This window comes from Anser anser, assembly GCF_964211835.1.
Source record: "Anser anser genome assembly, chromosome: 2".
Classification (NCBI taxonomy): Eukaryota; Metazoa; Chordata; class Aves; order Anseriformes; family Anatidae; genus Anser; species Anser anser.
The window spans coordinates 102647623-102791801 of NC_139721.1; the positions used below are offsets into that span (position 1 = coordinate 102647623).

General features: G+C 42.8%; 4 protein-coding genes and 1 long non-coding RNA gene across 14 annotated transcripts; 2 read left to right on the forward strand and 3 right to left on the reverse strand.

The window, feature by feature from the left end:
• Window positions 1-10101: 10101 nt before the first annotated feature.
• Window positions 10102-74132, reverse strand: LOC310894945. 6 transcript variants are annotated; one of them, XR_014580306.1, is made up of 7 exons: window positions 73824-74132; window positions 73165-73211; window positions 71284-71373; window positions 25270-25320; window positions 21084-21159; window positions 13380-13564; window positions 10102-10637 (listed from the first exon to the last, which is right to left on the reverse strand). It is a non-coding gene; the product is annotated as an uncharacterized lncRNA (long non-coding RNA). The 6 variants fall into 6 exon arrangements; XR_014580307.1 differs by having other exon boundaries at window positions 10102-11318; XR_014580308.1 differs by having other exon boundaries at window positions 10102-11360.
• A 31627-nt stretch (window positions 74133-105759) lies between these two features.
• On the forward strand, window positions 105760-111599 carry LOC310894944 (uncharacterized protein). The gene is made up of 3 exons (XM_083825644.1): window positions 105760-106021; window positions 106229-106492; window positions 108106-111599. The coding sequence occupies exons 1-3, from the start codon at window positions 105964-105966 to the stop codon at window positions 108108-108110; spliced, it is 327 nt and encodes a 108-aa protein (XP_083681770.1). The 5' UTR covers window positions 105760-105963; the 3' UTR covers window positions 108111-111599.
• Window positions 111600-111893: 294 nt separating this feature from the next.
• LOC310894940 (UPF0415 protein C7orf25 homolog) lies at window positions 111894-116541 on the reverse strand. 5 transcript variants are annotated; one of them, XM_083825640.1, is made up of 2 exons: window positions 116503-116541; window positions 111894-113464 (listed from the first exon to the last, which is right to left on the reverse strand). In XM_083825640.1, exon 2 carries the CDS (start codon window positions 113446-113448, stop codon window positions 112186-112188), a length of 1263 nt encoding a protein of 420 aa, XP_083681766.1. In that variant the 5' UTR covers window positions 113449-113464; window positions 116503-116541; the 3' UTR covers window positions 111894-112185. The 5 variants fall into 5 exon arrangements, with proteins under 5 accessions (XP_083681766.1, XP_083681762.1, XP_083681763.1 ...); XM_083825636.1 differs by having other exon boundaries at window positions 116392-116524; XM_083825637.1 differs by lacking the exon at window positions 116503-116541 and adding an exon at window positions 115981-116137.
• A 3434-nt stretch (window positions 116542-119975) lies between these two features.
• On the reverse strand, window positions 119976-126127 carry PSMA2 (proteasome 20S subunit alpha 2). The gene is made up of 8 exons (XM_083825641.1): window positions 125972-126127; window positions 124296-124372; window positions 122938-123070; window positions 122438-122560; window positions 121994-122075; window positions 120925-120998; window positions 120467-120524; window positions 119976-120384 (listed from the first exon to the last, which is right to left on the reverse strand). Exons 1-8 carry the CDS (start codon window positions 126010-126012, stop codon window positions 120268-120270), a joined length of 705 nt encoding a protein of 234 aa, XP_083681767.1. The 5' UTR covers window positions 126013-126127; the 3' UTR covers window positions 119976-120267.
• A 150-nt stretch (window positions 126128-126277) lies between these two features.
• MRPL32 (mitochondrial ribosomal protein L32) lies at window positions 126278-128567 on the forward strand. The gene is made up of 3 exons (XM_083825643.1): window positions 126278-126443; window positions 127121-127302; window positions 127971-128567. Exons 1-3 carry the CDS (start codon window positions 126335-126337, stop codon window positions 128223-128225), a joined length of 546 nt encoding a protein of 181 aa, XP_083681769.1. The 5' UTR covers window positions 126278-126334; the 3' UTR covers window positions 128226-128567.
• Window positions 128568-144179: the final 15612 nt, after the last annotated feature.

Consider the following 144179-nt stretch of genomic DNA (forward strand, 5'->3'; position numbering starts at 1 on the left):
GTAGAAGATTATGCATGCAAAGCTATTTATTTGCATAAATGTGTCTGCAAGATGAGGTTCCAAAAGCTGGGGAAGAGAGAAGAGGAAATGCTGAAAGACCCCATTACACAGACTTTCCTCTGAAACCACACTTACCAGATTTGTTTGTGGAAGAGCTCTCAGTGTGACTTGTTGGATAATGCTGTAAAACCAGCTGAAATGTTACTTGTGTCTGAATCTAATTTTTCACTGGTTGTCGTTCTCTAAAGTCCTACCAAATTCCAAAGCTCACTGGAAGCACAACGGCAAAGAGGGGAAATTCCCTCTGCCTGGTGAGACAACCAGAAGCGAGAATCCTTCCAGGGACAGCATTATCAGCAAATCCATGGAGACTTATCCAAAGATATACATCCAGAGGTTTGCAAGCTGTCTTTTTGTACTTCTCCTTAGGCCTGAAGTTTGATATTATTATGGGACATTTCCAATGCAGCAGCAGCAGCTGCCTAATCTTTTCACAAGATGTAAATCAGTTTCAGTAATTATCATAATAGATGGTTTGCTCGTGTTTTCTTGCTGAGAAAAAATACCATGTCTTATAAATTCCTCAGTGCTGTAACATCAAAGCAGCAGGGTTGGCATGCAGATCCAGAGGGGAGGGGAAACTAATTTGATGAGGATGTATATGTGATAGAGAGAGATTTCTTTTAAGAGACCATCCTGAAGAGTGAATGCCAGACTGAGCCCCGAAATCCAGTAAGTGGGAATGAAAACCATGTAGACAAGAGGTGCTTGTCCTTGAAGAACTGGAGAGATGCCTCACCACCAAACAGAGTCAGGAAGAGACAAAACATCTCGAAACAGCACATTAGGGAATTAGAGGGAAGTCACGGGGAATCCTATCCTGCTGGCAACACTCGGAGTGAAAGGAGGCAGGCTGAAACTGAGCTCCTGAGGGTGCCCCAGTCACAGGAGGGCTTCTTTGGGACTGATGGGGGCACAGGGATGCCTTCTCTCTCTTCCTTGGACTGGCACCATGCAGCCAAGATCGGCAACAGTCAGGCCAAAATGCTCTGGGTCTCCCCATCACGAGGGTCCCTTCTGGTAGTTTTCTGCAGCTGGATGTAAATCCCAAGAGCCAAACCAGGTCACTAGCCTGTTTCCCGTGAATATAAAAGTGGTGCTAAGTGAATCTGGCATCCCAGACCCCGCTCCTTCTGTACCTCTGCAGTAATGGCTTACAGGTGTAAGGCCCATGCAGCTTCACGCTATTATTTTCGCTCTCTTCGAAGTTTACTCCTCTTGACTGAAACTGAGGGAATCCAGGAGAGCTGTGGGGATCGGGGCAGAGATTCTGCCTTCGGATGAAAAGAGTGGCCTTTCCAAAAGAAATGAATGGCATCACTTGTTTTGGGGAGAAATAAAAAAACAGCTGTGTGTTATAGCCCAGTGAACAATAGGTCTGCAGCACAGAGAAATGGTAGGAGCAGAGGAAATTAAATTTAACACGAAAGAGGAAAACAAGTAAACATTACATATTTTTTTCAAGGGAGTCCATGTGCAAGTGATTAACTTTTGCTATCAAGGGAGGACAAAGAGGGAGCCAAGATCCTCTGTAACCATTACAAGAGCCGAACACAGCAGCAAATATGGAAAATCTCACCATTTTGGCAGATGCCATAAAATATTTTTAGCTCAAACACCTTACGTTTGTGGTCCTAACACTGACCCCAGCCTCGCGATCTGTAATCTCAGGGAACACCGTGTTAGCTTTCACAGAATCTCACTTGTGACCAACTCTCGCAAAGCTGCACCCAAAGGAAAATATACAGCCCCGCAAATTGGGTACATGCCATGCCGCAGCGGCAAACACTAGCTCATCTGCAAAGATAGAGTGTTCCCATCCTCAGCATCTTCGGGAGCGAGGGAGACAGGCTGTTGTTGCTGAGCAGCTGAAGAATGCACGCTCCTCAAAGCTCAAGAATGTGGAAATGGCAGAGCTTTTTTATAAGGCCGTTAAAAATGACATCTTAACAACATCTGCAATTAAAACTCCTCGGTGTTGGAAGAGGTCTTCCAAAAAAACATGTGGATCATAGAACTCATTCCGTTCTTATGACTTACAAAACTGAGAGCATAATCCTAGAAAAATGAGAGAAATGCGTCTTTCCTGTCTTTTGATTAAGCAGCTTCCTCAATCCCAAATTGCAGTGACAAATGAGTGTGTGCTGATCCTGGCGTGTCCTTCTGCCCACTGCTGCAGACATTACTTCAGGAGAAGGGCGTCACTTGTTGTACATCACACTTCTGTATGTCACGAATACATTACATATTCTGTGTATCCAAATATTCCTAAATCTAAAGAAAAAAGCAAAAAAGTTTTAAAGGAGACTGGATGGCTCAAGGGTTTGGTAGAATTGCTGCATTTCATTTTCATGCTCTTCGTTCAGGTCCACCCATCAAAAAGTAGGATTTCCCTGAAATGAGGTCTTGGCTCTCCTGGTCTGGGTCTCAGCAGAGCAGGGGACGCTTCTCGAGACCTGCTGTGGTTATTGGCACTATCAATGTATGTTTGCTGGGGATCTGGGCATATATGGCCTTATTGGCCACCAGGACACAGAAGGGAAGCTCAAGCCTTCTTGACTCCACCTGATGCAAGGGGACGTCCCACCAGCACAGGATGTGATTTACATGCCCTTTACGAACGGGCGTCTTCCTACCCCAAGGCTGGCAGGATGCTCTCAAGATCAAATTCATGCTAAAACAAAACAAAAATTTAAAAAATGGGAAAAGGTAGAGGAATAGGGAGCCCTTGGGCTTTCTGGGATATAGCTGGCAAGTAGGATAAAATGGCAGCTATAATAGAAACCTTTGAATTAAAGAAACATTGGGATAGGGTTAATGCAAGTTTGCTAATTATCTGGTAAGGACCTGCTCAGATGTACTCCGTCTCTGCATGTGCACACACACAAACACTTGCCTCAGTGCCTCGCTTGAATAATAAGGCACAACAGGGCAATCATTGTTGTACCATAATTGCACTCCTCGGGTGTACGCCAGCCATGAACCCGAAGGAGGAGTGCTATCAGCAGCCTGAGAAGTATGATTATGGCCCAACAAGGCATGCCCTGTTGTGACTTATTACAATTAGAAAAGCTATCTACAGTGTTGCAAACATTGAGGTGAGGGTGAAGAGAAATGCTTTTTAAAAGCCTGTGTTCTGGCAGCACGTATTTAAAATGTTGTACCTGCTGCTAGGACTCCCCATTAGCCAATCATATTGCTCAAGTATCCCATGAATGACATACTTCATGCCCCATCTTGACTCTGTGCTGAAAGATTAGAGGAATTAGCAACATTTTTCAACCCTCTTTGAGCTCTCAAGAGACTTGCAAAGCAATAAGTGGTATACAGTGACTGCAAGTACATGCCCCTTGCCAACACCAAAAAGCCTTGTCAAATATCTGGGGACAATTAACTGCTTTTCTCCCAAACAGATACACTTTTTAGCAAACAGCTTGCAAGTATGGTTACGAAACACTAGCTGAAAAGAAGTGGCTTTTTTGCCACAGGCTTTCATGGGCTCACATCAATCCCTTCCTTAATTTTCAAATGAGGGCCAAAAGTGGGTAAGGAGACCTGCCTAATTTAGCAGTTGTGAAGATTAATACCTGGAATGGGCTCTGAGATGTTCAACTAACAGCCATTACAGGCATGTGAAATCAAGTATAGAGAAAAGCACAGAAAGGATGTGCATAAGCTGGGGAAAAAAAAAAAAAAAAAAAAAAGTGGAAGAAATCATTTGCCCTAACCTGACAGAATTTGTTAAAACAAAAACAGTATCTTTCCTGAGTGGGGTCCCAGGCAGAAGATTTGCAGGGGGTGTTCGTCTAGCAATGAGAAAATTAACTAGGAACCATGCCGGACTTAAAACAGCAAAGTAAGGCTCTCGAGCCAAAGCAGGAACAGAACGCATCATGCAGGATGAGAAGGCTCCTTCACCTTGAATTTGAAAGATAGCTTCAAACAAACGAAGTGATTGTGTACAGGTTTTGATGAAATCTGAGCTCCTTCCAAACCACATTGGAGTAATAGGTGCCTCAAAACAGTCCTTGTAAGAAAACAGAACTAACACAGACGTTGCAGCTTCAACCAGTTTGGGGAAAAATAATAATAAAAAAGGGGGGATTGCATGCGATATTAAATTCAGAGAGCTTTACAGCCAACATCTGGACGCTGGGACAGCTGGAGCAGTGTTGTGTAATGGCTGTGAAGTGCAGAATAAAAAAAAAAAAAACAAAAACTAAGAAACTGCCCTGTGATACCTAATCATCAGCCAGTCAAAACACGTTGAAGCTAATGTATATTAATCACTGGAAACCTTAGATAAGTTCAGTAAACATTGCCCATTACAATATGTTAAAAAATATATATAAAGGGCTTTGAAAATGGCACTGTGCTCAGCAGCCTGATCCAAAGCTCACTGAAATATCTTGGAAAGTTTCCATCCACCTCGGTGAGCTTTGTGCATTGAGCTTTTTCAAGCTCAGGCAGCAGTTCAAAAATAACTTTACAGCATTATCCCAATTGTTTATTTGTGTACGAACAGCACTGAAAGAGTACACATGGCCAAGCAGAAAAAGAACACTTAGGAATATTTTTAAATTGCCGTCACCAAAACCACTGACAATATAAAAATTCAACTATTTATGATGTTGTAACACTGCCTTTAATAGGGATGGTGGTGGAGAAACTATGTGTAATATAATCAACAAACTAACAAACCCCAAGGCACTCCAGAGGATTTTAATACGCAGAAAGTTTAAAATATTAAACAAACAATAATCATGAAAATCAGGATATGATTAAATAGGTTTAACAATCGATCCTGGAAGTTTCTCTCCAAAATTTGTTCAAACTGTTCCGAAGTCAGCTCGCAAGCTGCAGAAAACACAACATATATTTTAATGTGACCCACTAGGATAAAAATAAAGCTGTGCTTGTCCACTGCTGCCTGCCTTTGGGCTCATTGAGTTAGACCGAGTACATTCGAAATGAATCAAGATGTTCAACATCTGCCTCTTGTTATTAGGCTATTCTCTTCCTATTTATAAACAAACGCTTTGTTGGGGTTAGGCTGCGGATTCCATTACTCTGCGGGCTCATGTTTCCTTAGCAAGCTGAACTTCGGGCCACGGGTAAAAGGTACGTTATAAATCTTCTGAAATCCATCAATGAACGCAGGGGGAAAATAATTAATTAACAGACAGCACAGTCCCTTTGCTTGGTCTGGCACAGCCAATATCTGACCGTGTGCTACAAGACACAGCGTTAATGCAAAAGCAGACTTGGGTTAGAATTAGCTCATGAAAAGTATTTCTCTACATTTTAGTTAAAACAAACAATCACATGCCTGTGTGCACGGGCATCTCATCTTGTCAACTCTCCCACTCTGTTAATACTCATATAGCTCTCTGGCTACTGACGTATGCTCTTGGAAGTCCCAACACTTCCATAAACACGGTGAACACAAAATATCTCCTTTGTTCTCTCTAGTTACCCCCTCTCCATGGCAGTTTATGTTAATCTCTCCTCCAGTCTTTGTGCTTCCTTGGATTCCTCCTTTCTTCCTTACATTCTGTCTCTCGCTCTGCTCCGGTCTTTTCCAGTTAATGTAACAAAAGTGGACCCCTTTCCTCCACTGCTACTGACAGCCAGGCCTGTGTCTCTGTTCTCTCTCACTCACCCTAATGTCACACCTTCCTCCCTGCCCTTCCTGGCTGCACTCCTTCTGCTCTCCCTGTTACTCTGCATTCTGCAGAAAATCGATCTTTCTTACTCCCCCAGAGAAGACATCAGCACCGTTTCACTCCTCCTAACCTTTCTTCCCAGACAGGCTTCTGCCCCTTCCACCTCCATTCTGCTTACTGTTCCCATCTTCACCTGCTTTAATCCGTATTTAACAGTGCCTGAATGTCAGTGACTAGTACAGCCTTATAGATCACATTTACAGTTTTTATCTTTGTGTCCAGGGTATGTTCAGGGCCAAAAACCTTAAAATAGGGAGCAGATGCATGAGATCGTAATGCTGTGCAACTCACAGGTAAGGATTTCTATGGGTACATTCCCCTCTTAATTCCCTACCAGAATTTTAAAAAATCAGGATTTTAAAAAAGGAATGTTTTTTTTTAAGAACAGGATGTTAAGAGGTCATATAGTTGAACCAGAGGGATTGTGACTGAAGCAGGAACAGGAGTACCCACATAACCCCTAACATTTCTCCAGCCTGTTCCTAAAACGTAATCCCACCACCTCCACCCCAGCTCTTCAGCGTCGCCAGTGCTGCTGCCTCCTCCCAGGCCATAACCAAAAATCTGCACTTGTCTCAGTGGAAGCCACCACTTCTTGCACTGCCCACAGAGGACATAGACAGTTCTTTAACTCCGTCCTCTTCTGGAGCAACTCTTAATATACTTCAAGGCTGTTATCCTCTTCCTCTCCCAGACTTCTCTTTAGACTAAACAAACCCAAACCTTTCCATCTTTCCTCAGGAGATCATGCTTTCCAGGCCTCTGAACATCCATGATTTTTCTTTGGGCTATCACTAATGGGTCTCCTTCCTTCTTAAAGAGGAAACCAAAGCCAACTTTGCAATGTACAGAAATCACCTCAGAGCTGATTTCCTCTTTCACGGTAAAAGAAAGACACTTTTTCAAACAACCTGCATCCTCCACTTCATTACTTGATCTAAGCACTCGTGCTAAAGCTGGAGTGAGCACTAGAGGTAACATTACCAAACATGACAAAGCAGGTGAAGTAACAAAGCAATAACTCACAGCAAACATTTCAAACTTTTTTTCCTTTTTTTTTCATGTTACACTTTTTTCAGAGTTATTCAGTACCTGTACTTATCCACCATTAAAATTCCATATGCAAAGAGATTTTGGCTTACAGATGGTGGGGGAGGAGTTTGATGTTTTTGATACCTAAAATTAAATTGAATTATTTCATTTATTCTTTTTTTTTTATAAACTACCCTGGTGTATCTTGGATTTTGAATTCAATGAATATTTGCAGAGCTTATTTCTTAGCCAATGTAAGAAATGTTACTGCAAACCTTACATACATAAAATCAATATATGCTGATGATTATTTAAATGAATCAAACAATGGAAAACTTACAAATCTGACACTGATTACCTCATGTCCTACAAAGGAAAAATATTTAACATATTCAATCTAATATATGGCTATAAACTTTAATGTATTTTCAGAACGTCCCACGCAAGCATTATTTTCAGGAGATGACACTTTAATGATAATCAACATGCAGTATGCTGCATACAGTGAAAATCTGTTGTGTCTCTTTAAATATCTTGATGTATGCACATACATGCATCCAATCCCCATGGCATGTATTCTCTCACTGAGTTAATTTATGTATCTAGGAGAGCCATGCCCGTACCTATTTTCATGGGCTAGGAGCTCAGTTTGTCTTCTGAATCACTCCAAGTCTCTTCTGCACAGCTTTGGTACTAACTAAATGATCCTGTGCATGTTGCCCATGCTTCTCCTGGTAATGTCCCCCAAAATGTTCTGATTTTGATCCTCCTTGTCGGAAAAAAAACAACACTTCAGCTGCACAGCAGCCTCAAGACTACAGTCCGGGTACTTCTGGCCAGGCCCAAGTTCACACCAAGTTTTGAACAAGGTATTTGTGCCAATTTTATCTCATTCTCTGGGTCATTAAAACACTCCTCATCTGCTCAGCACGTTCTCAGAAGTATATAGCTCCTTTGAATCAGAAGCGTCAAAAGCAAGGGCTAAAAACTAAGTTCTTTCTTGGACACGGATACAGGTGATCTGCCTTTGGGTAAAACTGGCTCCACTTGCCTGCGTCGGTACCAGAGATAGGAGCCCAGAAGAGCTCTCCTGCCCAGCGTGCTTGGTGCCCAACATCTTCGTTTCCATCACCCATGGGCATTTATTTTCAAATGCAAAGTGGACAGGCCTTTGCCTGGTAGAAAGCAGTACAAAAGCAGCAGTAGTGGCAAGCTGCTTTACAAGCCACGTCAGGAAAAAAGCTGCCAAACATCATTTAACCTACGCCCACTCTACCTGTCCGTGTTGCAGCTTCTGAATGAGGATTCCCTTGGACCCAGGGGGTGATGCCAGGGTACAACCAGAGAAATGCAAAGGCAACACAGCAAGGCAAGGACTACCTCTTAGCACCATCCCACTGTTACACCACTTGGCCTGGCGAGGCTGTGTCCCACGCAGAGATGGAGTCAAATTCAGACTGAGCCAAGCTTGGGTTTGGCTCACAGAAATCTTTTTTTTTTTTCCGCTTTATTTGCAAGGCACTGACCTCAGCTGGCCGATACCTCAGGAGGCCGTGTCTCCTCATCCGATCGCAGTGCTGGCACAAAAGGCTAAACCCTCCCGCCTGCCCACCCCAACGGCGCTTGGAGGCGATGCGGCCGAGCTCTCCTGCCGGCTGGCTGAGTGGGCGGTTTTTGGCACTCCCGGCCCATTCCTAAAAGCCGTAGCTCCTCCCAAATGGTGGGAAGGATCCCTATCTCGGGAAATAACTCAGGGAGTGGATCGGTGTGGGGGGGTGCTTCCTGCCTTGGAGAGGCAGGCATGGGAAGCTGCTCCGTACCAGCGGCCGGAGGGGCAAGGTGGAGCCAAGCATGGGGTGGCTGGGCTCTGCAGTGAGATTTACACCACCAAGCCCACTTCTAAGCACAACAGAAAGAGGAAGGCGAGCGTCAGTTTACTAGGAAATGGCCTCGTTCAGCCAGTGGCATAAACCATTTGATCTCTTTGTTGACAAAGTTTACTTGCTCAGGATCTTGATTATCACCCAACACCATCTGGTTCTCCTACTACTCAGATAATGAAGGAGAACAGTTTTCACCTAAGAAAATTCGGAACCATTAGGAGACGTAAATAATCTTTGGCAAAAACTTCAGGCTTGTTTATGACACAAACATTAAAAGCAGGTGGGAGAACTAAGTATAGCCAGTCAAAAGCCACTGCTGTCTGAATGTGCCATGTCAAATCTCTATAGGAAGAAAAAAATACATAAAAAATCATATATATCCCATGTGCATATCACAATCACATATCTTGTATAAGTGTATAATTATACTGTAACAATATTTAGTGCTGTCCATTCTACCCCAGGTGGGCCAAAAATGCACAACACGGATTTGGCGGAGCAGAGATGAGGGTGAGGGGGATATCAGCTATCAAGACATAAAGAGGGACGGTCCCTGTGCCACCAAAGTACTCAGTCCCAAGAAAACCTACAACATTCACACAGCTCACACTGTGGAAAAAACAGATGTACCTGGCAGCACCTGAAAAAGGGAGGGCGACTGAGCACTGGAACAGGCTGCACAGAGAAGCTGTGGAGTCTCCATCCTCCAAGATACTAAAAGCCAGACATAATTCTGGTTAACCTTCTATAGATGACCCTGCTTTGGCCCATCAGAGCTAACTGTATTTGTATTCAATGCTGGATTTGAAGGGCTATTTATTGAGGTAAGTGGGAACACAGGCCACGCAGAGCCTACAAAAGGAAAGATCTCCCCTGTTGATGCTGGGAGGGCTCAAACAGAGAAGGAAGGCTGGCCCAGCATAACCACTGGCTCTGCAGAAATGGCACGTAAGGATGTGGGTCGGACAGTTTTCACCTTCACTGACAGTTTTCAGGGAGAAAAGAGCAGCCTTCCTGGAAGGAAGGAGCAGCCGACAATCTCACAGCTCTGGGCAAACCTCAGCCCTTGCCAAGTCCTGTCAGCCAGCCTCTGCCTCCCTGACTCCACTTTCTCCAGCACTTAGCTGCCTGGACCATCAGCCCACCCCTCAGTGTCCTCCCTGGCCTTAGAAGCTGCGTGCTGTTGGCTCACCGAGGGCAGCTTTGCTATCAGACCCGTCACTGAGGGGGGCATTCACTTCCCCAGCTCATGAAAGCCACAGCAGGCGGCCAGACATATGCGCTGCGGCCCGGGGTCCCCACAGGCCCCATGGCTCAGCCCTGCTCCCTCCCGCCCCAACACGGCCCTGCTGCACAGACAGCTGCCCGTTACTACTCAGTAGTTGCTTGAATCCCACTAAATGCTTGTCAAAGTGCCCAGAAAGCTGAAAGTGAGCTCTTTAAATTACATTTGTTGAAAGATCCCTGGTGCCTGTTCCTGCTTTTCGTTTTCAGCAACTCTCTGAAATCATAGTTTGTTTTACAGTGATGTTTTGTTTTTCTTTTCCTGCATCCAACCTATAAGTCATGGATGATGCATAGTAAACACATTAAATGGGTTTCAGTGGGGCTGTGCACCATGTGTGTGCACGGCTGAGGCAGGGGAGAACGGCATTTCCCTGTTAGTTTCTGCACCAGGAAGCCATACAGTGTACTGCTCCTCATGCACAGCACCACAGGGACTTTTGGCCACATCTGTAGACCCAAGAAGGAGGTTGCATGGAGGTGAGGTGGCAGAACCGCTACGGACACTGCCGAGGGAGAGAGGGAGGGAGGAAGAACCAGAGTCTATTTGCTGGGTTAAAGCAGAGCCTCGAAATCAGGACTGCTTGGCCTTATGCCTGGCCGCAGCTGACAATGGACAAGTTTCTTCACCTCTGTGCTTCTGCCTCCCCATCTGCAAAGTGAGGAGAATAAACAAATTCGGTACCCTTTCCTCAGGGAAGGTACATGCAGTTCGGAAAGTGTCTTAAGCTCTCCACGCAGAACCGCTTCTTTGTGTGCAAGGAGTTGTCATATCCTTTTCAGAGACTTTTTTTTTTTTTAAATTAGCAAATAAACTCTCTCTCTCCCTTTCAGAAAAATTAAGAGTTTTGTTCTATACATTTATGACTATGCACCAGATTTTGTTTTTAATCCCGTGCCTTTCCAATTTTGCTATTAATATGTCATAATAAAATCAAGGATTGTATCCAAGTTCCAATTCATGGGAATGGAATTAATATCTCCATTAAAATGAAGAAAGGGGGAGTCATGGGGGGAAGTCTCAGAAGCCCTGGCGGGTGGTAATAGTTGGACTCAGCTCTCCCATCCTGGTGACTCATTCTGGGAATGGATAGTGCCTCTGTCGTCTTCAGACATTTAACACCTCTCTAACAAGATTTAGCATCAGCTGGGATGTGTGAACAAATAATATTAAGCAACTTGAGACTTCCTAGAACATCTGTCTCTAAGCCGTGTTAGGGCCTGATCCTGTCAGAGGCGGATGGAAGTTGGAGAGGCTACGCGTCGGGCTTTTTGTTATTAATACCAGCAGTGGAGAACTTCGGTTACAAGTCTTCCCTCCCAGATCATGTTTCTGAAGATGTAAAGAAGAAAACAAGGTTCAGAAGACAGCACCCTGCCAAAAGGAAGAATATTTCAGGAAGATATTTCTGACTCTGTCCAGATTATGTGTAAATTTAAGTTACTGAGAGAAAACGAGAACCATTTGTTTAAAGTTCAAATCCTGTCTGGCCTTTACTAGGCTAGATTTCAAGCATCCTGTTTTGCCTAATCTCTACGTCTCAATCCATCACCTTGATGCAACTTCCCCAGGAGAGTTCTCCATAGCCCTACCCAAATGCTTGGACTTGGGACCATAAACATCAGTGCTGGAGCTCTCTCCTGGCAACTTTCACGTTGTCAAGTGTTTGAGCACAAGCAGAGTATGAGATACCCCTAAACTGTGTGGTTTTGAGTATCTCAGGCTGCGTAGGTGTCAGAAGATTGAGCTCAAAACAAACCTTTTTCTCAAGTCTTTCTGACCTTACCCTTGAGGGAGCCCCATAGGCTGGGCTTGGGCTGTAGGTTCCAAAAATCTGATGGTGCCCTAACTTGTTCTTGTAACCAGGCTATCATGGCTCTACCATAGTACAAACTGACAGCAGTTCCACCTCAACCATGTTGAGACAGAAATCCCAAATACAAAAGTACATGGGCCAGGGTGGAGAGAGAAGTACTGAGTATTCACTCTTCATAAAACTTCAAATTTTTCAACAGTTTTTCGCCTAGATATCGTAAGTAGTTTCCAGATTGGAATTGCATAGAAGCAATCCAGAATTTATATGTAGGTAATAAAATGGTTCTGAAGGTTAGCTGTTGATTGGGAAAACTTGAGGATCCTGTAACAAAAACATAATGAAAGCAATGTGGTTTCCTGACATTTCCAGTATACTATAATTCATTCTGTGTAATTTACAAGCCCTCAATTTATTTTTCAGTGTTCTGAAAGCTCAACATTTTGTTGATATATTCCCCATGAAACTTGCCTCAACATATCTTTGGCTTTTTGATAGGGAGCCCTAAAAGGTTAGCCAAACTAGAGGAACTGAAGGAAAGCCTACGCTTCTAATAAGCCATACCCTGCTTTCCAAGGAAAGCCTTGCCTGTCTTTTTATTTTTTTGGGCACCAGCCCAAATGTTCACTCTGTCCTCCCTATGGAGGACAACCTCCTTACCAAATCAGTAGGAGCAGCACGCATTCCCTTTTTATCAACAGCTTTCAAGGTAACTTCGGTTGGGCATCTGCCATGCAGCCACACTCTCAAAAAGATCAGTCAGGTATCATCTGGTGACACTCACGACGACAAGAAGCATGCCCAGACACTCAGAGAAGCAGGTATATGAGATACTGATGGAACAACTCCCACCATCAGATGAGGTCAGAATCAAAAGAGGAATGATTAAGTACAACAGCCGTTGGCAGACACCTACCAGTTCAGGAAATAAATGTACTCATGAACCTGTTTGTCATTGCCACGTTCATTTCTTTTTACAATATGTAACCTCTTCCATTTCACAAATATGAAATTAGGTCTATTTCACTTGAGCAAACATGTTGTCAAGTTAGATGGTAGCCTGTAGGAACACTGATACTTGTACGGGCTATGGGGATTTAGGAAGACTAATTGTTATGGCTTCTTATAATCAAGCCATCTTGTAGGGATGAGGAGATGGGATAATAAATCAGTGGTTTCCACTCTCCATTGCCATGCTGAGGGAAAAAACTTGTTTCCAATGTGGTTTAACTAACCAGAACATGCAGTGAAGAACACAGTCCAGACTAAACTACTGGAGCTAAGCAACTATTTGTTGAGCTCCAAAAGCTCCATCTGCACTGACAGGGGGAGTGCTTGCTGCCTCCCTCCAAGCCCAGTCTCTTCTTCATCCCTTCACAGAAAACACAGAGTATGCCTGATGCCATATATCTGCTGTGCCTGTGCTGGGTACCTCGTGTTGCTGCTAACACACCTCCACACCTCGCTGAACCATCCCTCACCCACAGGGCAGCAGCAGAGAGGACAAAGCTGTTTGATCACTTGTAGGCACCCTCGTGTCATGCCATCTCTCCACAGACGAGGCTGATGGATTTACTTACTGCATGGAGCCACTGACAGGCTTTTCACGGACTGAAAGGATTTTGAGGTCCTGAGTGCTTCTGACCGCTGCTGCAGATCACTGAGAGACTACTGAGATGCATGAGGTTCTCCAGAAAGCCGTGACTCCCGAGGTTATTTTGTTACATGAGGATCTCAGTTTTAATTTCAAAAGAAGTTTCTAGTCCTGGTAAATGCAGAAAAGTCCTGAAAACGTGGTATCTAAGGGCTCCAAACACAGTATCCAACACAAAGAAAATACATTCTTTTTTAAATGCCACTATTTTAAAATCAATCTTATGATTCATTTTTGAAACTCCTGATCTTGTATGCTCAGGAGTGGAAGTATCTGCTCCCTGACCTCAGCAAAGGCTTGTAATAATGACAATTTATTTCATTAAGATATAGCAGCCGTTGTACTACAACAGCCACCTCTAACTTTTTTTTTTCAATTGCCTGAGGCAAATAACGATACTTCATTATTCACAGGTTGCTTAAGTATTCTCTATATTAAGTGCAGGGAAGTTTAGATAACATCTAATTGCAAAGTGAAGCACTGGAAAGTTTTTTGAGGGTGGCAACAGCATACCTAAATGACATTTATTTATTTAGAAGTGCTTAAGACATGCCTTTCACTTATCCTAGGCAGACACAGAGCACTGAAATCAAAACTCATGCAATATCACTTGGCCCAGTGCCTGTACTTGGAAAATCTTTTTCAGCACACCCAAACCAAGATACTGCTTTCCCAGTTTCTACTACTTAATCATCCTCCTTCTGCAGACACCACCCAGAATAAAAAACTGGGATAAGCAGAGAAACCCTCGCTTAAATAGGCTGCAGATGATTCTAATAAGCATTAAGCATACCTCAAGCATAAGAAGACATAAAAATTAAATTCCCCAAGTTTCGTTTGCCACCTTTAACCTCAGTGAATTTTTCTTCCAGTTTTATAAAACTCTAAACAAGTGGATTCTTGACTGAAACACCGACACAACCATGGCAATGGCTATCAGGCTATGAGGTAGCAACATTATGAGCAAGGCCCTGGGACAGCCCATAACTTATTATCGAGAAGCCTTAGCAAAACTCTGTGGCCACAAGATGTAGCAGTTGCAGAATTAGAAATTATAGACCAGGAAAGCACGTTATGATCATTGAGCTGAGATGACCCACAACACAAGCCACAGAATGTGTGATTCCTGTGCCTTTTGTCACACCCACCATGCTGAGCTGGATTTTACAGTGGTTAACAAGTTAATAAAGGCAAGGCTATGCAGCACTGCACTACCCACACAGCTCTCCATCATCCCACCCTGACTGCATAGACAGGTTTGAGGCCTCTTTAAAAAGTGCCTCCAACAATGCCTTTTTAAAATGTCCTCCCTTTCCCCTGACACCCGGTGCAGCACGTTCATACGGAAGGACAGGGAAGCTTTGCAATACCGCAACCCTGATCCTTTCTCTTAGGAACAGGCACATCGCTTTGGGGATGAGCTGGACCATATCTGGCATTACTCCGATACTCCAAATAGCCCTGGTTGGAATATGCACGTTGAGGTACTTCGTTAAGTGCGGACATCTTTAGCCATTGCTCATTTGCAGTGAGGCACTTTTCCAATGGAAGGGAGTCTGCGCTTCTTGCTGCCTGTTCGCCAGGAGCCAGGGAGGGCTGTGCTCAGTGGCATACAAAGCACAGCCTTTTCTCCCAGCCAGGCACACACACATGATTCCAATCTCCTCGCTCCAAATCTGGAAGCCACGGCTGCTACTTCAGACCACAGCATCTGAAAACACGCTGGGGGGAGAGCGAGCGAGAGGCTGAGATCCTACACACAAAGCCAGGACAACAGCATGGCTCGGAGCCCCGCTGCAACCAGCAGCCACGGTGCAGCACATCACGTACCGCTGGCAGAGTGCTGAGGCAAGTGGGCGTACGACGAGTGAAAGGAAAATGAAATGAGCCTGGGTCTCATCAGGAGAGAGCAGTGAGGAGCAGAGGCCAGAGCAGAGAGTTGCTCCTCTCAAACAATTCACTCTGGACAGGACGCTGATGCTTGGCAGCGAGGGCAGCAGTGCAGGAGACCTTTCCTGCTGCTGAGCAGTTGGTGCACACGAATGCCCCTCAACACCAGGAAAAACACATGACTAGTCACAGAGCCTAGCTTGCAACAAGTAAACGTGAGTATGTGTAACACCAGAGCATCCTTTCTTACCTTAGCACCTCTCCCACTTCTCCAGACCTTACTGACTTCTGTGGAGCTTCTCTGCTCCATTCAGTTGGTGTCTTTGCTAAAACACCCAGTGACACTGCAGGGAGATGTAAACCTACGTCGTCAGGATGTGTTCAGGCAAGCCCAATGTAGGCTTGTTTGGCCTGATTTCCTATAAAAAGCTAAATGTACTAAAAGGCCTTCAAAATAGTTGTGCACTTTATTCATATCCAAAAGCGTATGGCTTTAATAAATTCTGCTTCACAGCGTTTTTGGTGTGCTGTGGGTCTGAGAATTCTCTGTGGTTTGCGGTCACTTGTTTTTCTAATATTTTGGTGAGTGTCCAATCTCACTGGTGTTGCCGACTATACCCATGTAATTTCTGCTAGAATTGAATTTTCCACACTGTGCAACTTTATAGCCCTCTGGTGTTCCCTGACACATGAACAGAGGTTACCGTCTGTTTGACCAACTTCTGTGTATTCATGCTTTCAAGTATGGGACAAAATAATATTAACTGAATCTCTTCAAAGTCCTGTAAAAGTGTCTTAGAGTTTTAACAGTCTTCCCAACAGGAATGACATTTTACCACCTCCTCCTTTTTGACAGAACATCTTTCCTAAGGTGTGGGGGAGCTCGGAGGGAAAGCCATGATGGGACAGTTTACAATCCCATCACTCAAGAGCCTAAATTTAAGGGATGCAACCGCAGTTCATCAGTTTTCCACTGGAAACTTCTTTCTCACTAACAGTAATGTAAGTTTTGGTGGGGGTGGGGACAGAGGAAATTTGAAGCAATTCAAAATTTGAAATACCAATTTAAATCCAAATGCAATATACGATTTCAGTTCTTTCATTAACTGTTTCAGTTCCATTTCCTTATTACTTATATTTTTGGAAATATTAATCAGTATCTAGTGCAATGTTTTGGTTACCAAAATAAAACGTCTCAGCAACCTCTCTAAAACGTTTTCAGTCTGGTATTTCATAGTTTTTGTTCTACTGCTTCTAAGATCTTTCAGTACCAATTTGAGACAAGCACAAATGCTTTAATACCACAAGTCAAAACGTCTACTTCCTGACTTGCTCAGAGGTGTCCCCACTCAGCCCTGAGGACCCTAGAAACCTGTTTTCATCTTCCTTTTACTGATGAAGATGAACTGGAGACCCAGAGTCTTGAGCCTCTGAGTCTTGTATTTAGCTGGTGCCACAGAGCAGGCATGCCTTTGCCATACGACAGAGCAGCGATTCCCAAGAGGGTGCTTTCTATCCGAACTGTTCATCTGTGTGATGCATGGATGCACTTCTCAGCTATAATACCTTGGGTTTAGAAGCACCACAGCCTCGTAGACTAATAAGCCAAGCTTCTTCTCAGTGCCACGTAAATAAGGCAATGCTACCACCAGATGAAGACCTGACACGGCCAGCAGCTTTCCAAGCCTCCCTTCAGGACACTGGTTAGCGAGTGGTGCTCAGCTGTGGGGACTGCAGCAGCTTACGAGGCTCTAGGAGCTCTTCCTGCACAACACTTAAGAATCGTCTTTGCTAAACACTTTGTTCATGTTCTCTGTTTCATCTATTCACTAAGACAAAAATCAATAAAACATAACTGCATCTCTTATAGATGTGCTCTCCATCTACTTGTAACTGCTTCATTCAACAGAACTTTACACTTGAAAATGGCAAATGATAAAGGGGAACCACATCATTTCTGCCAAAACTTCTGTATCCCTTTACCTTGTGCGTGGCTGGAACAGCTTCTGCCTCCATACACATTTGTCCACCTGTGAACAGCTTCTCTAGAACCCTAAATCAACAAACCATTTCTGTCTGAATTCTGAGTTCAAGTGCTGTTAGATGCTCTCAGTCCAAGGCTTTCTAGCTGCTTTATTAAAGCATTGGCTTTAGTTATTTGGGCTGGGTTTTTTAAGTGCCCACAGACCCCCAAGGACTGCATTCCAACACATTAAGATGTATTATATTATTGCAATATTTGTAGTAGCACTTATTAAAACTGTGTTCAGTGAGTTGGGATCATAAATCCTCCTGGTCTGCATTCATACTCGAGCTGGAGTATGTGTATGTTTGATAGATGGGCTGTAAAATGAGGGCACATTCTCACGTGTGAAGTGTGAATAGTTTCTCCACTTATTTATTGCAGTTGGTGTTACGTGGGGACAGAGCCCCATGTTCCAGACAGAACTGACAGAAGGGGAAACGATGGGGGGAAAAACGGTTGTTGTCAGAGTGCCTGAACAAACATCAGTTAAATCTTCCAATTGATTTCCTTGGACTTTGAATGAAGCAAACAGTTCTAAAAATCTTTCGCGATCTCAGAGCATTCAACTACTGTAGTGGCTGGGCTGTTTCAGCACCTAAACCTTCCCGGTGCTGCACCCTGTTCTGAAAGGCTGAAAGATGCACAAAAAGGTACCCAGATAAATCCAACCCACAGGAAGTGATCAGAAACCAGGAGCAGGGAACTAGGAAAAAGATTAGGCATGAACAAATGGGCAAGCTATACTACGCTCTCTGTGTTAGAAGTTTGCACTCTGAAGCTACTGTTCTCAGTTCAGCTGGAGAACAGTACAAGTGATGCCCAGTGGGAGCTTTTAATCTCAAACTGCTGCCCCTTCTGTGAGGCTGGGCTTTCATTCTTGCTCAAGGGCCTCTTCGAGGACCGTGCTTGGTTCATCTCTCTGCTCATTTCTTGGAAGTTAAATAAACAAACATCTTTCATAAACATTAAAATCCTTCACTCTTATAAAGTAAAGGAAGACAAACAAGCAGATGATGATACCTTAATCCAGAAGGTGCTGCAGGGAGACCTCTCTATCTGCAGAAGCTTTTTGCAAACATGTTGCTCAACCTTATCAAAACCAAGTGTGTTGCATTTTGGCTGAAGAAAGCAAGCTCACAGAAGTGAGTAGGATGAAACAAAACTCTTCATCAAAGCAAATCACAGTAAGAGAGTGTTTTACCTCTTTCAAAATAAGATAGGAAAACACACCACAATTTAAGAACATTCCCTGCCCTTCAGCAGCAAAGATGCAGTAAGCAAGAGCTAGCCACTTTAGAGTTACAGCTCTGCTCCTTCTGCCAAATTTCAGGGGACAGGCTTTAAATTGGCTGTCACAAGGGCATGGGGGCAGAAAAAGCCCATGAAAAGTAGAGGGGGCCTGATGCCTTCGGAGCAGATGTTTGACAGAGGAAGATGGCATAGGCAAGAGAGGATGGCTTCCGGGCTGCACCTACATTTGCTTTCTTCCACTTCAAAATTGCTTTACAGGCTTCTCTATCTCCTTCCTCTAAGCTGCCTTTAAGCAAACAGTATATTTACTAACATCCTACAGTCGTCATTTAGTATTAGCAACCCCACTTGCAGGACCTTTAGTATTAGCCAGACACACAACCCCACATGCAGGACCATGAAGGTTTTGGGGTGCAAGGGAAGGAAGAGGCCATGCATCAAGTTGCGCAGCCTTTTTCTCTCACATGTGCTCAGCCTGTTACCAATTACGAAGACTGGTGACAGAGAGGACTATTATTTGTCACAGGGACTTAGAGGTCCTGGCCAAGGTACTAAGACCAGTCGCAATGCAGGATGCTTTACAAATGCATAAAGCCTGACAGGCACCATGGGTGAGGAAGACAAATGGACAGAGCGGCAGCGGAAACTAAAGTGATTTTATAGAGTCATGCAACAGGGTCAGTCGCAAGAGCTGGGAATATAAAGCAACCTGAGGTCCCCTTCACTGCTCTATCTGCATGACCCTGCTGACGTGCTCTCAAAAGGTGGTGTGACACGGCAAGCTGTGGCTGTGTTAAACTGGCAAATCTGCCTCATGTTCTACTGAACACATGTCCAAACAGTGCAGAAACATGAACCTATTAAATTATCTGCCAGAGAACAAATCTGCCCAGAAAAGCCGCTTGACACTCTGGTGAAGGACTGCAACTGAGAACCCATTGAGACAGCACTCTAGCTATCAACTTTGAATGATTATGCTTCCCAATCCTCTGAAAAATGGTTTTTGATGGAGGATATGCCAGTATGACTACAGAGGAGGTCAACACTTGTGAAAGCAGTGCTTGGCATAGGTTACTTCAGCATGGGTTGTTGCTTACAGTATTTCCAAGGCAATGTAACAAGCAGGAGATAGAAGAGCAAGGTGGCTCCATCTGGCTTCACAAACTTCAGACTTACCCAGGAGGAAGATGGCACCAGGAGCTTTTCTGAACCAGGAACTTCCCAAGGCCTGTAGCACTTCAATACAAGATGAGCATAATGGTTGTGGTTGAGAGCCTATCTGACTCTGTCAGCAGTCTTGCACTGAATGTCTTTCTCATTTACCACGGCACCATTAGGCAAGGAGTTCTGTATGCCCACAATATCAGAAGACCCCTGAAGGTGGTGGCAGGGGTGTTCAGAGGCTTTGAGACTCTGGTCTCCTAGTCCAAAGAGCACAGAAAAATGCCCAGAGAAGCTCTTTGTGCTATCCAGATATGCCGTACAGAATCAGAGCTAGAACTAGTACCTCTTTGCAGTCCCATCAGGTCTAGGGGAGCACCAGATGTCCCACCAGATCTCCAAGCTTTTAACCAGCTGGTGATATCTACAAAGGGTACCCACGCTAGCCTGTGACAAGTTTGTGACTGGAAAATGTCTCCTGCACAAGGAAAGACAGCTTCTTGCTCATTGCTCCAGCAACAGATTTGTTACTACAGCATGCAAGCAGGGTCACTCTGCCCAGCTCAGGCCACCCCTGTCACAGCTGAGTCCGGGCTGAAGATGCGTTATTTCCTTCTCTTTCTCGAAGCTGGAGAGCATCAAGGGCTGACCTTTTAGAAACTCTGCCTAACCAGTGTCTAGTAACAGCAAGGAAAGCAATACAAGCCAAAATTTATTTGAATCCTGTGGATGGAAATCCGCCAGGTATGCACACACGGCTTGGGTCTGCAGAGGGGGAAGGGAGAATGTATACACAGGTGAAGATAAAAACCTGGAATTTCAGTGATTACACAGAATGTGAAGTCAGCGTTAATTGAACTTTTGATTCGGATCCCAAAATTTAATGTTGTGATAGTACGCTCTGATCAGAGATAACAGTAGTGAAAGTAAAGACAGGCACAGATGGTTTGGGTTAGGGTCAAATTAAACTTTCTTCCTTCAAAATAGCTTCTCACACATTACATTTAGGCCTGAAGTCCCATACTTTCCCTCATGCTCTCATTTGCTCTATTTACTTAGACCTGGCTATTTCCTCCTGTCGGTAATTTCCTGAAGCAAGACACAGTAACCCAGTGGCTACTTCAGGTAATCTCAAGTTTCATCTATTTCAACAACCATAAAACGTTCAAGCACGTTTCCTCATCTCCAGAGCTATTGTGCTTTCCCATCTTTGTCATCTCATTGTCAGCCCAAAGTTTAGCAAGACCAAAAGCAAAGCCCCACTTAAATACCAAAAAGGTTCCCGGCTCCTCCCTTTCTCACCTGCAGTTTTCCAGTTAAACTGGGCCAGTAATGTATCAGCGTGTTTCCTGCACCTCGAATCTTCTTGTTATTCTTCCTGTAATAGTAAAATCAGATTTATTCCTCTCCTTTTATCTGTCTAGACCTTCAGCAGTTTCTCTCCTGACAGCCACAACTTCAACTTCTCTTGCCTGGCTGACACCCATGCAAAAAAGAGTTGGAAACATTTAAACATTTTCTTCTTTGCCTGTTACCCTAAATATAAGCAGTCTCTTCAAATACCTTCCTTCACTGCCCTTTTTTAACTGCATCAGGTTCACCCTTTCACCCTTGACCTTCGCAGTGATTCACCACTCTCTCAGTTACTGGCTCTAGGTTGCTATCTTGTTGTAACCCGTTCCACCTTGAGTCAGGATCTTAAACTGTTGCATTTTCATGTACAGAAGACGTGTGTGTGTTTACAGTCCTAGATGTACTCAGCTTACACTGCCAGTCCAGGTCACATATTTCTGAACAGATGTTCCCACCGTTTTAAACTGAAAGGATGAAAATATGCCTCAAGATCCTTTCTTGTTTATTATATTTAAGTGATCTTTGTTACTCCTACAACAACACAGATAGCATTTTCTTCTAAAACGTGCCCAAGAGAACCTTACCTTTTCTCTGACACGATAGAATCTCCTGGGGAAGGCACATGGCACAAACCCTTAGCAGGTTAGAGCCTGACGCAGCTCTTAGGGCCAGCCTGCACATCCAGGGGACTGCTGGTGCATTTAGCTGTTCTTCTGCGGTGGGACCTGGCAAGTCTAGGAACCATGCCTGACTCCTTAGGGGAGGTGCACGTTTACTTCACAGAACGCCTTCCACATAGTAGGTCCTGTCCGTTTTTGTCAGAGCAGCTGGTTAGGTCAGTGGTTGACGAACCTCATGGTGCTGGGATCTACTTCCTCCTGCCGCTTCTGTTACCAAAGCTTCACGTAACTTCTGAAACAAACTGCTTTTAGGTTTGCCTGCTGTATCTGAGTCTCGTTATCTCACTTAAGGTCAGATTTGGCTTTCCACCATGTTAAGACATGTCAATTAATGGGTATTTCTCCACCGCTTGCCTCTCCTTCCTTCTTCCCCCACATCTTTTTCTCAATCAAGCCCTCAAGTACTTTGGTCCATTTGAGTGAGCCCTCCTTCCTGATGTCTAGTCAGAGAGCAGATGCTGGCTTCACCACACCAGGAAAAAAGGCATTATTATATAATACTACTTAGCATTTTTAAGAGTGTTTAACGTTCAAAACTGCCCAAGCATGAACTGATTCATATGACACAGGGCAGGAAGCAATTTATAAATGTAGAAACAGAGGCAGAAAGGTAACAGGAGTTGTGCAGGGTCTCACAGAGAGATCGTGGCAGGGTCAGAAGTCTCCTGACTTCTAACTCCAGACTTTTAACCCTTTGCTTATTTTCCAGGATATGCTGTGCTTCCTCAAAGTTCATTTCACAGCCCAAATTACTAAGTCATCTACTGAATCTTCACTCGGCATGCAAAAAATGCTGGTGTTGCAGTGAGTGTGCACCGCACGCCTCAGGGGTAAAGAAGCCATCTCCTTGCTTCCAGGACTGACCTCACACGGACACTGAAGCCCAAGCTGATGCCGGTACTGCTGCAGTGCTGCCTCCTCCAGAGCTGGAGCGCACACCTACAGAGAAGATGCTCTGCAAAGAAGTGCTGTGCTCAGACCTTCAAGCCACCTCGGATGAGTGGCCACGCAGAGACACTAACGGGGTCCCTAAGTCACGGATGGGCATAGCAGTGTGCAGCCAGGCTGGCCTCCACCCCAAAGCCAGCACTGCTGTACCTAGCCCTGGCAACTCCATATGGGGTGATACCGGCTGCTTTCAGAATGACTTTTGGAGGCTGGGGCATAGTGCTGTGTCATTTTACCCTCAAAATCCAGAATTTGGTCTTTTACAGACAGAAAAATACTATGACATCTCACAAAACCTCAATTCAGTACCATTTTTATGGGGTTTTCTTTTTCTTTTAATACTTCCTATTAATTTATACACATAATTATATACGCATACCTTAACAATAAACCTACTTAGAAAAGCTAATGTTGCAGGCTTACAGGCAGATACAGGTGGAATCTCCCGCAGCCTACATATATACATATAAAAATACACACCAGGTCGAAAACAGCTGCCTGCCCTCTGCTTCCAACCAGACCTGAATCACAACGTAAACACAGACACACATATCCCCTCCGCAAGCAGTATGTCTGATTAAATATTTTGTTAGCCAAGATGTTTTGATGGGTTGGTAGCAGGATTTTTAGAACGTTAATTTCTCTTCCCAAAGGTGGGCTGGATTTAGATGTTTCCTACATTATTCTGTTTTGCTGGATTTTCCAAAGGGGCTCTAAAAACTTTTCAGAGTAATTCCTGAGAAAGAGACTAAAAATATAATTCTGCAGACTGCAGGAGTAAATGGTGGAAATCATATAATGCCCTTACATTTGTGCAGAAAAATCAACTCTTGGGAAGCATTGGCATCAGCACACTCTCTCACACTCTGACCTGTACTCTTCTCGCTGTTGGTTTCAGCCATCATTTAAAGGAATCTACAGTATCCCTCATTTATAACAGCATGTAGAACAAATAATAATAATAATAATAATAATAATAACAGTAATAATAATAATAGCCTACTGCTTCCAGACAGACACTAGGCCAGTTTCACTCTTACCTCCCAGGGCTCCCCATCTCCTTTCTCCCTCTCCTTGCAGCTCAGGGGAAGGAGGGGACCCTGTCCAATTTGCACATGGAGGTGCTATCCTCCACTGGCTTCTCCTGCTCGTGGCTTGAACGCCAATAAGCTAAGACCAGAAAGCTATCCCCAGTGAAAACTAGAAAGTCAGTAATATAAGAGCAAGATAAGCGCAGTGACTTGACATATATCCTGAGGCAGTGAATTTGAATCCCTTCCTTGATCTGAAGTGCCAGACAACTTTCAGGTTTTTGATATGCGCGTATGCTGCAGTAGCTTTTATTGAAACAAAGAAGAGAAGGAGAACAAAGGAACAGGAGGAAAGAAAGAGCATCTCAACCCAGTTGAAGTGCTGCAGTCAGAAGGTTTAGCTTTGGTCCACAAGGCTGAATGCAAAAGATATAATGATAACCCTGCCTCAGACTGCTTGCAGCACAGACTTGGTCTATGGACAACAATGTCTGTTCATCACCATGTTTTAGGAGGTGACATTTTACATGTATTAGAGGAGAAGGCACATCTTAACAGAGGAGTCACCTGGAACTGAATTTGGGAAGTGTATTTTAAACCTGATTTGGCATGTCCTAATCTCCCTGTCCGCTGCTACTGGAAATCCCCAGCTCTGACTCCTATTGCGCCTCCCTCCCCTTCCCTGCCTGCTCCTTCCCTGCCCCAAACTCGCTGAGAAGTGTAACGGGGACAACTCTGCCAACACCATGGAAAGCATCATGAATGTGGCTTGTTACAGCCACAGCATCCCTGACCAAGAGTTGAATAATGTCTTTTGCCATTAATTAGCTGAGATGAACAACTGAATCCTAGCCCCCTAGCATGCTCATTCCTGATTTAGGAGGTATTTGCATGTCTCCTCTTTGACTTCTGTTCTCCACACTGAACCTTGCCTGGTTTTGATCATTTTTCTAGTTCTTACCTTCAAACCTGTCGCTCTAGTTTTCACTCTTAACTATTTCTCTGCTATATATCCTTTTAAAAGAGTCACGCTGCTCCAAAATTAGTAATTCTTGCAGACAGGGAAAATGGATGACTGTACTGCAAGCAATACTCCCAGTAATACAAACCAACATAAAGAATCATGATTCTGCTGGGATTTTTAATTAGTTTAATCAAGCACTGTGTGGATAACTCAAGTCTATCATTTCAGTTTGTGTAAAAATACTCACTGCTTTCAATTCCATCTGCATGATCCACTCCTTTTCTACAGATCAAATGCTTGCTTTTTCTATAGTTACTAATCACACCTTTATTTTACTGAACCCCATTCTACTGATTCTAGCACATCAGTCCTCTGACTTTAAAAAATATACAGAATTTAACTTTCATTTGACAACACAGGCATAGATGAATTTTTTTTTTTAAAAAAAGAGAAAAAACAGTGAATTTTTTGTAGTAATTTGATGGAAATCTTCACCCCATTCTTAGACTTACCAAACAGGTATGATCACATCCAGTCTTCCGAAATCCCAAGCAACCCTGTATCTGCCCACAAAGACACAGGAGACTCATTTTAGAAGAAGCATAATTCACACGGTGCCCCTACCACCTATAGGGCAAAACCACCAATTCACTGGCCTCTTGCAGAAACACATCTGGGGAGTGAAAGCCCCTGGACACAGGTACTGGACACTGACAGTATCCCATACTAAGAAGGAAGGCCAAAATTATCTCAGCAACTCCTCTCCACGTGACCTGGCCACACGCCTGACCACCTTTGAGTGCTGAGGTGAGTCGTGCAGCCAAGAACCTGAGAGGTTCCCCAGCATCACCAGGAGTGACCTGCCATTTCCCACCACTGTCTTTGACCATTCTTCAGAGGAACGTGAAATGGCTTCAAGAGTTACACCTTGGGGAGAAAAAAGTATCTTTTGGCTCATGGTAAGCTCAACCAAGGCAACTCTTTAAATATTCCTACCCTGTGACATCTCAACAAGAAGGAGGTGCCCAAGTTTCATTTCAGCATCCTTTGAGGGGTGCTGAGAACACATTTTTAAGAAACAACCAACCAAGTAAATCCAGGATCACTCCACCTCTGTTACACAATTCCTTTCAAACATTTATCAAGAGTGATGGAAATACAACCTTGCTTTCTTGCCACAGTATCAGTAGTATCGAAAGGCCGCTTGAGGACTTCACTCTCTCAGTGCTTAAAAATCTTTGCACTTCCACCCTGAAACAGGAACGGCTGAGTTCCAAGTGAACTTCTACCACTTAGTTTAATAATTTTGTTTAGCATAGCTTTTGTTTTGCTTAAATCTCTTGGTATCTGTACCATTTCCTGAGAGCACTAAATTCATCGTATTTTACCAAGCACTCTGTGCTGCAGCCAGCGCCAAGGGCTGTTCAGTGTCTGCTTCATGAATGCTATCAGCAAATCAGAGCGCCTTTTTTTAGCTATTGATGGCTGAGGATGTGTTTTTTGACCTCTTCTCTCTATTTCACAGAGGCATTCTTGGGTACAGGTTCCTCGTTGTCTGCCTGGTAGCATTCTGACCTTTGAAGCCGTAGGTATGCAGCAACACCAGCGGGTAACGCCAGCCCTTCACATAAAGGAAAGTCCTTTGAGGTTGTACAGCAGAAGTCACAAATCATTCCTGCTGTTGTGGACCACTGATTTTACAATGCACAAAGCTACTACGTGCAGAGAACACCCTAAGAAAACGATCTGGGAGATGTTTCATGGGGATTTGGTCATAACCTGCCTGATGGCCCAGATGTAGCCCATCGCCACGAAGCCTAGGGACTGGGTGAACGATAAATATTTTCACAATGTTGTACACAATAAAAATCAAAACCAATAACCAAATCTCACTTCGGAGGGGCTACACCTCATACGCTGCATCGCTGCCTGACAGCAGTTAAATACAAAAACTGGCAAGGGAAGAAGTTACTTTTTCATTGTCTAACTTGTTGCCCCCATGGTTCCCCCATCTCTGAAGCACGTAAAGGTAGCCACACACAAAGCTCTGGTACCACATTGACCACAGATGCATTAATAAACCCAAGAAAAGCAGCACATTCTCTTCTCACAAAATAACCTCTACCAACCTTTTTTTTTTTCCCCCTCCAGTTGCAGTGTTTAAAACCATCTGCCATTCGGGAAATTAAACTCAGTACCTATACTGTGATTTCTGAAAGTGCAGCTTTTCAGCAAAGGAGAGCTGAAGTATATCCAGCATTTCTGAAAAATCAGACTATTTAATTGAGTGCCTGTCTGACAAGGACATGAGCCTAACTTCACACACCTGTTGTGAAAGCCTTGGGCTTCAATTAATGGTGGGCAAAGGATGCATAATTAATATAACAAGAAACCAGGAAATGAATATGTTAAAGTTCCTACTGCAGTTTTAACTTTGTCACAACACACGGGTCTTTTGTTAGGTTTCTCCATAGAGGTGAATTTCCTGTTTTTCCTGGTTAAACGTATATACCAGAAATTACTCACCATGCCATTAAATGTCAGGAAATGCAATTCGACTGAGTTAAGCATGTTGCTGGAAAAAAATCTCAATGGAACAAATTATTTGGTGTCACTTATATAATAAGATATTACCTCCCTTCTCTATTTATGAATTGTTCATGAACAGACTTGTATTTTTACCAGGGCTTTTTTCCCTTCTTCAAAAGCAGCAAGTAAATGATGTAAGTGAGAAAGTGAGAGCATTCAGAAGAAATTCTTGACTCCAGCTTCAAATGCTCACTCCCCTTTATCCAATCCCTTTGCAGAGGTCCACCGCAGGACTCCACCACCAGTTACGTCCCTTCAAAATGCAAAATTTAAACATGCAACACTCAATTTTACCTTTATGAGACTGGACACTGAATTCACAAGCTCTTGAAAACATGAATTTCAGAGCCTGCAAACCTTAGCAATGGCTACTGCGCATATCAAGTGCAAATGTTCAGATGACTCTAATACTCACATGTATTCATGTATTTGTGCAAACACACAAAAAGCCCCGTAATTTTGCCACAAGCAGAATTTGCTAGGTAGCAGATTTAAAAACAAACTCCCAAATCCACTCTGTTTAATTCACAACCGTATGTTGCTGGTAAGAACCTCCCTTTTCGTCTTTCCTTATCTTTGAATTATTTGGGCCATCTTATCTTTCAGCTATGCAGGGCTGTTTGCATATCCCAACGCTAGTGCATTAAATCTCCCAACACCCTTCTGGAAGTTGAACAGTTGCACATTGCTATTTATCTGAGGTACTGGAGGGGTTTCATTATGCAAGGTCACGTAGTAAAAATAACTGAGGGTGAGGTGCACAGAATGTTTAAAAAAATATAGGAGTTTTTTTAATAAAGACCAATTGTGCAACCAGTGAGCAATAAACTCAGGAAAATTTGGTTTATGAGAGATATATTACTAAATATCCCACAAATACAATTTCTGCATATGGGAATATAGGCAGAGATGGAGAAAAAACAAAACCCAGCTTGCAGAAATGTATATGCAGTCAGAGATACTATGCTATACGAACTGTTTATTGGAACTGGGTCCCATGTCAATACTGAGGAAAATAAAGAATGGAAAATAACTCTGGATTTGAATAGAAACCCAGTCACAGTTAAATTTGATACTTGGAGCCCAAGCCAACATGCTGCCAGGACAAAAAAAAAAGTTTACAAGGAATAAATCCAAGATGGAAAAAGTAAAAGTTAAATTAGCATCATACGGTGGAGAGAAATATCAATAATTAGGCAAATGCATAATAACCCTATGAAGTCAATTGCTTTTATGACAGTGGGACTGGAAACACAGGCAGTTGTAGGGCTGAACATTTGCAAAGAATTAAGACTGGTTAGAACATACAATGGGTGCTGTGTATGATCTAAACAGACAATAAGAAACCAGAAGAATTCAAAGATATTTTTGATACAGCAGGATGCAATAAAAAGAAATACCGTATTTTATTCTCAACCTGAGGTAACCCTTCCCTCCCCAGTCACTGGTGCACCCGGAAAGCTTCCAGCCAGCCTCTGCAGGTGCTAACACATGTAAAAATTCAAGAGAAAGTCTCAGCATACATCACAAAAGCAGCTAAAAGAAAGCAAACGCTGTTTGCGAGTCCCACATTTTCCTGATTTTTTATTTTCCAAACTGTTCCGCTTTCTGGCCGTGCCTGCTCCTGAGCTTCCCCAACCACAGACCCCGTCTTTGCATACGTTTGCGAAGTGCCTCCTAACAGCTCTCACCGGGTGGAAAGCCACTCCCTCCTGTTTATTATTATTATTTTTTTGATCTGAGGAAATATCTCCTCGTGTTTCTGCTGTTTGATGCCCTCAGTGAAGAAAACTCCTCGGCAGCAGTGAGGCGAGGAGCGATGGGACTGGGACCATCTAGCACCCCAGCGCCAGAGAGCTGGCAGCAGGGCGCAGCCGTCCTGCCTGCTGGCACAGCGCTGGGCTCACGGAGCAGCTGGGTCCGACCTAAAGGAAGCGACGGCTTCTGTAAGGGGCCACACGAGTTCATGTAAATGCATATACAGTTTGCAGGCACTGTGGCCACCACTACAACTCCGAAAGCAGGCAGCACTCTTGTTGTATCTTCCCATTCCTCAAGCTATTTTGATTAAGTTCATGCAATTATTTTCTTACCATTAACAAAATAGGTTACTTATCTAAATTTAGGATGGATTTTTTATTAGAATCAGTATTTTAGATGCCCACTATGACTATAGCATGTTTCATTGGAAAGACCCTAGAGTGCTTTTGCAATTATTTACAAGAGCTTCACCAAGGCCTATGCAAATTCGTAAGTATCTTTACAGTAACTTCATGATTTCTGGCTTAAACCATATTTGGTATTCTTATGTTTTAGGTATAGAAGCTTCCAAATCTTAAATGCACAAAAGCAAAGGCACACTCAGGTTAAGACCAGACCCACAGATGAGGCGAAGCACCCATGCTGGGTTTGTGCACCCAGAGACAGTAGGCTGAGCCTCCAAGCCCATGTCTAGACCACAGATTTCCCAAGTCCATCCGTGATGGCATTTCTGCCCCATTTCTAAGCTTTCTTATGTGCCTGCCCCCTCTATACACACCTGGGGTTAGCTCCAGAGTCAGGGGGCTCCCAGCCCCACCAGGACCCTTCTCCTAGGCATTGCTCTGCTGATTTCCCTTGAAAATCTCGATCCTGTAGGTGTGGTGTAATCAGAGCAAACCTATAGCAACCCTAACAGGTAAAAGCAGAGCCAAAGGCACCACCTGCCTCTTATAAACCAGCCTATCAGGCAGAATAGGGAAGCAGCATTTGAGCACAAGACCCAAACCCAATGCCTTCCTCAGCAATTTCCCTGCCTCAGAGCAGCTGCCCACCGCTCCACAGGTATGTCTCACTAAGCTACAGTCCCTCTTCTTCCTTACCCTCTCCTTCTCCCTCTCCCCTACTGGACCCAAAACCTCTCCTGCCTGGCAGGACATCCAGACTGCCCTCCCTGAGCAGCCCACAGCTAGGGGGTTAAGCTGTTACCTGCAAAGTGGGAGATGTTCGTGCTGGGAAGCTTTGGGTCAGACACCCAACCACTGCTGGTTTATATGAAAGAGTGAGAAGGTGGAACCAGCTGAAGCTCCTGCTCTATTTCAAACAAACAGTTAAAAAAAAAATGAAAAAAGAAAGAAGACTTTTCCTCCATTTCAGGAAGGAACAGCACAAATGCTGAACTCAGGCTGCAGGGCTGTCAATCCCAACCTGAGACAGGTCCTTCCATGGCAGCCTGTGCTCGATGCACAGAAAGAAGGAAGGTTTAAGACACTTCACCTTCCTTTGGCATCCACTGAACAGGGTGGTGGTATCAGAATTAGATCCCACAGTTCCAGATTCTCTCCCACACTCCAAGAAGTCCAGACGCAAGTGGTCAAGCAAATAAACGCAGGGCTGTAAATTTTAAAAAACAACGGCAGCTTTCTGAGAAAATCGCTGAGCCCAGGGCATCATCCCTGACTTCTAGCTTTTAGTCCTATACCCAAATCAGAAGACAGTTAGTCCTCTAACTGCAGTTATTGTATATTCAATACTGATTTGCTACCAAGTAACAGCACTGCAAAAAGAAATATAGGACTTACTTGTACGGTTCATGTTATTGCCACACAAATTCCTGTCTGATATAATACACTGGAAAGATCCCCTGGCAAGATGAAAATTTCTCACCTGTAGTGACACCCAGCTCAGCGAAACCACTTAGGAGAAATGAAAATCTTGTTCAGCAAAGTGACCTGACTACATTGTTATTTGATTTGCAGTTCATCTTCAAAAAAGTATACAGATTTCTTAGCTTTTGACAGATGAATTTCTTAATTCAGTAAGAAATTAGGCTCAATCAAACACAGAATTACTCCATCACTAGCCTGAACAGGCACCTCACTCTCTGTATTTATTCTACAGGTTTTGGAACAAAATAGCACACAGAGGACAGGCAAGTTTTAAAATGCTAACATTTAATATACACACACACACATATATTTTGATAAACTAGCAGCCTGTAATGCATTTCTAGTCAGGGCCTCTGCTAAAATAGCACTGAATTATTATTATTATTATTATTGTTATTGTTATTGTTGTTATTGTTATTATTGTTATTATTGTTATTGAAACAGAGAGGGAAGACCAAACAGTCTGGTTTGAGTGATTTCATTTAACTTAAATGCTGCTGTTGCAAGCTCACCTATCCCCATATTTATCTTTTCTACACAAAAATATAACCAGTTCCCCACTCCGAAAGTGAACCCAGTTTCCATAGTTCAGTTCCCCCTGGGTTCAGCTCAGGAGTCTCGTGATTCTCACAATTTAAGAAGTCACATGTAGCCTCAATATAACTGTGTGATCACCTGCTTAGCTCCACAAAATCAGTATTTCATGGCCACTTCAACTTGGCAGAACATGTCCTGATGCATATCAAAAGGAACACCACCAACTTCAGTGACGAGACATTTCTGTAAAAGCCAAGTATGTAACAGACGAGTTATACATAAGACTTTTTCTAAAGACAGACAGGTACATCTGAAAACATCAGCTCCTTGGAGATTACACTTGGAGTGCTACATGCATGCATCAAAAGGAAATAAAAAAATTAAAATTACTTGTTTAATTTAAAAAAAAAAAAAATCTGGGAGAGAAAATTACAAAAACAATTTTGGGGATCATCTTCAATATTTTTTTTAGAAAGGCTACCATTGAGAAAACAAGATGTAAAGCATTTCAGTTGGTTTTCCTTAGGCTGCGGCCTCTGTCCCCAAACAAATGTCAGTCCACTACAGGTGTCTGTTTGCTCGTCCAGGTGAATTGGGATTGTCTGATACTAGCCTGAGGGTCCAGGAGTGAGAATTCTCGGTTCATATCCCCTGACTACTTGCTTATTTGCATTGGGCAGATCTCAGTCGTTCTGTACCATCATCTATTCCCAATAAGGAAGTGGAAGCTTAATTAAGCACTGGCAAGTTATTTTAGTATCCCAAGTGGATGCTGTCATAGAAAGAAAACGTAACTTTCTATTGAGAGAACGCAAGATAACTCGTGCCAGCTTGTTTCACTCCTCTCCAAGAGGCAGCCGTAGTCCCGCTAACTGGCTGTCGGAGTTGTGGGCTTTGATTTTGGAAAGGGCACCAGCAGGACAGCTGCAGTCTATACGGAAATCCAAAGGATGGTAACTTGGACCTAGTTGGTGGTCATGTTTTCTTTGATTCTGGGAGATTTCATCTGCTGCCATCTCACACAGCCCCATGCAAAGACAAAGGCTTTTCATCATCTGAACGTTGGTCCCTCCAGGAAGAAATTAAATTACCTGCCACAAAAAGGGACAGCTTGGAACAGAGGCTGTATCTGTACTTTTCAGGACTGTTGAACGTGTGCATTGAAGTGCTCGAACAGCAGTTAACTTGGTGGCTGGGTTCCCTGCATCCCTAGGCAGCCACGTGCAGACTGGTCCCCACGTGGCGCTCCTCTGCTGGTGCTCAGCAGGTGCTGGAGCCAGGACCACCACCAGAAGGAGCCATGGCCCGACTCCCCTCGCCCCCAGAGCAGAGATCGTCAGGGAAGCCTCTCTCTTTGGGACCGGGGAAAGAACGAAAATCAGTAATCCAGTTCTTTTTGCCCCTGTTCTCCAAGCATGAGGAAAGAAAGCCTAATGCCCCTTGAACAGACTCCAGCAGTTTCCCTCCAGAAAAGGGGTCAGAGTGAGCAGAGAGGTGTAAAAGAGCAGCTGTGGGTGACAGAGGGGAGGTAGCAGGAGTCAGCCCTGTTCCCGTGGGACTCCTGTGGGCTCTGGGCCCGAATCGTTTTTCCCCTGCAAGCAACAAAAATAAAGACACAAATAACTGCATCCAGTCCTCACAGGTTTTGAATCAAAACCGGCCAAACATCAGAGCTGCATTTCAGCCCCCTTTGCATCCTCTGTTCTCCCAGTGCCAAACTCTCACACAAACGTGATTTCCATTCTCAGCTGCAGAACGAACCATTCAAGGTAATTACCTATTCTTTTTCCCTTCCTCCCCAAAACGTGGAAACTCGCCTAACAGGGGAAGGGCAGGGGGAACTCATTGAGTTTTGCTGCTGGTCACGTAGTTCATTTTCTGCTGAGCAAGTCACGGCTCTGCGTTCTTCCTGGCAATGCGTGGGATCGTGTGCGTGTAGGCAACTCACCCCACATGACACCCAAGCACTGAGCCCCCGTATTTTTTGCCACTAAAATATGGGGGCTCTGTGTCCATCCCAGTGCCTGGCACATTCACACCTCATCAAGCTTTCAGTTTGGAAACAAATGACTGACAAAACAGAGCTAGGTTCAAAAAGGCTAGGTGGCTTCTTCATCCTGCCCCTGTGGTACAGTGGTACCACGTATGGCTCTGCAGCAACAATACCCCTGGGTAAAACAGCTCAGAGAAAACGTGGCTTAACAAACTAAGGAATGGCAGGATGAAATAGGCAGGAAAAATATCTGAATGTTGTTTAATATTCTTGGGTTACCCAATGCTAGTGGTTCCCAAAGTTTGCTCCCACTCACTCAGAATCTATTTCATCTTGCAACTGAGATATCCAGTTTTCTGACAAAAAAAAAAAAAAAAAAAGGGTCAGGAATACTTCCCTTCCAGTACCAAATCAGGCAGAGAAAATGTGGTCTCATGCACCTCCACCCAAACCACTTCTCCCTCCCCTACTCCATGTCTCAAGCTGCAAATCTAGGTGTCTTCCCAGTGTGGCTTCCCAATTCCTCTCACTGGTATTGAACTCCTGAACTTTTCCTTGTTAGACATAGATACATGGTTAATCTAGATGTGCCCTAATTTATCTACAAAGAATTTTGAGAGCTTGAGTTCACTGTGAGTTGAAGAAGTGGAAATGGTAAGCAAGTTTTCCAAGTTTTAATCACTAATTGATGTGAAACAAAGCCTAGGAAATATGCCTGCTCTTCACTTTTCATTACCTTTATTCCTGTGGTAGCCTTTCACTGTTTCCTTACGAGTTTTGTGGCCCAAATAAAAGCCACGGCTTCAGCATAAAGAACAGAAAACAAATCTCCAACCTTACAACTCTAGAAATCATTCTTCTTTCCTTTAAAAGGACAAAAATAACTCAGTCTCTTATAAGCCACTTCAAATTTCTTTTATGTTTTGCCTGTCATCCATATGTTTCTGTTCTTCATTGTTGCTCTGCGCAGCTGAGAGAAAATATTAAAATGCTACTACTTATTTACGCTAATTAAGTAATCTATATATCTATAAAATGAGCAACCTGCCATTTCAGCCCGTGTTCCTAGTCACTCAGATACTAGTCGGTCAATGCAAATGATCTGCTTTGCCCTGACTGCCTTCTCTGCACAAGGAAATCCGAGTCTTCCCTCAGTGGAGGCTGCTCTTGGGTCAAGAGCCAAATGACTGAATTGGTCATTTTGTGTTTTCAATGCTACATACACCACAGGCACTTTCTCCTTGGCATTTCATAAAGTTCTTGAAGAAGCTCTAGGACCATATTAAATATGAAAATTTTAATCTTAGACTGGGAGGATGATGGAATAACCATACAAAGGGTAGGTTTGGTAGCCTCCTATGGTTGTAGGATAGCCTCCTATGATGCCGACTCTATCAGAGATGTTTTGGGATAGCACATAGCAGATTTCGCCTGCTTTCAATCTCACCTGTCCAGTGGTGTTATGCTCTTTAACGTGATTTGTATTTAAAATGCTATTGCCCAGGTAGGAGACAATACCACGTAACACCCAACACAGTAAATTTCCTAAGAAAAAGGCCAACATGGTAACATGGAGAGGTAGCAACCTTTAGCAAAGGCTGGATTGCACATTGCTTTCTGCAGCTAAGCAAGGTACTTCATAGGTTGTTTGTTCTTCCCCACAAGAGCACCTGATTCTGTATCAAAACTCTATTTTCCACAGCACACCATTCTTCTATCTGTTTGTACCGGTGTCACTCATCATGGAAGGTGCCGCGAGGACCAGGTACACGACGCTGCAGTCTGTGGACTTTGTGCCACCCATCACAGAAAGACTCTCCTCACCCTTCCTACTACTGCCTGCAGGGAACAGAAAGGGAAATACTTCAAATGCTCTGGATCTTCAGGCTCATCTGAGCTGTATTCAAGAGTATCTCCATGATGGTCAGTATTTGTTTCCTCAAAATGAGATTGGAGACTCCCACATAGCTTCTGAGCTGGGGATTATGGAAAATGACTCGATCCCACACGACTTGACAAAACTGCAAGAGCTAGCTGCAAGACCAAGCAGAGAGGTACAGCATGGTGGACACCCTATTAATAGTTTTAACAAGTCCACTAGACCAGGAACTCATAAAGGGGCCTATTTTTACACACTGTCTACATCTCACTCCAGAAACCATGCAGCTCCAGAACAAGCTTTGTTGTGCTTACCAAACACTCAAGTTACATATTTCAGCACGGGAGCTCGCACACAAAAGCCTGAAACTCTAGCAAATCTGTTCCACTGGACCTCTTCTGGTTTGCTGCGTGGGGCTGCCAAGTATGCGGGCTCAGAACTCCAGCTAGAGGGAAGAGAAGGGACACCAGATGTCATCACTCTAAATCTTGTTCTATTATTATCGTTCAGCCTCCTGGGAGCTAATACTTTTAAAGCAACATTTTCGAAAAGAATTGCAAGTACATCTGCGGAGAGAAGCTCGGTGACAGCTGATCAAACTGGTTAATTAGGCATCTACAGAAGTGTAGCTTCAGATGTAGTAACTGCACCCCATGCACTTGAGACAGGGCTAAATATGGGAAGCAGAAGAGATCAGAATGCCCACTGAAACATTACTGCTTTTGCTAAAACAAAATGTGAATTCTGCCAAACGTACTTTCCATGAGAAAGTTTTGATTTCGTCAGAAGTTTTTGATTTCCCATCACAAAAAAAGTAAAATTCTTAGCTCGAGGATGTGCTAACCCAAATCATGAAGAGTGGTCATAACAAAAATCACGGTGCCTCTTTTCAGCCACATTTTCCAGTCATCTTCTCAGTCCTATTGTCTCCTGGGAGCGGTAATTCAAGTGCTGTGAGCCCCCCCTTCCCTTTCCTCTTTGGCTCTTGGGCTTGAGCACATTTTCCACAGTGCACCACAGTATTCTTTTTATTTGGACTCCTGCAGCTCATGATGGAAAGAGTCATCTGAATGGGGAGCGCCAGCCCTGGAGGAGAGCAGATCACGAGAACCGCAGCTTCCATGAGTCACCCTGGTAGATGCATGGGACACAGAAGACCAGGCCAGCAACTTTCAACATCTCCTATTTAAAAACTGCTCTTTGTCCCCGATCATGAGGAGAACGCTGCAAGCTTTCTGTTGATACAAATCCAGGTTTTTACGCGGCTCTAATCGAATTAAAAATACGCTTTTTGCACGGCCTGCTTCCCGGACGCTTTGAAGCCTCTGATTCCTCAGCCTGACTCCATCAGCCCCGTACCATATGCATCTGTGACAAAATTACTGCTTTCTTTGTTTTATGATATACTAGCAGCGTAGCATCTGGCAGTGTGGTTTGGGGTTTTTGTTTTGTTTTGACTGGAAAGAAACCTCCCAAACACTCCCGTCAAATCCAAAAAAGACCTTAAATCAGCACTTTTTTTTTTCCTTTTTTTTTTTTTTTTTTTTTTAGCTTATGCACAGAGGACACGGGAGGATTTCCTGACTCATCAAGCGAAGACGCAGCCACGTGCATGCCAGCGTGCAGGTGGCTGTCACAGGGTGCCACCAGGCTCAAGGGAAGCGGGAACTCCATTTTCCCTCACCACCCAGCCCCACCATGTTGTTGGGGAAAGAGCCCGAAAGGAGCCCCAGCCAGGTCCCGGGGCAGTCTGGCAGGAGGCAGAGCTTCTGCAGCACACAGCACTCCTTCCTGTGCTGAGAAGAAAGCTTGCCGACTGCCCATGTGTGCAGGAGACGTGTCCTCCTCCTTTTTATCATTCCCCGTTGCGAACGCCCTGTCAGTGCAACGCGCGTTCCAACAGTGAGTCTCTCGTAGCTCTCCTTATCTTTAATTTCCTTCCACTGTAGGCTATTTTATGGTGCCTTTCCTTTGCTGGCAATTTTTTTTCCCCTTTCCCACTTCAGCTGCAATAGGCAGATCAGGATGAAAACTTCTCACAAGTTTAAGGGAGAGGCTGGAGGCAGAAAATGTCACGCAGGTCAGAGCAGAGGTGCAGGTCAGAGCAATAAATATGCGTGCCCTTCACATTTACTTTAGCCAGACCCCTTGTCAGCCTTGTGCTCTAGGACAAAATCACTTTCTTTCATTCATTAGCCATTTTAAGTGCACCCTAACAGCAAAAGGCTTACTCCAAAACCCAGCAGACAGGAGTCTCCTTCAGATTAAGAATAAACACGAGCCGTAGCATTCATTTCATCATTGCTTTTCTCAGAAAGTGCCTTGGGGAAGAAGGAGAAGCCTCATCCCTGCTAAAACATCTTCCCAAGGCCAGAGCCAAGCCGCCTCCCTCTGCTGCTCGGGCACTGCCCCCTTTCTTATGTGGCCACCAGTCCCAGAGAGGCCACGCAGCCAATTTTCTGTTTCGGGATGGCTCCCTTCATGTCCTCCAGGAAACATGCAGTAGAGGTGAGGATGGAGGGGCAAGAGGAGGAAGGGCAGGACTGCCTGGGCTGCTGTAACAGGGATGCTGGGGTTACAGCTCGGCGGCAGGACGGGACGACACTGAGGGGGAGAGGCTGAAAATCAGACTGGCTTTGTCCTCAGTTCCACTGCCACATCAGACACCCCTTGCCAGTGTCTCCAGAGCACATTTTTTCAGTTCATAGGAAATTAAAAAAAAAAAAAAGTTTTCAGGCCAATTGGACCAAAGTCAAATTTCTCGAAAATAAAAAAAAAAAATCCTCACAAACTGGAAATCCTGCTCTTCAGCCAGCTCTGAAAAACCCTAATCAAACAGCTTGAACAACCCACCAACTGTACGTTATTTACCCTAGCAGTGTATATACTTTTCCTATTGGAAATACTTATAAACAGCAGGTACATTCACGGAAACCGAGGCTGGTTTGTGCAGGACCGAGTTAAAAAAGCGGGATGAGAGGGAAGTCTGGGGGAAGACATGCAAGGAGCATCAGTCTGCGAAAGCCTGATGATCTCCTCTGTTCTGTGACTGAAAAACGTTCTTATGGCCGCGTGCACATTCGCACACATCGCACTGGGTTTGTCGTGCAAGCCTTCACTTTTTACTGTTCATGGCAGGTTATCCTGAGCCAGCAACATGTCTCCTATTTCAGGCCGCAGGGAGGGTCGCCTTGTAATAGCACCGCGTGTAATGGGTTTCATTGCGCTTGGGAACCAAAGAATTTGACCTCTGAGCGAAATAACATGAAGTAAAAGATGTGTTCAGATTGCAGTTAGGTTGAGCTAACAGTACAGGTGGCTGGGGAGTGCTCTGAATGCTGTCTGTGTGACCTCACTTCAGCAGCACAACAAACGATACGGCCTTCCCCTTCGAAGAAAACGTGGCAGTGGTTTACACTGAGGGAGGGAAAGGGGAAGATTTGTTCAGGGTTGTCCTATCCCTACATATTCCAAAACCGTGAATCAGATGTTTGACAAACTATCTGAAAACCGCAAGACCAAAAAAAAAAAAAAAATTATGTTCATTTATATTTTTTATGGTTTTTTTGTGGCTGTCTTTAGGATGCCCTTGGGTCATATTTTCAAGCTTCTTCACAGTCTGAGGAGCAGAAACTTACTTCTGTAAAAATGAAAACTGAGATTCTCACCTAATTAAATGTCTTCGGGAATGGGAAGTTACAGAGAAAACACAAAGTATCACGAGACTTGCGATAAAAATCACAGGGTTTGGCAATACCGCGTTAATCACGGGTTAGGAAGTGATAGCACTTGTTCTAGCTGAACAGCAAAAAACAAACAGGCATAAACCTTATTCAAAAATATTTTGCAGGCATGACTGCCAAGCTCCAGTTGGCTGTGAGTAATACTATTCATTATTTCAGAATATTCATATAGCCAGTAGGTATTTCTGGAAATCCTTGAGAATCCTGCATTTTCCATGATGCCAGGATGATTAATTTGTATTGAAAGTTTGTTACTTGCCAATTAACCATCCACTGTTTAAAAATCTGAGTCACACGATCAGCAGCCAGAAACAATACCAGGCTGTATGTTTAGATGTCCAAGACACATAATGAATATTCAAAGAAGAAAGTTCACAATCAAACCACAGGCTGAAAGTTATGCACAGAACTATTTAGCTAAGTAGGAAAAATTAATACCTCCTCAAAAAGCCAGACCACTTGCAAGAGAGTGTTCACCACAGAAAGGGGCTTACATTCATAACAAAATATATTTAAAGTGAATATTTGGATGGCTACAGGATATTAGTTCTAATTGCAAACAAACAAACAGGGAGGCTCTCCTAGCCCGAAAATCAAAAGCTGCCTAGTTTCCATTGTAGATTTCAGACCGGCCGTTTAGCTCTGCTTATACAAATGGATGAGGCAGATGTACTGCTCAGCCTGTCTGCTTTGGTTCATCTGTGCAAACTTCCCAGCAGAGCGAGATTCACAGCTCAGCGTAAATCTGAGGGTAAGCAGCACGCTGTATGATTTATACTCGGGTTATCGTTCAGCCAAAGTCTGGCATTTCATTGATATGCCTGTTATTTAGATGCATTCAGAAGCCTTCCAATGCATACAGGTTTTTCCTGTGCAGGAACTGTATTCTCAAAAGAGATGCAAGAGCCAGATCTTTTCTATTCCCCAAGGTTAAAGGAAAAAGTGAGATGTCCTTTGCTTTTTCAACTCCTTACCCATATAGAATAATTCATCTGCTGATATTCATAAGGTGACTTCTACCAGCAAATGTAAAGATGTCAGAAGGAGAATTTTTAAGCACATATGTAATTGTTTATGATTGGTATCTGCTTTTATTTAGCATACTTGCTAGCGCTCTAGCCTGCTGCTAGTCTGTAAGAATCTTTCTTGACCAAGAAAGCTGCTCTTTAGGGAGCTATATTTCATGTTCTTTCACTCTTTGCAAGCTCTGCCATAATAGAATCAATGTATCAAATCAATCCCGCGAAGCAGCTGAAGAGCCTAATAGTGAAGGTAGGAGACCCAGACGTTTTTCTAACAGAAATTTTGGCAGGAAGGGATTAATGTGTGTTTGCCCATTTCCTGTGCTTCTCCTTCCCTTTATAAACCGTGTGGGAGAAGTGAGACACAGTGTTTGATCTACGACGGTATTTTTTTTTCCTCCTAAAAAGTCTCGATGAGAAAACCCTCAAAGACTCCTGCAACCAGGCTTCTGCTGGGAAGTCCCCTGGAGCAGCAAACCCTCCGAGGGCACGGGCTGCCGCTCTGCACGTCCCGCACTGCCCGGCATCGCTGAGCAGGCGTGACAGCCTTATGGGGTGCCCGACGTGTTCCCCTCTCCTCCTCCAGCTCTCCCCTTGTTAAGTGTGGCTCACAGCCCAGCACGGGAATTAGGGTCCTCGGAGGGTCTGGCCACTTGCTTGGCAAAGGGGTCCCAGCCAGCTGGGGCTGGGCACAAACTCGTTGCCCACCACAGGTTTGCCACTGACCCCTGGTGCTGTAGGAAGAGGGCTCTCGCCATTGTTCCCCCAAAACACGACCCTCCGCCCCGGCCCTGGCTGCAGCCACCTCTCCGGGTGGCAGCCCGCGGCAGGGGGCACGATGCTGACATCCATCAATCCGCCGGCAGCGCCGGCTGCCCAGTTTCAGGATGGCGAGCGACACAGGGTGCAGATCTGACAGGGATGATAAAGTCAATTCCCTGCCCTGCGAGGCGGGCTGCGCAAGGCAGGCTGTCAGCACCCTCTAGGGGCTCTGCCTCTGCGGCTCCGCGCACAGAGCGGGATGAATTTCAGCGTTACCTGCAAGCCGGAGGGAAGGTTACCGTGCAGAGGTCCCTCTCGAGTCCCAAAGGGTGGCTCGCACGCCCTGCGCAGCCGTCCCGGAGCTACCTGCTTGAGTTCTGGCTCATAATTTTCGTGGAAAGTTCCCACGGTTCGTGACCCAGGAGATCCCAAACATATGGTTTAATCGGGCATTAGTCAACGTCGAATTCTTCCTTTCGCAGTGCTCACTCTGATCTGTACCACATTGCCAGCACCCCCCTGCAGCGCGAGGGAGGCACCAGGCACCCTGATGCGGGGCGAGGAGCAAAGGAGGGGAACCAGGGCTTGGACTAGGAGCAAAGCTGGGCAGATGTGGCCTTCAGTGATCCCACACGCCTGTTCCCAGCCCACAGCCCATACATAACGTGTCCATACTCATGGCGGATGGCAAAACCTGTGCCATCTGCCGGTGAAGGCATTTCACCAAAGGGGCTTTGTCTTCTCACTGTCCTCCTCCTCCTCTTGCAGCAGGCGAGCTGCTGCTCCTGAATGTATTTCACAGAGCAGACCTGCGGACCTTCCCATACGCTTGTAACCACAACTGGACAGAACTTCTGCTCTTTTTTACGCCCAGCCTTAGCAAAAAGCTTGCACTTTGCATTCACCTCCTGATGCAGCTTAACTCTTACCCTTCAGACTGCCTGGTCCAGAGCTGCCAGATCCCACAGAAAGGGTGGGATAAAGCCATGCCTCATGGAAACGAAGGCTAGATATGCTGCTGACTGCAGGAAAGCCATGCTATCCTGATGCTTTATGGACATTAGTTACCCAATGCTACCATGCTCCCTTCTCTTCATGATAAAAATTACCTGAATGATGATTTTATTTGGAAAACAATTGTATTCATATATTATTCTCTGCTACTCCCTGGTTATTATTCTCTTCTTCAAAAATTTCAGGCAACCAATCAAGGACTGGAAGCAAAACAATCTGCCAGACTTTGTTTGAACAGGGGAAGAAAAACAAAAAAAAGCATAGCTGTGTATAGATTCATTCCTGCTAAGAACAAGACTTCATGCAATTTAGGCCACAAACCACTCATCACAAACACCAAACAACTAACAGATGGAAGAGGTAGTCTGCAAACAAAGCAGAGGTTGAATCACATTCCCCCAACCGTCTGGCAGAGCTCCGCAGAAAACAGGATGTCTTTCTGAATGATTTGCAAAGAAAAGAGCGGCTTGAATTAGGGAACAAATACTGTAGCACCCGAACGAGATCTACATGCTAGATAGCGTGGTTCTTGCTTTCCTTCAGATTGCAAGACTGGACAGGCAATCTCAGTTTTAGGTTCAGGCAGGAAATGGTTCTCTGAAGAGAAGCTTTCTCTTTCCTTCTCACCACAGCTGCTCCACACAGACGTAGGAGAAGGCAACAGAAAAACTCTTCTGAGTAGTAATCTGTACCTCTTACAGTCCTGATACATAATCAGGTGAATCTTGTCTTGTGAGCAGCCTCAGGTTGGTTAACACTGTAGCAGAGTGCTCAGCCTTACTACCTGCCCACTCCTTCACTCCAGAACCACGTACTGATTGGAGAGATGAGCTTGCGATTACTCAGAGTAACTTCAGTACCAACCACGTAAGGATTTATACAATCATACTTTCTCCGTTGGCCAAACAGCTATCCAGACACAAAACAGGGAGAGATGCTGCTGGCAAAAAAAAAAAAACAATTGTTATTTTGTTGTTGGTGGTTGGTTTTTTTTGGTTGGTTGTTGGTTTTTTTTTTTTGGTTCATTGTTTGTTTTATTTTTTTACAGGATATACCTGAAATATGTAGTCTGGGGCTGTACAGCATGCTTTTAGCTTTGTGAATTTATCTACAGGTAATCACTTACCCCAACGGATCTTGGATGAGGACCTCAGAAAAGCGTGATACCTTGGGCCATATTTACATTTGCTAACCTCTACACATGACCTCAGCTCTCTGGGCTCTGGAGTGCCTGTTTCAATAGGAAGCACTACACTAAGCAGCTTTAGCTGAACTCAGGCTCTCTAATCCTTGGTGCACTGGTTTCATACAGCTCTCCCAAACAAAACCAAAGTCATCGATACCACGTAAGAACTGAGCTGTTTCTTTCCGATTCTCTTATCTGAGCCCCCAATTTACCCCGCATTGCCTTCCCTGGCAGAACAACCAGGCACACCATCTATTAATAACAACAGAGGAGGCGGAAAGACATAACAAGAAAGCTGTACCAAGCATTTCATTCTACCCAGGACGTAGAAATAAGACTTGACATACAGAATAACTGCAATGATCGTATGATTTATTGTTTATACCATGTCATATGACAAAGCTCTTAGATATTACTGGCCTAATAAAGTGATATAATGCTTGCTATGTGTTTATCCATGTGGTAAATAAATAGCACAATTGACACCTGGAGCAACTGTAACAGGAGCAACAGCTACAAAATCAGAGCGCTGAGGGCCAGTGGCAGAATTTTGCACTAATTCTACCCCTCGGGAAATCAGGAAACCCATTCCTCCCCAATAAAATTCAAGTATCTGATGAATTAAAAGATTATTGGTGGCAACCTTAAAATGCTGCTTTCCTTTCCGCTGCCTTTTGTAGGAGAGGAGGATGTGCATTAGAGAAATCTCAGCCTGACATTAAATGCCTGCGCTGTCTCAACACAAAAGAGGCTCAAAACCCCAAATTCCACTTCACAAAGACTTTGAGGCTGTGACATTATTTCTGATGCAAAGTCAAACTTTTTCAAGCGAAAAAATACAAAGCCCTGGGTAGATGACTCCAGCACAGTCCCACTTTCTGAGGTCTTTATCCATCAGCAGCCTGGGCAACTTCAGGAGCTGACTCTAGAAGAACCAGCGTGCCCCTCAGTAGTTACTTTCCAAAAAAGAACCCTGAAAGCAGGGTTACTGCCATTATGAAGCAGAAATATCCATTACCAAGTTGAAAACACCATCCTGGAATAGGACAGAGGTATTTGGAGCTTTCTGGCAAAGCAAACATAAAAAACTGCCAGCTCTAGCGGCTATCACCTGTGACAAGCCAAGTATTCCAGGCAGCACACAAGTAACACCAAGCGACTTTTCAAACTCAAAACTCCACTGTAAATCTCAGGCCACGAACACTTAGGGTCACTGTGGACTGAAAGCATCCGCCTGTCTTCAATGAGCAAACATCCAACACAGCGCCCTTCCCGGTCCTTATTTTTAGGTAAGTGGGTTGAGATTAAGGTCTATTCTGGTCCTTTACAAAGAATAATACAAAGAATGAGGCTACACGGGGATTAGCACCTACTCCCAATGAGCACAAGTGGCAAAATTGGGAAGCAAGCGCATTGGAGCTGAATGGTGTCTCGCTTGGCACCTTGACCCATTTTAGCAAAGAGGAAATCCACGCAATATGCGTGGATATATGCTCAACTTTTCCAGAATTTGGTCCTGAAACAGTTGTGGGACAGACTGCAGAAGTCTTCTTCCTTTATGGATCATCTGTCTGTGCAAGAAATCCCATTGACACTGAAGGTGTCCCAGTTTCGTTCTACTCTTCCTCGTCTCCATAAAGCGTCTAACTCAGCTGGCCAATTTGCAGACCTTGACTTGCCTTAAATAACACTTCTTCGTGTCATGGGGAGACAGTAATACCTCTTCTCAGCAACTGCAAATGAGCAAGAATCTCTCAGTGGAAGGCACCGCCTGCTTGTTCTTTTATTAAAATGTTTGTATCTGTCTCTGTTACAGCTCCTTCAGCTAGGAGCTACACTCTAGTTAGGCAAAGCACTGGGAGACTGCCACATGCTCCTGCAACTCTATGTTGCACATACAGTAATTCAAACACACTATTAGAGTGTGTAATTTAGCTCATATGTAGTTAGAATGTGCGGAGTTTGCCAAGTGGCTGCATCCAGCTGGAAAATCAATTTATATATGCCAGTTTAATAAAACCTGAAAGTCTTCCGCAGTACATGAAGAAATGTTAGACAAAGTTGAAATTGTACATTATGTAAAACCAAACGTAGCTGTAAATTACAGGCTCAGTGTGAAGGATCAGTCGTCCCCTGCCAAAATTCACATAAGCGGTCGCCAATTTGGGGATGGAGGGGGAAACGTACCGTAATAAAACGAAACTTTGTACAACTCCAAGAACAAGCTTTGAGGGACAAATTTTGGCAGAAGAAACTTTAAAACCAAATTGACTTCGGCCCTGAGCCATTTCTCACTGGTTTAAATCCGCAGCAGTCTGGGGCTAAGGTGGTGCAAAAGAAGCCAAATCACAGGTGATTTGATGGTGCAGAGGGCTGGTAGCTCTCATGCTTCTTTATGTGTAGCAGTGAGCCCAGAGCTCCTAACCTGGAGCTGGCAGTCTCCTGAGTTTCCCTCCCATTCATTATTACTGTAGGAACCACTGTTTTGTTGCCCATGAGCTGCATACTCTACCGTGTGTGTACCTCAGACGAGCGCAGGCACCAACAAGGCCACCCATTCTCTGCCTCTGCTTCGCTGGTGCCGACCCGGCCATGCTGGTGGGAAGAGCAGCACGCTGCCTTGGGTCTGCAGTCGTGGGGTGCAAGCCAAAGGGTGTCGCCAGCCCCTTCTGGAGGGACAGACGCCAGAACTGCAAAACCAGCGGCGTCGATGCTGCGAATTACCAGGCTTACCTCTGCTCTCAGAAGAGGGGTGAAGAGCTGAAGGGCACAGAGGGTCTCCTGGAGTAGTACTTCTTCCGTCCTGTGTTTTTTTTTTGTTGTTGTTGTTTGAAGCACTACAGGGTGACTTGGAAACACAGGACTTCAGTTGGCAGAGCCATCTGTAAGCACCTCTCACCAACAGCACTAAGCAAGCTCTCATTAGTAGCAGGGAGCACACAAACATACAGAAGTGAACGAGGCTTTCACTGCACTGGGTTTGTCACTCTATTTACTGGACCAACTACATAAGGCAGGAAAAGCAGCACTTGTCTGCAAAGCAATGCCAGTCTAATCCTCTCCCCACGCACAGCCCTATCCAAACAGTTGCTCCTCTGCTGCATCTGCATCCAGGCTTGTCTGCGGAGGCAAGATGAGGGCAACAGCTCTTGGGTGCATGCTGCGTGCACGCTCCCGGCACCTCCATGACACAGCCCCCTTGACTGTATTCAACGTGTAGTAGTATCTGAGGGATCAGTTCTGTTCATTGCAGTGTTACGAAAACCCAAGGGAAACTCCATGGGGGTTGGTGACTCTGTCATCAATAACCTGGATACTGAATTTGGCCCAGTTTCTCACACTCGTGTCTTAAAAGCATTTCCAGCTTGTGGAAACTGGATGGAGAAGTTTTCAGATACTCTGGTTATCAAGGGAATTCCTCAAGCTTTTCAGATGAAAAAAACCTGCATCTTAGCAAACTATTAGCTTCAGGATTGTAGCAATCCATCCTTGCTCCCACGAACAAGCCCTTACTCTTGCACCTTAACCTGCTAATCTCCTCTCCAGCCTCCTAATTCTCCCTCGCTGAGGGCACGCTGTTTGTTGGCACCAAGTGTTGGCGTGCACCTTTGTTTTCACACAATATACGGTTTCAGCTTGGCTTAGCACTTGACAACCTCAGTATCAATGCAAGCACTCACAGAAGTGAAGGTCATCGATTTACACCGCGAGTATTTGAGATTATTTTTTACTATCGCCACTGTCCAACACACAATTAGGCTTTCATGCGCAGAATGCCTTTCAAGAACTGCCAGTAATTTTCATTCCATACACGGTGGTTTTGATGCCAATACATATGCTTTACATCTAATGGCAAGAATACTTGAAAGAGTGGAAGGTCAATCTTTTATAGACAATCCAAAAAATAAAATAAAATCAGGGAAAGGAATGGAAACATGCGTGCTCAGCAAGGAGCAAAGCAGGGAAAACTTTCTAGGTGATTAAACACAGAAATGAGCATCGTCCGGACAGCAGAGCTATCGCGGGGCATGTGCAGCCACAGCAGCGCCTGGAAGCAGAGCCGCTCAGGCTCCGCTTTAACAAGGCACTTCTGGGCCTGGACACTGGCCAGGCAGAAAAGCCCCGAGCCCAGCATGGGCTGACTTCCCCCGGTCTTGTAATGGCGATCCCATCCAACCTGCTTTGTTGGCTCCGAAACAAACAAGGAACGCTCCCGCAGCCGGTAACCGCCCCTCAGCTGGGGGCACAGCAGTGAAGAGCTCAGCACAAGACTTTTGAGCTGTGCTATTCCCCTCAAATCATGCCTGACTATGGCCTTACACCAGAGGGAGACAGACAGATGGACAAGGCACCCACTACAACCACTTTTCTAGACGCGGCAGCGCCAGTTTAAAGGGTGTTCCCAGACACCCAGGGGGGTCTCCTCCCCTGCACTGCAACTCCGCCGCTGAAGGAATACATAAAGCACCGTAACACTGACCTGAGATAACCGTATTGACACAGCGGGAAGATTTGGAGCTGCTGTGTCACTTCAGCCCTATCACTGCAATGAAAGCACTACAAGTTATGTACAGAGATAACTTTCAGACTACCTAGCAAGGCACAAGGGGCAGCTACTGCCGAACGCTGTATGATTTCACGATCTCTGTGTGAGAAGTTTCTAACCGTGCTACACTCAAGTTTTCTGAGGGATGCAAACCACGTAACATCACTGGAACAGCTCAAGTTTACCTGGAACGTAACCTGTCCAATATAATAAAGCCATGCATCTCCTCACCTTTTGCAAAGAGAGTCAGAATTTCAATTTCCTTTTAAAGTGTACTGGAAAACAAGAAAAACTTTCCAAAAATTTCTCTCTTAATAAAGATCTTTCCACCTATTGCATCAATCTCCTGCTCAATTCACATCAGCAAAAAGTACGTACACTCTTTTGTTTAGCTTGACTTTACCTTTTGATTGGCAAGTTTATGTTTAAAAAGAAGGAAAAAGGATCTACCGCTGATAACAACAAAGCAAAGGTTTGGCTTTTTACCTAGAAAGCATCTATGATTTTGAGACTGAGTCGTATAGTTCTTCATTTAGTACCCTTGAGCATTATCAGAGACACACATGAACATGTGCCAGGACAACAATCTTTGCGAACCTGGCCAGAAACCAGTATTCAGTATGTAAGCAAGCCCCTAGGGTTTAATCCTGAGGGTTACAGGAGCCTGCTGGCTCCCTGGTTTGCCAGAGCTTATTGCTGCTAGTAGGAATTGTATGCTTAATCCTCCACTCCTTTCTTGGACACAACCCTAGTAAGAAGTGAAAGGTATTTTTACCCTGTGGGGGACTACAACACCTTCCACATAAACAGAGGTACTGCTTAAAAGTGCTGTGGGAACGTAGTACCAAGCAACTGGTTCCAGAGGGGCCAAATTTGTCTTCAGCCCTAAGGGGAACCACAGGCTGCTTCTGTCACTAGCCACCAGCCATGACGAGAGCCACAGGCTAGTCACTCAACACATATGAGACGATGAGTTTCAAGTAAGGCTGAGAACCCATCTTTTAAGGCCAGACCCTCCAAGGTCATTTTGAGTTGGGTTCCCAAAAATCAAAAGTCCAGAAGAGGCACCAGCCACAATCCGCCAGGGCACAGCAGGATAACGCAGTGAGGAGGAGGAGAGCCAAGTATGAAAGATTTCTATAAAAGAGATGATTAATGGGGGAAACGTAGTAGTTTTTCTGTCTTAAAGTGGCTCCCCAAAAGAAAAGAGCCGAGAGAAGGAATGGGAGAAGAAACATTCGGTCCTACCATAAGTGAATTTCATCAATGTGCTAATTGAGGTGACAGAAAACAAGCTCAGGTACCTGCATCACTTAGGTTTGTTTCTCTGATGACTTCCAGAGCATAAGCGCTTCAGTCATCATATGCTAATTTTAGTGAAAGCATCTCATGCTGAAAGCAGCATTTCAATCCATTTTTATTGCAGATTTCATTTCTAAACAACAAATGATAAACTTTTCAAGAGGGCTGCATGCAGTTGAAAATCCACAGCCATACAAGTTACCTACGTATATTTGGCAAGAGAGATGGTGGGAGAAATTTCTGGAGCTTACTTTTACCGAACACATTTTATTAAATAAATAAAAAAAGGAGGAAAGAAAAGTTGAAAGCCTTTTTGGGTTGTGAAGATACTGACACTTTTGAAATGAAAAGGGCATGTAGGTCTCTAGCCCCTGGTCCACTGGCTGAGAAATCTTGTTGGGCTGTTATAATCAAACTTCTAACATTTAAAGAAAAGGAGATAATTCTGAAAAAGGCAATACAATACTCAAAAGAAAGAAAGCAGAGGCTATAAAAAGGTGAAAGAGTTCGTATTTTCTCCCGCTCTATCAAAAAGAAAAGATGACAGAAGAAAGAAACTGTTGAATTTGAGTCTTTATGCCAGGATGGAAAAAAAATGCAGACATGAAATTTTGCAACCTCCCACCCCCACAATAACAGCAGGGACCATGACCATCTAGCAGAGGCACTGAACAGTTTAGGATATTTTTCTTTCCACTACTGATTTCATTTTTGTAGCAGTGCATAGGTTTCTCCATGTTATTTGGCCCTATTCCACAGCATTCACTGCAAATTAAGGCTTAAGAAGGAGAGAAAGCAAACGAAAAGCAAATATAGGCTCAACATCTTGATAAAAGTTGGTATTGGAGGTTTGCCTTGTTGCTTTAAACACAATTGTTTTAGCTCCAGGCATTACAGTTTCGAACTGTGATTAGTTTAAAGGCTTACTGAATGTGATCTTATGGAGTAGTTAAGTGTTTTAATTTCTATGCTTATTTCACATTCATCACATACCATCCTTGAGAGGAAGAAAAGCCTATCACATTTTCATGTTTCCCATCATGAGGGATCATTTCCTGTAAAATGTAGGAGTGCTGGGCATAACTGGGAAATGGTGAGCTGTCCTTGGGTCAGGTCAAGTAGCAGAGGCATCAGTTTGTACATACTTACTTTCTAGTACGTACAGACCAGCTGGGACTGTTGAAGGTCTGGTTTTCAGAGTTGCTGAATTTTCCATGCTCTCATTTATCACGCTGAGCTTGCAGGTGCTCAGCCCCTCTCAAAAGGCAGGCAGTAAGCTATGAGCTTTTTATGTTGTGGAGGTATCTGCCCAAATGTAAACCAGTGCACTCAGTCAGCTCCTGGGCTGCCCACGTGCTCCCTGCCACCGCTCAGAGTATTCCCTAACATGTAAACACACACAAAAAAGAAACCTTGGTATGTCGTAGCTCACTTTGCACCCCCACCCTCCAGGCCCTCGAGCTTCTACCAGGCAATTTTCCTGGCACCTGACTGCGGCAACAGCATCCCAGAGCAGTGAATTTGGAAGACATGTAGCACGTGAGGGGACTGGAGTTAAACCTTACCCTGCCAGGGGGGAGCTCATCCCCACGGCTCCCGCCTCTCAGGAGCATTTTCCATCCGCCCTGCCAAAGCTGCTACCCAAAACTGCGTGGCACCTGAGCGGTGGGGCTAAGGAGAGCAAGGTGGGAAGCAAGTGATCAGAAGAAGCTGGAGGCCCTTCTCCACAAACACCTGATACGTTTTAATCACTGGGCGTACAGCATGACAAGGAGGAAGCAGAAACAGAGACCCGAGTCCTCCGTGGATCCAACCTTCTGCTTTATTATGTGCATGTACAGCAGACCCCTGGTCTGGTTTTGTGTCTTCAGGCTGCAGTTTAATGATGAATAATTAGGTTCTGGGCAGCTCTGCCACTGAATACTTCATGCTGTAATGGATGTTAATCTGAAAATTGTGTTTGCAGCTCTGTTTGATCATCTGTAATGAAACTGGTCAAATCGTAATTTTTTGTCTTATTAAAAAAAATGTTTCACATGAAGATCCAAATCTTTTTTTTTTTCTAAGTAAAGAAGTGTACTGTTTTTTACGCTGGTTTTACACCAGTGGAAACAAGCAGGAATTCTGCAACATCCAGTGATCTTACGTGACCACGAGAGATGAAAAATACATTTGCAAAAACGATTTGATAGTATTGCAGTTGAAGTGCAGCATCAAACTGGAGGAAACGGAGGGAGGAGTTTTACTTAATTAGACAATGAGTGCTCAAAATCATTGGCTGGTCATTACAACATAGGAAGCTATAGGAAATATAAAATGTAAGTTTCATTAAGTATTTGAAAACAATGAATCTTCCAATATCTAGGTTTGCATTTGATTGTGCTAGGAATATCAGTGAACAATTTCCTCAGAAGTGAATACCAAGATGCAAGAGACTGCCAAAGAATAGACGGTACCTGCATGTCCAGCATCGCTTTCACCTCTTGTGACTGATATAACAAGACACTTGGAGCTCTTGCTATGAAATACAGAAGCAAATTACTCAGAACTGGCCGAAACACTGAGCAGAACACATAGGTGAGTTATTTCATCTCCTTACAATTCAAGGAACCACTGAGAAAAAAAAAGAAAGAGTGAAATTCAGAATAGTCTCTGAAAACTAAACATGGATGAGAAAGGCAACAGGATCAAAACTAGATAATGCAATAAGGCCAGCGTAACCCAGCAAGTCAGCAGCAAAAACACAACTTAAAATGCAACCAGAAAGTAAATTTTATAAAAATCTTCATATGGTAATAGCTGCAGAACTCATCAGTGACTGACGCTGTTAAAATGGGAACAATGTTGATGTGCAGGCTAACACCACAGAGCATCTGTACTTCCAAGAACGCTGTGTTGCTCCTGCAGCTGTCATGTCTCTGTGACAGCATTATGATGGAAATCTGAGTGATGCCGGCCTGCGAGACTGAGGCAAAGTGGATCGCATCCTAAGGTCTTTATGGAGATAAATTTCCACTGATTTCAATGAATCAGAGACAGGCAAGAGCCAATGGGAGTTTAGTCTGAGTAAGGACGGAGACACAAATGAATAAAGATTTCAGCATTTGGCTTTACCTTCGTAAAGAAATAATAAAAATATATTGCACATGTTGCATATCTGTCAGTTAAATTCATTTTATCTACAACACTTTATTGGTCTCATGTAGCTCTAGAGAACAATTCAAATCTCAAATTACAAAACCACCTAGTTTAAGGCTCCATCAGTGCTGAAGCCTTCAAACCCTGAAATACAGTCTCCGAGTTCCCATTCAAATTGTCATCAAAGCTATACTCCAACATTAAGTCCATGTCAGCCTTAGTGGAAGCAGATGAGGGCTCCAGCCGCATCTGGTTTGACTTCCCTGTAATAACTACAGCCAACTGAGCCATAGCAAAGAAAATGCAAGTATTTCCGTGAAAAGTAACTGGTTTTCTTTTAGGAAAATAATTGCAAAAATGCTAATTCAATATTTTATGTCTTATTTAAAACACAAGATCAAAACATCTACTGGACTAGAACAGGCCAAAAATATGAGAGAGAAAGTTATACCATTGTCCCTTCGGACAAGTTTGTCTCTGCGGAGGAAAAAAAAAACTTGAAAGACTCAGCTTCTGTGACAGAAGATAAATTTAAACTCCAACCTGAGCTCCTCAAAGATCTGCTTAATCTATAGACTCCTGTACATTCCCCTCCCAAAAACGGGCCATGTAGACCCTTCACAAGCTCTCACCCTTGCTCGCTGGGCAACACAAGCGCTTCTGGTCAGCCTTTACCAAAAGGAAAGCTAATTCTTCACCAAAACTCAGGGTGGAAAGTTGATGTTACTCTTAATGAAACCAGCAACACAGGAAGGTGCTTCCCCATGCTTAGGGAGACAAACCCGCCCACTCTGTATTTTAAATGAACCACGTTTTCCCCTGGTTTCATTCCATCTTTTAGGTCACTAACAGCTACGTGCAGCACTTCCCAATTACTTCTGTAATATCGTGGTCATTGTAGCATTTGTGACTTTGTCGGTCATTGATGTCCATGGTCTTGCTTTTCTCATCATAAACAGGGATGTGTTATTGTCCTAATTTTATAAATGGAGAAAAATGGAGAAATGGCGTACAAAAACTAAATTTCCAATAGATTCTCAGTTTTCAGAGTACCTTCTTAACCACGAGTTACTTGTTTTCTACAAGTGGTTGGTTGGCAAGCCAATCACTTCCTATGTATCTCTAAAGAACCCCCCATTAGATATTCACATGTCAAAAATAATTTATGTTCTTATTTTAGAGGATAATTTCTCATTTCATATATTGACAAACTCTAAAACAGCCAGGCATGGCTGGAGAGCACGGACCTGCACCCTGTGCTGAAGTTTGGATACAGGCATTATTTATGGTTTGTACTTCTTGCTTTCCTCAACCCTTTCCGTGAGCTATGGCTCACAGTCAGGCACCCAGCTGGGCAGACGGACATAAATTAAGATTCCACAGTGCTCACAGAGAACAACACATGTAAATCTGAAGGATATCTACCTAGAAAGTTGTTGTTGTTGTTCCCATGACAATACACTAAAATGTTTAAGAACTCTCTGGAGGACAGAAAGCAAGGCTACCAAACACAATTTTCCTTTACAAACGTTTAAGGAAACCACCCTCTATAGCACAAGCACTACATCCTCTCTAGTTTTAAGCACTCTCCTTAACATATGAGGTTGTTCCCTCCATCGCAGACAGGAACTAGTAAGGTTAGCACAGGTTTTGGAACTGACCCCGATAACAGAGCAATAGCCAAGATAACAGGTTTTGTTTCTTCGCTAAACGTTTTTATGATCCCAATCACTGTAATATCTGAAAAGTTTCAAGAGAAGCAGAGGGAGAAATGCCATCTTTTTAAAGTGAAAATGTTTTATAATAAATAAATAAAGCAATCGAGATTTGAAGAACCTCCCTCACAGAAAAGAAAAATACCCTGATTTTAAATTACCAGTTTCAATTTTTTAAAAAATAAAATTAAATCCCCTTTTAAAGCCAAAACATCATATTAAAAAAAAAAAACTACCAGAACACATTTTCATAATCAGATTCTTTTTTCCATAAAAAAGACATAAAACCTTAAAAATAATTAAACTTTTCTCCAAAACTATTTTTCTTTTAACTCCATAAGAACCTTTCTAATTAAAATATAAATTCATCAACAAAAATTCTGTAACTTTTCCACTACTATTTACAAACCAGAAACACACTTTCATCTTTCCCATACCAAGGAAAATAGTTTAAGTTGAAGCACTGACTATTGCATGAGTCTTTGTGAGCAAATCACTGAGGGCAAGTCTAAGAGAAGAGCACTGCATTGCATTTTAATTCTGAAAGTAATTGGTTTTGTTTGGAGGGGTTTGTGGTTTTTTTCATTTATTTTCCTTTTTTTCCCCTTTAATATAAGTAGTGCTATAATGCATCTCATCCTTCTCAGGAATTTACCTGTTAAGTTTTCCTCTCAGTGGTCAGCACTTTCCACTGGTTCAACTTTTTCAGAAAGTTTTAGAATTGAAGAAGGAAAGACAGAAAAAAAAAAAAAAGTGCTGATCCAGTGCCTTGGATTAATTAATCCAAGAATGCTGGTTAAAGCACATGGACATTTCAAACATCCGAGGCTCCAGCGCTGCCACCCACAGATTTGGGTAGGTTTAACCTTGCTCAGTTCAGCTAGGCTTCCTTGAGAGCAGCCAAAATCTCAGAGCAGTACTGCCCACCCCACCAAGAGCACCCAGATGGTGAACTACATACTTCAAGAGCAGGAAGCCTAAATGGTGAGTAAAACACTAAAATAATGTCTACTTGACAAGCTATTGGGATAAAAAGATTGGTTTGGACCACTCAGACATTTTCCTCTGTCATATCATTGCTTGCTAAAATTTTACTGTTTAATAGTTTGTAAGTTCTAGGAACACAGTTTTCCAGATATTTGTATCACTCATTCCACAGCAATGTGTGCTAATAGCAGCCTAATATATTTGAATAGAGATGGAATTGACTTGAACCTACCTTCAACATATTTTGGTTATTTGAGAAACAGTTAGATTAATTTTTCCTTGTCTAAGTCATTAAGACAAACACCGTTTTCCATTACCATAGAAAACGGGCCCAAGCACAAACCCGTCTCAACTTCAGGGATGATGGAGAATAAGAGTGCCTTCAAATACCTGAAGACAAATGCACCTGTACTTTCTGCTCTGTTGGGATCTTACGGTACAATGACAAATGAGAGTCCTAGCTTGCCTGCCAAGTCCTTCCACGTATTTCATGCCATCACACGAGCTGACTTTCCTCCTTCAGCCGCAATTGCGGCGTAGCCTGGCTCTCCCCACTTGTACCAGGAGCCCAGCCACCACCAGTGTTTGTGCTTCAACACCACAAAACCAGGGTAACAGAGCAGCATGCAGATTCAATGGCAGAATTTGCTAAAATAAAATAAAATAAATTTTTAAAAAAAGCAATATCGCTCATCTGTGGATCAATGTCATGAGCATTTCAGGACTGCACAGCCTGGAGGAGCACCTGGGGGAAATCTGGTAACCCAGGTGTGTTACAAGGAGCAAACTCCTGACAGAAGTTAATTAGTATGCCCACCTAAATGATAAAATAGTGCAAGCTGTGCTCATGATGCCTTTCACAAGTGCAGCCTGGTTGCAGCCTCTGAGGCTTTTGCCCCTTCTGTTGTGCCAGTTGGAGCAAAGCCTCAGTTGGGTGCGTGCTTGCATCCCTGCCAGCACTCCCGTGGCCAAACTGGGGCTGCTCTCAACCAGGAAGCCCCCTTAGCGGCCCTGAGGGCTCCAGCCACACACGTGGAGCAAATCGGATCTCCTCAGAGGAAAGCAGCAACGTGGACTCTTCTCATGGCACATTCCTGCCTGTTGTAACCAGCATCACACACCCACAAAACACCAAGGCCTGCGCTAACCACACCACTTTTTGTGCTTCTGCCTGGGGTGCAGCTTGCACCATTGAGGGTCTGAGCTCCACATCTTAAACTGCTCTGAGTAACATCAATGCAACCCCACTAACTTCAGGTTATATTGCATGGGGCTAAATCAGAGATTAATTCATCCCCGAGTCTTCTGGTTTCCTTACAGCATCAGTGCACTGCCATTTTCAATTCTCCCCTGAGCAGCTGATTCAAAGAACTGAGGACTGTTGAAAGGTTCTACAAAAAAACAAAAAACAAACAAAAAAAAACTGAAATAGTTTATAAATCCTAGGAGGGAGCACAACTGCACAACATTTGTAGGACAAGGAGCATTCTTTACTGCAGTTATTTTATCCTGTGATTTATACTCTTCTCTTCCACCTATTACACGGCTACAGTGCTCAGTTCTCCCTTGCAAGAATTCACTTTTGGCCTCAGACTACACTCTCCCTGCCAAAGCAACACTTTCCTTGGGTTTGCACGAGTCTTCTGCATCTGTTTTCTGTGCAACGATGTCAACAAATAGTGTTAAATTCTGTGGATGCATTTGTTCTATGGCCTTTGGTGATATGACAGCGGTTAACGCTATTTCAGTGAGAAACTGGAAGCATCCCGTGACAGTCTGCACTCTAATTCAGAGGGTTTGGGTGTAACTCAATGAAAAGCTTGAGTCTATCCTCCCTCAACCTCTACCCAACCACTGCAATGAAACAGCTACAAGGAGCGGAAAGAATCCACTCCCAAGGCCTGGGGGACCTCTTTACGGAGGTTCAAATCCTGGTTGTGATTGTCCCTGAGCTTTGAGGACATTCAGAATTCAAACACAGGCCAGCCTTTTGGAAACAATCCACCATAACATTAAGGGAATTAAACTCCTGGTTATTAAGGTCTTATGACATTGGCACACTTGATAGCTAGATCTGATTTGTTTTTTTTTATGCTGCTCCTGTATGCATTTGATTTGGTTTTGAATACCAGCCTGGAATCTTGATACCGCTGCAGCTCCTTGTGTCCTCCTCCCTCTTTGGCCAGAGTCAAAATTAGATCTTCAAGCACATTTCCCACCACTGCTTCAAGCAGAAGGCTGAGCCAAGTTTCTGTCTCGCAGCACAGGCAGGTGGGAAGGATCACTTTCACCTTCCCTCCTTTAATACTGAAACACACGGGTTTTCCCCAGAACACAGTCACAACAGGCCACTCAATTTTATACTACTGCTTTACTGTCACGATTGCCTAATTTGATTCTCAGGCTAAATAAATAAATATCCAAGCTGCAATTAATACTTTTGATTCTGCAGTTTGCACACCTCCATAAGCGGCGCTTTAAAGTTTCCATGACAGCACTTCCACCTCTGAGTGCACACTCACTGCCTGGTAAGAGCAGCAGCCATTTGCTGGCAGAGATCAGTGCAGAGCATTAGAGAGCGAGTCCCTCAGGTGGTCTCTCCAATCCCATCCCCTGATGCTCCCGAACCTGTCCCCAAAATGATTTTCATTTTTAAGACCGCTACAGTGGCAGAGAGAACAGCAGCTTTGAAGCAAGTCGGGAAGTTTCCCCTGCAGAAGGGCAGTAAAATGACACGGCACTTCAGGCGGCTTTGCAGCTGTACAGGCTCCTCTACTGCCACAGCGAGCTTGGTGCAACTGCTCTTGGCTAGCCTTTAGCCCCGTGGTGGTGAATGGCTCTTCATTCCCTGGAGAAGTCTGCTCACTTAGGGTTGTGTCACAAGCCACTCAGAATGTGACATCTTAAGGGACCGGTTTCTTAGACGCCAATGGAAATAATAACCTGACAGCAGCCCTCCCCTTAACCCAAAGGCAACAAAAGCCACCCTAATTGTTTCCGTTGCAGGAAGTCCCTTTGGGGATAACAGAAGTCATACAGGATTCGCATCGCTTCCTGGATTTGTCTGCATCTATCAAACAACGCACGGCAGCACAGCCAGCAGCACCCTACCCCTGCTGCCAAGTACAAGCCCAGAGAAAGGAAAGGGATTCAGAGCTAAGGGACTTGGATTGCTTCCTCCACCACTCGCAGGGTGAGAAATTATTTGATATGTAGGCCAGCGAAAGGTCTCCTCTCCTTCGTCTGGAAAGACCCGTCCTGCTAATGCAAACAAAGGAGGAGACAGAAGTTGCAATGCATATTGAAAGTATCAGACAGAAAGAGAGACAGGCACAGCGGGTAGGGAGCTGATAATGCAGACAGGGGAAAGGAAAAAGGGAAGAAAAGAAAAGAAAAAAAAAAGAGAACTTTTAAAGATTCTTTCTAAGAAAAATGAATCTTCACCGTGCCGGTGCTTTTATTAGAATGCCTCTCGCTTTTTTCTTGCTCTCCCTTCCTGACACGGTAAGCTATGTTCAGGCTGACTGTGGCACTCTATCAGGGCACCGTGCTGTCCTTCTCCCAGACGGCTCCCTCCTGACCCCGGCATGCAGAGCTCCAGCAGCAAGTGTGACAGCACCTCTGAGGGCTGCGGATGATCACGGTCCTCACGGTGAGCAGAAACCATCACCTGCAACAGGATTTGGCACGCTTGCCTTTCCAAAATCAAGGGGAAGGATACAAAGCGAGGCTGATGTAAAATGATGTGGGGCAAGGGAAAGTATCAGACCTTTTCATGAGAAAGCTGTTCTTCACGGTGCTATACCTGAGGCAGAGGAGGTGCCTCATTTTTGGAGCTTGAAATGCTGTTCTTCCTTGGAGCACGCCGAAATTCCGCCAAGCAAATCAAGAGTTCACAGCAACTTGGCTATTCTTGTGTTTTTGTTTTGGTTTGGTTTTTTAAGTGTCACTTTTTAAGGTAATTACTGTCACTCTGTGGGACCTGCGGTGTTACTCTCTGTAATACAGAAACAACTAGAGACCCTGCAGCAGCCTCATTCACAGACAGATTCCTGTCCTGAGGTATTTGCGGTCAGAGATAAGACAGACAAAATGCAGAACGCTAGAATAATCCATATTTTACAGGAGGTGTAGGAAGGCAGACTGCAGGCTTGACCCATGCCTCTCCTCCAAGGGAACAGTCTTTCCCCTTGGGAAGCCATGGAGGTGTTGTGCCTGTGATGCTGGTTGCAGCTGAGGATACCCATAAATTAAGTTTATCTAGAAGAAACCACAACTCACTTGCCCTGCCAAATAATACCTACAGGTCTACCTGCAAGTGGACAATCAGATTTTTTGCTATGGCTTTGCTCAAAATGACATGTAGTTTTCTTCCTCTTCTTCCTTTCAATTTCATCAGCTAGTATGGAAAGTAATTCTAGGGAAAAAGGCACAATTTCAGTCACAAAGTAAGACTTACTCTGCAGCTTATTACAGGTCTCTTCAATCCTGTTGAAAGAAGTTATGTAGCCCCTCTTTATTTTAGTTTACTCCTTTGCAACAGAGCTTGCATGTGGCACAGTATGCACCTAGCACCTTCATTCTGAAGACAGAAAGCAGCACAGGCGTCAATAGCATGACCTACCCTTTTCTCATGCTAGCAGGACAGGCAGTTAAGGAAGAACCCTCATGATCTTAACACCCTGGAGAGAGCAATATGACTACCAACCGACAAGTTCAAAATGACAAGCCACAGTTCCCCACGAAAAAGGTATTTCACCCTGGTCTAGCAAACTACACGTCCAGAATCCTCTAAAAATGCTGCAAGAGCCCAAGGCTTTGCACAACTCTAATCTAGTTGAACATTGCCAATCCCAAATGAGGTTACCAAATCAGCGAGCTCTTTCGGAAATTAGAATCTCAGTTGTGAACACAAAATAATACATTTTTGTGCACTCACAAGAACATCTGAGCAAATTGAAACAGGAAAATGTCATGTCTGGAAAAGAAAACAAGTCCATTCCTGTACGTCAGAGCAATCTGCATTCTGGTGATTCTGAAGCCTAAGGGTACTACAGTCTCTCTGAGGACGGTGGTAAAGACATTGAAGAAAAGCAGAGAAATGAACGTTATGTCTCAGTTGCTTCAGGCCAACCACAATCAGGTAAGATCCCAATCTCAGCCATCAAGGACCTCTGGAAAAATGGAGACTTTCCATAATGGACAACAATAGCAGGATGCCAAATCTGCGAAGTTCTGATCAGTTTAAGTTTTGTTGACCCACGTTCTGTAGAAAAGACTCATGCTCCTGGAGAGTACATATGCAAAAAGTTTTGAGAAAATCTACCAGGGAGGAACACAGCTCAATGTTGTGCTGTCCTATTTATGACTGTTACATTAACGCACAGTTAACCTTGCTCACTGGAAGGAAGAAGTAGTCTTCAGTAATACACACACTGTTAAAACAGATACAGAGAGACCAAACAAAAAAAAGACCTACATTAACGTTCAGAAGAGTTTAACAATTAGAAAATTGTAGAAGAAAACTACTAACACTACCACAGTAAAAAGATTGTCCCCAAAACAAGAATTACAAACATACACCATCAAAAGTTAAAACTTTATTATGAAGAAATTCTTGTGTTTTGAAGAAGGCAGACACTCAAGCAGCAACGTTCCTAATTAAAGCCTTCTGCAAAGCCCATAGCTGTTACCCACAGCTCCTCCATGCAGGGGGCTGGAAGCCTTTTGTCAGGGAAGTAGTCAGCAAATCTGTAACCGAGCCCTCTGCACGGGGCTCTGCTCACTCTGCATGCTGCTGACCCGCCCCTCAGAGAAAACATGTAGGAAAGAGACTTGTGACCATGAGGGGGAAAAGGCCTAGTCGTCACCCAGGGAGCTGCACACAAAATGGGCACCAAGAGGGTGCTTGGCCCAGACTCGGTGGAAGAGCCACTGGGTTCGCACAAAGACCCCTGCTCCAGAGCCCCCAGCAAAAGGCAGCGAGGCTGCCCCTACGCGCCACAGGCTGGGCGATGCTGCCATGTATCCTGACGGCCAGCCCTCCTGCTGGGCTTGGATGGAGTCCACCACAGCCCAGGGGCAGGGCAGTGGCACCACTCCCTGGGATTTACATTTCAGGCTGGGCACAGCAGTGTTTGGGCTCCGGGGGACATGGATAGCAGCTAGGCAACAAGCCACGCAGAGACACAGCCCCTGCTGTGGGGGTAAGTTTGCCTACAAAAATGGGAAATCCCTCTCCAAGTGTTTACTTACTCCAAGAGATTTTCTCCAAAGGAATGTTTCAGTCAGGGGATAGATAAGTCACCCCACAGGAGGCTTTGCACAGGGCAAGGTGCTTTCCAGGCTGCCCACCTCTCTCCCACAGCTGCGGCAGCTCACGGGCAGCGCCAGACTCCTCGTGCTGCCCGAGCGCTGCACATCACGTCTTGTCTAAATAACCACGAGCTGAGGGAACTGAACGGTGCCCACAGCTTGTTCGCTGAAACATGTAACAGCACACCCCATGGGATAGAGTTTTGACACATTTAAATCTTAAATACTTCTTGCTACAAAGTTTATGGAAGTTGTTAATTCCATCAGTAGTAATCAAATTAGTGCCCTTAACTGAAACAGGTTATTAATGTGGCAGCAAATCACTCTAGCTGTAAAGATCTGTACCTGCTGGAGACTCGTCTTGGTTTTGGGGTTGTTCATCACAGAATCAGAGAGTCACAGAATGGTTTGGGTTGGAAGGGACCTTAAAGACCATCCAGTTCCAACTTCCCATGAGACCAGGTTGCCCAAAGCCCCATCCAGCCTGGCCTTGAACACTTCCAGGGTTGAGGCATCCACAGCTTCTCCGGGCAGCCTGTGCCAGGGCCTCACCATCCTCCAAGTAGAGATTTTCTTCTTGATAACTAATCTGAATTTCCCCTTTTTTTTAGTTTAAAACCATTGCTCCTTGTCCTATCAGTACAGTCCTTGACAGAGAGTCCCTCCCCAACTTTCCTGTAGGCCCCCTTTAGGTACTGGAAGGTCTCTGTAAGGTCTTCCTGGAGCCTTCTCATCTCTAAGCTAAAGAACTCTTACCCTTTCTTCATAGGAGAGGTGCTCTAGAAATCTGATCATTTTCATAGCTCTCCTCTGGACCCTCTCTTACAGGTCCATGTCCTTCTTCCATGGGGGTCCCAGAGCTGAATGCAGCACTCCAGATGGGGTCTCACAAGAGCAGAGAAGAGGGGGACAATCCCCTCCCTCACCCTGCTGGCCATGCTGCTTTTGGTGCAGCCCAGGTTACAGCTGGCCTTCTGGGCTGCAAGTACACATTGAGCTTTTGATCCACCAGTACCACCAAGTCCTTCTCCACAGGGCTGCTCTCTATCACCCGACCTGTATTTATGTTTGGAATTGCCCTGACCCAGCTCCAGGGCCTTGGACTCGACTTTGCTGAACCGCGCGTTGTTCACACAGACCCACCTCTCAAGGTCCCTCTGGAGGGCATCCCTCCTCACCAGTGCCATAACCACACCACGCAGCTTGGTGTCATCCACAAACTTGCTGAGGGTGCTGAGGTCACGAGAGGCGAAGGTAAAGGCATGGCTGCCCAGGCAGAGGCAGTGCTCCAGTGCACCCAGAGCAGGATCAGACATCACGTCAAACTGTGGATGTTCCCTCAAAAACTTTTACATGCCATCTGTGCCTCTTGTTCATTACCTGCGCACACCAGCTCTGCGCCTAAAGGTATAGTTAAGCCTACACCTACTGCACAGTAACATGACTGAGGTAAAGTTTCACAGGCTTCAGCTTGCTTTCATGTCCGCTAAAGAGCCACGCTGGAAAATCTTAAAGAAGCCATAAAACACTCCCTTCTGGAAAGAAGCCACAGGACAAATTTTTAAGCAAAATTGACTTTCAGATACAGTTTAGGTCCCTTGGACTAAAGTGGCAGGATTTCAATTGATGTAGTAACTATGGAAGCCTTAAGTGATTTCCAGAAACTATTTCAGTCAATCTTATATAAAAAAAAAAGAATCAAGAAATTCATCATGTTGCGCATAATTTCTCTTTACTTGCCCAAAAGCTATGTCAAGTCAAAGCTTAAAAGGAAATTAACTACGGGTATTTTTAGTATTTGTTTCCTAACCAGTCATTTCAGTATTCTGTTTGCATAAGAAATGGAAGGTAGGAGGTTTATGTGCAGATGTTGCGCTCCATTGAGATCATCTGCCATGAGACAGAAAGCAGTTTGAGCAGTCAGAAAAAAGTCTTTTGAGCAGGTTTGCCTCCAGCAGAACCTTCTTTTTTCCCCACATCAGCCACCACTTCCCCTAGGCAGAACAAGTCAGGAATGGTAAAACACTTGCATCGAAATGTGCAACTGCAGACGTGCAACTGCAAGTGTCCAACCACTTGTAATTCAGTTTTACAATAAAAGCGAAAAGTTATGCCAAACTGGGAAGAATTAGCCTTGCTACCTTACACCTTGTAAGTACAAGATCTTTGCAGAATGGCTTGTTTTGCATGAAACAGGTCGTGGTTCTGCTCACAGATCTGAATGAGATGTAATATCACCAGCTAGGTAGATGGGGGGAGAGCAGTGGATGTCATCTAACTTGACTTTAGCAAGGCTTTTGATTCTGTCTCACATGACATCCTGCTAGCAAAGCTGAGAAAGTGTGGGATAGACAAGTGGACAGTAAGGTGGGTTGAGAACTGGCTGACTGGCTGAGCTCAGAGGGTGGTGATCGGTGGCGCAGAGTCCAGCTGGAGACCTGTGACTTAGCGGTGTTCCCCAGGGGTCGGTGCTGGGTCCTGTCTTGTTCAACATCTTCATCGACGACCTTGATGAGGGAACAGTGTCCGCCCTCAACAAGTATGCCGATGACACAAAGCTGGGAGGAATGGCTGACACGCCAGAAGGCTGTGCTGCCATGCAGCAAGACCTAGACAGGCTGGAGAGCTAGGCAGGAAGAAACCAAATGAGGTTTAATAAGACAAAGTGTAGAGTCCTGCACCAGGGAAGGAACAACCACATGTATCAGTAGAGGCTGGGGGACGACCTGCTGGAGAGGAGCTCTGAGGAGAAGGACCTGGGGGTCCTGGTGGACGACAGGTTGACCATGAAATAGCAGTGTGCCCTGGTGGCCAAGAAGGCCAATGGGATCCTGGTGTGCATTAAAAGGAGCGTGGCCAGCAGGTCAAGGGAGGTGATCCTCCCCCTCTACTCTGCCCTGGTCAGGCCTCACCTGGAGTACTGTGTCCAGTTCTGGGCTCCCCGGTACAAAAAAGACAGGGATCTCCTGGAAAGAGTCCAGCAGAGGGCCACAAAGATGACACGGGGCCTGGAGCATCTTCCCTATGAAGAAAGTCCGGGAGACCTGGGTCTGTTCAGCCTGGAGAAAAGAAGACTGAGAGGGGATCTCATCAATGTGTATAAATACCTGAGGTGTGGGAGACAGAGGGATTTGGCCAACCTCTTTTCAGTGGTTTGTGGGGACAGGACAAGGGGCAATGGCCACAAAACGGATCACAGGAAGTTCCGCACCAACATGAGAAAGAACTTCTTCACGGTGAGGGTGATGGAGCACTGGAACAGGCTGCCCAGGGAGGTTGTGGAGTCTCCTTCTCTGGGGATATTCAAGGCCCGCCTGGACACCTACCTGGGCAACCTGCTCTAAGGAACCTGCTTTGGCAGGGGGGTTGGACTCGATGATCTCTGGAGGTCCTTTCCAACCCCTGCAATTCTGTGACCTCACTCATATGCATGATACAAGCTGCAGCCAGTAACCCTGTCCAGCAGCACAAACAGATCCAGAAGCAGTCCTTAGCCTATGTCAGGTGCCTGAAGTTGGGTAGTATAAATACTCCTCCTCCTGCAAATGGCCATGAGAAAATCCAGGAAGCATCTATTAGGCAACTTGAACTTCATTTTTAATGTATTGCAGGGCATAGCTGAACAAGGACTTCAAAGCAAATGCAAGGATCCTCCAGTACTTCTGCCAGCAAGGGGGTGGTTTCTGCCCAAAAAAAGGCTCAGGATACAGTCATGTCTCAGCGATGGCTCTGGTCACCATCTCCTCTGAAAAAGAAACCCACTGAGAGCAGAAATTGGTTGATTAATTTGCCTGCATAACGTGGAGAGGATGGGATCTTTCAGGCAAAAGGTAAGGTCTATCTGAAGTTAGAGAAAGGTTCTCTCACACAGCCGCTGAAGCACAAACATTACGCTACAGACAGTGGGAAAGAATGAAATCAGTGGGGCAAACCCAGACCCCTATGCCCAGAGACTGCCAGCATCCACTCAGACGTAGCAGACAAGCCCTGGACAGGAGAAGGTTTTCCACTATGAGTTGTACAGATCAGCATCTCTCCATAGTGAAAGGCTTCAGCTAAATCCCGTCAAAATTGGAACTTGTAGCTCCAAGAAGTCAAGACTCCTGGAGTCTGTTACTCTAGCACGTTAAGCTACCCCTGAAAAAAACATATTTAGTGTCTAGGAAGACAGAGAGATGCTAGCAAAATGAATCTCAGAAGAATCTGTGAATTGAGCCTGAGTTTTAACTAACCAAAAGCCTATATGCCTATCAAACAGACCAAAGCCCTAAGTCCACAAACAGGGAAAAGAGCAGGGACTGGGGGAGCGTAACAGCACGCTCCAATGGGAGATGGACTGGCAATGCAGGAGGAAACCCTCTCCTCTTTGGGGGTTTCAATTCCTAATGAAACGTGAAAGGGCAGACATGATAGTGTAAAAGCAGCACCTCTTTTGTGGATGGTAAATACTAACCAGGCACAGTGGAGCCCCCTGATCACTTGTGTCTAGTTCCAGGAGTGCATTAGAGGGGTTTTGATAGTCTCTAAGCCACTGCTCCCATCCCTAACACATACAGCATGTATTAATGTATTTTATACATTTTCTTTGGCTTGTTTAATGGAAACGGAGGCTTTCAATGAAAAGGCTGGCTGAGCCAAAGCTCACAAATACCTCGCTACACTGTCTATGCACTCCTCTCTCACTTCTCTGTTCCAAGCCCTCTCCCCACCCCCTCAAAAAAGAGCATTTAAGCAATGTTTTTTTTCCACTTGGCTCATGTGGAAGGTGAGCTGATCTGTGCTGTGAAGTTCTATATTGGTTCATCTTATTTTTTCAGAGACCAAAAAGGGAAGGAATAGAAAACAGCCTCTTTAAATGAAATATGCCCTTGTCAAAACAATTTAACAAATGGAAAAGGCATGCCCATTATGCTGGTTTTCCAGAAGTTCGTCAACCTCACTGTTAAATGTTAGCACGTAAGAAAAATTACTCTATTTGTTCTTTATGGTTTGTTCCTGAGATCAAAGCGCTGCGGGCTGGAGGGTGTTTGACATCCAAGAAACACTCGTTGCTGCAATATTGTCTGTAGTGTCTTTTGTTAGTTTTGTTTCTTTATAAGGCTTTAAAGAACAGCAGTCAACACTTGCAACACATTGGCATCCCATCAAATGCCAAACTCGTCCTTTTAGAGCGCATGGGAGGAGAATATTTTTATGACTCTTATTATGGTTTTCTCCTTTCATTAGGTCCTCTGATAGAAGTAGCTGGAAAGCATCTTGCATCCCAATCTCCTTTCACTTGCAAGAGATTGGTCCAACGGTGAAGTCAACACTATTCATCCTTTATTTAAGAGGAATTAAAGCCTTATATAGATAAACCCAGCAGTTTGTTTTAGACAAATATATAAATCATGAGGAATTTTTTTTGAAAAAAGTTTGTTCAACAGATTTTTTTCAGTAGTTTTTATTTAGCTCCTGTCAGATTGCGGATGATATTCAAAGGGCTGGAAATGTATGTCAGTAATAAAAACTGCTTTATTTAACCAAACCAGTTCAACTGAGTGAATTAGCACACAGAGATGGTTTGAATAGAAACATTTTAACACCTATGGCTCAATTTTAGAAAAGCAGAGCTTCAGTCAAGTTCAGTTAGCTGAGCTAATGTGATTTAAAAAGCAGCTGCCTCAAACCCCACATCAAGATAAGGATGGAAAATTTGTTTGCTGTTGGGAGGTAACCAGAGTTACAAACACATCCTGCTATCTGCAAATAGCTCGTATATTTGAGATTATGATTCAAGTGCAAATAGACTCTCTACTAAATATTTTTTGAGAAAAAAAACACAAAACCATTTCTCCAGAAGATTGCATTTTTTGCAAAACGATGAAGTAAACCACAACTGGTATCCCAGTTTTGATTGGATATAAGCCTACTCTCCTGCTAACAAAAAACATCCCCATAAGTCTATTTTAAATGACACTAAAACTAAGAATGTCTGTGTTTGAATCCTATTTGAGACGTACTTGTTACAGTATTTTTAAAACGTGTGCAAATAAAAAAATGCCATCTGCAGGGCGTAACGGCCATAAATCTAGGATGATCACCTGGCTCAGAGTCTGATCCCCGGCTCCCAGGAGCAGCTTTGCTACAGATAATCTTTTATAAACTTACTGAGTTTCATCTTCACTTCTGTTACATCTTGCACCCCCCACTGCTCCCATGCAGTGTGTTCAGTTTGACTGCTTTCATGGCCAAAGCTCATTTCTTAACCCTAACCTAAATGTAATCCTTGCCAGTTTATGCCCCTCTGTTCCTCTGCCAACACAGGCCTTCAGTACAAAAAGTTACTTTCTGCCATGATGTATTTAGGGAAAAATATGTATCTATATACACACATGCTCTCAGGTTTTCCCTTGCTAAGTCAAGCAAGCCTACTTTTTCTAGCCTTTGCTTGTAAAAACAACCCATCCATTCCCCTGATTATCCCAATACCCTTGGCTAGGCAAGCTTCAGTTTCAGGTCATCTGTCTTGAAAACTACTAGTGAAAACCATACATACGGTCTTAAACAAGGTCTCATTAGTGAACACTGTATGATGCCAGTAGTATTTCCCTATCTGGAAGTATTGTTCCAGAGACATTCTAGGACTGCATTTACCTCTTGCACATCTTCACAGTTTAGTCAGCTCATGAGTGTTTCTTGGTCATTTCCGGACCTCCCAGCTTCAAGCAGCAGGTGTCAGTAATAGCCCCCAAATGCACATTATCTTCTGTGCTCATCAGTTTGATCCCATTTGTAGCCCTCATTCTGTGCATGATCCCAATCCCCTTTCATACTGACAAGTCCCAGCTTTGTGTCATCAGCACATGCTTGATTTGAGACTTAGGAAGAAGCACTTCCCCAGGGTGAACTCCCCAGAACATAATTAACAAATCAATAATTATTCTGAGCAGTGGGTACAACCTGCTCTAAGTAACTTTCAGATCTACGAGAAAGCCATGTCTCTGCTCCAAAAAGTGAAAAAGACAGATGGGTAAACTCAAGTTGGAAGGAGACACAGAGCGTCCAGCATAATTACATTGCTCCTTCTGTGGGAAACCAACAGCAATTTTCCCTAAAGAAGCCCAGTGGAGGTGAATGTAACAAGAAAGACTTCAGTGGGACAAAGGACAGAGCTGCCATACATTCAAGACAGATAGTCCACATTTTAGAAGCAGCATGAATGATAGTATGGCCAAGTTTGTGCAAAAAGGTAACAGAACAACAAATTAATTTGATAGAACAAATAATCTAAATGACAAAGACATTGATTATTTTTAACAAAAGCCTTTCTGCGTTGAGGGAAGACAACACAGAATCCAGGAAGGTCCAAAGAGGGGAGGGATCTCCCCACCAAGAAAGGTGCAGATTCACTTAGAGCAATATAGAGAAGTTGAAACAGTATCTTTAAACGTTAAGGTTCAAGAGAAAAAGATGGAAATTAAATGTGTTAAGAAGGAAATCTGTTTTTGTAAAAATAAAAACTCTCCAGTTGCAAAACTCTTGGGAACAGAAATTTTCAGGGGGAGGAAACCAATGACATTTTAAAGCAAATAACGAGTGGAGCAAGTTTTACTCCACCAAAAAGAATTTTTTTCTTTAAAGCCAACCTATCTTCTCCTAACCTCTTCCTATTGTAGTAAAGAAATTCTTCATTCAGCAGAAACTATTCCCACCTTACAATGCATTTGAGAATGATGTCAAACATAGTACACCGTGCTGAAGTTACTAATGTTAAGTCATCCAATAATCGATTATATTTGAGGCATCCTGTCAGCTCATCCACCAAAAAACCTCTGATTTACAAAACGTGCTCGTCATTTTCCTTCAAACAGAATTCCCAAAACACACATTTTAAAAGTGCTTACTAGAGCAATGACAGAGACTTTTGCATGAAAGCCAACAAGCACCAGAAGCCTACAATGCTTTCTTAAATAAGAGACAAACAACAGAGGAGTCCCCAGACTGCTGTGGGGCCCCAGTCATGCAGCTGAATACCGGAGAGCTCAGTGACGTATCCAAGCTCTTACTGAGCTAGAGCTTGCTACAGTGATGTACTCACACTGGATGCAAAGAGACAGTTCTCTCCTCCTCCCAAAGGATAATCAATTCCCATTCAAAGAAACATTAATACCAAGAGTGGAAATAAACACAAACAGAATAGATCCCTTTTGAGTAACTTGCCTAGTAATTATGAACTTAAAGCATATAAATTGCTTTCCAGGTGGCAGCATTCTACAGTCAAATGAAGAAAATTACAATAATCTTCCTTTTCTGTTACTAAATACTAAACTCAACTCATTTGGATGGGACAATATCAAGTGCATATAGAGATTAAACAAATATGTTTCTCAGATAATTGCATGCAATACCTATTTGAACACACTCATACTTTTTAGCTCTACATATAAATTTTCTTAGGTTTTAATTAAATCTTCCATATAATACAATGCGTAATGAAGTATTATATATAAATGTTATTGAATTTAATCTTTTATACAGGTGCACGTATTTCTACACGTATAAACACATTTTAGGAGAAATTTGTAATACACTTAGACCACTCTGCATTTTTACAATGTCATTATGGATAAATTACAAGATGCTGAAAGACTGAATGAAAGAGTTCATATTCTACAGCTGAGGTGTTAAGAACAACAGAGTCAGGAAATGAGCTAACAAGAGCCCACTCTAACATTTGAATACTAGTAATAGCAGCACATAATACTTCAAGTAAAAAGAAATATGAGAACAAAAGTAATAACTCATTTACAAAAATATAATAACATGAACAATTTTAGAACTTGTGATATTTCACGAAACACAACTGTAGCGCAAAACTCACTACCCATTGGTTTTCAAAATGCTGAGCAAGACAAAAGAGAGGAAAAAAGTCTTAGTGATTTCTCAGAGGGCAATATTTCATCTAAAATATACAGCCATCTAGGCAAAATCTTTATTTCACCTTACCAGAGAGAATATTGCTCATTAGCAGATCCCTGTATGCTACTTAAAGACCTCTTCTGCCTCCATTTTGCAGGTGAACAGCATGAATTTATTTTTCATACAGTATGAAGCTCCTCACAACTGGCTGAAATTCACAAAGTCATCCCACCTCTGCCCAGATAGCACAGCCGGGACTGTCCAGCTGCAGCCAAAGAACCCTCTGCTCCTGTTATTCCTGGTCTATCTCAAACAGGCTGCTGCAATACAGCAGAGCTTACTATATTCGTTGCAAAACTTTTCCTAACTTTCATCAGTTAACATCAAAGCTTTGGACACATCTAAAACACGTCTGCTATGGTAGCTTAAAGAAAGTAGCTCAAACACCGTTCGCTGTAATTCTTGAACCACCACCCTACACAACATATCTCACGTGCCTACATTTTTATCTTGGACTGCATCTGACCAATCATATTGACCAGCACCCGAGGCAATCCTCTTCTCTAACCCATTCCACATCACCACAAGTGGAAGAACAAACCACAGGTATACAGAAGGCTGAGGAGCTACTCAAACATAACAAGGTGGTTCAAAGAGAATTCCCCCACAAAACATCATGTAAACATACATAAGAATTATAAAGTGTGAAATAATAGATTAAGGTAAAACAAAAGAAATCCAGGCATTTGTGTAACATCATGCTCACCAGAAGACATTCCAACAGCTAAATCTTTCATTTTTTTTCCTCCTGTACAGTTCAAAGTATCAAAAATAACAAATAGAAATAAATTAGGGAAAAAATAACAATTCATTAGTGACTTGAAATAATTTCATGTCTAGAATTCACCATTACACTCATCTAGTCCGACCTCTACACACAGCACAGACTACTGAATTGCACACAGTAACTCCAGAATTTAATCAATATCTTTCAAAGACTCCTCTGAAAAGCCTTACAGCCTGAAAGGTCTAAGCAGCACATCAAACAGAGCCATTAGATTTCCCTGATTGCAATTACAACCAACTCTAGCTAATTTTATCTGCAAACAGCCACTTTTAAAGAAAAAAGAAATGCAAAGCTAATGATCAGAATCCCATTCACTGACGTATGACTTGCAGTTTCATTCAGAACTTAAAGACTGATAAACAGTCACAAGTTACAAATTTCAGATCTTTTGGTGAATGCCTACCTTTATTCTTTTTTTCTTCTCCTTCTCTGCCTTTTCATGAATCCTTATTCAAAAGTGACACATTTGTTCAGTTCAGGGAGATTCTTCTCTCTGGAGGGGAAATAATTTTTATCAGTAAGACTCCCTGGTGATCAGGTAGACTTGGAACTGCTGTTAATCAGCCTTTTTGACACGGTAGCTTGAATAGCACTTCCCATGATGCTTTGTGTGTCTACCTTAATTCTTTCCTTTTGAACTCACCATGACTTATAGGTGTCTTTTTTTCCTTTTGTGTGTCTGAAGTTATCCCTCTATTAACTTTAATTGGAAAGGTACCTTTTGTTCCCCTAGAGTAGTCATATACTAACCACTGAACTCCCTAGGCTCAAATTTCTGGGGTAGCAAGAGTTCAGTTTTCTGGTAACTCAAAAAAAAAATTCCTAGTGAAAGATTCAAGGCTTTTTTTTATTGCTAATAAAATAAGTGATATTTACTCTAAAGATGAACTGTTGCATCCATTTGTATCAGGAAATATAGAGACTGCTGGTGCAAGTCGTGGTGAGTTCAAAAGAAAAGAACTAAGGGCAGACAAACACACAAGAGCATCACAGAACCCTGACCTTTGCCATCCACAAACTGCAATACAATGGGTGCTGCTAAAATTTAAAAAAAAAAAAAAAAAGCCATTTTTTAAGTCATTGGGGAAAATAAAAGCTGTTTCATAACAGCAGTAGAACAAACAAAGCTTTGTTTCCTACAGACTTGGACCTTCTCCCAAACTTCACCACCTGCCCTCATGATACTACTGCCAGCAAGAGGCAGGATACACTCCAGCTAGTCTGCACCCCTTTGCACCCCAATTAACCAAGCAGGACATGGCCAGGTCGTTACCAACCATAACATCCCCGCTCCACATGCAACTGCTCTCACAAAATTTGTCAGAGCTTGAGATTGCTGCTGTGCTTCCAGGTCTAGAGGAAGCTGCACAGAGGCCCCAAAAGTTTCATTGAAGGGGAAGGCAGACACATGCTTTGGATGGGGCATATTTCTTTAAGAAACCTAACTCTAAGATATCCTTATGCATTTTGTTGCACATTGAAGAAGTTTCTTCACATCTATTTCATGACTGCAGTCAAACAGAATGCTAAAAATGCGCTATGCTGTGGACTTCAAGTCAGAAGCTATATTTTAACCTTTCCAGGCATTTGCATCTTATCACCTGCATACTGTTCAACAGTATGTATCCACAGAAAATGACCCACAATTAAGCTCTGCTTGCTTTCCTTTATAACAGAGGAGGAATTTGGACTAGTAGAGAGTCTGTGCAACAGTACAGCCATTTCTCCTCCTGCCCCACAGCTCAGAGCACCTTCCTTTGCTATGGAGGCAGCTACCACCCTCTCAGCACCGCCCAATAAAAAAAGACATAGCATATCAAGGTTTAGCACACAGTCAGTAGCCCACTCCTATGGGCAGAAAAATTATTGCCAGCCAGTCTTAGAGCCGACCATTTTTTCTGCATAGGGTATCTGAAGCCATTTTTGCTTTTAAGCAGTGATCTTAGGGCAGCTGTAGATAGCATTAACATTTCAAGCTATAGTTTGAGAAGCTTGGAATCTTCTTGGAGGCTACTGGCACCACGTTTACAATAGTTTACACACACACATATGAGACAATCAAATTCACTCTGTTCAGTACAAGGTCTCTTCATATCTTTCACTAGTGACAGAGAGAAATTAACATGTACAGTATATCTCCTAATGTGTACTGGAGCCTCCTTTCTCAGCTACGATGATGTGAATCATTTATCCTGACCTCCTAATCAGTAGCCAGATAAGGTACCAGCAGATGTGACCAAGATTTCTACGTGCAGTGCTGACCAGATTAAATGTACAACCATACCTTTAATACTGAAGTGTTTTTCTCTTCAATCACCAGCCAGCCACAGTCTGAAATGCAGGTAAAATTTTATCAGGTTCGCAAACAGTCTAATTCAGTATATGAAACTACCTGCACTTCCTTATTTCTGACTACCTTATTCCTCCCCTCTCCCTTTCTAGCATCGGCCACACACTACACACTCAAGGGGTTGTACCCTCTTAAGAATCACAGGCCCAAATTCTCCTTTGCCAAAAAGTTACCAGACCAGACCACAGGACAGGCCTAAAAATTGCATCCCACCAAGTTTGTGACAGCTGAGCCAGTAAATTTGCAGCAAGCCACGTTTGTTTTTCAAAGCCACACATCCAGGACACTGCAGGGCACCCCTCGGGTGAAGCAGACCTGCCGTATGTGTGTCCTTTTGGGGTCCCTGCTTCAGGGACCCTGCAGACTAAAAAATAGAGAAAGTTTCCCTTTATTCACCTAAATTAAAGCCCAAGCAGCTGTTTCTCCCCCAAAAAGCACCTCAACCCTGATCCTCAAGGGACACCCTAGGAGTAAAGACTGCTGCAGTCTCCCCTCCCCAGCTGGCCAACCCCATGCAACCCCAACACTTCCCACCCCTGGTCCTCCCCACTCAGTCTCACCCCTGTAGAAGACAGTATGGCCTGTGACATTACCTCAGCACGGGGCTGGGGAGCAGGGACTGCGGCCACCCCCAGCAGCTCCTCTGTGCCACCCCTTCCTCCTCACACCTCTCCCCTACTCCAGACTGGGCTCTCCAAGGGCTGTCAGGTCAATCTCTGCTGGGCACCTGGAGCACCTCCTCCCCTGGCTGCTCGCAGGGCTGCTTCTCGCACTCCTTTCCTCACTGCCAGGCAGCGTTTGGCCCTTGCTGAGCTCCGCTCTCCCCAAGGAGCCCACCCATGGCCAAGGGGCTCAATCGGGCCCTGTGGTGGTGCCGCTGGAGCCAGCATGGGGCAGCCCTGGCCTCACCTCACAGAGCGGCCTGGCAGCTGCATACACCTGTGCCCAATAGAGGAGCACAGGTGAGGGCTGGGAGGGAGATAGAGGAGGGAACAGGGCTGCTAGGACACAGAAGGTGATTTTTAAGCCAGTTACACACACGTGGAAGCAATGACTGCTGAGGAGCAACACCCCTGCTCGTGTCTTTTTGGGGGTCCTGGTAGCACAGGGCCATTAGCAGCACACGAGGGAGGCACTAGCTGCCTGGGCCCTACCAGTCAGAGGCGGTGTGGGAGCTCACCAGCACCCAGGCTGGCTGCTGGGAGAAGTGGTTAGCCTGCTGAAAGCAAGCAGTGCAGGCAGAAATTAAATTTCTTAGAATCAGCATGTATTTCCCTTCTTTCCTACTCAAAAAGGCATTATGAACAGAACTTTCCTTACCATGTAAACAAATTAATTTTGAGGAAAAAAATAAACACTGCAGCTTTCCCCACTATGATTCAACTCATTGGGGAAGTTTCTGGGAAAATGGCCTTGCAAGAATTTCAGCATTCAGGACAAAAGCAACAAACAGTCATCAAAAGCAAATAAAAACAACCATCGAACTAAAAGGAGATGCTCCAAGCCACTGTGGCACCAGCAGCCCTCTCTGCAGGGGTGGCAGGCTCGTCTTCACCTCATGGGTTGCCAAATCACTTCCATCCCAAGCCAAGGCACCCTGTAAATGAGACAGGCACAGGAAAGGGAGGGCAGGGTGGGAAGCATCTCCTCCAGCCCCCAAGAGCAGCCACATGAGCAAAAGCAAGGCTGTGGAGCAGGTGGAAATAGTCTTTCCTATGTGCTGCTCTGGGGGAAATTGAGCTCTTCCATTAGGAGAGGCAGAGAAACAAGCCCCTAGCAGAGGTTTTTGCTATAGGACCTGTGCTATCAGGCCCTGCCCGCATGGGTGCCATACGCAGCTCTGCCCTGCACCAGCCATAGGTCAGGTGCCATAGGTCAGCACAGCACTGGTCGCAAGCAAGGTGCCAAAGCAAAGGCGACTGCAAGAGGGAAGTCCGCTAGAGAAAAGGCACAGGTGATTTCCCAGGTGCAAAAATGGCAGAGCTCTGCAGGCTGCTCTGCAATGCCCAGTCCCTCTAGCCCCACAGCCTCTGCTTTTGAAACAGTCTGATGACTGATTACGGGAATCTCCCTTATGCAATCCCCTAAAATATGACATCTCAATCCTACCCCCATTCATTTTTCAAAGTAAAAAATGGTTTTCCTGGCCTAATATTTTTATCAGTTAGAGTCTGAGCTAGTTATCAGTACAGGTTTGTGGTATGGAGCCTAGAATGGTTAGATTATTATCACGTCTCATGAAAATCAGACACAGCTTACTCTTGTAGCTGTATATTACAAGGGAAATACGTATAGAGAGATTGGTTCTCCTTAGACTGATATCGCTGAATTGATGCTGTATGAGGCACAACTGCTTAAAAGGTTATAACTGATGTAATTTTTGCCATTACAGGTAATTTATGGCTCCTGTGTGTCTGACTTGTCAAATCTTCTTAGAGAGATCAAACAGGGTCTGTTTGTCATATGCATTTATCTAACACTTGTTCCTCTACAAGCTTCAAAACACAGTAGTTATTCTTTGCTTGGGTGTCAATTTTCTCCTGTACATCTTGCCTCTTGGTCCTTGTAAATGTCCTCCTAATGCAAAATGCAGAGGTGCTTCAGCAGCAAATATGGGCAATGCCTACCTCTCTGCCAGCATTTTTAAGAGAGATTTTTTTTTCCAAAGAAGGGCTCCAGTCATTCAGATAGGTTTGACTGCAGTGGAAGTTACGCATGCAGATGTTTTAAAGCTCCAGCAATGCCTCAAACCATGCATGCTACATTGTTTATTTTCCCCTCAACTTTGCCTAACTCTGAACCAATCTCTGCTGCAGTGAAAGAAATCCATCAGAAAAAAAAAAAAAAAAGAAAAAAAAAAAGAAAAAAAAAAGTCCTGGAGATCAAAATACACACCCAGTTTGGGAAGGGGGCAATACGCTCGTATCTGTGTATTACAAACAAGAAATACATCCTCACCTCTCCACTTCACCACAAGGCGATGAGTTCAGCCCAGCTGTAATGTCCTGTCAGGTTGCAGACTTCTTTCTCATCTCACCTTGCTGGAAGTCATATTCTTCTGTATGCACTCAAGGCTAAACCCTTCTTTATGCACTCAAGGCTAAACTCACAATAAAGGACAATGGAATTTGTGCTGCTTTAGTTTACTCTGTGCAGACTACATGGTGTGCTGAGCAGGTGTAAAGGCAGACAGGCAAGCACAGGAGTCAAAGGCAAAGCCCACGGGGCGCTGCACAGTTCAGCAGTACAGTGGGCTCAGCACCACGTGGCCTCACTACATGGGCACACAGGGTGCTTGCTGGTGGAGAAAGGAGCCACAGAGCACAAGAAGGGCCCTGATGTCCTGCTTCCCTCGCAGCAAGGCAGTACAATGTGCCTGTGGGGGTACTGTGCCTGCTCTGCTCTGCACACCCTGCTGCCCTGCTCTGCAGTCCTGTTTATATGCAACACACTGCATGCGAATACTGTAAAATGCAAGGATCCCAACAGCATGCAGACACATTCACATTTATGGACTTTCTACCCATTCGGCTGTCAAAAAGCTGCATTTTTCAATGGCTATGAAGTGTGAAGTGTCTGGAAACAGCGTGCTCTGGCAAGGAAAAAAACTTCACAGAAGAGCTTGGCCAGTTTAACTCTACATTAGGTTTTACCTTCCCATCAACTATGAAATGACAGGACATATTTAAGCAGGCAGTATGATAGGAACCCCAGAGAGAAATAAATAAAAAAGAAATATAATTAAAAGAACTATACTTTGCTGAAAGTTAAATCCTCTGAGTAAGTTAATTGAATCAGGTACCTCCACTGATATAGCTTCTGTAGCAGGGTCTACGGGATAGAATTTTTGTGCAGCAAATAGGAAATAGCCTGAAAAAGTACAAACAAGCCTTATGTGCACAACAGAATTTCAGCTGCAAATACACCCAAAATCTGGGGTTCTTAAGATCCAAGGCTTTGGCCCAACAAAATGTAAGAATAATATGTATTTGAGAAATGCTGATTCAGAAACACCTAATGCCCAGAAAAATTGTTCCTCATATCAGGGAAAATGTTGGGGTTGCTGATTGTTTGAAATGGCTTTAATGTAAGGTAGAATTAAAGACTGACAATCAAACATAGCAATAAACTGTAAATTGCATCCACATGTTATAAATGATTTACATACCTGACTACAGGAACTACAGAAGTATGTTAGTTGCAAAACAACACTAAACCTCATAATTAATATCATTGATACCCTTCTGGAAATATGAAACAACTTTGTGGACATTTTCCATCCACACCTTGTTTTTTTTTAGATTATTTGAAAAAATACATGTATACTTATTCAAAATTCATGAAAAGCCTAATAAGTGTTATAATAAATCATTTGATTCTTCACAGATTCATTTTAACACTGAGTTATTTTACCACACTGATAAAAATCTATTTCTATCTCAAATATTATTCAAGCTGCCTCAGGAGTTGCCACTCCAAAAGAAAGTTTCTTTCTTCATCTCTTTCCTTCTTCCCTTCCACTTCCCCCCCCCCCCCCCCTTCCCCACTTCTTTCTTTCTCCCCCAGTGCCTTATTTGAGGACCTGTCTTTTTTTTTTCTGCCTCGGGCTCTATGTTACAGCAATCCAAAATGGTGTATGAGAATCTGAGTGCTGGAACAATGTTTCTGACAATATGAATTAGCATTCTGTCACTTGCCTCTAGATGAAATTTCTATATGCTTCAGACTATAGAAAATACTAGGAAACTTGGACAGACACTGAAGGGGAAGAACATTCATCTAAACTTCTTGGAAACCATTTCTGTACTGTTAGCAGAAGAAGGCACAAGGCAGAAATACCTGAAGAATCACCTACAAACTAGAAAGGACCCATAAGGTTGAGGATTTTATGAAAAAGGAAGGATATCATCCTTCCTCTGGAAATATTAGCCCATTCAACTAATCAAAAGGCAAAAGTAACAGAAAAGAACGGGTGCAAAAATCATGTTTTTGAGACCTATTAGTTAAGACATCAAAAATGCAAAAAGAGTATAAAATATTTTCACTGCCTATATCTGCATGATGCCAACCTCTACAGTAAAGCAGGAAAGAAAGAAAGAAAAAAAAAAAAAGCAGACAAGAAAGACTTGCTCATTTATGAGCGTAACTACAACCTTACTGATACTATCAACACTTGCTGGAAACAATCTCCTAATAGGAAAGTGAAAAAATGTGGTTTATAAAAACATACTGAGGAAGGAGCTACTGCTCTCATTCAGATAGAATTGATTAAAGGAAATCCATGTGTTAGGCCAGACAGACTTGACCACTGTAGGTAGTTGAGCACAACAGTCCTGTATGATGGACTCCTACATACAACAGAAATACCAAGTAGGTATGATACAGTTGATAGCACTTACTTTAATTGACAGCATTAAGTTCAGAAAAATCATTTTACTGACAGGTTTTCACTCCAGAGAACTAAGGATTGTGGGCTACCTGCAATCTTATGATTGGGTTCTGTTCTGGTTTTTGTTCTGGGTTTCGCAGCCAGAAAGCCTCTTACATTTTACAGACATCAACTATACAAAATACTGACAGAGATCCTTAGTGGCGTGGGACATTCATGTGGTATTTTTCTGATAGCAACAACTTCACAAGCAGAAAACAGTTGTCCTTATTACCATTTTTTGGTTGTTTGTTTTTGTTTACCACTGATACATTTAGAACTTCTCCACAGACGGGCATGCCAGAAAATTTACTCTCTTCTATCCCTTCTACAATTTTCAGAAATACTTTGCACTCTATTACTGCCATAAACCTTTTAGAAACTGAACTTTAATTTAGGCAGTGGAGGTAGCGGAATTTCAGCTGCCTTATTCATTAGTAATGGCAACAACTCATTTTCACTAAAAACATCTTTGACAATTAATCTACTGGAAATCTACTGGAAAAATATACCTACCTTCCTGTAAAATATTACATTAAAAAAAAAAAAACATTTCCTTGAATTAATCCATCTGTGAGGGTTAGAGACCTTGCTTTGAAGGCACTTTTGTTTTAAATTGGGAGCTTTCAGTCTGTGCTTGATGGACTCTATGAGATCAGAGACAGTCGACTAGAAGAACCTGCATGTTTCCATAGGTACAACCCTAAGTATAGCAATAAATAACACGTTCCTTGCTAAAAGACTGTTTCAAAGTTATGCAGACAAATATAAGTAAATAAGTGAAGTATTAGCACAGCCTTAGAGATATATCTACTGGAAGGAAGAGAAAGAATATCTCTTTTTAGTAGCCTTGCTTGTTATTTATACAGTCACATCAAAGGGAAACAGTGCAGTCCCTCAGACAAACTAGTCTGCACTCACAGCTAATTCCAGAAGTCTTGGCTATGTTACCCCAAGATCCCAACAGGTTGTTATACTCATCTGAATTTGGCTATAATGGTAGGCCACCCAATACCCTCCTGGTATTGCAGTATATTATATAGTGCAAGCACACCCACAGTGTCCCTCCCTCACAGGGCAAGTCCTGCTCCCAGACCCAGGCTGATAGATCCCTCTGTGCTCCCAAGAACTGTGCTAGTGGGGAGTTTACATGTAGTTATACCTATCAGTCCCATGTCTGAGTTTCCCTGTTTTCTCCTCAGATTGGTGTATGTTCCACACAAAATCCGTTGCCTCCTTACATCTACTTAATCTGGAAGAAGTGTTATTTATGCCAAGCAGACAAGCCTCAGGCATTTTACAGTGAAGTTCCTGCTAAATGCTGCTGTTCCCATTTGGGGCTGGACAAGTCTCTCCCTACAACCAACAAAAAAGTGACACTTCTCCCACTGCAACTCAAAAAACAAAGCTTTTTTTTTTTTTTTTTTTTTTAATCCCTGTGCAGGGATCATCCAGAAATACACCCAAATTCCACAAAGCCCTTCCCTGTCACCAATGGGATAGAGGACCCACAGGCTTACAAAGAAGTTACCATCTACTCAGTCCAGAATTTTTTTATGTATGTGGTCACATCTTGTATTAACAACATACAAAAGAAATTCCAAGTTAATCTAAGGGTAATATTTCTTAAACAAAAATTAGAGAAAAGGGAGACAATACACAATCCAATGCAATTGTTGCTCTCACACATCATATGCAGAACAACTGGGGGATCAGGCCCAGCCTGCATGGGTTCATGAAAGGCAAGTCCTGCCTGACCAACCTCATCTCCTTCTATGACCGGGTGACCCTCCTGGTGGATGAGGGAAAGGCTGTTGATGTAGTCTACCTAGACTTCAGCAAGGCCTTTGACACGGTCTCCCACAGCATTCTCCTGGAGAAGCTGGTAGCCCATGGCTTGGACAGGCACACTCTTTGCTGGGTTAAAAACTGGCTGGACAGCCAGGCCCAGAGAGTGGTGGTGAACAGAGTGAAATCCAGCTGGCAACCAGTCACCAGTGGTGTTTCCCAAGGGTTGGTGTCAGGGCCCATCCTCTTTCATATCTTTATTGATAACTTGGATGAGGGAATTGAGTCCACCCTCAGTAAGTTTGCAGAAGACACCAAGTTGGGGGGGATCTACCGGAGGGTAGGAAGGCCCTGCAGAGAGACCTGGACAGGTTGGATCAATGGGCAGAGGCCAATGGGATGAGGTTCAACATGGCTAAATGCCAGGTCCTGTGTGTCCTGGTTCCAGTTAGGACAGAGTTAATTTTTCCTCCTAGTAGCTGGTAGGGTGCTATGTTTTGGATTAGGATGAGAAGAGCACTGATAACATGCTGATGTTTTAATTGTTGCAGAGCAGTGTTTACACCAGGCCAGGGACTTTTCGGCTTCTCGCTCTGTCCTGCCAGCGAGCAGGCTGGGGGTGCAGCAGGAGCTGGGAGGGGACAGACCCAGGACAGCTGACCCAAACTGGCCAAAGGGGTATTCCATACCATCTGGCATCATGCTAAACAATATATAGGGGTGGCTGGCCGGGGTGGGGGGCCAGCTGCTCGGGGATAGGCTGGGCATCGGTCAGCGGGTGGTGAGCAATTGCATTGTGCATCACTTGTTTCTTACACATTATTATTATTAATACTATTATCATTATCACTATTATTATTATTATTGTTATTATTATATTCCTGTTTTAATAAACTGTCTTTATCTCAACTCACCGGCTTCACTTTTCCGTTTCTCTCCCCCATCCCAGAGAGGGAGGGGGGAGGGTGAACAAATGGCTGTGTGGTGTTTAGCTGCTGGCCGGGTTAAACCACAACACTGTGCTTTGGTCACAACAACCCCATGCGGCAGTACAGGCTTAGGGCAGAGTGGCTGGAAAGCTGTGCAGAGGAAAAGGATCTGAGGGTGCTGATTGATGCTCGCCTGAACATGAGCCGGCCATGTGCCCAGGTGGCCAAGAAGGCCAACAGCATCCTGGCTTGTATCAGGAATAGTGTAGCCAGCAGGACCAGGGAGATGATCGTCCCCCTGTACTCTGCTCTGGTGAGGCCACACCTGGAGTACTGTGCTCAGCTTTGGGCCCCTCACTACAAGAAGGACATCGAGGCCCTGAGGCGTGTCCAGAGCAGGGCTAGGAAGCTGGTGAAGGGCCAGGAACACAAGTCCTGTGAGGAGCGGCTGAGGGAACTGGGGTCGTTCAGTCTGGGGAAGAGGAGGCTCAGGGGAGACCTCATTGCTCTCTACAGCTACCTGAAAGGAAGGTGTGGGGAGCTGGGGGTCAGCCTCTTCTCACAGATAACTAGAGATAGGACTAGAGGGAATGGCCTCAAGTTGCACCAAGGGAGGCTCAGGTTGGAAATTCGGAGACATTTCTTCTCAGAAAGAGCAGTTAGGCATTGGGACGAGTTGCCCAGGGAGGTGGTGGGGTCACTGTCCCTGGGGGTGTTCAAGGAAAGGTTCAACATGGTGCTTAGGGACATGGTTTAGTGGGTGATAGCTGTGGTAGGGGAACAGTTGGACTAGATGATCTTGGAGGTCTTTTCCAACCTTCATGATTCTATAATACAGATAAGTATTCTATGGAGTGCTGTTACTCCACCAAGAGAGTCTCAAATTTACATACTGTTGTTTCTATGTGTTTGTTGTTTCAGTGCTTGGAGGGGAAAGCTGAACAGAAAACTGACTGAAGTTTTCCCCTTTTGCTTCACAATTAATGAAAAATACCACTCTGTCAGCTCCAGTGTCTGGCTAATCACAGGCATCCAAACATCAGGAATTAAACTACAATAATTGATGAAATTAGTTAAAAAAAACACCCAATTCCCCAAATTCCATGCACGGTAAAGGTAGTGGGATTGTTTGGATATTTTTTTGAACTCTTATTCTTTTTACCTCTATAGTTCTTTTTAATTTTTTAAGTTGTTCTCTGATAGGCTGAGGATTAACATTTTCTTCAGTAGATCTGGATATGTAAAAGCAGGCTTCGTATGGGTCCAAGACCTGCACTGTCAATCGGTTAAGCTGTGTACAAATATTTCTATTTTCAGGTTTACGCACCTTTACATAACAGAGACCTGTGATCCTGCAAAGATTTATTACATCCCCCCTGCTTCACTCTTAATGCTCTGAAAATTTGACTGGATTTCTCATTGGGGATTTCTCACAGGACATAAATTCTGTTGCTGCAGGGGTAGCATTAGGGAGCGGAACAAGCAGAGCTGTGCCACATAGGGATGAGCCAGAAGCACTGGGTGACCCAGCACAGGCCATGCCTCCACCTGCAGGGTGCAGTCCCACAGGGTCTGAATACAGCACAGAGCTGGATGGTGATGACAATAGGTCCCATCTACAGCCACAGAAAAGGCAAAATAGTCAGCTGGGTCCAAGGGCCCTCTAGCAGACCAGGGCCAGAGGCAGAACTGGAGACAGGACTCCAAAGTGAGCCTGTCTGGAAGCAAGGTCATAGATACATATGCCCACAGCATAGCTTAGAGATGAAACGGGGCCCCTGGGCCCATGGACGGAGCATCTAGGAGAAGCTGATCAGGGCCAGTAAGGCATCCTAGTACCCACAGGACCCTGACAGCCAGAGCCTTTAGAGGAAAGCTCAGGCAGGGTCCTGATCTTGACTTCCTTGAGGTCAAGATCCACTGCACATCTTTTCCACATCCTGTAGCATGCACCTCAAACACCCTTGGGTTGCATATCAAATAAATAGATTAAAGTGATGAAAGTTAACCAAAGCCATGCAACAGTCAAAGCACTACAGATAATCACAGCTGTTAAGGATATTAGCACTGTATCAGCTGCAAACAAAATAAAAACTGCTATTGGGTTTCTGGCCAGTACTAGAAGGTCTTGAAGCTTTTTTCTTAGGCTAGCTGCCAACAGTACCCTGGGAGTGCTAACACTCTGCCATTTCATTTCAAGGCTAATATTGAAATATAGTAAAAAATCTGCATCTTTACAGAGCTATAAAGGCCAAAGCAAAGATTCTTCTTGCTTTCAGCAAGTATTGGATCAAGTAGTGTATGCATCATTTTTATGTGTGAGAGTGATGTTGCCCTCTGGTGGGTAACCCACGGCCAGAGCAAAGCACTTGCTCTTGAAAGTCTCAGCAGATGCAAGCAGAAGCTATTTTTTGATACTGGAATATTTGCAAATACCAGGTGATTTAGCTTTGCTGCACCCCAAGGAGGCAGGAATGCCTCTTTTTACAAGTGAAGAGAGGGGATGTACAGGAAGGATGCAGTTTCAGTCTGCCTCTATTTGAAGAATGCAGCCCATTGACTTCCAGGGCAGAATAATCCCCATTCAACTTTCCCAAGGTCACATAGAATATCTGCAGGGGAAAAAAAATAAAAAATAAAAAGCTCCATGTTTCATGACTCTCAATTTTAACATGATGGAAAGAAAAGAACAATCCTTCAAATACTTACATTAGTCCTTAAAAAACTCTAGACACTTCTTATATTCTCCATATGTTTGCATTCTCACCTATATTCATTTATTTGGTTGGCCTTCTTTCATGGAATCTGATTTAATTTTTCTTAAGTAACAGATAAATTACCAGTGCCTATATTATCAGCACCCTATTAAGAACAGGAATCCAGCTCGATGCCACTGGGACGTTTTAACATTCCTATCTCATCAGCGATCAGACTGAGGTCTAGGGAGTGAAATTTATCAAATCCCATTGTACAGTGTATCTGGAAGGATGATAAACATGATTAAAATTCATTTCACCAGCACAGTTCCTCATATGTATTTGATGTCCTTTTTCCTTGGAATGGTTAGACAAATTGCACAGTTTCCTGAAATGAAATTCAGTCTTGGATTTTATACAACGTGCCCTGATAATACAAATCAATATTTTGACAAAACACATTTTTGCCTGAAGATGAAGTATAATGTGTAATGAAATACATTTAAGTACTTTATAATTTATCCTGAGAGCACAATGCATTTGACCAAATGTCATACATCATTTCATAGAAAACAAGGTGAAATATATAATCTATACTTCTTCTATGATTCTAAGAAGCAACTGTATTGAGGGTGGTTACTTGAGCACAATTAAGCCCTTAATATTCAGAAAACATTTCAAATTAAGGATCTGTGTGTAACCTCTGAAAGATATGCATTGTTCTACATGATTTAACTTCAAGATCTTTTTTCTTTTTCAAATGCAGTATTGTGTTCCCTAATTACTCTCATTTTCAAGATAGTACCTTATCTTCTGTGTGTCAGCTTGCTTTTGCCATAGACTTCACAATGCTTGCTTACATTTGTAGCATGAGGAGCAAAAGAAAAGTTTCTCTGGACCATTCACTCTCTGTGTGACTGTTGCCTGATATCTTTAACAAATTAGATTGTTTCCTCTGAAATTTCCATGGCTATTCATCCTCCAAGAGCTCTCTTCCCATGAAGCACATGGCAAAAATTTCACAGGCAGCAGTGATGTAGAGGGAAATTTAAAAGTTGCTAACTTAACTTGTGCCAGTTCCAAAATTCAGTGAGGCCCAGAAGAAGCATCAGGAGCCTGAATCTTCTTCACTTCACAGGGAGATAAGACAACTTATGTATCTTAATGGGTCTCAGCATCATGTATGATCTGCAAGTTGAGGTAAATACATGAGCAGGAATTTAACCTTTGACTGAAACATGAGCCAGATGAGGTAGTGTTCAATGGGAAGCTTCAGCAACTCACCAGACAAGACTCTGATACACACAATAGAGCAAGGCATGTATTTTGCCTATTAAAGTTTTTTCCACATAATAACATGTCTTATTGAAGTCTCACTTACTGCTCTCTCTTGACCAAAACAGCCTGGCCTGAAGTCTTTCCAAGGAGCTTATCAAAATTCAAGACCTAAGTGCCTAGACTACAACCATTACACATGAATTGTTTTCACTCAGGCCAAGACATAAGCATGTTCAGGTGGTACGTAGAGATCTGTTACTAAAACATTTCCCACTTGAAATGTAATTGTTCTCCAGTTAGGAAGTAATCATTGAAAAGTAAAACCCTACAGATGACACACCGAGTTTATGTTCACAGAAGGTTAATACTTTTTCCATCCACGGTGGAACTGTTTGTAATTTATAGGCAAAAATTCAGCCTTGGTGGAAGTGCAATTCTTATTGATCTCAATAGGAGATGCACTCATTTATAGCAGGGCTGTTTTTGGCTTCATGTCTGTTTAGCACTAGAATGAATACTATTACAAGACAGGGCATAGGTTCAGTACATGTTGAAAGTTTTTGCATGTGAATATTAAAATAGGTTGTCTCCACAATAGTAACTATTTTGGGCTGAAGAACACAACATGTGCCAATCTGAGTTGTATAATGCTTTGCATATCTCGGGGTTCAGTACTCTGAATAGTTCCCTACTGAATGGCTTCTTAATCTCTCCAGTACAGTTACTGTATAGATCCTCTATCTAACAGAGCAGTGCAGTGCTTTGCTCAACAGACGCGCCCTGTATTCCCTCTCAAAAGCACAAGCCAGCCTGTGGGAGAGACTGAGGCAGATCTTCGCTTCAAGAACCCTATGGCTTATGCTATTTTGGTATGAGAGTTTAAAGAACTAAAAAACTCTCATTTTTTTACACATTTGGTTTTCATTTGTTTGAAACAGTTTTGTAGCCTAATAAAAAGACCTACAGTTTCATAAAAGGAAGTTAGCTGGTTGTCTTTGGGCAGTAGGAGACTTTTTCATTTATTACTGGGTTATTTTAAGGGCATTAACTGCAGTCATCCTGTGAGCTCTGTTATAGAACTGATTTGATTTAGAGTCTTTTTAATTACACTGTGCTTTATTAAAAAAACAAATGTCAGCGTGGAAGTACTGGATTCGTGGCTTTTCTTATTATGCTGCTCTACCCTGGAAGGCAGAGCTCTACTTGTAACCCATTACATTGTCCACTGTCCATCTACCTGCTGTCTGGCAGCAAGCATACCCAACAGAAACACAGGTTCGGGGTGCTGGTGTTCCCATTCAAGCCCTCCTTCCAGCAGCAGGAATGTATCTAATTTACCAATATAGTTTCACCTTCCAACAGAAATAATCTGACAGCCTGATCTCACCTTCCAGCACTTACACCCAAGGGGAAGGCAATTTGCCTGTCTAACCTTGTGTTTTGGCAGGGGGACAAGAAAAGTAACTTTTCCACTACTGCCTTCCCACGGATAACATACAGACCTCAGGATGGCCATAACTTACCCAATTAGCCACAGTGCCTGCCATCCTCAAAATATACTCAAAAGACTTTTCCAAAATGGATGATCACAGCACACAGCTCTGAAATAAAACACATGCATATTTCTAGCTCAAGGAAGCACACATACTGTGCTTTAAATATGCTTACCTTAGCGTCTTCTTCAATACAGTATGAACAAGTACTGTGTAAGCATAAAACACTGGCAGCTAGCATTCACCAAACAGATATTATACAGGGTAACAAATACACTGAAAGCTTAATTTCCAAGAACCCAGATGATTCCTTAATTTTAATTAGATTTTTCCATATAACGTATACTATATCAATTCACTTTACAGCTATGACTAGAATAGCTATCCAGTGCTGAGTGGTATTAATTCAAATGTACATCAAGGGACAAATTAAAATGAGGACATAGTCCAGATAGCTAGGGTAACAACTCTGGGAAGGTATATAAAAAGCTGCATGCCTTGCTCAAACTAATGCTGGGGAAAATAAAAAATAAAAATAAAAAATAAAAATAAAGAGAAAAAGGAGTAAGAGCAAAGTTGTCCAGGGCCTCTGTAAAATAGAGTTTAGCCACAGAATCCACAGTCATGGTTCCTCTTGTTCCTGCCTAATCACCTCCTGGTGCTGTTTCTTCCTATCCTGCATTTCAGGCAATGTCACCATCACATCTTCTCTCAGTAGCATTCAAGAGAAAGCTAAAGGGATTTACTCCTTAGCAAAAATAGAGTCACACTGGAATCAAGTCTGGAGGAGCACTGCAGCAACATGAGAAAATTATACAAACCCTGGAGCTACTCTCAGCTATATCTAGATGTTTACAAAATAAGCCCCAAAGGGATTTTGACATCTAGATTTTACCCTGGACTATGGGAGGCAGGGGAAAAGGACAGAAGGGACTGAAAACATATTTGAGATGAGAAAGTGAGGGCCTGTTTCCCTTAGTTTTTGACTGAGGATTTTTTTTTTATTATTAGAAGATACTTTAGCTAAGTGAAAGGGCAGGAGGCATATGAACCTCATACCCCAAAATATGAGACCCTCATCAAGTGGGGAAAACAAACAAACAAACAAACAAAAAACCCTATAAAAACAAAACTAGAAATACCAGTGACAGAGGACTCTTTATTGGTTACCAGATGGATGGACCCAAACCTTCTCTAACTTTTCCAGTACACCCAGGGTGACAGTACAAGCAGTAAACCCTACAGTTATCCAAATGAGTATCAGCTCAGTGCCAAAATTTCAGCAGCTTGAAATTGATGCAACTAAGGTAATAAGTACTTCTGGACTTTTGGGGCTGCATGGGTAGGTTAAATAAGCACAGAACACATTACAAATAGCACACATTATCCAAAAAGGTCATTTGGCTGCACGGCTTTATGGATTGGTCTTGCTCAGAGCTAATACCTGTGCTGTGGATCTGAAGGAGATTCCTGCAATAAGCAGTGTGTTATCCTAAAGGGCCCGCTCCTTCCATCAAACTTCCCTGGCTTCAGCCAAGCAGGAACAAGGCTGATGACTGCAGGCTTCCTTAAAGCAAAGGAAAGCTTTGCACTGCGTCAAAGTCAGGGCTTGGTTTACAATAAACAGAGCATGGGACAAAAAGATGTTTTCCCTTGCAGGATAATGCAAGCCCTTCTTTTATAGGGACCAAGTTCCAGATCTGATATGTCCAGCCAGAGCTTTAAAAAATCTCACACATGCATGTCAGCTATTGAATGATATTGTTTAAAGCTAGGAACTGTGAGCTGTTAGTCTTTAAATAATAGGCAGACAGGCTAGAAATTCCATTGAGTGATTTATAAGCAGGTGGAAGAGAAAGTGGAAACTTCTGTGAATCTTGGTCATGATCTAGATCAGAGCCTTATTTTGATGGAGGGCTCCCTCTTCTGGATTTTGATTGAAGCATATTTCCCAAAGTCTAGACTGTTTTGTTTTGATTTTTTCCAATGCAGTTGGAAGATGTTTTCAGATAGAAAAACTGAGCAGAGAGAAAGCCTCTACGTGCTCTCACAGTCCAGCAGTCCTACTACCACATACACTGTGGGGACCTGGGCTTTGGGCAGCATGACCAACAGCATCTGCCCCACAGACCTGCTACAGCTAATGGGAGCTGAACTGTGTCCTTACTTTTTAATTTGCATATTTACATTAATGGATGTCCCAAGCACAGGAGTAAGTGAGGGTTTACTCTAGCTTATGATTCTTCATTTTTCTTGTTTTCTAAATGCAAGTTTGGGAAAGTTACACCATTAAGAAATAGCCTTAGTGGTGACAATTCCTGGGAACTCTACTTTGGGACAAGAATGCCTTCAAGTTGAGCAGCCCCAAAAGAAAAATATCTATTCAGCTGGAAGTTCTCCAGTGACATGAAAAATATCCTGTTAGTCCCTTATACAAATCAAAATAGTCTTATACAAAAAAATCCTCCCTAATCTGTGGGGAATTTCCTCCCCCCTAGGAATTCCTTCTGAAAACAGACACTTCCTGAAGGGCAGGTGGGACTGCTAGAAACTGAAACTGCATCTTTGAATAATTTACATTTCTTAAGGAGAATAACCTTTTCAGGCAGAAACCTGTTTCAACAAAGATTTTCCCTTAATACAGACAGAGTTTAATACCCCAGTGCAAATACATCTGTAAGACTATGGCTACAGATTGCTATCATGGCCAGAGAGGAATTCATTAGTTCACAACAGGACAGGAATGCAAGCAAAACTGAGTTTTGCTGAAAATAAAATAATAGTAATAATAATCCATACTGCTTTGTGGCCTGAAAAGAAGTCAGATTTTTGAGGGTTTGGCTTTGGAGAATGAAAGCAATTGTGCCTTTTATTTAAATGGAAAAATAATCCAATTTAAAGTAAACAGTTTAAATTTAGCAACTACAGACACTATAATAAAGGATCTGACAAAAGCTGTACATGCCTGATCAGAAAATCATACAGTTCTTTCAGATGTAATAGTCCAAGCCTTTGCCTTCTAATGTTGTTACTGCCCACAAGACAGCATTCACCTAGACCAGCTATTCTCTGGCTTTTTTCCTGCCATTTAGCAAATAGCAATCAGCCCTGTCAACTTTTGAGGATTTTGACATGGGGCCAAGGAGATCTGCAGACCATCTACAGTGAGCTCCCAGACTCACTTGCAGGCCCTCATACCTCAGTTTGGGAATCAGTGACCCAAAAAGCCCCAGCTGACGCCAGATGCCTCTTTGCCCTTGGCTCTCTGCAGTCACATCGAAAGAAACAGGGCTGGTCCCAACAGAATTGGCATATGAAGAAACAGATGCATAAAGGGTATGAGGAAAAACAGAAGGAAAGTGAGCTGCTTAATGCCAAGCAGCGGAACAGACAGAAAGCTGGGAAGAGAGGGCAGACTTCCTGGGAACAAGATCAGTGCTCTCTGCAGACAGCCACAGCCCTTCAGTTGTGGCCACAGTCACAGAAAAGGGCATAAAAAGGCGTCCACTGGAACACAGCTCCTGCAGGCTTATGCAGAAACCAATGTTTGGGGTAAGACATCCCCACAATTTCCAGCACTACAAAAAATACAGACAGGGAACTATAAGCCATGTTCCTAACTCCTAACTAATGTTTTCACTGTAAATAAAAATTCTGCTGGCTCATTTCTCCCCCTTTCTGGTGGACTGCATGGCTATAGCTCTGGAAGGAATTGCCCTGTAAGCTTAAAGTTTTGTTATGTTGTTTTTAATTATCATTATTATTGTTTGTTTGTTTTTGTCAATTGCTTATAATCTGGTAGAAGTAGTTAGATTTGCCAGTAAAAAGATCACAGTAAATTTGACCAGTGTTTATAAGAACATGGTTCTTGATTCACAGAATGGTTTTGGTTGAAAGTGACCCATCCAGTTCCACCCTGCCACAGGGGAGGACACCTTCCACCAGACCAGGGTGCCCAAAGCAAACCTGGCCCTGAACGCTTCCAGGGATGCGACATGCGGCATCCACAGCTCCTCTAGGCAACCCGTGCCAGTGCCTCACCAACCTCTGAGTGAAAAATTTCTTCCTTATATCTAATCTAAACCTACCCTCTTTTAGTTTAAAGCCATTCCCCCTTGTTCTGTCGCTATAGTCCCTGACAAATAGTCCCTCTCCAGCCTTCCTGTAGCCCCCTTTAGGAACTGGCAGGCCACTCTAAGGCCTCCCTGGGGCCTTCTCTTCTCCAGGCTGAACAACCCCAACTCCCTCAGCCTGTCTTCATAGGAGAGGTGCTCCAGCCCTCTGACCATCCTCATGGCCCTCCTCTGGACTCGCTACACCAGGTCCATGCTCTTCTTGTGCTGGGGGCCCCAGAGCTGAACACAGTGCTCCAGATGGGGTCTCACAAGGCTGGACTAGAGAGGAGGAATCACCTCCCTTGATCTGCTGGCCCACACTTCTTTCGATGCGGCCCAGCGTACAGTTGGTTTTCTGGGCTGCAAGCACATATTGCCAGCTCAAGTTGAGTTTCTCATTAACTCAAGTATCCCTAAGTCCTTCTCCTCAGAGCTGCTCTCAATCCATTCTCGGCCCAGCCTGTATTCATGCTTGGGATTGCCCCAGCCCAGGTGCAGGACCTTGCACTTGGCCTTGCTGCACCTCATGGGGTTCACATGGGCCCACCTCTCCAGCCTGCCAAGATCCCTCTGGGTGGCATCCTTGCCCTTCAGCTTGTTAACCTCACCACTGAGCTTGATTATTATTCTGAGGGATTAATCAAACAAATAAAAAGCCCTGCTGTTTCTCTTACTGCAAAGCTTGTAATATACTAGAAAAAAAAAAAAATAGTTCCTTTTCAGACTCATTAACTTGATGGCATTACAATAGACAGTGTTTTTGAGCAACCAAAAAAGTTTTTAGTTCCTTCCTAATTTTTTCCCCCACGCTGATTTATCTTTAATAAGCCTCTGTGTTCATGTTTTCTTGGAACAGAATTGCACAACTCTCCCACCTTTCACCAGGGCTTTGGGCTAAAATCCTCATGCATTTGTGCATGCCTACCTGGGATGCAGACCCAGATGCAGTTGGCTCCCTCCAAAGCAATGACAACTTTAACCATTTGACAAGCTCCACGACACAGTGTTTTAAAAGAAAATTCCTATTCAAAACAGTAGAACAAACTAAATGGGCATGAGTCAACTGTCCCACAGAGAAAATTTGAAAGGAATATTTGCAGTGGCTCTCCCTCAGGACATCTGCTGTTATCTGTGTCCTAGGTCCACCCATTTGCTGTTAATGCTTGAAATTCACATCCTATGATAGGAATCACAGCAATACTTACTGTTCGTCCTCTCTGCTGGTAACTCCTACCTTTGACTAAAGCAAGTTTGTGATAAGAAACAAGGCTTTCAGAAGTAATAGCCATCCCACCTCTCTGGGAAGCTAATGTGCTACATTCCTTCAGGGCCCTTCCCCACAAATGGCAGGGCACTGACATAGGAAAATCCCATACCATATTCATTAAATTGTTTTCACTCAGGATTTTATTATCATTGTTCCCGAGAGATACAAAAGCATTCAATTCTGTCACATCCAGAAATACCCAATTCAAGAATACAGCATGTGTTTTTTGCTGGCAAAAAAATAAAAATTAAAAAAATAAATTAGGATTGCTTTCCCTTTCAGAGTCCCTGTTAGCTGTAAGAAGAGCTGTTAAGCTGTGCCTTATTCCTTGCATGGTTCCCACTAGCTTTGAGAACACGTCAGGGGATAGGTTTTTATTCCTTCCTAATCTCTTCATATCCTCCTATTTCCCTATGGCTAATGGTGATGTCCATTCCCACATCTGCCCTGGATGGGCTCTCACTTACTCCCCTATTGTCCTCATCACACTCACTTTCTTAATTTCTGCTGTTGTACTTCCAAAATCATTACCACCACATCTCTTGGTCACCACTGGTCTGTTGCTATAATGTCCTTTTCATTGGTTAGGGACTCCTCATTCCTCGTTGACTTTAGCTGGGTAGAGCAGGGCACTGGGACAACAGAAAGCTGGAGATCTGCTGGTGGATACAAAAGACATATCAGTGCATCTCTGACTTGATAATAAAATTCAACTAGTTCACGTTACTTAGTTTTTCCAAAATATCCATGAGATGGTCTTTCAAAAAGAGTGTAACAGCAAGAGTAAAGAGTGGGATTTGGGCACCTTCAGGAGATCCAAACAGTGAGTGAACTGTAGAATCAAAAAAAAAAGAGACAAAACAGTTTCACATCAACCTGAAAGGGAAAGGGGTGAAAGTTTCCACTACTTTGGATAAATCCTTAGCTTATGACATCAGATAATAACTACAAGTGTCCCCCAGCATATCACCAGGACATTTTTCCTTCATATGTATATTAATTACAGAATTTGCCTCCAGAATGACACTGAAAACTGTGTTTTCTAGATGCAAGTCCTCTGATCCACAAGGATCTAGAGCAGTGGTTTTTAATGGGCTATTTTATACGAACAACAAATCTATGGTGTTGAAAGCAAATCAACAAGAGCAAGAAAACCATCGTATCCTGAAGCCTACCCCTTGGTTATATTTGCTTGATGGAGCATGCAATTTGACAGTGCAGCTACAGCAACTTCATGGCTGGCAGCTGCCCTGTCTGGCAGTTACTGTCTCCATGTCTGACCTATGTGCTCCTTCCACTTTGCTGGCACCGGCAGTCTTATCTATTCAGTTCCCTGAACTCTCTCAATAGAGGATCAGATGGCTTTGCTCTAAGTTGTAGAAAATGCCTGTGATGGTGGGAAACGGGAAGCAGGATTGTTCCTTTTGGGAGCACTTGCATCTGCTTACAAATATACTATCAGACCAATCCCTGAGTTTCATGACAGTGTCTGTGTTCAGGACACACTTCATGAAACCAATAATGTGGGATTATTTCAAAGTAAACTTGATGGAGATTTAAATCAGACTTTTAGAGCTCTAATAGAATTGCCAGTTTTAATTAAAACCACCCAAAAAGGACTATATCTAAACCTTCAATTCCAACTCCAAAATGGTTTCCAAGGTTGGCATCTCTAGAGTTCAGCACAATATCAGAAATCAGAAGAAAATTCTTCACTGGACTGTTAAGGGTATATGGCGGACTTCACTCTGAAATGCTGAAACAACCTTATTGTGGGTATATTTTCACAGAAAAAATCCATGTTTAAAAAAACCAAAAAACAACATAATATGAAAAATACCAGTGTCATAATTCCCACCACACAATATTGTAGAAAAAGTGACATTTATAAAGCACTTGTTGTTAGATAAGAAATAATAGTGCCTAATCTGTCCTGTTCACCCAACATAAATGTCTATTTCTGTTCAAATATTGGTGCCATTAACACAAAACTGTGACCTGTCAAGGAGTCAGATCCTGAAGTCCTTATGACCTTTGTTTTTTTCTTATTCAGGGATATTTCCCAATGAATGTCTCAAGTTTCAAGAATTTTCTTTGACCATAATTTTGGAAAATTATGTGACAAATTCCCCTCTAGCCATGCTAAGAACAGATTCAGTAAAACTAGAATGGTATCCATGCTTTTGGCCCCAAAAGCACAGGTTCATGTATAGACAAGGAAGTCTTTCTAGGGAGCTGCAAGAAAAAAATAAAATCTAAGAGTTAAACCAATTTTTATGACAAACCTGACTTCATGGAGAATTCCAGTACTCTCACCAACATCCATGAACCAGGTGAAGCAGCTAGGTTGGGGCACTCTAGAAGCCAATGCTGCAAGCAGCTTTTGCTTCAGCTCTTGTTCTACAAAATTGCTGAAAATGTCTGGAATTTTATGTATCCTCTGGTAATTCTGGGGAAGAGAAAAGGGAATCAGAACTTTTCAACATGGGCAGGATTCATAGGATTTTAAGTATGTTAAGCTATTGATACTGTCCAAAAAATGTAGAGATAGGGAAAATCTACAAAACTACATTCCACATCTGAGAGTAAGCTATAGCTAGCTATGGTGCTTAATTCCTAATCGAGAGCTTGCTAAGGAGTCCTAACAGATGTAACCAGGAATGCCTAGTCTGAACCTAAATGTCAGGGCTGAGTCATGACACATTGACTCAACGCGTTACCTAAAGAATCATCCTTATAAAAAGCTTTAGACCATCTTTTATGTATGTTACCAAGTGGAACAGTGTCAGTATGGCAAATGCAAACAACACAGTATTCCACTAAAGCAATTGCATGCCCAGACACAAAACCTAGGACTCAGAGACCTCATGTGAATCTGAAAGTCCCTGGGGAATTTGAGTTTGATGAGAAATACATATAAATATTATAATCTGTGACAGATATAATCTTGCTCCAATATTTCCCACTTTATTTAAGAGAAAAGCTACCTATTTTGTTCAGCCCCACCGTCTGGAAGTTCCAAAGATAAAAGGACCTCTCAGCATGAGCAAACTGCAAAACGTATTTGAAAATAAATTCGTAATGACAATTGGCATTAAAGAATTTATTTTCAAATACATTTCACAGCCTGTTCACGTTGAGGGGTGCTTTTATCTTTTGAACTAGGTGCTGCTAGACTGAGCAGAGATGGAGTCAGTTTCCTCTTAACTCTTTCAGCACCACACACACAGCAGTATCCATATGGATTTTCTTATAAAGCACTTATACCTACATTAGGCAAATGCCTCATTACAGGGACTCAATTTCTAGACCCAAGAAAAGGAGCAGATAACCACAGCTTTCCAATCCAATCATCTGACACCTACTTTTAAGTCAAAGAATATTTCTTCTGTAATGCTTAATGGCCTTTAATGCTTTTTCTCAACAGAAATCCCGATTGCGGGGCTAACAATGCCTCTCTGGTTAGCCACAGATCACAACAGCTGTAAAGTAGCAGGCGCACTGCGTGGGGCTGGAGTTTCCCATCTCCCGGTGAGAGTCAGCACCTTGAGTTACAAATAGCTCCCTTGCTGACAAGGGAAAGGTGAACCCTTCCTCCATTTCTGTCATCCCTTCTGCTTTGCCTGCCTCTATCTTCATCGCAGCTCAGTCACTTTTAAAGTCATGAGACAAACACAGATTGCTGCTAACAGCATAGCCCAGCCTTCTCCACACCTCTGCCTTCCTACAGTCATTCCTATCCTTTCCCTTTGGGCATTCACCCAGCTGCACAACAAGCCAGGATGGGAAACATCCAGCAGAAAACAACTTTTATGGTCTGAGTTGCTTTTCAGCAAGATCGTTCCCTGGCTGGTCTGACTGCATAGCCACACGAATGTCACAAAGGCAAAAGTTACAGGGTGGGAACAAGCAGTCAGGCAAGGGTTGTGCTGAGACCTATTTGCAGCATTGTGGATTTATGCTGGATTTTAAAAGTACCTGCATAACCACAGCCTAAAACATACATATAAGAGAAGCTTCAGTAGAGCCTAAAGAAAGATGGCATCTGGAGGATTACCTAGGAGTATTAACCACCTAGAGAGAGGTTATGCTGCACATTATTTCTATTCCTGGCCTCGCATTGTTAAGTACAAAAACTAGACACAACCAATGGAGAACAAGAAGAGCCTGAGAGAGACAACCCCTTTCCTGGTGTCACTGGAGTTTAAATCAGGCTGTAAAATGTTATCCTGCCTCCATGAAAACTCCATTTCTCTTCCTCTGTGGGCAGAATGAGGACAAAGGGAAATCATTTGAACACAGGACATAAATAGTAAAAATTGCAAGAAGTAGTAGTTCTGAAATATTCATTTTTCCCCAGCCCGCTGTGTCTCCAGAGTGAAATAAAAAATAATCCCAAGAGATATACCTAGAAGAGATTTTTCTGGATGATTGCATCCAGCCCCCGGTTATCCCAATCAGACCACATAATCCCTTTCATACACCTATCACATTCCATCTTAAAAACCATTTGTTCTCTTGGATCGCTACTCCCCCTTGAAAGCTCTTGCTAATTCTCCTCCTTTTCTCTTTTCCGTGTCTAAATGTACTCAAAGCTTTTTGTCCTTGTGTCAACGCCTAAAATGGCTCTTCTCCAAGTGTGGCAATTATACCCACCCTGATGTGTTCAGGAGTGGCAAACAGGTCGTCTCCTGGTCTTTATCTGCTAGGTTGAACAAACCAGCCTCTCCTAGTCCCCGCGCACATGGCTGTTTCTTTAGCCCCACGATTTGCCAGGACAATCAGGAACTCAGGGAGCTGGTCCAGGGAGGCAGTAAGTCAGCAGTGGGTTATCTGTTTGTTTAGGCAGAGAGGCCTTTCCAGGGAGCCCAAGGCCTGCAGGCTGGTAGGAAACCATGTGGGACGCACAGCCTCCCTCCCTGGTTTCTGTCAAATGTTTTGCCAGAGTAACACAACAATGTTGAATGTTTCAGAGCTGGCAACTTAATATTTTCCAGTGGGAAAGTGTTCCGCCTGAAAACTCAACTGGCTCCACACAAAAAATGAAAACATCTCTTAATCCCAAAAGGAAGCCGGATAAAAGGGAGTGAAATTTATGACATCTACAATCCACCTCTTTAGTGACTGTGGGCAAACAGTGACAAAAGGCATTTACAGAATCAAGACTGACATAACACCAATACCTACTCTTAAGACAGGAACAAGCAACAGCAATCCCAGTGAAAGCGTTACAATAACCTAGACCAAAAACAGGGTGAAATAGGTAGACCTCAGCACTGTTGCTGCCTTAGCATGGCCACTTTGGTAAACTTCCCAAAATAGACATCATTGACTTCTTTATTGAAACATCCTCCATCCCCTTGCTTGATCTGACAGCTGCTGTGCTCATTGGCTGTTGTCTTGGAAAACTTACCAACCGCGATACCAACAACGAAGCTGGAACACAGGCACGTGCCAAAACAATATCCGCAGGGAACCAAAAATGCTGAAAGAACCCATACCCCATGTGATATGTACCTCAACAGGAACATTCCAGAAAGGGAGGAAGATGACCTCTTTGCTCTTATAAGATTAAGAAGTGCAGGAAATATGAGCTCCAGCATTTCTCACAGCTCCTCTTATTGAAGTTGATAATATGGCTTCTATGAGCTACAGTAATATTGAATCCTAAAAGAAAAGGGAAAGCAATACCTAATAAAGCACAACTTCTCTTGTACAAGATTTATGAATATATGAACATGTATATGAAATCTGTGACTTTATGCTACTCACAAGCCATTTTAAAATCATACAGAGGATTTTGAGCAACATTTCTGTTTGTTCTCCTTCTTGTAAACAAAAGTGATATACTCATGGGCAATGTTGCTGTGCTGTATTTATATTGCTGCCACTTATTTTCTCAAACAAAATTTAAAAATGATGAATAGTTAGAGAAACTTGAAGCATTTTGAAAAAGCAGGAGAAGATAATTAGAAAACCATTTTGCATCTTCCACGTTTGCTGGAGTGAGAGAGATGTTCTCTATGACTCTGCTGAAGATCTGGGGTGCCTCTGCAGCGTGTTTTCCCATTTCCTCAGAACCTGCTGAAATTAAGATACTATACTGAAATATCTTTTACAGAGTAGGCAAGCTCTGGTACCTGTGCTACCATGGCACCTGCTTCTCTGTATATACATCCCTACACCATGCACTCAATTTCAGAAAGGCTCCCAGAGGCCATGGGAAGCCATGACATTACGGGGTCAAATATGCTGCTTGGTAAGCAGAAGATCTCAAAGGTTGAGTAGGGGCACTTTATCTCTGAGTAAGCATCTTTGCCCCCTGGCAGAAAGCTGACAGCCTGAAGTTTTATAGATAAAATATTTCTATCCACTCCATCCTGGCAAAGTTCAGGTGAGCACCCTCCCTCCTGACTTCTTTTAGACAAGTCTCAGTGAAAAGGAGACTAAAGCTGTCCTTTGTCACTAAAGTGACAAATGCACATTTATTAAACAGTGATGGGGGAAATACACACACAAGGGAAAAGCAGAAAGGACGTGATGGTGTTGGAACAAGAACACAGAGATAAGCATGGAAATTATCACATCGATAAATGCAGGAAAAATACCCTGCTACTAAACACACTGCCAAATCGATGGTAATCCTATTTGCCTGTCTTTCCCCAGCAGGATACCACTGCAAACTGCATGTCTGCTTTGCTGGCTTATACCTTCCTGCCAGCTCTTGCTGGTTTGGCATGACAGTTTCCACTAAAAGTATGAGGCTTAGGGGGGAAGCTCCAAGTGCACCTCTGAGCTGTAAACCTGCAATCCACAACTGTCTGGTGCTGCCAAACCCACTACTGCCAAACCCCACACAGGGGCTCTTCTGAGACAGCATTCTTGTGTCTGGCATAAAACTGCCACTATGACTGCCATTTGGACTAATTACTGCCAATTTGTCCTGATGCAGACAAAGAAAAGAGAATTGTATTTTTGGGTGACATCAAGCTGTTTGAGCAACTTTTCTGTTTTCTTAGGTAAGCTGACTGAATGATGTTTTATTATTTTTACACAGGTTTATTCCAAGGAACTCTCAATTTAATCTCATTTAAGCTGTATCAAACAACACTTCTCATAATGAAAGAGGAGTACCTGTAAAGACTTTTTTTTATCAGTTCAGCTCTAAGAATTCAAATTTATATCCTAAATACGATAAATATATATATAAATTAATTTGCTTAAGTAGTCAGAACTGGAGTACCCCCAATAAAAAGTAGAACAAGTGGTGAATCAGGTGCTTGGTCTTCTGTTTTTCTTCACTCTTTCAGCTAGTTATAATAAATAGGAAATCCAAAGCGTAGTAATTAAGAAAAAGGTGGAAACCTTCTACAGAGCAATCAAAGGCTACACAGCTTCATACTGCTTCCACTTTACCACATTCTTATTTATCTCTACTTGTTATTTTTTTCATATTTTTGAACCATGCAGTTTTGCTTCCATATTTTCTATGATTTCTCCTCCCCACCCCCACCCCCCCCTTTTTAAGGTCTTTTAAGTATCTCATTGCTCCTTATTAGGGTAGCTGTTTGCTGTGCTTTTATTATGCTCCCTTCTAATAACTGCAGTTCTTCTGAATATCTTTATCCCTGAGGCTATCTTTCCATGAAGTTTCTAACACTTTGCTACATCTTTTTTTTTTTTTAATAAGGTTTGTTTTCCTTATTTTGTATTTATTTTATAGGTAACATTATTATACTTAAATTATATATTAATTATATATATTAAATGTATATTTGTATTATATAAATTATATATTAAATTTATTGCATTTATGGGTAAATCCTAGAACACCTGCTCAGGCTTTCTTTTAGGATGATATTCGGTTTCTAGCTTTCCAGACATTTTCCCTATTGGACAATGCATTAAAGACAGGATGTAGTGGCTTTTGACTGACTGTGTGAGCCAGCAGCGTGCCCTTGCTGCAAAGAAGGCTAATGGTATCTTGGGTGCATCAGGAGGAGGGCTGACATTGGGTTACGGGAGACCCTTCCCCTCTGTTCAGGGCTGATGAGGTTACACCTGGAGTGCCCAGTGGCCCTGGGCAATCTGCTGTAGGTGGCCCTGCTTGAGTAGGTGGGGTTGGAACTGATGACCTCCAGAGGTGCCTTCCAACCTCAGCCTTTCTGTGATTCTGTGAGAGACTAAGCAGAAAATGCAAGGTATAAACCCTTTTCTCTATTCTCACGGGTTTATTGAAGCCGCCTCTTATTTAACTATAGTATTTTTATTACATTCACCTTGTAACACTACATTACATGAGGTTATGTTACCTAATGACAAGGTGTTACAGTACCTGGTTGTTAAATAGGTAGCACACAATTCTCTTTGGAAGTTGCAAAAACCACTCTTAGGAGATGATCATTGAAATACATCGGAATCAGATTAGTCTCTTCTACACACTGAAGTGGCTTAAAGCTGCCTTATTTGAGCAGCTGGATATTCTTCCACAGTGGACTTCTGGCTTTATGGATCCGGTATTGCTCATTTCCTCTCATAACACAATGCTTGCTTTGAGTGGGAGATGACTGTATCTACATTGGAGGGAAAAAAAAAGAAAAGAAAACTTGTCTCAAAACATGTATATCTAACTCCTACGGAGCAAGAGTCAGCAGTCTTCAAGAAGCACAATCTGCAAACAAAGCTAAAGCTCCTATTTTTGCTTTCCGTAAACAACAACCCTTGGGCCCTATGCCAAGGGCAATTTAAGTACACTCAAGGATATGGCTGCTAATTCCACTGGGTACTGACGTCAAAGTCAGCCCTGAAGTGTCTTTAGAAGTGAAGACACATAAGATGGGTGACTTCTGACAGCTCTTCTGCAAAGCTCAACTCACCGCCTTGCTACTGGATGCATTGTGGGTTAATGTCTCAATCATTTCATTCATTTTTCCATGATTAGCTCATGCCAATCCCTGTCATCAGGTCTCACCAGGGCTGAAAATGTAAACAGGTTCCCAAAGCACTTAAAGATATTGGAGAGAATGAGACAACCCAAATAACGCCTATAATAACCAGAAACAAACATGAGGCTTGGGCCTTCCCAAATTAGGGCTGGAAGAAAGGTCTGTCTGTGAATAAATTATACAGTAATAGATTTTCTTTACCCTCCCTGTCATAAAAGAGGGCCTCGAATTTGCTTAGGGCTCAAGTGAGGACAGCAGAACCTGTTTCAACTTTGCCATTCCTGAGTGATTCTACATCGAAACGTACATGTGGCCTACAAAGAGAACACACCCATACCACCAATTCCTTCCGACCTACCACAGGTATCTTAACTTTCCATAACATCTCATCTTTCTCACTTATGACCTCCTTCACCTTCTCTTCGTGGCTTTTTTTTTTTCTAAATATCTCTTGGAAAAAGAAGATAAATACTTTCTATAGAGTCATTTATTTAGAGACATGAGAAGCAGCAAGATATCTTTCATTCAGTCTTGTCTATGCCTCAGCATCCCCATCTGTGAAGTGCGATAAACTTATTCACCTTTATAAATTATACTGGACTTCTGGAGAAAAGTGGTTGAGACCCAAGTAGTGCTGAAACTCTGTCATGAAGCACAGCACACACAACATTATTCCAAACAGTTATATTTAGAGCTTCAGATATGTTGATCAGCCTATCCTTACCTAAATGCAAAAAAAAAAAAAAAAAAAAAAAAAACAAACTATTTTTTTCCTAGATTCTCCAGAAAAGGCCAAGATCTGCGTTATCGACAAGCCAAAGCAAAATAAAAACTAATTAGTTTACAAAATTCATTTTTCTTCTTGGAGAAATAAAATGAAGAAATAGAATCTGTGTTTTTCCTTTTCTCCCAAGTTAAACTCCATGAAAAAGAAAACCTATTTGCAAAATGCAAATAAAGTACCTCAAGGGCCACTACCACATATCCTTTTCCCAGATCATAAATAGCTATATCTGACACAAGATGCCCTAGGGCACTTACAACCCTCAGCTCACCAGAAAAGAATGAAATACTCTTAGCATCCTTCACCTTTCCAGAAAATCTGGTCCTTGCAGCTAACAAAACAGCTTGTTTTTAAAAGAGAAGTTTCTATCTTGTGTTGTGCAACCTCACAGGTCTTTAGCACTGAGTCTACTCCTGTAAATTAATCAGCTTCCCAGATGGTCTCCTTTAGTAAGATCCCAAAAACCTAAAAAGTAGGTTTTATGCCTAAAAGATATTTTGCAACACCTTAAAAATAATAATAATCAGAGTTTGCCTATTATTCACATAGTAATGAAAATACCACGTACATTCGGTTTTAAATGCTCTGCAGCAGTTTCAGACACCCAAATTAGGACCATTTTCCCCTTCTATGCTAGTTCAGCAACGGATACCAGTGAATGTGTGGTGATCCACCCCGCCTAGCGTCCTGTTTGCTAAGGTGGCCATAAACTGCTGTCCATGGAAAAGTAAGTCTTCATGTTATATGTACATAAACACACATAAGTCATCAGCCTCCAACCAAGACAACATAGCCAGGCTTGACAGTGGTAACCGGTGGGAAGAAAAGAGACAACAGGCCCAAGCTAAAACGTAAGAGACTCAGACCGAATATAGGGAACTTTTCACCACCTTTTTCACCATGAGGACAGTCTCGCATTGGAGCAGGATGCCCAGAAAGGCTGTGCAGGCTCTATCCTCAGAGGCTTTCAAGACAAGACTGAATAAAGCCCTGAGTAAATTGGTGTGAGTTAGGTGACCCTGCTTTGAGCAGGAGATTGGACTAGAGACCTCCTGAGGCCCCTTGCAATCTTAACTATCCTATGATAATATTTTTTCAACTGAAGATCTCTTCCATCTGGTCCACACAAGTGAGCTGAACATAGTGTCTGAACTGTTTGTGCAAATGGGCCTGGTATGCTGTAACCTTCAGCATCTTAACACTGAGACCAAACATCTCCCATCATCCCGCAGAGGAAGGTTGTGATCCATCTTCAAAGTATTAAATCACATTTGCTTCTTTCTAGGAGGCCAATAGCAATGCATAACCTGGACAGCTGAGGCTCGAGAGACTGCAAGGCACCACTGGATAATCAAACCTGTGTGTTTCTTTTTTTAATTCATCAGGCTTTTAAGTATCACTCATTTTCTCCTTATTAAGTCCAGCAACCGTTGCCTAAATCATTAAGCTTTGGTTTGGCATCAAGCCCCAGTCTCTGGTTATGCTTTTATTCATGGCATTAGTGACTGCTTTAGGACTTAGCACTTCTTCCGCATGGAACTCCAAACCATAAATCACTCCTGTATCTTTCTTTTTGATAAAGTAAACAGATAGGGCTTGTGGAAGGTTTCTCCCTTCATAGGGAAGGATTTTTTCCAGCAATAAACTAACATTTAGAGTTTACTGCTTTACCCTAACTTGATCATACTCTATAACACATATTAATAATTGGACTAAGGGCTGCACTCTGATATTTGGGGAAGGAAAAAGTTGGAGAAAGACTTTTCCAGGATGCAGCCTTCACTCTAAGCATGGGTTTCATTCCTTTACCCTATACATGTAACTTTGCCTAGATGGATAAGGGCATTTGGAAAAAAAAGCAGCTAAATGTAATATGCCTCTAAGTTGTGTCCTCAACATTATTTATTCTTAAGAAATCTCATCTCATTTGTAGATTCTTTCATTAACATTAACTGCATTTACTTCCACACAATTGCAGGTGTTGAATGGTGACAAGCCCCATATTAGTCCTCAGAAAAAACAGCAAGAAAGTCTACTCAAAATTTACCCTTTGATTACTACTTTTTGTAATTCCTGCTTAATGAGTTGTAACAATATGACTGGCAGTAGCAAGCAACCAGTGAACTGAAGTCTGTCTACAGACAAACAAATAACTGCAACCCTGTCTAAAAATGCTTAAAATCACCTCTTTCAATTTGTTAGAAGCTGTAATAATTAAGCAGTAAAGATCGGAGAAGAGCAAGATGGGAACCTTTGCTAAATGAGCCTTGGGAAAGTAGCCTTCCTTTTTCCTTAAGCATTTGATTTCACTCACCATAAGAAAAATAGTTTAAAAACTATTTTGAAGTCTGCTGTGGCAATAAATGAAAATTTCTCTTTCCTTGCACAGTGATAATTCAGTAGGAATAACAGAATCTGTGTCACATTTGCTTTTCCTCCACAAATAGCACGTCCACCTTGAAGACAACTCTGTTAGAAAAGCATTTGGTGGGGTGGGTGGGGGAAAGGTTCATAGTCTATACTGAGTAATCCTGCTAATTACAGACAATTATCTGTAGATTTCTGACCTGTGCATCATTCTATTACCTCTTACGGATGAGTCTTTGACAAATTCTTCCATTCACATTTAATAAAAAACATTACACATCAACCTTTAATTAAAACTAGCAACACAAGAGAAACTTGCGGCAGCCATGTATCTGTAGGTGTTCATGGGCATTAGCTTTTCTTTTTCACGTCAAGAAAAAGAAAAAAAATATCTTTCTGTTGCACCATAAGAAGCCTGATTAGAAGAATAATGCCTCAGGCAAACCCTAGAGGTGGAAGCAACTTGAAAGAAACACAGTGCTGAAAAACTAAGTTGATGCAATATTAAACAAGTGAAATCATGGAAGTAGAAAAAAAAGAAAATCTTGAAGAGCCAGATTCTGAATTCCTTTACATTGATTTGACACTAACCTAATTCTGCTAATTACTGCAGAATTGCTAGTTATAATTATACCACTCACTCGTATGAATGTAAAATACAGAACCAGGCCCACAATTCATCTGTCACAGAGGGGTGACCACACGGGCCTGAGGTCTGCTGCTGCCCTAGCAGACACCAAAGCATTACTGACCTTGTTACATCCCCCACAACCTCGAAGCATCTTGCCATGACCCACTTCCCCTGGTTAGTGGTGAGGAAGGATGGGGAAGGCCATGAGGATCTGTATACACACACAAACAGAGCGACTTCTCAGCATCAGAAATGGACTTTCAGTATCACTGGAGCAATGACCATGCTCCACTGATTAAACCACACAAAAGAGCTGGCTCCTCCCTGGGGATTTGTCTCATTCTGCCCAAATCTTTCAAACGCATTCCTTCTGAGCCGAGATACTCCCTGAGATATCGTAGGCTGGATACACACATGCACAAACACACAAGTTTTGAACAATGAAAAAGGAAGGTTTTCCAGTGAAACACTCATCCAGCCTTAATCCAAAAATGCTGCTGTTACTTCCTTAGTCACAGAAGCCAGCTGCACGTTTTTTAGTCACGCTCCACCTTTCACCTGTTCCCTTGAGGCACATTCAATTTGTCAAGCGTCATATCAAAGGATTTTTGAAGGTCTTCATTGAAAACCAGCCAGACCAACTGCCTGGAGAAACCAGCCTGGCCAGCAGCATGCAGTGACACCGCTCTTGGTGTGACTGCAGTCTGGGGCCTCGGCCACCCCCACCCCACCTCTCAGCCCGCAGTGTCCGGCACTGCTGGCAATAAAGGTTATCTTTCCCTGCAGCAAGGGGCAGGAATTGACTGATTACGCTCCCTGACAGGTCCTAAATTCATTTTAAGAATGCAATCTGGATTTTTTTTTTTTGAAACTTGCTATTTTCAGGAAGACACCGAACTGCACAGAGGTGTGGGCTTGCCTTTAAATACCCAGGGCTTTCTGTCGGCCAGGTACTTCGAGCTTTGCTCCAAACGTTTGCGCTCAACGCATCCTTTAGGAAACCACACTGAAGATGACAATCCTTTCAGCACTGCTGGCTCTGATTCTGGTTGACCTGCTAATGGCACAAGGTGAGTCAAACATTGGCAGATCAATCTTTGTAAATTTGAAATGAGATTCAAATTCCGGAGTGGATTTATTCCCAGGTTTATTTCCATCCCCCAACTCCTGCTTGGCATCTCTGATCCAGAAGAGCAACTATGTACATTTCAATAACCCTACAAGTAATTTGGCTTTTCACAGGTCTCCTCACCCATGTAAATTCCTTTTATTTGTAGGTACCCCTGTTACCCCTGTGCTTGGGGAAACGACTGTGGAGCAGAGCAGAGATCCCAGTGTGCAACCAAGCACTGAGCTCCCCCTGGAATACAGCAGAGATCCATACAAGGAGGAAGGCATGGAGCAAACCGGGAACACCGGAGTGCAAGAAGGTGAACAGGACACTTGGGAGATGAGCGGAGAGCCCAGTACTGAATCTACCCCTAATCCAAACGTGGAGCCAAGCAAAGAACCAACCCAGGAGTCAACCACTGAAATATCCAGTAAGACCCATTTCATCTTTGATTGTTCTCATGTTATTGTTATCTCATTTATTTTTGTTACTCCAGCACTCCTACCTTTCCTGCACTAACAGGAGTACAAAAAAAAAAAAAAAAAGTGCTTTTCCTTGTAGTCTATTTCTGAAAGGGGCTCTAGCATGCCAGAGATCTAGCAACTCTTGCTTTTCTTCTTCCAAAACATGAATAAATTGCTAGTAATGGGAGAGGAAGGTTAGAATCCTTAAGACAATTTTTGTTATTAGGTATGACTGCATTTAGCAGGTGTATGTTAAGTAAGGTCTCACTTGCCCTCTTCATGAAAGAGGTTGCTCTTGTGGATTAAGTCAGTACTGGCTTAAAAAATGCATTTTTAACATGGAAAAAGTATATGTTTGAGTTTCATTATTACAAAGGCCTGTGGTCTGCCTGAGTGAGATCTCACTCTGGTGAACCTCAGCTCCATAACGGTGGGACAAACTATCCCCTACAGAAGAAAAACCTGAAGAGTCAGAAACTTGGTGACTGCAAACCAGCACAGGTTCTGTCATATCATCCATACAGAGCTCTTGCCTACACGGAGGGTGTGCAATACATAACCCAAAGATCTTATCTCCAAGAGTGTTATATCTGAAGGCTCTGCAATTCGTCCCTCAGAGCTACCGACAGCTTCCTCCAGAGCTCACAGCAGGGCACTGAACGTGGAAGCAGACACTCCAAAGAACTACTTTCCCCCCACTCTTCCTAATTTCTACGTTTTTACTTTGGCTACCGAGATGACCTGACATTGACTTAACCTTCCATATTCCTTTACTGTTGTTCACATCAGCTGCTTCATCTTTTGAATGTCTTTTTCCTTGAAAACATTCCCTTTGAAATGCTTTTGCTATTTTTCTCCCACTTACTTCAACAGCATTTTGGATGACACCTATGTTAAGAAAATTTGAAGGTATAGAAATCACTTCCAGTGTGGTTTCAGAAAATGGAGCAACCCCTGAAATTAGTCAGCTCTACTACCACAAACATAACAAGGAAGCACTAGGTTAGAACTTCCTGAGCTCTCTGTAAACCATCACCATCACTACCATTACCAACAGTACAGTGTTGAGACCTCACACACTTCATTAAATGATTATGAGGAACCTCACATGAAAACCACTATCAAGCACTCGTGCTCAATAGTACTAACAAATACTACTTATTACTTGCTCCTCTAGATCCTAGATTTCGGTACGTACACTGCAATGTAAACTGCCGTGCCCTGTATCTCCATATTTTCTCACTACCACAGGGAGTTGCTTTATCATGCGCTCAGCCTCATTAACAAATAAAGGGACACAGCTTCATTACCAGATGTTAATCTTTTTTTTTTTTTTTTAATAGAACTGTCTTATGTAAGACATAATGGTTTTTTAAATAGACAGAAGAATCTTCTGGACAATGAACTCTTGAGGAAGGTTTTGTTTGTTCTTTAGTAAGCACAGTAGTTTATGTAGGAACAATCTTAATTTCCAAGGTGTTCAAAATATACAATTGGCAAAGCCCCAAAGTCACAGTTCCAAGCTGTTCTGTCACACAGTGAAGTAGTTTTATATTGGCCATTCTTGTTTTTACTCTAGAATAATCTGCAACATTAAATCCTGATGGAAAAGCAACAGCCACACTTACGTGCAGAGTTGACATCACCGCTGAAGAACACACAGTGCCTGCAGCAAGCTGGACGACAGGGCAGAACTCACTGCAGTTTGTAAAACCACAGCTATTGGTAAATAGCATCCATAGCCTTCAGTCCAAGAACACCATCAAATTCGTGCTTACTTTAACAGTTTAATTAGATCATAGTTGACCTGTGCTGTTTTGCTTGCATGATAATATGCAATAAAAATGTCAGTGCAAATGCATGCTTTGTTATTATTGTATGTTCTTTCCTTGTTAAGAAAGTAATAGAGAGAAAAAGAAAGTGAGAAAGAGACTGATTGTAGGGCAATTTCCTAGGTCTCCTCTCAAACTTATTTCAATCAACTGTTGCTTGTTTTTTCTTGCTTTATTACTGTTGTGACCAAACCTACAGGAATTAGGAACAGGATTGTGAAAGTTTTTTTCAGACAGGCTCCAGAAGGTTTCAGCAGACTTAAAACAGTCTGCTGAAGGCATCATCTGTGGAAGGAGACAGTTTAAAAACAAGACTTTCTTTAGCCCATTATCGTACCTTAGAATACTACTTTTACACAACATGCAAAACTATCTTTGAGGGATTTCATGGCTTGCAGGTACAATGACAAACAAGTCATTTATCTGCAAATTTTGAACACACACAGATGTGTCCAAAAGTTTACTTCTGATAAAACTGTGGATTACGACATAAATTGGAAACATGAACATATTATTATCTTACCAATTCATTTCTCGTATAATATCCATGCATATTCTACTGCCTGATATCAATTGCAGAATTTCTTGTTTGGTATTCTTACTGTTGAGCCAAGAGAGGAGGCTGAGTGCTGCACAGAACAGAGATGCTGGCTCTCCTCAGAGACTTCAGAACCATACAGATAATGAAAATTGCAATGGGGGAAAAAAAAAAAAGAAGGAAAAAAAAAGTGCCAGAAGAATAAGTTTCTCCAAAACTGTTTAGGAATCTTTCTTTGCTAAGGAGCTTAGTGCTGAAAAATTTCATGGAAAAACAAACAAAAAAAAAAGCACCGCAACAACTGAGAAGCCTGCATACCCTCAAGTGCCTGGTGTGTAGACAACGCAGTGGTGTGATATTGGAAGAAACAATAAGCAGTCCTGAATTTCCTGTTTTTTTCAGCTCATTTTCAAACATAATTTGGTGTCTTCTAATCACTTATTTGTAAAGTTGTAAGGAGAGTCTAATCTCTAAGGAGAGTCCAGCCTCTAATGCCCTGTTTGTAAAATTAAACAGAAGCTCTTTAAATGCAACAAACTGGAACACAGTTAACTTTTAACATATGCCAATCGCCAGTACCTTAGAAAGCAATAAAAAATACACCAAATATTACAGCCAAAACACATTTTGGTCCCAAAACAGCATTCAACTTCAGGGTTCACCTTGTAAAACAACTCTTACAGCCTGGAAGCATTGCAATTCTGCTTGACCAACAGGCCAGAACACTTTTGAAGGCAGAAATATAAAAAATATAAAGCCCACATTCTGAACTTGGCATCATGCAGCACAGAGACACAAAATAACAATTAAAAATACCTCAGGTCACTTAGCATTACACATGTAATTTCTAGATTCTTAAAACTGATCAGATGGCAGGCAGAAATTGGTAAGAGAAAGAAAACCGATTCTAAAATAAATAGGGTATTGATTAAGCAGGGAAAAATGACCGGTAATGAAGAACATCACCACACGATGGCTCCACATACAGCAACTTTTAAAGAGTTGCACTTAATGCTGGTACAAAACGAGTCAGCCACGAGCGAAGAACTACAGCAAGCAGTGCTACTCACTTCTCATCTAGGCAGTACAGAGGCTACTTGCTTTGCAATACCTCCTCCGGGTCTCCTGCCTGGTACAAATACAGGTCTCTGCCTTCCTTCTCCATCAGTACATAAATTTGTGGTTTGGAAAAAACTCTTTAGAGGATGCCCGAGAGGCTACTTGTGAGTGTCGAACTGGATATGGAAAAAAAAAAACTGGAAACCCAGTTCTTAGAGCTACGACAGGGAGTGGAATAAAGCAGCTTTCTCACATTTACTTGTTTAAAACCTTCATCACCACGGGTAGGAAGGCTGCAAGCAATTTAGGAATGATTTAAACAACACAAAGGATTAGTTCTTTATAAACATAATGAATTATCATGCAGGAGTGCACCGATGCCATGTAGTTAGCTTTAAGCATATCCTGTAAGACTGTAAAACACGTTAATCCATGATAAATAGTAAACTGTCTGTTGGGACCTTAGCTCTAAAAGCTCTGAGCTGCAAACAAAAAGAAATTTATTGTTCATAAATTACTCATCAATTTTCTTGTACCTTCTTTCCGGATTTCTAATACCAAACAGTACACTTTTGAGACACAAGCTTCTTTGATATGCTCCAGATGGCCTCTCCCACTTCTATTCTCACACCTCCTTCGGTAGAATGGTGTCCAGAAAAGGGTACATATGGCAGGAAAACGCATCTTTCTTGCCAGTCATTTATATCACTGTAATAAATGCATCGTACCATGACAAAGTACTATCTCCCTAACTTCCTGCGCAACGAAACTTGTGCTGTTAGCTACAGAGGTAGACTTGCATTTCCCTCGCACAGGCAAAATATTGTACTATTTATATTGTTTCACTCCTTTGGTCCTCCATTCCCTTCAGAAGAACTTTAAGGAAAATTAAAAGATACATTTGGTCACCTATCCTGTCACGAGGTTTTGTCATACAGCATTGGAGTAGAGGAAAAAGCTAGTTACTTTGTTAGAACTCACCAAGAAATACCTGTGAAACTGGCAGGTAGAAGACTGAAAGAGCAAAAAATAAAATCCATTTTCACCCATCTTAACTAAAACCCTGAATTACCTCAGTGACTGGCTGAAATGAGGGGCAGGTGAAGCTGAACACCTGTAAAAGGACAGACTGCCCTCTGCATTATGAAAAGTTCCAGGTAAAGATGCACAGTATGCAGATACAGGTGACAACTCCTACATTCATCGTAAAAACAGACCACAGCAAGAGTCAAATCCACAAAAAAAAAAGCATACTTTTGGTCCTTAACAATCAAACTAGCTTGACTGGAAGAAGCAGACATATGTTTTGCTGGTACGCCACTGGTATACACCAGTGCTGGAGCACACCAGAATACTGGAGATGGCAAAGGATAGGCAGCGAGTATAGCTATGGGCTGCCCTGCAGCCATTTCTTGTTGCAGAAAGAAGTTTAGACTGAATGGGAGAGAGAATGTTCTTCATCTGAACTGTGTGCTGCACAATAAAGCTATCTTGTTGAACAACAGTCTATAAAACATTCAGTAGGTCTCTTTCACTGACCTGATAAAATGTATAGCTCAGGGCCAAGAGGTTCACTCTGACATCTCATTATTTTCCACTGGGAACCTGAGGCAAATTATTAACAAAAATAACGCTGCCATTACAGCACACTGAAAAATATTAGAAAGACAACATTAGAAAAACAACTCTCTCCTAGAAAAAAAAAAGACATTGTTACGTATTCTACACTTCGAGTAAAACCAGTAATTATAACAGCAGTTAAAAAGCTTCTCTCTTCTATAGGGCTCAATCTCTACATGAGATACCTCTGAGTCAACAAAGAATTCAGTTGAATAGGACCAGTGAAATAAAAGATAAATGTTCCACAGACAAAGTCAGAAGTCCTCGTAAGGTGCTGACTTTATTCTCTCTGAAGAGGACAAAAACAACAATGGCAACTGTGCTTTAACTGTTTTTTTTTTTTTAATAGGGATGGATACAATTAATATACTGTAAGACAATCGATGATTTTCACTGAAATCTCATTACCTTAGCAAATAAATTAACAGCCAGCTGAAGAAAATAACAAACAAACAAGAATTGAGTAAAGATATTGCAAGTCCCTTGGGGAACCCTTCCACTGCTACAGTTACTGTTTTCACTGATACACGGGTAGACTCTTCTGTTTCTCCAAATGCCTCCACTGCAGCATCTGCAACATTCAGTGACCAACTCCTTTAATGACTTTCAGTCAATTATCAGGTGGGCAGCTCTTTGGTAAAGGTGTGGCAAAAGCTTCTTTACTTTCTGTCAATGCTCTAGGCTGATGCACAAAAACACTGAACTTGACACCTTGGTTAGCTGCTGCCCTCACAAAACCACTATTTGCAGTCATGGTGATGGCTTTTAAAGTATCTCCTGTCCCAAAAATGGTTAGAGAACGGCTGTTGATTTTTGAACTAGCCACTAGTCCTAAGGCACGGTCAGATGGCTGATCTGGCACCACATTAATTCTTTTAACAAGCAATGCAGCTCGCTCTTTCTCCCCAGGTCCTCCCAGCGTTTCCAAGATGGACTGAAAATCTCTGACAGCAGATTCACATGCAAAGAGCTCTTTCCCCTGCATGAACTCCTCCAGCTGAGGCAGGACTCTCTCCCTCCTTTCTTGAGCTGCTTGCTCTGTTAGCACTTTCTCTTTGAAGATGAAGTAGCAGCCACCGTAACTCAGAGCAGAGACGTAGGTTATCAAGGTAGTGATGTCCAAGTTAACTCTATTGCACACATTTACTCTGATCTGAGTAGGAAAAGCAATGCTGGCCACTAAATTCTCCCGGTCTACTCTGGTCACCTGCAGGAGTTCAAGGTCTTCTTCATCTGACTCACTGGCACTTAGGTGCTGGTTTTCTGTAGATGGCTCTGCCAGCGAGTTCACAGCAACAATGTCTCCTCGCACAGATATTCCCATCTCCTTGAGTCTCTCTGCCATAGGACTGGACACGCTGTTGTAGAAGGCAAATATTATGTGGGGATTGCTGTACTCCACTGGCTGCTGACGGCTTGCCTGCAGGAAGTCCTCTGCTTGCTCGATGACACTTTTGTCACCATACTGGCCCCTCCCCAGCCAGATGTTATGCAGGGCTTCGGCCTTCCGACCGATGGCCTTCACCCATGTGTGACCTCCATTTGCAACAACATCTACCACCAGTGTCTGTTTGTCTCCAAACCTATCCTCGTAAGCAAAGACATGGAGGACACTAACAACATCCTCCAGGTTCTCTGCTGACTGGATAATGGCTTGGAGATGGGTAAGGTTTGTACTCTGCAGATGGGATTCTTTAATGGCCACCTTCCCTGCCTCCACCTTGTGTAAGAAGTTTAACTCAGCCTTCAGTTTGCCACATAGTTTTGCCCCACCTTCTATTCTCCTTTTCTGGGACTTGGAGAGGGCTTCTGCTCTCTTGATCAATTCTTTGGCAACAGCAATTCTTTCACATAGCAGAGTCTGCACAGACATGTTGGAAACATTATTCCTATCAGATAAAAGCAAAAGAGAGGACTGTTATGGCATGGTTAAGAATCATCAAGAGGTCTTTGCAACAGTAAACATTGGAACTTAGCAGTAGGTTTAATGCAACAGCTACATATACCCTGAAGCACAAGCATCAGGAACCTCCACCCACGTCCCACCAAAGTATTCGGTTCCTCGCCTTCACCTCTGGGGATCCAAATTAAAAGATCTGAGTTCTCAGCAAGGAAGAACAGCAGCACTCAGGTCTCCACAGACACCTTGCAAGATCATGTTTCTTTCGCCTCACATCTGAGCCCGTCACAGAGCCACTCAAAGAGATCTCAGCTCTCAAAGTTCATTTGCAGAAGTTGCCATTCAGAGCAAAATTAGAAATCCTGTTAATGCCATAAGCAAATCTCTTCTCTTCGTCACACAACAGTTACCATTATAAGAGCCACCTACCATGCTTACAGACTTACTAAGACCGCTTCACAGCTAGTATTTTTACTTAGTATATAAGATGCCCATTGTATTTTACAATTCTGAGTAGCACACCTCTATCCTTTCCAACTTCCAGCTTACACTATGCAATCCCCTGAATGAGCCACTAACAACCCCCTGGCAAAACTTCAATGTTACACAGCATCATGACAAACTATAATTTATAATTCTAGAGCCAGGAGGATCTGGAAATTTCTGTTCTCTAGCTCTAACAGAGATTTATTGTGTAGTATCAGATAAATTCATTCCTGTCCCATCAACACTACTCAGTACGTCTTCCTAAGGATAACTGTAGGAATTGCTTAATTATTTGAAAAATGTAGGATTAAATGCCACAGCAAAAAATCCAAAAGACACGCAGTAATTGCCACTATGAAGAGTGAAATTAATCTTTTTTCACTCCCAACTACAAGTATTAACACATTTGCCAGTAATTTTTACCTAAACTGCACTTTGAAGTAAACTGGTATTAAAAGACAAGACAAAGACTTCAGATGAAGACGAGCAAAAGGATGCAGCCTGGGTCCTATAAAAGGCTCTGCCATTACTGCTTTGGAACCTGGCTTTATTATGAAGTGTAAATCACATTTGTATTACGCACAATTAAAATACAGTTACTATGAACTCCTACTGTCTCATTCAATAATTAATATCACCAAACTCTTCCCTTTCTTGTCAACCAAATTGTCTAAGGTCTTCCAGCGTGACCTAATGACTCTCTTCAGGGTCAGAAAACACCAGTTAACTCTGTCCTTCCCCCCCCAAAATCCCAACCAGGCAGGTTCAGTTTTTAATCCCTTCACTGCCTAAAGTGAATCTTTTTCTTATTACTACCAGGACAGCACTCTGGCTCACCTTTGGCTCTGAGTCACTTATGTAGAAATTAAACATAGCTCATGCCTTCTGAAACTTTTGCTTTGATCACCTCTTGCCCTCTGCAGCCGTTCTGTGCAGGCAGAACTTGTGGGCACTACAAGGCAGAGTTTTTCCTTTGGCACTTTCCTGAGGCACCTCTCATGTGTCACTGCAACGCTTTTTCTTCCCAGTGCCCCAAAATTGAACCTTCAGGGCTACCAAGCAAGAGCAAGAAACCCACAATTTTGTCAGTAATGCTTCGGCACCATTGTGAAGGTACTTTCACTACTAACCACCTCCAGTCCTCCCCTGCTCTTGCACGGCCAGCTGGCACACCACCACACGTGGTTTTGCAGAGTTTGCCAGCTGTTGCATCTGAAATCCTCACACGATTCTTAATAAACAGGACAAGCTCTGAGATTCAAACAGGCACACTGTCGGGGTGAAGGTCTGACCTGCATGAAGTGCCTTCCCCATGCCCGGCTTCCACAGACTGCCTCTGAGGGCAGGCAGGGGCGCTGAGTGCTCCCTGCTCATCCTGTCCTGCACTGGCAGCAATAGGTCACATCGCTGGGTATTTTATGTTTTGTATTTATTCCAGTAATAGCAGTTCATTGTAGGTTTGCCTTCAGTGGGATGCCATTGCCACTAGTTTGTTCTTAGGAACAAGTCAAACCCCATAGATGCTACCTCAGGACCTCTCACCACAGCAGCTACTAAGTTTGTAGAAGCTGCAAATGCTCACCACAGCAGTTGCAACTTCTACAAATTTCTAAGTGCTCAAAACGAAGCTGCCAAGTTTTTAAACGACAAAAATTTCGACGAAAAGAGCCATGGCTGCCGCCCCTGGGGTACAGCCGTCCCCTCAGCCGGCCGCCATTTGAGGGCGCCCCCCTGCCACCCCCGCCGCCATCACGTGAGAGCGGCGCCGGGGCGGTCGCGCCGCCATCTTGAGTGCGGGCAGCGCTAGCACCCGGCCCCTCACGGCGGGGCCGAGCCGTGCAGCACCGGAGGCCGGCACGGAGGCGCCCCCGTGCCCCGCCCGCAGCGGCCGCACCGACCCCGGCAGGGCGGGCCCGGCTGCCCTCGGGCCCCACGTCCCCCCCGGCAGCACCGGGGCGCTCCCTGCTCGCCGCCCCGCGCTTCCCCGCGCCCTCCCGGCCGCCCGCAGCCCGTACTCACGGCCCGGCGGCCGCAGCCTTCCCCCGGGCGGTGGCAGGAGGCGGCCCGGCACGGCACAGCGTGGCACGGCACGGCTCGGCTCGGCCCGGCCCCAGCGCGCCTCCCCCGGGGCGGCCGGGCGGGGACAGCCGCGGCACCCGCCTCGCCGTGCCCCCGGCCCCAGCCCGCCCGCAGGCGGAGGGGAAAATCCTCGGCCGCGGTTGGGTTTTGTTTTTTCCCCCTAAAGGTTTTATTTAAGGTGCTCCGTGAGCACGAGGTGGTGAGTCCTTGCTTCTGGAGCTCAGCCCCTGCAGCTGCTTGCTCTGGTGCTTGCCGCAGGCAGCAAGCTCGCCTCGCAGCAAGTCAGCTTTGGTCTTTAATTTTCAGAACCGATGGAGCGACTATTAATTTCAGTAGGGACAAAGCAACCACCTTTCAGTCCATGAAGCTCCAATAATAGCATCCAGCGTGAGCAACCCTCCTTCCATGCTCAGGCATTTGGTGCCGAGCAGCACTCCTTCCTAGCCCTGAGTCACCGCCCACCTGCGTGGTTCTTCACCCACTGAGCAACCTTGACACGGCCTCCGGCCCTTCTCTGTGCTACGGCACCAGTGGTACTGCCTTCGCCCCACCTGCTGCTGTTGATATAATTCATTGCAGATAGCCTACAGGGAGCAGCCATTTCTAACAGGTGATTTCACCACTCTGCCACTCAACAGCAAGCCAAAAGCACAGTTTAAAGGGCTTGCTGCACGTGTAACTTCTATCTACTCAAAGTAACAGTCTCATTGAAATGGTGATAGCATTTAGGACATTTTGGTCTTAAATCCCGATTATACTAGCAAAATAAAGCCCCAGGAAACTGTGTTCACAGCAGTGTCATGCTATCTTAATTCCCTCAGAGCAGATCACCTTCCAAGGCAAATCCAAATCAAAGAACGTTAGTTCAACTGGCTGGTGTCTCTTCAGATGACTGCATTAAGAACAAGATAAATAAATAAACTGACCATGAAATATGACTAGATCTTAAAATAACATTGTCATCTTATTAATGAATTTTATCCACACTACTCCCCCTTGACCTCTCTTTACACAGTAAGTTTTACAAAAAATAAACAAAGTTAATATCAGAGAAAAGCACTTTTTGAAAATAGCCATAACCACTATATAGTTTGCTACTCTGTTGCACCTATCTCTCACAACTAAATTAATTTTATTATTTGAGAAGTACATCTCCAAATTAAATTTATTATTTCTAAAATTACAGGGAAGAAGAGTGGAAGAAGATGTAAAGTAGTTTTGTAGGGCACAAACCTACGGACAACAGTTTCCTGCATTTTAAAGGTTCCCTTTAAATAACAGATAAAATTTAGTCACTATTCTACAAATGCAGTCATCTGAGTATGACAATGATTTTCTTCAATTTAGGATTAACCAGTCAAAAAAAAAAAACCAAAACAAACACTCTAAATCACACCACCCTCCCCAGAATATTAACATCTATGTGCCTAACACACACACAAAATAAATAGCTAGCACTGCAAATAACACACAAAGTCAAAATGTTAAACCTATTCTTTACAATTACACCTTATTATGTGGCTTATTATGTGTATCAGAGAACTTCAGGACTTATTTCTGAACTGTGTAAAAAAACATCATTCTCTACCACAAACTTTGTGGCTCGTCAAAACGATTACCACTGCCAATAAACTGTTAAACCTATGCTTTCCATTTCACATGAAGCAACAAGCAATGAAATATTACCACAGAAATGAGACTTGAAATCATACCTCAGAGTAAACTCAAGAAAAGCACCCTAAAAGTTGTGACTGCTCATTGTTTTGAAGCTTTTTTTTTTTTAGCTACAAAAGGAGATTACGTACTAACGAACAGTGCTATGATAGCCTAGTGACAGTGTTCTCATCTTTTTCAAGGCATACTTCTATTTGTTTTCAAGAGGAAAAGGTGCAACTGTTTTATAATAAATCACGTTATTTTACCAATTCAAACTGTTTAGATTCCTAAAAGCACTGAGGCAATCAGGTACATGAGGAAAATTCAGAGTATCTGACAAGCATACTAACTTAACGCTGCCACCCATTTAAAGTATTGGCCCATAAAAGATGGGAATTAAAACCAGCAACATTCCCGTTTGCGTGTTCTAATGGGACAGCGGAAAGTGGGCAAAAATCACCCATCACTTCTATACCAATTATCAAACGTCCAAAAGACAGCATTTTCCTTACTCAGAGCACAAGTTTGGTGGTAAAACTGCACAGACAGCGATAAAATTATTAGCATTTAAGATCTAATAGGCTTATCCTAACTAAATCATTCTTTCAACTAAAAGCCAGCAGTCTGTAGTTGTTTCTTAGAAACCCCCACTTCTGAGCTAAGGTAACGCTGGGTATTGTGCTCCTCCAGGCTCCAAGAGCCACCTCTCCATCAGTTACTACATTTTAATCATTAAACCATGGGAAAAGACAGAAGAAACCTGCTTTTCACATCCCTTCACCACCTATAGAAATGAGATTCTATAGAGAGTTGTTCAATTATATGATTCCCCCCCCTCCCCCCCCAAAAAAAATTAAAACATTTTTTTGTTTGCCCCATTCATTATCACTGTCTTGGGAGTGAGATAGCATGATTGATTTTTACTTCAAACTGCTTTAGAGGAAGCATCTAAACTAGTTCAGTGCACGCTAACCATTTGATGAGGTACCTAATGCCATTTTTTCAAATACAAAACTCCATTAAATATTCATATAGCACTAAATTGACTGAAGGAATATAAATATTCAAATAGCATTCTGCTTTTCTGAATTATTATGGAAACCTAAATTAAGAATCTAGCAATATAAAATCTCCAGTTCCAGTTCTGACTAGCTGCTCACTGTCTCTGAGAAGAATAACCAGAGAATGGATTGGTTTTCAGAGTTAAAAAAAAAAAGAAACCATTTGTACATAGTTTTTATTTTTAACATTATGAAATAAAACTTAATTGAGGGCATGCTTCAGAAATTCTTATTTGCCTAATGATAACATAACATCAACATGGAACAGATCAATTAGCTTATACATCACGTTCCGCAGACTAACTCATACTTTTTATTTTCTTCATTGGTTAATGGCTAGCTAACATTTAACCTGTCAGGCTGCTCCCATATGTGATTAGCCTTTCATAGGAGCAGACTGATCCAGCTATCCCAGCTTCCACTTCATTACCAGTAACTGTTGAATGGCTGCAGACCAGATTTCTGCTTTAAAAAAGTATTTATATTTATCCTCTTATGGTTTTTCCTTTCTATATAACCTTACAGACATTAAGCATGTAAAAAAATGTATCTGTTCGTACACCCACAAATAACGTTCAAGCATCTAGTTCTGTACTTTTAAAAGTAGCCATGCATAAATTAAGTGCTCTTTTCATTGCTGCACCTTTAGTTATCTTGCAAGCTGAAATACACTTCAGCACAATTCAAGGGATAAATTATTACATATTCTCATTTTGCTTTGTACATCCTATTTGTTTTGTACTGATGCTGATAACTGCATTTAGTATTCAGTCAGTAGCATTTGCTTCCATTATTTCTAACAGCATTACAGGATTGAAAAATTTCAATGTCTATGGTCATGGAAATTATCCCAGTAAAAAAAATAAATACTTGAGACATAAAGACCAAGACAATTCTAGAGGCTCAAGAGCAGAGCTGTTAAAGTAGATCACATTTTATAACCCACATGGAAGACTGTTCTGCATCTTTGTAAAGGTACACGATGTTTTACGTCGGAACAACCCATTTTTGGAAGTTACTTAAAATTCAAAACACAATTCCACAGTGAAAAAAAATCTTTTGTCCACTCAGAATTTAAAAGTTCTTTAAAAGAAGGTCTAAAATCAGTTCATGATGGCTAGTATGTGGAAAACTCTGTTTCCTCAATGATAAAGATACCAAAACCTCAGCTTTATGTCAACAAACAAACTATGATTTAAAAGACACACAGACACCTTCCCCCAGAACAGTGGCCTTCAAATTTTATTCTTTAGTCTTTTTAAGTGTTCATTTACATTTTGTACAGTATTTTGTGTACAAATATTCCATATATCAAGGGAAAGAACTACCTGTAATAAGATTCCGTGTATTACAATATTAAGATCGTTGCATTTGCACCCATGATATTTAAAAAAATCTGTCCAGACAAACCACGTAGAAATAAGTATGCAAAAACTGCAAAGAAAAACATTTAAGGAGCCAAAATTAAAAAGACTTTTGTGTGAATTCACACAGTCTTGCTTGGTTTCTACTAGGCTATTGCAGCCAAGTAGTCCTTAACCTCAGTTGGAGTTAGCCTCCTAAAACCAGCTTCATTACAAATGCCAACTTCAATGTTGTCTTCTGTCATTTGCCCTTCAAAGCTCTCCTGTTAAAGGAAATACAGTTCAGTGAATCACGGCAACGATGTCATAACAGTAAGAAACACGTTTCTTAACTATTTTGCTAACCTTTAGTGTTAAGATAGCTGTATGAATGGCATCTTCAAGCTCCAAATCTTCGTTGTATCTGTAAAAAGATCATCATGTATTTCAACATGGGACAGTACGCCCAGAGCCTCTAAGAACCCAAAGACTGCTAAATTTTTCATACAAAAAGTATTTGTAAATACTGTTATTTTAAAAATTACAAATACTGATTTTGAAGATTAATCTATTTCACTACTTGTTCTGCAGATATGCTAATATTTTGTTTTCTGCAGTGGAGTATTTTATCATACACACAGAAGTCTACATAAAGAAAATTTCATGTGCATACTTATATAAGGAAATTAGAAGCATCATATCTTAAATATTTTAAAACTTTGTTCTGATAATTTAAAAATATTATTATTTTTTGGTTCATCTGTTTTACCTGAAATGTGAACAAAACAAATAGTATCCTTTTAGACACGTATCAAATATATTACCTTTTCTCAAGGAACGTTTTCCCATTGACATAATTTTTTCCCATCGCTGTTGCTTTCCAAGCAAAATAAGCTCCCTGTAAAAGCAACAATCCATTGAATTGTTTTTGACTGAGTTACAGAGAACACATTTGACTACATGGTAAAAAAAACAGAAGCAATTATGAAAATATTGGATGTTATGACAATATATGACTTTATTTTAGGTCACATTCAGACAAATTTGATATGGAAACATGCTATGAAAACGTATAAAACATTTGTATAGAGTCCCACCTATTTTCATCTTCCCGCCACTTTGAAAGATGGACTTAGTAAGGTGTTAGCATAGTTTGATATAGTTTGATTTGGGATTTCTTGAACAGAAATATATGCTCACACTTGAGTATGAACAGTCAGTTCTTTCCTTAGGCGCACCCCTCCCCCCCCCCCCCCTTTTTTTTTAAAGACTGTATGAACAACTTGCTTACACCCAGCTTATCTTACCTACTAGTACGTTATCTAGCCATCACGCCTATTCTCCCCTATGGCACTAAGACCATCAAGAGTTCTATGCCTCCATCAAGATGATTATACACGGAACCTGCATTTTGCTTTTTACATTTAACATCACGTAACAGCTCAAATTTCTGAAACTTATCAAGCATCAGTAGAGCAACCAATTTTTTATTTTGATGTGAAGTGCTATAACTCAGAGACATCAAAGGGTAAATTTTATTTAAAATGTTCTAATGCAGTAAATAAACTTATTTAGGTAGGAAAGGATGAAAAGGGATGGGGATCTCTTTCAAAAACTGCTGCTATTCCTCATGCAGTTCAGAACATGGAGACACAGAACGAGCACATGCTACCCACTTCCTACATTCCTACACTTTCTTTGGCACTGCAGCCACAATTCCAGGCTTGATCTCAACACCTAGTGAAGTAGAATCATTCTGACTTCTGAAGTTGGGATAAGGGATCTTTTTTTCTAGTTCCACATTCTTCTCATCACAGAAAGTATTTTGTAAGCACATACAAAGTTTTAGATGTCATAAAAAAACAGTAGAATTTACAAATGTAAGATACTTACAGATGGATCTGACTGAAATAAATAGGGCCGCCCCTCATTCCAGCCACATATTAGCAGTGATACACCAAACGGGCGAACACCTCTACAGGCAAAAAAAAAAAAACAAAAAAAAACAAAAAATGCCTCACAGTTGGCATATAAAATTTATAAATTTACTCAGTGAACACCAACTGGATGTGTTAACCTTCCCCCACAGGCCTCCCAACAACCCAGAGCTGCTGTGATCATGACTGACTAGTCAATATGTCTGTGTTCAAGATACGATGACTATCCCACCCAGTCTGTTAGCGCTCCTCTCACTTGCCCACTTTCTGTGAGTCTTCTCCAGCAAAACACTACCCGCGTTTTTATCACGTAAAAAATTAATCACCAGGTAGTTGTCACACCTTACATTTAAACAACCCAATCTTTCTAACCTGATTCAAACTTCAGAAAACCGCATACCCAGACTGCGTATATTCCTGCATCACAGAAGCAATTCTTTGTACTAGCTGAGCTGTTGGAATGGGCTCGTGATAAACCAAGTAATATTGCTGGGCCAGCTTCCGGGCTCTGTGCACAAGTACTCTAAAAACAAAGACAAAATTATTATATCAAAAAATCCAACTCTTTGTTACAATTAGAACTGAAAAATGATAATAAATATTATGCTAAGGAATTACACATCTGACATAAAACCAATGTACGAAAACATAGATCATATTGGGTTATCTTTATCAACTGGGTAATCTCTGAAGTGCTTAAATTGAAACTAAGGTTGAATTACATTGCTGTTGATTCCACATTCATGTTTTAGATGTAAGTGTATTTGCCAAGGAAATTCATATATTAAGTTAACCTTAAACAGAAAGTAAATTTCATATACAGTGTAACACAACATAATATTATGCCATATGCTTAGAAAAATATATCTAAATGATGACCAAGCAAATTTTTTTATATACCTGTAATCTGGACCCATACCGCTATACACTAAACCTATATGTTTGGTAATTGGTTCTACTTTGTGAACACTCCTTTCATCATAAAGGATGGATTTCTGCTTCTTCTCAGTTGCCAACACCACTCCATTTGCAGCTAGGAAGGAACAAGATTTTTTCCATATTAAAATAAAATTATAAAAAGCAGTTGAAGAACAGAACAGGTTTGTTGGAACAAATAATTTTGCATCTCCCTTTAAAAAAATCTTCAAGTTTACAATCGTGTTAAACAGAGATTATTTAAGGAACCCACCCAACATATTGTTTCCCATTTTGGATAATCAGCACAGCTCCCACCATCCCATTTTAAAGCTTCTAAAGCACATAGTAATAATTGAGCAGTTGAAGTAACTTTACGTGTAATATCTATGTATATACACAGCTGGAGTTATTTACTCAGGGAACACTCCAAATCAAAGATGTTTATTTCTACCAGTTGTGTCTCCCCAATATCACCCTAGCAATATCACCCTAGCAAAAAAAAGTGCCGGGTCCTGCACCTGGGCTGCAACAACCCCAAGCAGAGCTACAGGCTGGGAGATGAGTGGCTGGAAAGCTGCCTGGCCGAGAAGGACCTGGGAGTATTGGTGGATAGTCGGCTGAATATGAGCCAGCAGTGTGCTCAGGTGGCCAAGAAGGCCAACGGCATCCTGGCCTGTATAAGAAGCAGCGTGGCCAGCAGGTCGAGGGAAGTGATTGTGCCCCTGTACTCGGCTCTGGTGAGGCCGCACCTCGAGTACTGTGTTCAGTTTTGGGCCCCTCGCTACAGGAAGGACATGGACGTGCTCGAGCGAGTCCAGAGAAGGGCGACCAAGCTGGTGAGGGGTCTGGAGAACAAGTCTTACGAGGAGCGGCTGAGGGAGCTGGGGGTGTTCAGCCTGGAGAAGAGGAGGCTCAGGGGCGACCTCATCGCTCTCTACAGTTACCTGAAAGGAGGCTGTAGAGAGGTGGGGGTTGGTCTATTCTCCCACGTGCCTAGTGACAGGACGAGGGGGAATGGGCTAAAGTTGCGACAGGGGAGTTTTAGGTTGGATGTTAGGAAGTACTTCTTTACCGAAAGGGTTATTAAGCATTGGAACAGGCTGCCCAGGGAGGTGGTGGAGTCACCATCCCTGGAGGTCTTTAAAAGACGTTTAGATGTAGAGCTTAGGGATATGGTTTAGTGGAGTACTTAGTGTTAGGTCGGAGGTTGGACTCGATGATCTTGAGGTCTCTTCCAACCTAGAGAAATCTGTGAATCTGTGAATCTTCTAGAATTAAGCTCTACGTTCCCCTTCTTTATGGTAGAACTGCCCACTAACGTAGTTATGTTCTCAACATACCTTTAATCCCAACCGATGGAGCTCCTGCAGCTACTGCAGCCAAAGCATATTCAATCTGAACAAGTTTCCCAGAAGGACTAAAAAGCAAAATGCAATAAATAACATAATTCTGATAGGCTCAAATATTTCCTGCGGTGATCTGATGTCAACTTTCTTTTTTAACCTCTTCACACCTAGCATCTCCATACTCTAATCATAATTAAAAAATAAATAAATAAAATTCATTTAAAAGAACCAGGCAGGTTCTTCTAAAAGGTTGCCACATAACACTACTGTGACACTCACACAGCACCTGCTTATAACCCCAATAAAAACTAATGCATCTTGGGTAGGAAGTACTGATTGCAATGCAGTTCTCCAACTCTGTACCATTTTAACCAAGTTTCTCACTTGCTGGGGGAATCTTCACAGCATGTAACGAATTTCCACTGAAATGGCCTTATACATGTGGTTTGCAAGAGCTTTCAAGACAGTGACATTCACTGCTGAAAGGTACAAGCAAACCACGGCTATTCATTTTCACTGATGAGCGTGCCACAGGTCAACAACACAAGATGGAAACAGTTCCTCTTCCACCTCCATGTATTCCTGCATCTTGCTTTAATGATCCACACTGTTCTGCTAACAAATGCAGAACCATCCAAACAGAGCGGCAAGTGTCAGACTGTTAAAGTAACTCATCCAAAACAGGGTGCAAGCTCTATCTCCATGGAAGTGGACAGCACAGCGCCAGTCGCTCATTAGACAAACAATTCTGACACTTCTGTTTTAGTAAAAGCACACGCAAAATACAAGAAGATGCACTTCTGTGCTTAGAGAAGATAGAAAAAACAAAGCATGCAATAACCAGCGTAGTTATTTATACACTATGTAAATACAGGTGACAGCAATAATTCTAGCTCCTCCCTCACAAAATACCAATGGACTAGAAGAATAGTTTCCCATACCAGAATCAAAACATCCACAACATTAGCAAACTAGTTTAAAACCTAGCACAAGCTGAAATAAATTATTCTCAGCACATGAAACATGCAAATGAGGGACAGCGTATGCAGTTGGTATCTCTTCCACATGGATACAAAACCAAATAGTTTCACAGCATTAGCACCTCTGCAAAGTAGAAGCTTGTATCTCCATTAGGAAGTCAGTTCCAAGAGCTAATAAGGGATTCAACACACTTCGGTACGCTGGGCTGAATGCATCCATGAAGAAGATTCTTTTACCCCTTTCAGACTGCGAACTGCACCGCTGGCTCGACCACAACGACACCTCAGTGAGCTGCTTTGCAATCACAGGGTGCTGCCCCCCGAGATTAAGGAGGCACTTCACCAAAACCCGCAGGCCTACTTTCAGTTTCTCTTTTTGCACGTTTATAATGTAACTCTCGGTAACTTAACAGCCTCATGGACGTGGACAATAGCTGTCTTTCCCTTGAGTCCACCCCAAGTGCGTGTGTTAGGGTAACATTTAGAGGGCAGCAGCCCGGTGACCCCGCCCGCCCGCCCCCACACGACCCAGATCCCCGGGCCCCCCGCCATGACTCTGCAAAGCCCGGCCGCGGCCCTCCCACGCCCGCTGCGGCCTCCTGCCCCTCACGGCCGCCCCCCCGTGCTCCCGCTCCCCGCCCGCCCCCGCCTGCCCCGTCCCGTCCCGTCCCGGGCGGCCCCGGCGGGCACCTGAAGGTGGTGAGGGAGAAGCTGTAGCCGCGCTCCGCCATTTTGGGGCCAGCCCCTCAGCTCCCCCTCCGCCCGCTTCTTCTGCGCAAGCGCGGTCCGCCCGCCCGCCCCGCCGGCGGCAGCGCTGATTGGCGAAGGAGCGGGGAACGGGGGGGGCGATTAGAGATGAGGCTCGCCGCGAGGCATGCTGGGGGTTGAAGTCTTCCAGCTTACCCCGTCAGCGTGCTGGTAGCCGCGGGGAATGCTGGGTCTTGAAGTCCTGGCCCCCGCCGTTGTGACGCCGAGACGCGCTCGCCGCACTCGCTTTCCCAGGAGGCTCAGCGGCGCGAGAGTCCTCCTCCTCCCTCTCCGCCTGCTGCAGGCATGGCGGCGCTGCGCGGCGCTCCGCTGCTGAGGCTCCGCGGCCTCCTGAGGCACTGCTGGGGCCGGCTGCTGCGCGGCATGGCGCCGGGGGCACGCGCGCCGCAGTGGGGTGCGCGCACCGCCCCTACACGGCGGCGGCTGGGGGAGGCGGGAGGGCGCTGCGAGGGGTCCTGCCCCGTTACCTCAGCTGGGTGCACCGGGGGCTTGCGTACACCTGAGGGGGAGCTGTGGGAGCTGGGGCCGGCTTCTTCTCGCAGATAACTAGTGATAGGACCTCAAGTTTTTTGGCCCCTCACTATAAGAAGGACATCGAGGCCCTGAGGCGTGTCCAGAGCAGGGCTAGGAAGCTGGTGAAGGGCCAGGAACACGAGTCCTGTGAGGAGCGGCTGAGGGAACTGGGGTCGTTCAGTCTGGGGAAGAGGAGGCTCAGGGGAGACCTCATTGCTCTCTACAGCTACCTGAAAGGAAGGTGTGGGGAGCTGGGGGTCAACCTCTTCTCACAGATAACTAGAGATAGGACTAGAGGGAATGGCCTCAAGTTGCACCAAGGGAGGCTCAGGTTGGAAATTCGGAGACATTTCTTCTCAGAAAGAGCAGTTAGGCATTGGGACGAGTTGCCCAGGGAGGTGGTGGGGTCACTGTCCCTGGGGGTGTTCAAGGAAAGGTTTGACGTGGTGCTTAGGGCCATGGTTTAGTGGGTGACATTGGTGGCAGGGGGATGGTTGATCCAGGTGATCTTGGCGGTCTTTTCCATCCTTAACGATTCTCTGATTTTTTGTCCTTCAGGGCCAGCGCTAGCTGTCCAAGGTCCCACATGTCTCCCAGAGCCAGCAGAAGACCCCAGAGAAGGCAGTGAGGTGCCAGGCCTCTTGGGTAGCATCTTGTGGATGGCAGCGCCCAAGAAAAGGCGTACCATTGAAGTGAACCGCTGCAGGCGGAGAAATCCTACAAATCTCATAAAAATAAAGGTAATCAGCAACTTTACGTGTGCTTTCCACCATATTCGGTGCAAGTAATTTCATTAACGGTGAACAAACATGTTTGAGTACGATTTATGACAGTGATTTTTAATCTCGCTTACAGAATCCTTTGCACGTCTCCTCATTCTCATATATATCATATATAATCTCACTTGAGAGAATCATAATGGCCAGTACTGACTGAAGAAAGTTTTCTGAAGTTGTTTATAAATAAGTTTAAAAGACATCATCGCTTTAAAAGTACTCTGATGTACAGTCATCCTGTGTGACAGTAGCCTGTGGTTAAATAACAGGTGACACTTTAGGTGCAAATCAACAAAATGTGGATTCTAGCTAGATGGCTACTATAGGTGGAAATATCTATATTTTCTGTGCATCTAAATGGCTTGATAGGCCTTTATTCTTCCAAATGTCAATAGGCATAATGATTTACATATTGACTTCATGGGCTATTTTGTAGTAAGCATCTGATATAGCAATACATTGCTGAAAAAAGGACTTTGGATAAAACAATAAGTTCTGAAAAGGCAATTGACTTTTCCTGGTATTTCATTTCATATTTATTAATCCCTTGTGATTGCTCCCTGTTTCTTTTTTGTTGTTCAGATTGTAAAATTTCCTATTTTTCACTCTTTTTCTTTTTTTTTTTTTCCTAGAGAAACATAGATGTTTGCCCTGAGTGTGGAAACTTGAAAGAGAAGCATGTCCTGTGTAGCTATTGTTACACACAGGTCAAAGAAGAAACTCGGCAGATACGGAAGGAAATGGGTAAAAAGGAAGGAGGACCATTTAATGCTCCTACTGTAGAGACTGTAGTCTTGTATGAGGGGGAAAAGCCCACAGAAAAAGATGAAGGCAAGCGGATCATTGAAAGAGCCAGGAAGCGTCCGTCGTGGTTTACTCAAAATTAACAGTGAGAAAGCTCATATTTTTCAAGAATGTTTTCCTTGTTTTGTTTAATCAATGCTGATATGAAAAAATGTATGAACTTTTGGGAAGTCTGCTCAAATCATGTTTTATGTCACACGGTGCTGTTCTATAGCATGCAGTGGGAAATGCTTCTCAGTGATACACCATAGCAGTCAACAGTGAAAGAGGAGTCAGGACCTGTCTTGGATTTGGATATCTGCATACAGTACAGTGAATACTTTGTATGTTAATATATGCTGGTTTTGTAAATAACTTCTTTTTTCCTAACAAGGGAAAAACATTCGCATTTGTGGATGTAAAATAAAGTATATAAAGTTTCCTAGAGAAATCTGCTTTCTGGTTTTGGCTGCTGATCTTAAAAAAAAACACCACCACCACCACCACCACTTAAACCAAGGCTGATTACGTACAAAGGATATATCTGAGGAAAAGTGCAGTTATCTGGTAACTTCCATGTCTCGTAATAGAGTCTGCTGGGATCTCTCCAGAATGCTGCTGTTTGAGATACTCATTGTTATTTGAGTAAAACAGTGGTCTGTTTTACTCAAAAAACTAAACCACTGTTTACAAGTGGTCTTTGCTCTTTCGGTACCACACTGACGGTTATTCTCTCTGTTGTCAGGATGCCAAATAATCTATTTTAAAGAAAGACAGTCACCCTGTTCCCACCTCCCCCACCAAATCAGTGATTCCTTTAGTGAAGTAGCAAACTGAGACCTAGTGACCGGAAATCTGTTTTATGTTTTATGAGGGTCAAAGCTGATTATTTGCAGCCGTTCCCAGTAACGTGTGTGCTTGGAAAACCGCAAAGAACAGCGTGACTTCCTGTCTTTGTGTCCTCTGCTGAGTGGGGATAGCTCTGCCCTCTGCTGTCCATGGGTACTTACTCCAGTGCTGCAGCCACAGCAGCTAGCTGTGTGTTTCCACTTCAGTTTTAGCCACCTAGCTGTAAACCGTTAGCATTAGAGGTTAAGATTAGTTTTAATTAGTCACCTATTTGACCCTGTACTCTCCTGTTTTGGGAATCTATGCTGATAAAAAAATATTCAATGGTTTTCTACGGTTTGTTTTTTTATTGGCTCCCTGTGGCTTAGCTTGTGTCAGGGTCTGAAAACTGTTAATGTGGGGAGTAGGAATGCAGAAGGAGATGCAGGACCATGCTTTCCTGAATAGCCTTCTCTTGAGCATGGCTGAGCCTATTTAAAATTATGCCTGGGCTAGGGTGTGCTGACAGGCTTCACTTCTTTTCTCACTTTGTATTCCATGTTTTGTCTGGAAAGTAGGAACAGATGTTAGCAGCGATGTTACATGTCCTCCATAGTCTATCGAAATAATGAATGTTGATAAGTATAAATTGAGGCAATTCAGCTGATAGTATCCAAGCAAACAACATAAGTCCTTTTCTATTTGTCCAAACAGGATTTGTCCCAGTCCTATCTGTTTCTCATTTCTTAGTTAGAACTGAAGTCAATAAAAAGTGGCAAGCAGGATGCAGAGTGGAAGGCTTGCTTTTTCCAGAGCTGGAAAGGATAAGACTGACATACTGGAGGTGAGATTAGCCAAGCTGATACACTGCTGTTCCAAGGGAAAGGTGTGTATGTATTTTAGGGAGAATGTTTTTTGTTTTATTTGTTTGTCTGCATATCATAGGACCAATTATACAGTGCTGTCTTAGTCCCTTTTTATATATATATGGTTTTGACAATGACTGTGGAGAAATAAGCAAAAATATCTTGTGATGTTGAGTCATGGGTTAAATTCTCAGACACACAGGGATGTTATTTACATACATATTTATTTATCTCCAAACACAAGAGAGGACGTGGTTTCCGCTAATGGAGTAATAATTACAATTGGCAGTATAGAGCATACGTTTATTGACTCAGTATCTGTGAAGCAGTGAAGATGTTCTTACGAAACATGAGTGAAGTTAGGCTGTGCCAACATTTAGACGTATTAAGGTACTTGCAGGGTCACAGTTGGGTAATGATTCATTTCACAGCCACACTGCTCATGGTAGTATTGCATTCGTGCAATCCACACAGTGTTGAGTTGCTTGATAATATTTCACAGTGGTTTCTGAGTAATGTGGGAAAAAAGTCATTAAAATGTCTGGTATTCATGGCCTCTAAAAGAAAAAATAGATAAATATTGGAGATTCATATATATATAGTTGATGTAGTACCCATTAATTTTCCCAGAAAGAAATTATCTTCAGTGAGAGTCAGAAGAGTCTAGTTTAGTTTCAATATTTTTTTCTTCAAAACAGGAGTAGTAAAGGAAAGGCCACTTTCATAGCATAGCTTTACAAACACTGACGTACAAACCTCTATTTCTCTTCTAAAAAATGTAAAATTCCTGTAAAACGTGGCATAATATGTTGCTTGAAATAAACTCTGCTTATATGCAATATAATCTTTTGCCATAATATTTTTATCAAAATTAAGATATGCTAATTTTGATGTTATTTTCTCTGGGTATGATTCATGTTAAACTTGTGATCTAAAATTTATAGTGCTTACATTTGCAGATGAAAGTTGCTATGAGGTATTTTGAAAAATATAAATTGCAATCGTGCTAATATATATGCAGATAATTTCAAAACAATGTAAACTAGAACTTAGGAAAAGCAAGCTGGATGTTGCAAATGGTTATTCTGGAATCATTTTAAACTCATTAAAAATTGTCTGATTTAGGAATATCACTGAAAAAAGACATTCCTTTTTTGCCTGAAAATTTAATATGATTAAATACATTTTATAGGTAATTATGGTGGTTTTTTCTATAAACATTTTATGTGAAAAATATTTTATTTTAAATTATAGAAAGAATGAGGAAGATCATGTGATGTCCAAAAATACAAGGATGCAAATTGCTAAACAATTTTGCATGATACTAAGATCTATAGAGGTAACGGTGATCTCTGGCTGGGTTGAATTACATTATCTGTACTGGTTGGTAAACCAAGTTTCTCTTCAGTTTCCTATGTAAATAGGAAATTTTCTATTTAGTGAGGACACACTATGCCAGAAAGAGCCAGAGGTAGATATACAACATACTTTAAACACTAGGTGGCAGAGGAATGTAGGTTTCTGGTAAGTGGAAAACAAAAGCCAAAGATTCATTCATGAGATATGAAACAGTCAAAATCAGATTTAAGAAATTTGCAATTGTATAAGTAAAAGATCTGCAAATAGACTAGGTTTGCTAGGTACAAAGGAAAATATGTAGTTTTTATGGGACACAGGCTAATCTACTGTGGTTCGTTGTTCTGACTGAATTAAATTAGATTTATACTGAGAATTAATGCACTGGCTTTTGTGTATATTTATGTACTTCTGCTCTTTGCTTTGGGTGATTTATTTGAAATTGCAGTTTTACCTATTGGGTTCCCCTAGGAAGATAGTGGAGCTCTGTTTTCCATCTCTTAATTGCAGATGGCTTTCTGAATTCTGTTTCTTTGTACGCCTGGTGTATTCAGTTAGTTGGCATTTTATTTATGCAGTTAGAAAGTCACACAAATAATAGTTATTCCAATGAATTTCAAGGTATAAGTGCCTTGAATTTGTAGAGTCATAAGTATCAACTTGTACACAGCAGACACACAGTGGAAAGAGAATTAAAATGATGTGGTCCTTAAGTGAATAATAGTTGCTTAGAACAGAATAGAGGATTGTGTTCTCCATCAAAGGTTCAAATTTTTTTGGAAGCACATGAGTGTCTAAAGATACAGGTGCCTGTATCTTTAGAACTTACTTGTTAATTAGCACTTAAATAAATGAGATATTAACAAAACTCCTTCTTCCACCTTACGTGACTGCATTGTCTAGTTTATATAGAGTATAAGCATCAGTAAATACAAGCTGTTCCAGCTGATTTGCCTAACTTAAACTGACAAAGACTTTAAGAATGGGGCAAAATGGGAGGAAAATCAATGGAAGGGACCAGAAGGAAGTAAGCTATGCAGCTGTGATGGGTGTAGTTTTGCCTGGCCTAGGTATATTCCTAGGCAATTGTGCTCAAGTCAGTGGAGTGTAATTCGAGGCAGAATTTGGCCCAATGCATTACTGTATTTGATGACAAATACTGAAACTCTGTACATATGGATATATGCAAGTATATATATATATTAATTCAGAGCATATTCATGTGAAACTACTGCTGGATACCAACAGGATTCACTTTACAACTGAAAACTAAGATTGCATTTGATGAATGTAGTAAACTGAGTCTGGTCAATTGATGTTTGAAAGAAATTCAAGTATCCTATCTTTCCATTTTCCCTGGTTAAGGAAAATATACATATTTAAATGGAAAGCCTTTGTGAAGTTGCCAGCTTATAGTATTTGACAGAGATTTCACATGATTTTTTATTTTTTTTAATAAGGCAGTTTTCTTGATTCTAAGGAGGTGGGACAAAGACAAAGTCAAAATTTCAAAAACCACCAGGCAACCAATCAATCCTCTATACTCATTTTCTTGTGTCGTACTTTCTAAAGCAATCCTATGATTTTGAAAATTAGGGATATACTTAGTATATTCTGATTATCCAAATACACAAGTACTTGTCTGTTTCTGTTTGTTTCACAAAAGGACACAGATTCTATAAAAAGTGGTTCTGAAAATTATTGTACTTTAGAGGTGTTCTTTTCACTGCACAAGAACATAGAAATGTTCTGTCGGTCATGCCTTGAACATAAGCTTGATTAATTCTTTATGTGTCCTAAATGCACGAAACAGCTCACGAGGCTGAAGAGTAAAAATGTATATTAAATGCAGTGTGTATGTCATGCTGTAGGAAGGACAATCATTCCCTACTTACAGAGCTGACATAGCCTTTACATCTATTCCCATGGTATACTAATGCTGTTTCTATTCCCAGCCCTGTCACACAGGCTCATCAGCTTGTCTAGCAATATGGTTTACAGCTCTATTTTCCAATATGGTGTAGTTCTAGAGCATATTATGTGAAATATTTCCAATAAAACTAAGGATTTTGAGCAGGCTGTGGGAGAGATGGATGTTTCATTTTATAATCTCAGATTAATATTAAATACAAACGATAGTGTTCTTAAAGGTGCTGTAATACATAGCTTAAGGCTCAAAATGGACAGACTGGCCCTGTAGGAAAAGTTCATTCTAAATATATCGAGTTCTGAAACTCCTGCTCGTTCATCTTTACTGTCCCTACTCAGTTATTATCAAATCAGGGAAAACATTTTTTTTTTTTAAGAATAACATCAGGATTTAGCCCACTTAAAGATGTTTTATTTAATTCTGTCACTTTTAAATAGGACAAATGATACCTTGGTGTTCAAGAAGCCATTGAGTTTGGGGGTTTTCTTTTAAGGGAAATTGTAATTACAAGTGACTGAGAGACACGTGTTCTAAAGCACCCAGCTGTTGTGCTACAAAGTAATTTAATGAGATCGTGAAAGCATTTTTTATTGAAATCAAGGAGGTCAAAATTAAGCCTATCAGTTGCCAACACCCGCCATGATAAATCGATCAAGCCCATGAGTCCAGTTCTGCCATAGTCCTTTGGATAATGCCATTTATGAATGAAGAATGTAATCCTTTAGGAGTTTGGGAGAATGTTGAGACATTTGTCTAACCCCAAATCACTCCTTCTCAGAGGCTGATGTCCAGCACAGAATAGTTTACCACAAAGATACTCTGAAAAAAGGAATGTAGAGAGGAAAATGAGGGACTTTATTCGGGGTTCAGGGTTGAAGACCAAGAAGGTACAGTCATTGGCAAGTATGTAGAAGTAAGAAGAATGCTGTTGCTATCTGTGTAATACGAAGAGTACGGTAGGATTTGCTGCAAGAAACATACCCCTGTTGTGCACCTGGGTGAGTACCTGCAAAGTACTCATGCACGTGGCACTGTGGAAATAGATGGCAGAGCTGTAGAAATGGATGGGATAGCAAACAGCACTCCTACATCATTAATCACTTTCATGTTAGCATTTTATACTGGCTGCTAAATGGCATTGATCCCTCTTGATGGGTGGCAAATTGAGGTGCAGAAAGAGCAAGTGACTTCCTCAAAATTGCCCCCTCAGTCAGTGGCATAGGAAGGAACTGAAGCAATTTGCCAATTATCAGCTTCTTGCATACTCTGCTGTGTCACAGGTTAGGTAATAATAACAATTATCACCTGCAGTGGTGATTAATCTAGCTAGGTTTGTGTTTTTGATCAAATAAGCTACTGCAAAGATACATTTGTTTGTATGTCCAAAATTTGGACATAGATCCATGAGGGCCTTTATCCAGAGCTTTTCAGAGATGCTGAAAATCTGGTTTATTTCCAAACGATTCCTCCTTTTTTTCTCCTTTTGTTTGAGAAGGGGATTAAAAACAGCACAGCTTTTGCAGGCAGCATCCAAGGACCGGAGTCAATCATTTCTCTTCTGTACAAGAGTGTCTTATCCTACAAGAGGGCCCATTCTGTTCAGTGGGATTATTTGTAAGAGTATAACTCAGCTGGACAGCAACAGCAGAATCTGTCCTCAGGAATTCACTGTATGATATCTAAAAATAAGTGTAATCCTAGAAGTAAAATATATCTCATCCATAGATCAGGTTCCTTTCATCCAGGAATAATGTGTATTCTTTATCTGCAATATAAAAGACATTCTATCTAATTGGAAAAAAAAAAAAAACACAAGTGGTTAAATTGTTTAGGGAAAAAAAAAAAAAAGATTATTTACCAGCAAAACCAGAAATACCAACGTGCAAAGAATTGGTTTAGATCACTACTCTAAGACATTTTTCCTCTGAAACATTTGGTGCTGAAAAATATGAAGGAAAAGAATTTGCAATCATTTTTACCCTTTTCTTTTTGATGAAAGAGATGCATGTTGCTTTCAGATCACCGGAGTGTATCTGCCTCATCCAGCTGATGTGGCAGATGCTGGGATCCCTGAATCTGTTGCTTAGGTTATACGACTGTTTATCTGATTCAACAGGCAACCGATTGAGAATAGGTAGTCTTGATCAAAAGTAATTTAATTATTCCCAGTTTATTGATGTTGTAATGACCCCAGTTTAATGACTATGTCTTCCCAAGAGCATAGACATTAGCTTTGTTAACAAGATTTTCAAAAAAATTATCTGTTTCAGGAACATAGCACATGAAGGAGGGAAAAAAGGACTCCGTATCCATCTTTGACAGATCTTATAGCCACATTAGGATCTGAGAAATACAAAGGAGAATCTGAGGCTTTAAGCAAGATTCTTTTCTTTCCATAGATAAACCTGAATTGGAAAAGTGATGACAATTGATAAATGTATTTTGCTGGGTGTTCATGAAAGGTCCAGCCTGTGGAGCTGAAAAATAAAAAGATAAAAGCTCCTTGCTGAATTCAAAGATGCAGAGAGCATTGCCAGCCAGGCTACTTTTTTAGTGAATTCTGTATCTATGTCCCAACGAAATTCCTCTGTCACGTATGCAGTCAGTGTTAATCATGACCACAAGTAGTTCTTATTAATAGTGCAAAGTGCAAGCAGCAGAAAAAGCTGCAAGAATATGAGTTACAAAGCTCCTACTTCAACAGTAAAATCCATAGTATCAAGTCACAGACATTAACATTTCACCACTGATTATCTTCCCTGAAGAAGTTCCCATGAGCCGTGGTCCTTAGTGGGTATGTTGCCAATAACTGGAGAAAATTGCCTCCATCTATCTGTGTCTCTTTTCCATCTACAGAATGGGGATAATATCAATTTCCCCCATAGAGCATTTTTTCAGAAATCTTTTTTTCTACACCACCTATGTTCTTAAGGCCACCAGAATGCAGACACGGGCGTCATGAAGAGAAAAGCCAGGTGCACCCAGAAGTCCACCTTACACAAACCGCTGCATTGCTTGCAACCCTTGTTTTCAACATGCTGACCACTTGGCACTGGTACCTACTCCTGTTTCTGAGAGAGGCTGGAAGGGTCCCCTAAACAGAAATAGCCATGCTTAGCTTCTTGCTGAGGCTCTACACGCTCATGCCACAGATGTGGTGTGCCCGTTGCAGAACAGCATCTCTTCCACCTCTCGGGACTGCACGGACAGAAGCACTAGCAGCAGCTCTGCACTGACGGTCTCAGAGGAATCGTGGTGGAAAACGGTCATTCCCCCTGACTGCTGGGAAACAGCAAGTACGAAGCCTTGGGGTTGTACAGTTGGGCTGTATGCAGTCAGCTGCAGCAGATTTGTGACTGCGTGTGGCCTGTGTGTTTTCCTGACTGTGCCACTCACTGTGGCTACTCAGTGCTAAGGGACAGACTCTGCCATACCCAGTGGTCAGAGGAAGCTTGGGCTATCTGACCTCCCCAGGACCTGAGGAGGCAGAACGGAACAGGGGCAGGCCCTAACTAAGAGCAGTTGAAGCTTGCAGAACCTTCTTTCTTCCCACAAACAACCACCATCCACAGCTGGCATGAATTACACACACCGTAAAGATTCGTGGATCTGTGTCAAGTTAGGATGGCATGCAGCAGGAAGCAATTCTGCCTTACACACTTTTGCTGCCCTTACTGGAGTGGATGGGGAGCTGAGATTTTTACATTTAAGTTATTGGAAGTGTACTGCAGTTCTTGAGTCAATGAAATATGACAGAAGTGAGGAGAATGTTTGAGGGGCCAGGCAGCAATTTTTGGTCTTGTTTCTGCAGCAGGAAATGCCACCTACTATTTTCAATGTACTCCTTGGTACTCTGCTTCCCTGGATTCCAACCATGAGGCAAGTCTTTCTGCAGAGCCTGAATATTTAGAAATTTGCATAATAATTTGGTCATGTTGACTTCCCTGTGCTGCTTACTTCACTGCCAGAATATGCATAGCTTTGGCATTCCTCATGATTTCCCAACCTAATGACTTCTTTTCCCCATCTGAAAGTTTTTGGAAATGCAAACTGTTGGAGACCTCTCTTAAAAGAATATCTTTGATTTTATACAGCCCAGCTTTCTTGGTACCCTCCTCTAATTTTCCGTGTAAGGCCTTGGGGCTAATCTCACCTTTGGTAAACTCATTGGTCTAAGCAACGTACATGAGGGTAAGCTTGATTCGATGTTTCCAGCTGACCTGCTGCTGGGTTGAAATACCAAGATTATTGTCCCTCCAGATTTAGCAATAAAAGAATTTACGCAGGGCAGAGGTTAAGCTGTATTCTCAGATTTCTTCCATTTTAGGTTTGAATTCCTGGACTGGCAAAATTCCTGATCTCTTCCTCAGTCTTCTTCCAGTAAAGCAACATACTGAGCCAAAGCTCAAGGACTGGTGAACAGCTTGGTGCAAGTTACTTTCAGTGTTCAGTCCCCAGGATAGTCAATAAAAGTGGAGTACTCTCTGTACATTTTCAGCAGAGTTGTGCTGCCATAATGTATACAAAGCCTTCTATTTGCAGTTGTCTATGAATTAATAATATCTGCCACCCTCTCACTCAGTTTCCTCACCAGAAATCTTCATAGACCAAAACCATTTTGATTCTTCCAGGTTGCCGATGTAGTGGAAGTCATTTAAGCAGAGCCTTTTTTGTCCGATGCTTTCGGGGGCCCTTTTGATTTCTTCTCTCCAGTTTGTATTTTCCTTTAAAGAAAAGGACATTGTGCTTTTGTGAAATTCAGCTCCTACAAAAGAACGCTTTGTGTCTGCACAGCTCCGGTGGGAACAATACACAACGCTAATAACAATTGAAGCACTCATGCTAAGGGAGATCCTCCCCCCATTTACTTGCCAAAAGACACGTGTATCCAAATTTTGCAGTTTCTGATCAGCTGAAAAAGACAGTGGCAGCATATAGAAGTGCAGGTCTGACGCATTGCTCATTATGCAGAGACTAATATGGCTTTATGTCTTATTTTAGCTACAGAGGAAGTCCCGAGGCCATAGGGGATTATCAGAAAAGCAGCAGTATGGAAATGTGTACGGAGGGGAAGGGAAACGAACAGCTGGAGAGTGCTGAGTGCTGGTACTCTACAGGGAAAGCAAAGATCTCATCGTAATTGCTGAGATCTCATGGGCACGTTGATCTCACAGGGTCGTGCAAGGAGAATGGGGACTGTTCGTTGTGGACCACCACCAGCTGTGGACTTTGTATCCCACACTGACCAGCACGATTTCAATTTGCTTGCCATGCAGTGTATCTGGCTGCGATACTTTGCAATTAGTTTATGCACTAGTTTTCTACAGCCGGCAGAAAGCCATATTTTGTAATTAATTAGTTTTTTAATATTGTATCAGTATATGAGAAGTTCTTTAATTAGCCCACCACTTTCCTTGAGGGGTAAGATTTTTTTTTTTCTATTACTTATTCACACATATTCCATATATTCTTCTAAGCAGGGGAAAATAGTCTTAAAATATTAAGAACTGTTATGGGCTAAACAAGTTCTCTAACAGAGAAATTAATTACTTCATTGCCTCGTTCAGAAATTCCTTTATGGTGGCTGACCTTGTCACTAGCTAATAACCAGAACTGTGGATCAATATGGAAAGCATATACGCAAAATTTAGCAGCTGAAAGAAAGCTTCAATAAGGATGGCTAATTATATCATTAAAAAGTGCCATTTTACTTTCCCTCTGCTGTTTCATGTATAATCCCACAGCCATGCTCCCTCTTGCTTTTCCTTTGTCTCAGTGAAGCTACTAGCTTTGTTTCACTATTCCCACGTCTCCGAGCCGTTCGTTAGGTGTTCCTTCTTCCCATACTTTCTTCTAAGGATTTTTCTTTTTAATCTTTCACTGTTGTATGAAACCCTTACCTTTACTTCCACTGAAGCTTGAGGTACTTGCTCTCTTCCCTAGCTCCTAACATACCTTTCCTTGTTCTTCCGAGGTCTTGCCTTGAGGTATGTTTGGGACCTGACATTTCCAGTCAGCACACAAAAAGACACGCAGTTTACTGGGCAAGCCACAAGGCCACCCAAATTTTTATTCAGGAAAGGTGACAGAAAGTGTAAATAAGAGGTAAAAAGACAAGGGCGGGGAGAACGGGAGGGAAGCCCTGTGTGTGTGGAGATGTGAGATTAGGCTCAGCTCGAGAATCGCTCCAGGACTCGCTCTCCCCGACGCCGTGTGCCCAGCCCTTGGTGCATTCCTAGAGCACTCCTCCTGACGCGCTCACGTGTGCATTTCTTTCACTCTTCTACTTAATAATTTAGCTAGAAAGATTAAGCAACTGCTGACTGAATTATTAAAGGTATAATTAAACTGGCAAGAGTTGAGGGGAGCCTGTGAGCATTTTCTTAGGAAAAAAAAAAAAAGATCTGCTTTGCTCTGAAACAAATGTCAGAGCTAAATGAGGTTACTACTGAGAACCTGCTCCAGTCCCTCCGTTAAATGGCTGATGCACCATCACTAGCTGTGAGTACAGGTAGGAAGTCTTCAGCAAAACTACCCAGCTGTATGAAAGCTGAGCAGCCTATGGCACTGCAGGGAGGAAAAGCTCCCGTCTTCCATTTCTTTACCTTCTGCAGTAGCAGGGGTGAGTTCCCATTTGAAGGCAAGGTCGTCGTCACCCTAGGCACAGCTCTGGGTAAATATTGACCTATTGTATGGAAAATTTCAGCAGGCTCTGTACTGCAAAGATTAATACAGGCAGTGAAACTGCTTCCTGGTTGCCTGCAGCTCATCTGAGGTGGAGATAAGGAGCTAACATTTTGGTCCTATGTGTAGAACTGTTCTAGGCTGGGACTTCAGCTGCGACAAAGGCATAATTCAGCTCTGTAAGATTAGGCGTGATAATGAAGCAAAGGTTATTTTAGGTGGACTTTCTCTTTGAAGGACTTTGGCTAATCTTGACTGTCTTGCTGGATGCTAAAAAGATGTAATCCAGCTGTGGAAATCAGGTTTGACAGGATTTTGTCTAGTAAATGCTTGCTTTAATTCTGGGATTTAATCGTTCCAAAGCTGGGAGCTATGTAGTGATGAAGTTGTGATGGCTATCTCTAGCCTTCAAATTATTTCAGCTCCTATGGGACAAAAACTTAAACTAAAAACTGCATATTTTTCTGCTTTGCCTCCTTAAATTTGAGTTTATTACTACAATTAATAGGAGCTGGCATTTCCCAGGGAATTTCATTTTGCTCCTGCATCATTTTTACTACTTATCTGTTTTGGCTTGACTGTTTTTCATTTTGACATCCTTTTTTGTTTGGAGAGAAAAATTGTGTTAATAAGGCACCGTCGGTACAGCCTTCCTTTTGCAAAACAGTGGCTCAGGGAAGCAGAACAAGGAGCACCCACTCTGTCTCTGCTTGCCCTGGTGCAGACATAGCCTTCTCTGTGCCAGCATGACTGAAGCAGAGTCCAGGTAGCATTTGATCCTATATCCTACAATGGTCTAAGTCACAGTCTAGCTCTTAGTCTTATTTAATAGCAAAAAAATCCAAACAACCTTGTGTCTGGGAGAACCCTTGGGGTTCTATCGTCTATAGTCGTGGGAGGAAGGCAGAAGTTGAGAGAACTTAATGAGACAAAATACATCAGAATTTAAAACAAACAAACAAGTCTAAGTGCATGAAAATAAACAGGAACATGTCTTCATAGATATAGGCTGCATTGCAAATTCCACTTATATTCTCCAGTTGCCTATTTCATTTCTTTTGTTTTAAATTACTTCTTCTGACTTAACTTTTTTTGAACAGTTTATGACAACTGAAGCATCCAACAGATTATTTATGTGCATTCCAGATCCTCTTAGGAAAATGTTAAAGTTAACTTTTTGAGCATTTATTCTATGGTCTTTCATATGCCTGTAGTACAGCTTGATGAAGAAAATATCTAGTGTTGCCAGAGACAAGTAAAGGGAAGGTGAAATAACAACTTATTACGTTGGTGAGGAACAGGACAGGTGACATAGGGAGAAGCTAAGTGGTTTGTTGGGTTTTTTTTTTCATTTTCTAAGGGATACAAAGACAAACATCATATTGTCAATGCTAGCAAGGGTTCTGGGAACTTCTTTAAGTGGAGAATAAGGTGGAAAAGGTAAACTCATATGAGATTTACATGTTATTTCTGACCAATTGGCAGAGCTAGAATTGCTTCTGGAGAGGTAATCTGACTCACAAAAGTCTTGAAAGCAAATGTGGTTGGTGCTTCAGACAATTATACAGGTTTCCCAACATGCAGACATACATACATAATGCTGTCTATCACAGTCTGCCAGCAGGACTCCAGCTGCTCCTCTTCTTGCAGACACTTATGCTTGCTAACGAGGAAAGAAAATACACACTTCTCATTTTATTGTAAATGTCCAGGGTGGTCTTTCTGCTGTGTCCATTTTGGGGGTGCTTTCAAAATTCTTCATTTTAACCCAAACCAAATTTTCCTAGAGGAAATCATCCAAAAAGAAAGATTTACCTCTTAGCCCTTTCCTCTTACCCTGCTCAGAGAAGATGCATGATGAGTGAGAGTATTGAACATATCCTTTCGTCTCTGCTCCCCTCATTCTTGCAGTAATATTTTCAAGTCTTAGGTCTCCACTGAGGTTTTGTTCTATATTTAAAAAATAGAAAAAAGGAAAAACGAAATGTAGCTTCCAGCCAGTGCTCTTTCAATACACCAAGGTAGATCCCTTATCTCTTATCCAGATTCAGTGAACTTTTCCCACAGGTGCCAGCATCGTGAAAACTCAGAAATGCAAAATGAAAACAACTGAACCAGTTATATAGCATGCATGAAAAATTGACCTTCTTCAGAAGGATGAAAGGAGGGGTAGGAACGTGGGGACAAAAATGAAAAAGATATCTTTGCTCTTAGAGAATTTTGTTGTCAGATTTTTAGATGTGCAAAGACATGGAAATAACATGCCTCTCTGAATCTCTGGTTTAATAATTTATTGTGGTGTGTTTTGTGTCGGAAAAGCAAAAATATATTTTTCAAGGAGGAAAACCGAAATAATGCATGTGAGTGTGCTAATTATTGTATTTCTATGAGGCTTTCTATACTGATGTTTCCTGTGTTATCCCAGTAAAATACACAGCAGGGGGGCAGGGTTCTCTCTCATGGTCTTGTAGCAATCCTCAACATGGGTTCAAGGCAGCACCTCACGAGGTGAGGAGCAAGTTCATCATCAAGGCCATACAGGCAATGGCCTCTGCACTGAGGCAACCCATACTCCTGCTAGATCCCTCTCCCTGCTCATGCTTTCATGCCTTGGTATGGGGGCACTGTGTTTAGTGTAGCTTGTTTTTCATGCATTGTGTTTGTGGAACTACGAAAAGATTAGGATTCATCCAAAAAGTGACCCGCTTGTCAAGCGTGTTGCACAGGAAGGGGGCTGGGATAAGACAATGTGGTGAAATCCTAGATTTGAATTTCTACAGAATTTCTACAAACGTTGCTCCAAAATTGGATATAGCCGTCTAGATGGAAAATCCACAGTGCTTAGAAGCTTTTTTAAAAAGGGAGAAGTTTGAAGTTAGACTTCAAACTCAAAACACCCCGAACTATTTATATCTGTATCTGTATAGAGAATGGAAGATAGGAAAGTTTTCAATATGTTACAATTATTTGTGTTGAGGATAATTAAAATAGATTTCAAGTACATCTCTAATTTCAGATTCATATAACAGCATTATTTGAAGTAAAAGAGCATGTGATTCGTGAGACTACCTATTGCTTCCTGAGAAGCATCCACTCTTGTCTTGTAAAAGGGCATTATTGAGAGTGGCTGTCCTAAAAAGCTATGAACTGACGTTACCTGCTTCTGGATTTGCATATTTTTGCAGGGAGCTCTTGGTCTTACATTTTTTAAAGGATTTGCCTAGAATGCACGAGAAGCTAAACCAATTGGTGAGTCTTTACTCAACTGGCAGAGACAGAGGGAGCTTCCAACATAGGACTTTAGGTTTTGCTCCCTCCCCCATGGGAACCTGGGAGCATTACTGTGTGCAGATGAGTAACAGAACTTGTGAAAATAGTTATGGGAAACAATAGGATGCTATCTTTGGAAGGGCCTGTTGTCAGCTCCCCAGACGCTGTTTTGCACAGACGTCCTGATGCTAAAGGAAATGTGAGTTCAGTGGGTTGCAGCTGCCTAAGGACCCCTCCAGCTGAGAGGAATCCTTGCCTTGTGCATGCTACAGCAGCTGTAGCAACTCCTGTGCCAGTGCAGTGTCAAGTAGCTGGTTGACTTATGTTCCAGATAACCTGAAAAAAAACTCGGAAAAAAATCAGCAGTGGGATATAGAGAGACACTGCTGCGTTCTCTGGGTTTGGTGTGGGGACCTTGGGCTGTGCTGTGCACCTGAATGAACCTGGGTTGGAAGTGATGCTCCCTGGGAGTCCCCAGCCTCCTGAGAGCTGGCAGTGCCAGCCAGTAGACAAGCCAGCACATCAGCTGGCCTTTCTGGAGAAGGTTACAGCTCCTGCGGCACCCAGCGGAGGACGAGCTCCCCCAGGTCCTAGCTGGAGCTTGGGGCCGCTGTGCTGCAGGGCGGCCAGCCCCACGGGGACTGCATCACATCAGGCTCTGGTTTCCCCAGCGTGTGAAGCAAATAGAAATCGTGGCTGTTTGGAAAACTATCCTGCAGAAAACAATTTACCCAATCGTTCTTAACATCACCATCTCAGGAACTGATCTTTGCTGGAATGGAGAAAGAGGCATTCATTTAATAAATTATGAGGAGCAGCTTGACTCAATGCACAGCTTCTTAATAGTACTTGGCAGCACTACTGCTTGTGATGATCTCCTTAATGCATTTGCTACTAAATAAGTAATAGATTTTCTCGATGGGAATGCACATTCCGCTCCACTCATTTTTCTTGAATATTCAGGCGTTCACTTTCAGATAGTAGGGTTATTTTGTTGAAATGACCAATCTTGTACCCTATATTTCTTTTTGGTTTATATTAATTGCCATGGTGTTATTTGTTTGCAAGAGAAAGATTTAGTCCCTTATCTAGAGAAGCATTTGCTTAATGTTAAGCACAAGCAA

Excerpts from the sequence above, each read along its gene's own strand:
- LOC310894944 (XM_083825644.1), top strand. The coding sequence starts at position 105,964 with ATGACAATCCTTTCAGCACTGCTGGCTCTGATTCTGGTTGACCTGCTA. Across the intron at positions 106,022-106,228 it reads TGACCTGCTAATGGCACAAG|GTACCCCTGTTACCCCTGTG; the intron begins GTGAGTCAAACA and ends TTTTATTTGTAG.
- LOC310894940 (XM_083825636.1), bottom strand. The coding sequence starts at position 116,447 with ATGGAAGGAGGGTTGCTCACGCTGGATGCTATTATTGGAGCTTCATGG. Across the intron at positions 113,465-116,391 it reads GGAGCTTCATGGACTGAAAG|GAATAATGTTTCCAACATGT; the intron begins GTGGTTGCTTTG and ends TTTATCTGATAG.
- PSMA2 (XM_083825641.1), bottom strand. The coding sequence starts at position 126,012 with ATGGCGGAGCGCGGCTACAGCTTCTCCCTCACCACCTTCAG. Across the intron at positions 122,561-122,937 it reads GGTATGGGTCCAGATTACAG|AGTACTTGTGCACAGAGCCC; the intron begins GTATATAAAAAA and ends CTTTGTTTTTAG. Across the intron at positions 120,999-121,993 it reads TATTTCAGTCAGATCCATCT|GGAGCTTATTTTGCTTGGAA; the intron begins GTAAGTATCTTA and ends TTGCTTTTACAG.
- MRPL32 (XM_083825643.1), top strand. The coding sequence starts at position 126,335 with ATGGCGGCGCTGCGCGGCGCTCCGCTGCTGAGGCTCCGCGGCCTCCTG. Across the intron at positions 126,444-127,120 it reads GGCACGCGCGCCGCAGTGGG|GGCCAGCGCTAGCTGTCCAA; the intron begins GTGCGCGCACCG and ends TTTGTCCTTCAG. Across the intron at positions 127,303-127,970 it reads CAAATCTCATAAAAATAAAG|AGAAACATAGATGTTTGCCC; the intron begins GTAATCAGCAAC and ends TTTTTTTCCTAG.